We start from the raw sequence: 144179 nt of genomic DNA on the forward strand, positions 1-144179 counted from the left end.
AATTAAACACTGGAGTGATTGATGTGCAGAAGATGAATGTGCAAGTAGAGATACTGGGGTGCAAAGGAGCAAAATAAATAAATACAGTAGGGATGAGGTAGTTGGATGGGCTGTTTACAAATGTACAGGTGCAGTGATCTGTGAGCTGCTCTGACAGCTGGTGCTGAAAGCTAGTGAGGGAAATATGAGTCTCCAGCTTCAGTGATTTTTGCAGTTCCAGTCAGCAGAGAACTGGAAGGAAAAGCGGCCAAAGGAGGAATTGGCTTTGGGGATGACTAGTGAGATATACTTGCTGGAGCGCGTGCTACTATGGTGACCAGTGAGCTGAGATAAGGCATGGCTTTCTCAGAGACTTGTAGATGACCTGGAGGCAGTGGGTTTGGCGACGAGTATGAAGCAAGGGCCAGCCAACGAGCGCGTGCAGGTCGCAATGGTGGGTAGTATATGGGGCTTTGGTGATAGACTGCATCCAATTTGTTGAGTAGAGTGTTGGAGGCTATTTTGTAAATGACATCGCTGAAGTCGAGGATCGGTAGGATAGACAGTTTTACGAGGTTATGTTTGGCAGCATGAGTGAAGGATGCTTTGTTGCGAAATAGGAAGCCGATTCTAGATTTAATTTTGGATTGGAGATGCTTAATGTGAGTCTGGAAGGAGAGTTTACAGTCTAACCAGACACCTAGGTATTTGTAGTTGTCCACATATTCTAAGTCAGAACCGTCCAGAGTAGTGATGCTAAGCGGGCGGGCGGGCAACAAATCGGTTGAAGAGCATGCATTTAGTTTTACTAGCATTTAAAAGCAGTTGGAGGCAACGGAAGGACTGTTGTATGGCATTGAAGCTCGTTTGGAGGTTTGTTAACACAGTGTCCAAAGAAGGGCCAGATGTATACAGAATGGTGTCGTCTGCTTAGAGGTGTATCAGAGAAACACCAGCATCATTGATATATACAGTCATGGCCAAAAGTTTTGAGAATGACACAAATATTAATTTTCACAAAGTTTGCTGCTTCAGTGTCTTTAGATATTTTTTGTCAGCTGTTACTATGGAATGAAGTATAATTCCAAGCATTTCAAAAGTGTCAAAGACTTTTATTGACAATTACATGAAGTTGATGCAAAGAGTCAATATTTGCATTGTTGACCCTTCTTTTTCAAGACCTCTGCAATTCGCCCTGGCATGCTGTCAATTAACTTTTGGGCCACATCCTGACTGATGGTAGCCCGTTCTTGCATAATCAATGCATGGAGTTTGTCAGAATTTGTGGGTTTTTGTTTGTCCACCCGCCTCTTGAGGATTGACCACAAGTTCTCAATGGGATTAAGGTCTGGGGAGTTTCCTGGCCATGGACCCAAAATATCGATTTTTTTTTTGTTCCTCGAGCCACTTAGTTATCACTTTTGCCTTATGGCAAGGTGCTCCATCTTGCTGGAGAAGGCATTGTTCGTCACCAAACTGTTCCTGGATGGTTGGGAGAAGTTGCTCTGGGAGGAGGTGTTGGTACCATTTTTATTCATGGCTGTGTTCTTAGGCAAAATCGTGAGTGAGCCCACTCCCTTGGCTGAGATGCAGCCCCACACATGAATGGTCTCAGGATGCTTTACTGTTGGCATGACACAGGACTGATGGTAGCGCTTACCTTGTCTTCTCCGGACAAGCTTTTTTCCGGATGCCCCAAACAATCGGAAAGGGGATTCATCAGAGAAAATTACTTCACCCCAGTCCTCAGCAGTCCAATCCCTGTAACTTTTGCAGAATATCAGTCTGTCCCTGATGTTTTTCCTTGAGAGAAGTGGCTTCTTTGCTGCCCTTCTTGACTCCAGGCCATCCTCCAAAAGTCTTCGCCTCACTGTGCGTGCAGATGCACCGGCATGCTGCCATTCCTGAGCAAGCTCTGTACTGGTGGTGCCCCGATCCCGCAGCTGAATCAACTTTAGGAGACGGTCCTGGTGCTTGCTGGACTTTCTTGGGCGCCCTGAAGCCTTCTTCACAACAATTGAACCGCTCTCCTTGAAGTTCTTGATGATCTGATAAATGGTTGATTTAGGAGCAATATCCTTGCCTGTGAAGCCCTTTTTGTGCAAAGCAATGATGACGGCACACGTTTCCTTGCAGGTAGCCATGGTTGACAGAGGAAGAACAATGATTCCAAGCACCACCCTCCTTTTGAAGCTTCCAGTCTGTTATTCGAACTCAATCAGCATGACAGAGTGATCTCCAGCCTTGTCCTCGTCAACACTCCCTCTTGTGTTAACGAGAGAATCACTGACATGATGTCGGCTGGTCCTTTTGTGGCAGGGCTGAAATGCAGTGGAAATGTTTTTGGGGGATTCAGTTAATTTGCATGGCAAAGAGGGACTTTGCAATTAATTGCAATTCATCTGATCACTCTTCATAACATTCTGGAGTATATGCAAATTGCCATCATGCAAACTGAGGCAGCACACTGTGAAAATTAATATTTGTGTCATTCTCAAAACTTTTGGCCACGACTGTACAGAGAAAAGAGTCGGCCTGTGAATTGAACCCTGTGGCACCCCCATAGAGACTGCCAGAGATCCGGACAACAGGCCCTCCGATTTCACACACTGAACTCTATCACAAGTAGTTGGTGAACCAGGCGAGGAAGTAATTTGAGAAAACAAGGCTATTGAGTCTGCTGTTAAGAATGCGGTGATTGACAGAGTCGAAAGCCTTGGCCATGTCGATGAATACGGCTGCACAGTGCTGTCTTTTATCGATGGCGGTTATGATATCGTATAGGACCATGAGCGTGGCTGAGGTGCACCCATGACCAGCTCGGGAACCAGATTGCATAGCGGAGAAGGTACGGTGGGATTCAAAATGGTCGATGATCTGTTTGTTAACTTGAATTTCGAAGATTTCAGGAAGGCAGGGCAGGATGGATATATGTCTATAACAGTTTGGGTTTAGAGTGTCTCCCCCTTTGAAGAGGGGGATGACCGCGGAAGCTTTCCAGTCTTTGGGGATCTCAGGCGACACGAAAGAGGTTGAACAGGCTAGTAAATAAGGGTTGCATCAGTTTCGGCAGATAATTTCAGAAAGAGAGGGTCCAGATAGTCTAGCCCAGCTGATTTTTAGGGATCCAGATTTTGCAGCTTTTTCAGAACATCAGCTGTCTGGATTTGGGTGAAGGAGAAGCGGGGGGGAGGGGCTTGGGCAAGTTGCTGCAGGGGGTACAGAGCTGTTGGCCTGGGTAGGGCTAGCCAGGTGGAAAGCATGGCCAGCCGTAGAAAAATGCTTATTGAAATTAGCGATTATCGTAGATTTATCGGTGGTGACAGTGTTTCCTATCCTCAGTGCAGTGGGCAGCTGGGAGGACTTTGGACTTTACAGTGTCCCAAAACGTTTTGGAATTAGTGCTACAGGATGAAAATTTCTTAGCCTTAGCTTTCCTAACTGACTGTGTATATTGGTTCCTGACTTCCCTGAAAAGTTGCATATCGCGGGGGCTATTCGATGCTAATACAGAACACCACAGGATGTTTTTGTGCTGGTCACGGGCAGTCAAGTCTGGGGTGAACCAAGGGCTATATCTGTTCTTAGTTCTACATTTTTTGAATGGGGCATGCTTTTTTAAAATGGTGAGGAAAGCACTTTTAAATAGCATCCAGGCATCCTCTACTGACGGGATGAGGTCAATATCCTTCCAGGATACACTGGCCAGGTCGATTAGAAAGGCCTGCTCGCTGAAGTGTTTTAGGGAGCGTTGGACAGTGATAAGGGGTGGTCGTTTGACCCTGGACCCATTACGGACGCAGGCAATGAGGCAGTGATATTCAGTATAGGTCACTTAACAGTACGAATTCTGAAGATAGATGGGGGGCAATCAATTCACATATGGTGTCCAGGGCACAGCTGGGGGCCGAGGGTGGTCTATAGCAAGCGGCAACAGTGAGAGACTTGTTTCTGTAAAGGTGGATTTTTAAAAGTAGAAGCTTGAATTGTTTTGGCACAGACCTGGATAGTATGACAGAACTCTGCAGGCTATCTCTGCAGTAGATTGCAACTCCGCCCCCTTTAGCAGTTCTACCTTGTCGGAAAATGTTGGAGTTGGGGATGGAAATACATCAGCAGAGGAGGAATAGGATAAGGGTACGGCTAAAGGCTATAAGAACTGGTTGTCTAATGCGTTCAAAACAGAGAGTTAAAGGAGCAGATTTCTGGTTGCGGAAGAATAGATTCAATGCATAATCAATTTATAACATTTTTGACATGCGTTTTTCTGGATTTTTTTGTTGTTATTCTGTCTCTCACTGTTCAAATAAACCTATCATTAAAATGATACACTGATCATTTCTTTGTCAGTGGGCAAACGTACAAAATCAGCAGGGGATCAAATACTTTTTTCCCTCACTGTAATGTCACTTTTATAATGTTTACATATCTTGCATTACTCATCTCATATGTATATACTGTATTCTATACTATCTATTGCATCTTAGCCTATGCGCTCTGACATTGCTCATTCGTATATTTATATTTTCATATTTCATTGCTTTGTGTGGAATTGTTAGTTATTACTTGTTAGATATTGCTACACTGTCGGAACTAGAAGCACAAGCATTTCGCTACACTCGCAACTCGCAATAACATCTGCTAACCATGTGTATGTGACCAATAAAATTTGATTTGATTATCAGGGAACCGGGCCCTAGTCTACTGTACTTCCGGATAATAACTGTTCTCGGTGTGATAAATTACTTGTTGTCCATGTGTTTCCTGCCTGTCCCAGCCACCTTGTTGGAGTGGGGGCGTCATGCCTGCTACATCCTGCTGACGGGGCCCGAGGGGGAGGGGACCGAGGGAACGGTGGTCCTCAGCAAGCGCAAGCTGAAACAAGACGTCCCCGACAGCCGGGTCCTCCACATTTGCTCCATGAGCAGCAAAGACACTAACGAGGACATCAAAGAGGCCTTCCAGAGACTGCGCTTCAGCGACAGGCCGTTGTTACCATGACAACATTACTGCTGATGTATCTAAACTGTGTACGTTATTACAATAGCTTTGACAACCGTTAGTTCTGACGGTTACTTTACTGCTGACAACTAAGCCTTCCTCGGCTGACCATGTATTCAGACTGTCATCATGACAATCAGATTACAAACGGCTCTTCTCCTATAGAGAAAAGATCACATTTTGTCTACATTTCTCGTCTCCTTAACTAAGCACTTTTGAGCATCGCTGCGAAGCTCAGTTTTCTGAGCGCACAAATGGACAAGTCTCTTGGTAGAGGCAGACTTAGCTTTGGGTCTATGCAACTAATAACTGCAATACTCACAAGACTGCCAGGGCATACCAACCAGGCAATATGTTATTATGAGTTAGCTTAATGCATTTATGCACAACTAGTTTTAAGAAACCTTTGGTCTTGCAGCTTGAGGCTATGTAAAGATGGTAAAGAGTGTTGATGATATGCCACAAAAAGAGGCACTAATAGCCCCAAAGAGCTGGAGAACACTGGTTATTGGTAGTATTTTAAGGGTCCTGCTTTCATATAAAATGACAAGTCATAGCCTTATATTTTAGCCAGAGGTACTGTGCTAGATGACAATCCAGAGGAAACTAGTAGCAAGTGCTGTACTATTTCAAGTTGCTGTAAATGAAGGTCTATTAAATGTATATTGATAGAACTGTAGGCCCTGTATGAGAGACTCAAGCCTTGAAAGTTGAACGTCTCTGGTGATCTGTTTGGCGTTGTCTGTTGACGTTCAAATCAGGCAAACGTTGACGAGGAGAGATGTAGAAAACTTTAAAAGATACTCATGGGGTTCATAATAAAATAAATAATGCTCTGTTGAAATTTTTTTTGGATCGTGTATGGGAAGTTTTTTTTTATTGTTTGCCTTACGTTAATATATTGAACATGTAGAACAGGATTCCTTTTGAGCTAGTTTTTCTTCTCATTTGACTATCTACATTATGATTTCTTTTTAATTGTTGGAATTTCAAATATAATACATTGAATTAGAAAAATACTTGTCTTTCATAAATGAAGCTATGTTATGGTGGCAAGGTTTACCAGTTTGAAAATAGGCTAAATATGATTAGTAACTACACAATGATAATGTTTAGGTCTAAAATGCATATTAAAGGGACATACAGGTATGTTACAGTAAACCCACTTACCTACATGGGTTGATGAGGGTTCGGTCACGTCTCACTAGGGTCAGCGTTATTACTTAATCTCTATACCTATCAATGTATAGGGAGCATCTCAATTGCAACTCCTCGCGTCCATCCTCCTTGCCTCCTCAAAACCCATTGGAGGACAAGGTCAGAGGGGAGAGACCTGGCTCCCAACTGCCCATATTAAATGGAGTTTTACACAGAATCCTGTATTGTTTTTCATTCCGGGTTCCCTTGTAAAAGAGACCTCCCACTTGGCACAGATCTCAATTAACTTAATTGAAATGATGTGGAAACAATGTTGATTCAACCAGTGTGTGCCCAGTGGGCTTGGTTTCAATTGGAATCTCCACCATGTCTAAATAAAGGTTAATGCAGTTCAACGTTATGTGACATAGCAGACTCGTCTAGAATAGGGAAAGTGCAATGTGTGAAGAGGTAGACTATTGTGCAGTGACACGGGTCTCTGAGTTTGTTTGGGTTCATTTGGAGATTATCTTTAGCCTATAAGTGTACTGTGTAGGGAAGTTGAGGAACGCTCAACTCTGCTCTCTTATACAACTTGTAAAAATGTCATTTCTGAAAACGCTTACCTGTGCCAATATATTTTTAAAGATGAAATTGAATCTGGTCAGCCTGTCAGGAATGAAGCTCAACCACTGTAATTCTAAATGTTGTCTGTTTTAACAATGAAACTCTATTTGGCTCTTTGGTGTCACACGCACTTATTTCAGTTGCATTATGCCTGAAGAACTGCCAGTTTACAAACCTAACCTTTAGAGTACAACAATAGATTTAGTGGTAGGACACTTTTACCCACGGCCTGTCCAAACAGAGATAATTTAAGCCCACGCCTCCAACAAGCCACACCTCCAGATCCTCTGATCTTGAGATAAGTCGTGATCTTGACATAATGAGGGAATTCTTATGTCCTCAATTAATTTCTGTATTCCTGAGCTATATGTAGGTAATAATTTTACAAACTGACAGAGCGATAAAAACAACTCAGACAGACAATAGAGCGTCTATACAAAGGCTATGTCTGTCCATCTATTCTATACTATAGAAAAATATAAACACAACATGCAACAATTTCAAAGATTTTACTCTGTTACAGTTCATACAAGGAAATCAGCCAATAGGCCCACACACTTGGTAGCCAGGTCCAACCAATCAGAATGTGTTTTTCCCCACAAAAGGGCTTTATTACAGACAGAAATAGCTCATGAAACATAGGACCAACACTTGTTGCATTTATATTTTTGTTCAGTGTACACCACATGTTTATATGAACATGTTAGGTGGTAGCATACTAAGTATTTTTTTACGTGTAGGTCGATTTCTTTTTTTATGCGTAAATTAGCTAGCATGTTCTCCAGCTGCATTGGCTGTTGGCTAGGTATGACAAACAATTTAAAAAATGTGTTTCCATGGAGAGTGACATAACGTCTGATAACCCTCTTGCTATGTCATAAATTGGGTTATAATTTTTGAATATTTTGAAACGGATGGCGATAGATTTGATTTATTGAATGACTAGGCTACTTGGCTAGTACCTGACTATGGTAACCAAGTCACATGACCCATCATGTAAATAAGAAAGTGATTGTAGATAAGAATGTATATTTCACCAGCCACGTAGGCAGGTGGTCAATTTACAGGGCTCTACAGTGCGAGCATTACATTCGCATTTGCAAATAAAAGTAGAGTTAAAAAGTAAAGTATCAGCACATGTGCGAGTTTTTATTTATAGCAGAAATACTTTTTCAAATTATTTCTGCCATTTTGTTTCATGTCTGCTAATCGCAGAAAGAAATACAAATCATTTTTTTCCTTTTATTTTACAGTGACTTGCAAAAGTATTAATCCCCCTTGGCGTTTTTCCTATTTTGTTGCATTACAGCCTGTAATTTAAATAGATTTTTATTTGGATTTCATGTAATGGACATACACAAAATAGTCAATTGGTTTAGTGAAATGAAGAAAAAAAAACTTTTTTCAAAAAACTATAAAAAATAATAAACGGAAAAGTGGTGTGTATTCACCCCCTTTGCTATGAAGCCCCTAAATAAGATCTGGTGCAACCAATTGCCTTCAGAAGTCACATAATTAGTTAAATAAAGTCCACCTGTGTGCAATCTAATTGTCACATGACCTCAGTATATATATAGTATATATACCTGTTCTGAAAGGCCCCAGAGTCTGCAACACCACTAAGCAAGGGGCACCACCAAGCAAGCGACTCCATGAAGACCAAGGAGCACTCCATACAGATCAGGGACAAAGTTGTGAAGTACAGATCAGGTTTGGGTTATAAAAAAATATCAGAAACTTTGTACATCCCACAGAGCACCATTAAATCCATTATTAAAAAATGGAAAGAATATGGCACCACAACAAACCTGCCAAGAGAGGGCCGTCTACCAAAGCTCACGGACCAGGCAAGGAGGGCATTAATTAGAGAGGCAACAAAGAGACCAAAAATAACCCTAAAGGAGCTGCAAAGCTCTACAGCGGAGATTGGGGTATCTGTCCGTAGGACCACATTAAGTCGTACACTCCACAGAGCTGGGCTTTACGGAAGAGTGGCCAGAAAAAAGCCATTGCTTAAAGAAAAAAATAAGCAAACGAGTTTGGTGTTTTTAAAAGGCATGTGGGGGACTCCCCAAAAATATGGAAGAAGGTGCTCTGGTCAGATGAGACTAAAATTTAGCTTTTTTGCCATCAAGGAAAACGCTCTGTCTGGCACAAACCTCTCATCACCCTGAGAACACCATCCCCACAGTGAAGCATGGTGGTGGCAGCATCATGCTGTGGGGATGTTTTTCATCGGCAGGGACTGGGAAACTGGTCAGAATTGAAGGAATGATGGGCCGCGCTAAATACAGGGATATTCTTGAGGGAAACCTGTTTCAGTCTTCCAGGGATTTGAGACTGGGACGGGGGTTCACCTTCCAGCAGGACAATGACCCTAAGCATACTGCTAAAGCAACAATCAAGTGGTTTAAGGGGAAACATTTAAATGTCTTTCAATGGCCTAATCAAAGCCCAGAACTCAATCCTATTGAGAATCTGTGGTATGACTTAAAGATTGCTGTACATCAGCGGAACCAATCCAACTTGAAGGAGCTGGAGCAGTTTTTCCTTGAACAATGGGCAAAAAGCCCAGTGGCAATATGTGCCAAGCTTATAGAGACATACCCCAAGAGACTTGCAGCTGTAATTGCTGCAAAATGTGGCTCTACAAAGTATTGACTTTGGGGGGGTGAATAGTTATGCATGCTCAATTATTGTCTTATTTCTTGTTTGTTTCACAATAAAAAATATTTAGCATTTTCAAAGTGGTAGGCGTGTTGTGTAAATCAAATGATACAAATCCCCCAAAAATCTATTTTAGGTTGTAAGGCAGCAAAATAGGAAAAAGGAGGGTGAATACTTTCGCAAGCCACTGTACCTCTAGAATGAAGCATCTGTATGCAGTGGTGGAAATAGAATTGGAAGGAGTGAAATAACCCCCCCAAAAAATGTTTGAACGACCTGACAAATGGAAAATGCAACGGGACAGAATTCTGGAGACCACAGGTAAAGTGAATACGTTTTGAGAGGGATAGTAGTATACAGTGCATTCCGAAAGTATTCAGACCCCTGACTTTATCCACATTTTGTTACGTCACAGCCTTATTCGAAAATTGATCAAATATTTTTCCCCCTCAATTTATACATAATAACTGAAAACGACAAAGCAAAAACAGGTTTTTCGAAATGTTAGCAAATTTACCAAAAACAAAAAACTGATATCACATTTACATAAGTATTGAGACCCTTTACTCAGTACTTCGTTGAAGCACCTTTGGCAGCGATTACAGCCTCGAGTCTTAGGTATGACGCTACAAGCTTGGCACACCTGCATTTGGGGAGTTTCTCCCATTCTTCTCTGTAGATCCTCTCAGGCTCTTGTCAAGTTGGATGGGGAGTGTCGCTGTACAGCTATTTTCAAGTCTCTCCAACGATGTTCGATCGGGTTCAAGTCCGGGCTGTGGCTGGGCCACTCAAGGACATTCAGACGCTTGTCCCGAAGCCACTCCTGTGTTGTCTTGGCTGTGTGCTTAGGGTAGTTGTCCTGTTGGAAGGTGAATCTTCGTCCCAGTCTGAAGTCCTGAGCGCTCTGGAGCAGGTTTCAACAAGGATCTCTCTGTACATTGCTCCGTTCATCTTTCCCTTGATCTTGACTAGTCTCCCAGTCCCTGCCGCTGAAGAAAATCCTGGTAGCATGATGCCGCCAACACCATGCTTCACCGTAGGGATGGTGCAAGGTTTCCTCCAGACGTGACACTTGGCATTTTGGGCCAAAGAGTTCAATCTTGGTTTCATCAGACCAAAGAATCTTGTTTCTCATGGTCTGAGAGTCCTTTGGGTGCTTTTGGCAAACTCCAAGCGGGCTGTCATGTGCCTTTTACTGAGGAGTGGCTTTTGTCTGGCCACTCTACCATAAAGGCCTGATTGTTGGAGTGCTGCAGAGATGGTTGTCCTTCTGGAAACTTCTCCCATCTCCACAGAGGAACTCTGGAGCTCTGTCAGAGTGACCATCGGGTTCTCTGTCACTTCCCTGACTAGGGCCCTTGTGGAAAATTGCAAGATTACGTTATAATGCTTGTATTGTATTATAATGGTTGTAATATTCGACAGAATAGAGTATTCTGTTAACTATTGTGTGTGTTCTACTGAGGATGGGCCTCTATGAGATAGCACTGACAGAGGAGATTTACGATGTCTTTGGGTAATAAAGCCTAAAGAGCATTCCAGATAACATGAGCTAATGGTTCTGTTCTATACCGTACCAGGGAGAGACGGTTCCAGTTTAGAGTAGGAGGACCAGACACTGGTCTATACAATGAAAACTGTTGACACAGCAGTTGCTGTCTGCTATGTTTTATAGATATCTTTCATACAAAACTTATCCTTGTGACCCATTCTATGTATCTGTGGTTCGTCATGTACGTTGAGAGGGGTGTATCTTGGCTATAAAAGATCTTTGTACTTTTGTGTAGACACTTTGCAATGGTTCATTAGAGATAGCGCATCATTGAAAGTCAAGGGCTTTTGTAAACTCTTATTATCAAAGATGTAGTTTAAGTATAACTTTGACTGGTGTGTGAAGTTTATAACTCTCCTCATTTGGTAATGCAGAAATTAGCCACCACACCCTTCTCCCCCGATTGCTCAGTTTGGCCGGGCGGCCAGCTCTAGGGAGAGTCTTGATGGTTCCAAACTTCTTCCATTTAAGAATGATGGAAGCCACTGTGTTCTTGGGGACACATGATGCACCTGAGCTCAATTTCGAGTCTCATAGCAAACTGTCTTAATACATATGTAAATAAGGTATTTCTGTTTAAAAATGTATACATTTGCAAAAATGTCTTAACCTGTTTTTGCTTTGTCATTATGGGGTATTGTGTGGAGATTGATTTAACGATGTGGTAAAAGTCAAGGGATCTGAATACTTTCCGAATGCACTGTATATGAAATCTGGATTCAGCATGACAATCTAATAGGGCACGTTCAGTACGGGACTTTACATTGGTGTTTGGCCTATCATTTCAAACATAACCATTGCAGAATTATTTGTAACCAGATTGTAATTTTTTAGAATCATATGACAGAGCCAAGAAAGCAAACTGGGTAGATTTGGCCACAGATCATTTCCCAAAAAATAAAAACCTCACACTTTCGAGACTATCAAAGTCATGGTAATACCGATATTCTAGCAGTTAAAATTACGGTGCCCTAGCAGGCCGCGTTTAATTTATGTCTGTTGCCATTGCATTGTTTGTTTGTAACTTACATGTGCTTCGGTCAAAAAGGCAAAGAGGCAGAGCAGAGAAAGGAGACAGACAGTGAAAGTAAGCACAAGTGTCGGCTGTTTCTTGATCTATACTGAAAAACACCTGTTTTGTTCAATTATGACATTGAAAAAGCAATACATGTTTGATTCTCACTTTTATTTAATTGCATAATAAAGATGTATTCCATTAAAAAAAAATCTTCATAGATTTACACTTTTTCCCTAAGATCTCCATTGTTGTTGCTATATTTATAGATTTATAATTGCCGGCAAAAATCCATGGATGCTAAAGGAGTCGACACTGACCCATGTGACTGGTATAATAGGGTCTACAAATCACTGTGCCACATTTCCTAAAAATCCTGAAGCTAATTGGTTAAGGATTTCTGAAGTATTGATAACACAAATTTACTGTGGGTTGACTGGTTTAGTACAGTATAAGGTCATGTGTCCACTGTTCAACCACACATCGTTCAGCATTCAAAAAGCAAAACCACAGGATATTATGTTACATAATGTGATTTGCGCACATGTACACAACTGATTTTCAAGAATGACATTTTTTTCTTAAAGGGGTCACTGGGTTCAAGACATAATTTAGAGAGGGGCTTGCTTTACACCCAATTTCAACTATTGCTGGTACAATACAGTACGTAAGCATTAGTGGAGAAATATTTGCCGTATTCTCAGCTAAAAATGACTTATTTAGTCAAGCAAATAGACCATGGTGGCCGTACAAAGGCAAACTCTTTAGTCAGCAGAGTTAATATTCAAACATCTGATTTCTCTTAGAGATTATTGACCTAGTTTGACCCATTACGAAATTAGTTATTAGTATTTGACAAACTGTTAGAAATTGTACATAATCCAAATTCAAATCCTGCAAGACAATTGGTCTGTGATAACTACGTCAACAGTTCGCTTTTTTTTTTCAGGTACTGTACTATGGTCTGTCAAGTAAATGTTTATTTTACCTGTTTGCCCCCAGGTTCAGAAATGGGAAGACCAGAGGGAGGAGTGGACTTTCCCAGGGAAAATCTGAGAGGCATCTCCAAAGAACTCCTTTTTATGGCAATGTTTGGATGAGTTGTAGAAATCCAGGTTGGTCCTACACTACCTTTTCTCCAAGTACTGCTCCTCTAGAATGTGAGCAGAGTATAACTGAATACCATAGTCATTCCTTATCAAAGAGAATAATTGTATTGTAGATTCTGCATTAAAGTGTCTCGAGCAATATTTATCAAACTGAAGAGTCCCTCTTGTTTTTTTTGTATTGAAGAGAAGTAGTATTAGATGTCTGACATCATGACACCAAGACCAACTCTGTCACTTGGTTTTTCAATTATTTAATTCATTAAAATGTACCTACATGAAATATACACGTATTTTTAACAAGATTAAAAAAATAAAATATTTCAAAACAGAATGTCACATCAAGTAATAGCCATCATCACTCAAAGCATGACTGAGATGCAGTGTGAAGCTTATACCTGTAGACTGACATTTTAAAATCAAATACATAAAACAGCATTTAAAAAAAAATGCAACTCCTCTGTCATATACAGTATAAGGGTATAAAGTAAGAAATAGGCTATATTGTGGCTCAAACGTGGTAACTTGTCCATGCAACAAATACGACTGGGTATAAGAATAAAACGGCAACTGGATTATACTCAAACATTTACTCAAACATTCAAGATAAAACAAGATTTCATCAAATAGCCATCCCTTTTATAGATCACATCTTCCCTATTTGAGGTATGGTTTCAGTGTTTGCATATTAAATATTAAGTTGTTTCTGGTTACATATTCTTAGGTGTTTTTCAACCAAAAGTCAACATGTTGTTCACACAACAATGTATATATTGGTAATATATCTCCAATTAAACTTTTGGTATTACTTATTTGACAATTTTCGCGAACAAATGTCTCAAAAAATATTTGCACATCAAACAACTTCAATAAAGGTCACTTATTTTTCAAATAAGTTTTTCTAATAACGGGGTGTGTGTGTGTGTGTGTAATATATATATATATATATATATATATATATACATACATACATACATACACACACACACACACACTGAACCAATATATTCATTAATCCAAAATATTATATATGAATATATTCAGTGCTGTAAAATGTACATCTAAGAAGCAAGTGCACTGTTTCTGTGTTAAAGGCCCAGTGCAGTCAAAATGTGTTTTCCCGGTGTTTTATATCATATTGTACAACAGTTGATGAAACTAACACTAAGTATGAAAAAATGTGATCCTGATAGGTCCTTCTAATCAGCAGGTTTGCATGGGCGGGATTTTCGGCTTTCCATGGTGATATCACCATGCGGTAAATTGGTTAATAGACCAATAACAAAGAGTTCCAAACCACTCTGCCAATAACAGCCAATAACAGCTAGTTTTCAGTTTCCTCCTCCCTACTCAAACCACTCCCATACAGTCGTAGGAACATTCTTGCTTGAGAAATAGTTATTTGCTAAAAAGCTACTTTTTCCCATTTTAACAGAATTGTATTATAGTAAGGTACTTAATTGTTACCTAGAAATGATTTAAAATTGATATAAAACATCTGCATTGGGCCTTCAGGCAAATGGAGTGGTCTTGCATGGCTCAACTGTATCAGACCTATTGCTTCAATGTGACCAATATTCTGCTTGATTCAACTTTATGGAAAAGACAGTCATATTCTCCACCCTTTGTATTAAAACCCCATCTGCCACAGAATGCACCTAGATAAAACAGACGTGAGAAAATCTTAACAGGTTTACTGCATAGCATTCATATGTGTTGGTGCACTTTGCAGGTGCATTACTACATTTTCATGTGTTATGCCACTAGGCTAGGGGCTATCAAACTTATAGCCCACTAGGCTAGGGGCTATCAAACTTATAGCCCACTAGGCTAGGGGCTATCAAACTTATAGCCCACTAGGCTAGGGGCTATCAAACTTATAGCCCACTAGGCTTTTCATGAACACAACTCATTTATAAATGTAGGATCTAGATCCCATCTACTAATAGTGTACTTGTTGCCACTGAGTTCATATTTGAGTATCTGTGCATCAGGAGAATGCAGCACAACACCACGAGAAGCAGCGACAGATAGGAGTCGTAATAGAACTAGGCACAAAGATGGCCGATATAGCAGCCTTATATAGGTTCACCCTGACACTGTGAAAAGGACAATCAAAACAGGTGCTACTACAAAGGTTCTATACATGTGATGTAGTACTGACGTAGTATTACACAGGTACCGTACTCTTCATCTGATGTAGTACTACACAGGTATTATGTGATGTAGTAATACTACACAGGTACTATTAATCTGATGAAACGTAGGAGTCTAGAGAGAAAGAGTGGCAAGAAAACCAACCCAATCAGAAAATGGAAGGCTGATCCTGTGGCCAGATGGATACAAACAAAATGTGTTCTGTACAAGCTCTGTCCTCTTCTAAAGTAGACCCACCGTACACACAAGGGCTGTCACTAGGCAACACTTCCCTACAGTGTAATTACTGATGGAGGGCAATGGAAATGGTTATTTTCAGCTGGTCAAGGCTTTGTGTTAAAAGTCCCCCGTATGGGATAGTGCAGATTGCCAGTAAACCGTCATCCTTTCATTTCTGTTCCTTCCATTTGACCAGTGGGACTTCATCAACGTCCGTCTGTCCGATCATCTGCCTGTCAGTCCATCTGTCAGTACCTCCTTTTCCCGAGCTTCCCAGTGTCTGTCATGCAGGTTTTAGGCCGAAGCGCTGCAAGATTAGAAACCAAATATGGTTTTGGTTCATTAGTGTCCAAAAAAATGAAGGCTGCTTCGCACACAAAAATAGACAAAACATTAGAAATTCAAATGTTCTGTTTTTAAAAAAAATTATTTTTCCCCCTTGTTTTCAGCAGGCAGAGGGGAAATTCACACAAACGTTTGTGTCTTTGATATGTTTAAAAGACACTGAAACATTTGGGTTAATAATAGTGTGGAAATATCAGATCTGAAATACCAATATTGATAATGTAGCTTTTAGTTTCATTTGCTTCTCACTGATTATTGTATTATACCTGGTATTTTTAAATGTATACAGTATATACTGAAAAAGACATTCTGTCTGAATTGCATTGCTTACCTGGATCAGCTGTTTGTTTCTTCTTGTGGTGATGGACTATCTCGTTCTCATTGGTCATCTTCACATCTTGGTCCTCCACATAATTGCTGCAAAACAACACAAGGAGGGGAAAACACACCAGTTTCACTTGAGTCTCTGCATAATCTGGCCAGGTATATGAAAGGCTGGAGCATGGGAGCTGCGGATAACACAAAAACTAAGGACGGACTGACTGACGGCAACAAAGCTTGACGCGAGCAGGTCCAAGTCTTGTGTCTTACAATGAAGTTACAGAAAGGTGGAGAGACAAGAGACATGAGTGACAAGGGACTAGGAGGTCTGTTTGGAACTACTGTCGAAGGACTTGGCATCACAAGCCAAGCTGTGGGTTGGAGGTGGGTTGACTGGGGTGACTTCGGGACATGAACACAACTTTTTATAACATGACTACCACGGGGCTAACAAGGCTAATGAGGGACTCTGTTACTCACTGTTGCAGATCGCGATGTCTGCTACCGCGGGGGCTGGAGTAGAGAGAGCACATCTCCGTTGAACACGAGTCACAAAGAGGTAGACTTCAGTGCCAATTACACACTGTTATAACTGATAGGAACGTCTGTCCTTGAAAATACAGAGTTTCTCCCACTATGGTAGCCACGCTCTCCTGCCATTTGAAAAACTCACATCATGTGAATATGGTAAATGACTTTACATACTCATGTTGACAGCAGCTAGATAGAAGAACCAATAAGCATGTGTGCAAGTTGATGGACAAGCAGCCAAACCTATCCGCACATGCGTGAATTTTGATGGACAGGGAAATAATTTGCTTATATCAGGCTGCAGCAGCCAATCCCATGCTGGGTTACCTGATGACAGTGTTCCTTTCACGGTGGGCAATGTGGGCCTTGTCGGTGAAGAGGATGGTGTGGTAGGGCACCGCCGGGTCACAGGTGGGCAGGATGCCCCGCGCCGCCTGGCTCACACTGTCCAAGATGCCGTTATACACCAGGAGGTCATCTACTAGCAGCTACACAAGGAAGGCTTACTGTAGTCATTCATTTATTACCCCTTATTTAAGCCCAGAAGGTTTAACAGAGAACAGACTCTTGTTTACAGCAATGTGTATATAGATGTGTATATATAGATATGTGTTGATGTGTGTATAGAGTGCATTTGGAAAATATTCAGACCCCTTGACTTTTTCCACATTTTGTTACGTTACTGCCTTATTCTAAAATGTATTAAATTGTTTTTTTCCCCCCTCATCAATCTACACACAATACCCCATAATGACATAGCAAAACATTTTAATTTTTGGTAATTTATCAAAAAATACTAAACTGAAATATCACATTTACATAAGTATTCAGACCCTTTAAGTACTTTGTTGAAGCACCTTTGGCATGGATTACAGCCTCGAGTCTTCTTACCACCCTGCATCCCACTGCTGGCTTGCTTCTGAAGCTAAGCAGGGTTGGTCCCTGGATGAGACCAGATGCTGCTGGAAGTGGATATGGAGGGCCAGTAGGAGGCACCTTTTCCTCTGCTCTAAAAAAAATATCCAAATGCCCCAGGGCAGTGATTGGGGACATTGCCCTGTGTAGGGTGCTGTCTTTCGGATGGGAAGTTAAATGGGTGTCCTAACTCTCTGTGGTCACTAAAGATCCCATGGAACTTATTGTAAGAGTAGGGGTGTTAACCCTGGTGTCCTGGCTAAATTCCCAATCTGGTAACCTAATCATCCCCAGCTTACAATTGGCTCATTCCTCTCCCCTGTAACTATTCCCCAGGTTGTTGCTGTAAATGAGAATGTGTTCTCAGTCAACTTACCTGGTAAAATAAGGGTAAAAAAAATTTGCTTGGTTGGCACACCTGTATTTGGGGAGTTTCTCCCATTCTACTCTGCAGATCCTCTCAAGCTCCGTCAGGTTGGATGAGCGTCACTGCACAGCTATTTTCAGGTCTCTCCATAGATGTTAGATCGGGTTCAAGTCTGGGCTCTGGCTGAGCCACTCAAGGATATGAACCTTCACCCCAGTCAGGTCCTAAACACTCTGGAGCAGGTTTTCATCAAGTATCTCTCTGTACTTTGCGACGTTCATCTTTCCCTCGATCCTGACTAGTCTCCCAGTCCCTGCCGCTGAAAAACATCCCCACAGCATGATGCTGCCACCACCATGCTTCACCGTAGGGATGGTGCCACGTTTCCTCCAGACGTGACGCTTGGCATTCAGGCCAAAGAGTTCAACGTGGTTTCATCAGACCAGAGAATCTTGTTTCTCATGGTATTAGAGTCTTTAGGTGCCTTTTGGCAAACTCCAAGCGGGCTGTCATGTGCCTTTAGCTGAGGAGTGGCTTCCGTCTGGCCACTCTACCATAAAGGCCTGATTGGTAGAGTACTGCAGAGATGGTTGTCCTTCTGGAAATTTCTCCCATCTCCACAGAGGAACTCTAGAGCTATGTCAGAGTGACTATCGGGTTCTTGGTCACCTCCGTGACCAAGGCCCTTCTCCCCCGATTGCTGAGTTTGGCCGGGCGGCCAGCTCTAGGAAGCGTCTTGGTGGTTCCAAACTTCTTCCATTTAAGAATGATAGAGGCCGCTGTGTAATTGGGGACATTCAATACTGCAGAAATATTTTGGTACCCTTTCCCAGGTCTGTGCCTAGAAACAATCCTGTCTCTGAGCTCTACGGACAATTCCTTCGACCTCCTGGCTTGGTTTTTGCTCTGACATGCACTGTTAACTGCAGGACCTTATATAGACAGGTGTGTGCCTTTCCAAATCATGTCCAATCAATTGAATTTATCACAGGTGGACTCCAATCAAGTTGTAGAAACATCTCAAGGATGATCAATGGAAACAGGATGCATATGAGCTTAATTTCAAGTCTCATAGAAAAGGGTCTGAATATTTGTGTAAATAAGGTATTTCTGTTTTTTATTTTTGATACATTTCTAAAAACCTGTTTTTGCTTTTTCATTATGGGTTGTGTGTGTAGATTGATGAGGACTTAAAAAATACATTTGAAAATAAGGCTGTAACGTAACAAAATGTGGAAAAAGTCAAGGGGTCTGAATACTTTCCGAATGCACTGTAGATATGTATATATGTGTGTATTTAGATATCTATAATGTAATTGTTCTTTATTGATGTTTGACAGGTCTTCATTGTAAATAAGATTTTTTTTCTTAATTTACTTACCTGTGTAAATAAAGGTGAAATAAAACTCTAGGGAAGAATTCCTAATAATAGTACTTTATTAGACCATTATAGTCTGAAATTATTCTTATTCTGCTTTGCTCCCAAGTCCTAAGATCTGGGTCTCTCTGATGAATATGGTCTGTGTTACTGTACTGAGGAGGAGAGAGAAGAGAAGACTGACTTACCCCAAACTCCTTTACCCCCCTCTGTGGTGTCTTGGAGTAGTTCCACAGTTTGATCATGGACACGGTCACTGGCTGGTCAAATATGAGATACACGCGATTCACCAGTCCGGGGAGTACCGGTGCTAGCCACATGTGTATGCCATCATGAGTGTTGTTCACTCCATCTACCAGCTTATCTGGAGTCCTCACATCACCGTTCACACTGTCCAAGACATTCACACTGTCTGGGAACGCAGCGATATCTAGAAGCATTGTTTAAAGAATGGACTCGGCCAAACTGTGTTGACTACTATGTCAGTACTCCTGCCATTTCCATTTCCTCTACTGGAAGCCACCCTTTTACTATTTCAGGGTACATTTATAGTTTGGGAGTTCACCAAACTTGGTCCAGGGAAGGTACATGAGGTTCCCACTATATGAACAAGCTACAAAATTGACTATATCGAAATTCCGTAAAAAAAAAAAAATATGAAAACAAAAACTAGTGTGGTTAAGGTTAGGGTTAGGTTTAAAAACAGATTTTAAGAAGAGAAATTGTAGAACTAGGCGGTGCTTCCGACTTTGCAACTTGGCCAGATATTGACGACCGGTACAGGGAGAGCAGGCTTTCGTTCCAAACTAGCACTAAACACACCTGATTCAACTAATCATCACACCCTTGATTGACTGAATAAGGTGTTTTAATGCTCAGCTAAAACTAAAGCCGGTACACCCTGTGGATTTCTAGGACCAGGGTTTATGACCAGTCTTAGGCCAGACTTGAAGTCTCACGCTAGCTAGCTCAGCAAGTCAGGTCAAGTGAGACTAGTGACCACTGGGTGTAAGTGTAGATTGCAGCAGTGGTGGTCCTCAGTGTGTGTGTATGCGTTTGTGTTGTTAACATTGTAGGTAGGATACTGTTGTCACTGAGGGGTATCTTCTTGTCGTTCTGGTCATAGAACTCCAGGCCGTTCATGCCGATGTAGTAGGGGTCACCCCAGGTGGTCAGCAGCTGCAGCTGGAAGATGACTGGTGGGTCAAGGGTTAAGGAAGAGACGTGGAGCCGTGTACACACTTAGGACTTTTACAGTCATCAAGTAATTTAGTGATCACAGTATCTCAAGCAGGCAAAACTGGTTGTAATGACATTGAATATGTACAGTATGTCTTTTATGAAAGGTAAAATATATACTGTATATTGTCAATTCTATCTACTAAAAGGTGAAATATTTTGTTTGTAAATTTTATGCACTGGTCGCACAATTTCTGTATGTCTATGTAAGGTGACATGTTACGTTAGTAAAGGCAGCGGGCCAAATCTGTGTGATTTCTGAAGACTTTTTTTTATTTGTATAACATTTTCGTTGTTGGACATAAAAGACTACAATCACCAGTAAATCAGCTGAAAGTGATTTTAATTTAGAAAATATTCTAAATTAAAAGTATTCTCACGCATAAATAGAGAGAAATATGTGATCTTAGCCCAATGTAATCAGGGTATGATATTATGTTTTTGTCAAATACTATATCTGTTTAGGCTTCTTGTGTACAAATTATTTATAATTAAGTTCTGGTACCCCGACCATCCACTGAAAAAATCGTCCCATAGCTGAATGTAGTTGGGGACCCCTGCTATAGGCCTTATATTCTGTGGGACTATGTCTTGTGTGGAGCAGGAGGAAGGATACATCCACAAGGCATGATGGGGACCTCGTAGTCCATGCTGGCTTGCTCCTGTCTTCTGGAGCCAGCCCTGAAAACCATCGAAGACACAAACTTTAAAATGACATCTCATATTGTATTGCATTACAGTAGTAGAGCATTTGAATTATCGTATGAATGATTCATTTGATACATGACTAGGTGTTTGGTACAGTGGGGATAATAGACAGAATGCCATTTTACGAGATGCTAAAACAATTAGCCTGGTCCCAGATCTGTTTGTGCCGTCTTGCCAACTTGTATGGTCATTAGTAAGACATCCCAAACCGATATGGGACCAGACTAGCCTACAAGTAAGTAGTCACTTGAGTGTGTAGGTCGAGTCCTCTGCTCTACTCTTGCTGTTGACCAGGCCAGTGGTGGGGGTCTGGAGAAAGTCAATGAAGAGGATCTCCTGAGCAAAGTCAAAGTGACAGTTCCCTGGTCCCTTCCTGATGAGGAAGCCCTCTGCTGGAGAGATTAGCGTATCATCCAGAGACACATGGATCACCTTCACCTGGAGAACACATGAATAGGGTTAATAAGAAATGGTTATCTTAACAAATGTGTTTTCGTAAGGAATTGGGATTCACCCCTTAACAACAAAAAAATTCTCAGTCAATATTCAAATATCTTTAAGGATCTAAGGCAGAGTGTGAATGTATAGTAATTGCATACATTGTAAATGCACACTTATGGAGCATCGTATATATTTGTACAACTACAATGCACTGCACCTTTAATGACGAGACTCACAAATGCAAAAGCAACCTACAGGGCCCAGATATTTCATTTTGAATGGACACTTCCACCAGGCTACTAAAGCCAGTTCTCCATCCCAGTGACTCTCTCACCCCTCTGTAGGAGTCCTCCGGGGTCTTGTTGTAGTTCCAGATGCGGAGGCCAGCCACCGTCTGGGCCTTGTCAAAGTTCACCGTCAGGGTGTGGTGCTGGCCACAGGAGAATGGAATCAGCCACATGTGCTGGTCCTCAGTGGTGATGTTGTGGCCATCAATGAGTCTGGACAGAGGAGAGAGAGACACCTCACTGGTCATTCAGGAATATGTTGGAAATTAAAACTTACAGTTATGAATATAACTACTGTTCCCTGAAGGACAGAATAAGGTAGAAAAATATTATGGGGAGAGTCAACACCAATCATATTCACCTTAAGAAAACTGAAATCACACCCAACGGGTCAATGGATGCAGAGCCAGCCCTCGGAAACCCCGCCTTCCTTGCTATAATACCGGGGCTTGCATTCATTTCCTCAATTCAGTACCGCTCTTCAGCAAGCCCAAACCCCCTGACGACGCAGGGCCAAAATATTTCAGACCTCGTTCCTTCCTTCAGGGAACAGTAGTTATATTCATAATGTAACAGCAATATTTAGACTTAGGGATGCCACCCGTTTGATAAAATACGGAACGGTTCCGTATTTCACTGAAAGAATAAAACGTTTTGTTTTCGAAATGATAGTTTCCGGATTTGACCATATTAAATGACATAATGTTCATATTGCTGTGTGTTTATTACATTATAATTAAGTCTATGATTTGATATTTGATAGAGCAGTCTGACTGAGCGGTGGTAGCCAGCAACACGCTCGTAAGCATTAATTCAAACAGTACTTTCCTGCGTTTGCCAGCAGCTCTTAGCAATGCTTGAAGCACAGCGTTGTTTATGACTTCAAGCCTATCAACTCCTGAGATTAGGCTGGCAATACTATAGTGCCTATAAGAACATCCAATAGTCAAAGGTATATGAAATACAAATGGTATAGAGAGAAATAGTCCTATAATTCCTATAATAACTACAACCTAAAACTTCTTAACTGGGAATATTGAAGACTCATGTTAAAAGGAACCACCAGCTTTCATATGTTCTCATGTTCTGAGCAAGGAACTTAAATGTTAGCTTTTTTACATGGCACATATTGCACTTTTACTTTCTTCTCCAACATTGTGTTTTTGCATTATTTAAACCAAATTGAACATGTTTCATTATTTATTTGAGACTAAACAGATTTTATTTATGTATTATATTAAGTTAAAATAAAAGTGTTCATTCAGTATTGTTGTAATTGTCATTATTACAAATATATATATATATATATATATATATATATATATATATAAAAAATAATAAAAAAGAAAAAAATGAAGAAAAAAAAGAAAAAATGAAAATTTAGAAAAATTGGCCGATTAATCGGTATCTGCTTTTTTGTTGTTGGGGGGGGGGGTCCTCCAATAATCGGTATCGGCGTTGAAAAATCATAATCGGTTGAACTCTAGTTCCAAGAACAATATTTACACTACATGGCCAAAAATGAACAGCTTATTTCAAAATCATGAGCATTAATATGGAGTTGGTCCCCCCTTTGCTGCTATGACAGCCTCCACTCTTCTGGGAATGCTTTCCACTTGATGTTGGAACACTGCTGCAGGGACTTGCTTCCATTCAGCCACAAGAGCATTAGTGAGGTTGGGCACTGATGTTTGGCGATTAGGCCTGGCTCGCAGTTGGCGTTCCAATTCATCCCAAAGGTGTTCGATGGGGTTGAGGTCACCTGCAGGCCAGTCAAGTTCTACCACACCGATCTCGACAAACCATTTCTGTATGCACCTCGCTTTGTGCACAGGGGCATTGTCGTGCTGAAAACAGGAAAGGGCTTTCCCCAAACTGTTGGCACAAAGTTGTAAGCACAGAATACAATGTTGTTGATCCATCCTCAGTTTTCTATCACTGCCATTAAACTCTGTAACTGTTTTAAATCGTCATTGGCCTCATGGTGAAATCCCTGAGTGGTTCTGTTCCTCTCCGACAACTGAGTTAGGAAGGGTGCCTGTATCTTTGTAGTGACTGAGTGTATTGATACACCATCCAATAAGAAATGTATAACTTCACCATGCTCAAAGGGATATTCAATGTCCGTTTTTTTTTAGGTGCCCTTCTTTGCGAGGCATTGGAAAATCACCCTGGTCTTTGTGTTTTAAATTCATTGACTGAGGGACCTTAGAGATAATTGTATGTGTGGGCTACAGAGATGAGGTAGTCATTCAAAAATTATGTTTAACACTATTGTTGCACACAGAGTGATACAGAGAAAGGAGAGTAGGCGAGGGAGAGAGAGGATCAGGGCAAGCAGAGAGACAGTCAGAACCGTGCACATAGACTATATCTTGGTAATCTAGCAATGCCTCGTAAATTCACCAAATGTCTATATGAAAGTAGGCTACATATTAGGCTATCAATGAGTATGGCTAAGCTATTATTCATAGTGCCAGTGAATTGAAGTTGAACATAGCCAAATGCATCTGTTTAATTAGGCCTATTGTGCAATAAAAAGTTTTGCCTATAGCTTATTTAATGAAACCCTGGCTAGCTGTTGATGTCTTAGGTCAGGGGTCTCCAACCCTGTTCCTGAAGAGCTACCAACCGTCCTGTAGTTTTCTGCTCCAACCCCAGTTGTAACTAACCTGATTCAGCTTATCAACCAGCTTTTGAAACAGATGCGCTAGATTAGCGTTGGAGTTAAAACCTACAGGATGGTAGTTCTCCACGAACAGGGTTGGAGAGCCCTGTCCTTGGCAATAGATCGCAAAGTAGCATCCCCGCTAAACTTTTTGGAAATGGCAAGTTCACTTACTCCCTTTCATCCATAAACACAGTCAAGTGCAAATACAGTTCAGCAGCTCAAATCAGCAGGATGTGGGGCATTGTTATTAGGAAGGACGTCTACCATGGATGGATTGCTAAAATAATGATTATGATCACACTTCATCAATTTAAATATTATGGGGAGACCTATACATTTGTTAGCCAAACACGAGTTATCAGTGTAGCCTATTATCGTCTAGACATGATGTTGAAATAACTTCACACCTACAATAAAAACCTCCAGACTTCCGTCACAAGAGTCAATTCAATAAAAAAAATGTAAATCATTTCAGGGGGCAGTTTAGGAAAACAAATCCTTTGTGAATCATCCTCTGGAATAACAAAACCAACGTCTCTAGTAATACCCGTCTGAATAGGGCTATAACATGTCAAAGAATAGGTTCATCAGCGTAGAGTGCGCCACATCATCCCATGGGATCCGTCAAGGCTGCACACAGCAGAAATATCATTGAAATATTCTAGTTCTTACACATCACCACCTATATTCAAACAAAATAGGCCTTTTTATAGGCAAATGGGCAGCATTATGCTCATGTCAGTCCTCTAGAACGCAAATGTAGTCTTCCTAGTTGGACTGCAACAATGAGATGGTGTGTGTGCATCCTTTTCAGCGTGTTTTGGGAGTCGAGCAAGAGTCGACTCCTAACGACTCCAACCACAGGAGTTGGAGTCAAGCAAGAGTCGACTCAAAATCCCAGGAGTCGACTCCAAAAAGTGGAAATTCCAACCGGATGCTTCAGGTGTATACTTCCGGTGAAACATTTGGCTCCTTGGGTCCAGTGGTGTAAAATACTACTTCAGTAGTATCTGTACTTTACTATTTACATTTTTGACAACTTTTACTTCACTACATTCCTAAAGAAAATGATGTACTTTTTACTCCATACATTTTCCCTGACACCCAAAACTACTCATTACATTTTGAATGCTTAGCAGGACAGGAAAATTGTCTAATTCACACACTTATGAAAAAAACATCCCTGGTCATCCCTACTGCCTCTGATCTGTCGGACTCACTAAACACATGCTTTATTTGCAAATTATGTGTTGGAGCATGCCCCTGGCTATCCATAACTAAAAACAAGAAAATGGTGCCGTCTGGTTTTGATACTTAATAACATCTGGCACAGAATAAGGACTACTGCCAGAAAATAACATTTGTTTTTTGAAGTTGGTCTAAGTGTGACTTCCTAAGAGATTGAGATCCTCTGTCCAACTTTCATTACTCAAACTCTCCTGTTGGATTTATATATAGCTATGCACATGCGCAAAAGGAGTCAAACAAGTTAAATCGACATCCATTGATGGAAAATGATCTGGCGATTTGAAAAACAGCAAATTATCTTTTATCTTGCGACATATGTAAATTCCTTTATTACGTCACGTTAGCTCACAATAATTATTATTTTGATGGAAAACTGAATTTTGCTTCTTCCGTCGCTACAAGTTACGTTGACATCCCTTCATAAATCACTTAATAACGTTATGAAGTATGACATGCACCTTTATTTTCTTAGTCTGCTCATACTGTCTCATGATCCAATTCCTGATTGCTACCCAGTCACCATGGGAAATGTCCAGTCTCTCTCACCCAGCTATCAGAGGGTGGCCGGAGATGGGCCGGGCAGTGTGGGCCATGACACGGCTGTTCAGAATAGCAGGAACGCCAAAGGCAAGAACCTGAAGCACTGCTCGATCATCAACATGAAGCGGAAGAAGGGTTCCAAGAAGGTGCAGCCCAACAGAAACAATGAGAACAATGTGACCCACCTCAACAACAAAAACTTGGATAAGTCTCAGTCCTGCACCAACCTGTCCACCCTCACCCAGGACCAGAGTACTCCAGACCTCACCAAGAGCTCCAAAAACGTCCTCGCCAACTCCAACGTGGCCCCTGACATGCCCAAGAGGGTGATGGTCCAGGCCTCAACTGGTGAACTGCTGCACTGCCTGGGTGAGTACCTGTGTCGGCACTGCTACCGACTCCAGAATCTGTCCCCCAACGACCCAGGGCTGTGGCTGCAGAGCGTAGACCGCTTCCTGCTCAACCACGGCTGGGGGAACCAGAGCATCCTCACCCCAGCCAATGTGGTGTTTGTCTACATGCTGTGCCGCAAGGTGGTCTCCTCCGAGGCAGTCACCGAACACCAGCTGCAGGCCGTGGTGATCACCAGCCTCTACCTGACCTGCTCCTACATGGGAAACGTGGTGATCACCAGCCTCTACCTGACCTGCTCCTACATGGGAAACGTGGTGATCACCAGCCTCTACCTGACCTGCTCCTACATGGGAAACGTGGTGATCACCAGCCTCTACCTGACCTGCTCCTACATGGGAAACGTGGTGATCACCAGCCTCTACCTGACCTGCTCCTACATGGGAAACGTGGTGATCACCAGCCTCTACCTGACCTGCTCCTACATGGGAAACGTGGTGATCACCAGCCTCTACCTGACCTGCTCCTACATGGGAAACGTGGTGATCACCAGCCTCTACCTGACCTGCTCCTACATGGGAAACGTGGTGATCACCAGCCTCTACCTGACCTGCTCCTACATGGGAAACGTGGTGATCACCAGCCTCTACCTGACCTGCTCCTACATGGGAAACGTGGTGATCACCAGCCTCTACCTGACCTGCTCATACATGGGAAACAAGACCTCCCCACTCAGACCCTTCCTGGTGGAGAGCTCCAGGGACATCTTCTGGGAGAGCTGCCTGTCTATCATCAACCTGATGAGTGGCAACATGCCCCAGATGAGCACGGACCAGCACTATTTCTTCCAGCTGTTTGCCAACCAAAAGAACGAAAGCCAGGAGGAGAGGAGCCGCTTGCTCATCGGTCTGGACCAGTGAGGGGCCTGGGGAGAGGGGAGGGCAGGGGCCTCCTCCAGTCTGGCATTTCAAAATGGAGGTAGGAACTTTAGTTCAGGGACTAGGAAGGGGGAGAAGGGAAGTTTTGATGGGAAATGATGATTGACATATTTTGTGTGTTAAAATGATGGTACATTTGGCTTAGATGAACCCCAAAAGTTAAAATTGAACAAATCAAAACGGACAATGAAAAAAATATATAGAAAGGGAACACAAATCTACAGCTATAATTGAATGTGGAGAAGACTAAGGCTGCAGCCCACCAGCCACACATGACTGTTTCTTTGACTTTCTAAGACGTGCACTGCCTACCATAGGAGGGTGCGTGAGCACCCTTGTGTGACTGGGCTACTGCTCACATCACACTGAGACTGCAGCCTACCAACCTACTATTCTGACAGTCAGATGTGCACTGCCTATCACATTGCATTTGGAAAAGTATTCAGACCCCTTGACTTTATTCACATTTTGTTACGTTACAGCCTTATTCTAAAATGGATTCATTCGTTTTTCCCCCTCCTCAATCTACACACAATAGCCCATAATGACAAAAAACAGTTTTTTTTAAAATATTTTTGCAAATGTATAAAATAAAGAAAAACGGAAATATCATATTTACATAAGTATTCAGACCCTTTACTCAGTACTTTCTTGAAGCACCTTCGGCAGCAATTACAGCCTCAAATCTTCTTGGGTATGACGCTACAAGCTTGGCACACCTGTATTTGGGGAGTTTCTACCATTCTTCTCTGCAAATCCTCTCAAGCTCTGTCAGATTGGATGGGGAGTGTTGCTGCACAGCTATTTTCAGGTCTCTCCTGAGATGTTCGATTGGGTTCAAGTCGGGGCTTGGGCTGGGCCACTCAAGGACATTCAGAGACTTGTCCCGAAGCCAGTCCTGCGTTGTCTTGGCTGTGTGCTTGGGGTCGTTGTCCTGTTGGAAGGTGAACCATCGCCCCAGTCTGAGGTCCTGAGCAGGTTTTCATCAAGGATCTTCGATCTGTTCATCTTTCCCTCGATCCTGACTAGTCTCCCAGTCCCTGCCGCTGAAAAACATCCCCACAGCATGACGCTGCCATAACCATGCTTCAACGTAGGGATGGTGCCAGGTTTCCTCCAGACATGATGCTTGGCATTCAGGCCAAAGAGTTCAATCTTGGTTTCATCAGACCAGAGAATCTTGCTTCTCATAGTTTGAGAGTCTTTGGGCTGTCATGTGCCTTTTACTGACAAGTGTGTGCCTTTCCAAATCATATCCAATCAATTGAATTTACCACAGGTGGACTCCAATCAAGTCGTAGAAACATCTCAAGGATGATCAATGGAAACAGGATGCACCTGAGCTCAATTTCGAGTCTCATAGCAAAGGGTCTGAATACTTGAAGTTGATGAAGTTGTTGACAAGTTAACTGGATGATGACTTAAAATAAAGGTAACTGCCAAAATAATGGAAATATCAACATGAAGTGTCTTAGTAGGGCGTCGGGCCACCACGAATCAAAACAGCTTCAATGCACCTTGGCATGGTTTCGACAAGTGTCTGGAACTCAATTGTGAACTCTATTTTGGACCCAAGGAAGAGTAACTGCTGCATGTGCAGTAGCTAATGGGGATCCTAATAAACAAAACTATTGGAGCGATGCGACACCATTCTTCCAAGAGAAATTCCATCATTTGGTGTTTTGTTGATGGAAAACGCTGTCTCAGGCGCCGCTCCAGAATCTCCCATAAGTGTTCAATTGGGTTAAGATCTGGTGACTTTCATTCAGTGACCACTCGTGCCCTGTGGACGGGGGCATTGTCATCCTATGGGGCATAGCCATGGTAGCCAAAATAATGGCCGGCCCAGCATTTTTATACATGACCCTAAGCATGATGGGATGTTAATTGCTTAATTAACTCATGAACCACACGTGTGGAAGCACCGGCTTTAAATACACTTTGTATCCCTTATCTACTCAAGTGTTTCCATTATTTCCTCACTTACCTGTACATCCTGTGGTCAGAAGTTATGCAATTAGATCCATCTAGATTGTCAGCAGTGTGAGGTCAGAGACACGTACGCACACACACAGACACACACACACAGTACTGACTTATCGAGGGTGCGTGCGTCCTGGCCGTACTCAGGCAGGTCATTGAGGTCCCGTGGCGAGGCATTCACCATGGTCAGGTCCAGAGGCAGGCTGTCCCCCTCCTTCCCCACCACCTCTAACCCTGTCAGTCCCAGGTAGTGGGAGTCTCCCCACGTCATACTCAACTCTATCCTAAGGCCTGAAGAGGCGGGGGGGAGAAGGAGAGAGAGATCTTAGAGAGTCCGTGTGAAACAAGCTGAGCTAGCGACATTTTACAGAGAGAAAAATACAGTCCTGTGTTTAAAATGAGGAATTAATGAATTGATCATGAATAACACTAACTTAGAAGGGAGTACTCACACTTTCCGTTGTACATTCCTGGGATCTGCTCCAGGGTCTCCTCAGACTGACCATCAGTAGGGTTCAGATGGAGTTTTAACTGAAAAATGGCAGTGAATTGAAACCAGAAATGTTAGTGCTAGGCTGGAACAAAACCTGCACATCTTGTATCAATCCGGCAGGTAGCCTAGTGGTTAGAGTGTTGGACTAGTAACCGAAAGGTTGCAAGATCGAATCCCCGAGCTGAAAAGGTAAAAATCTGTCATTTTACCTCTGAACAAGGCAATTGATCCACTGTTCCTAGGCCGTCATTGAAAATAAGAATTTGTTCTTAACTGACTTGCCTAGTTAAATAAAGGTTCAAACATTATAAAAATTCCAGGCTTTCCATGTATTCACTGAAGTCCCAGTCAGTCATGTTGTACTCACAGCGAGGTCGTCCTCGGGTCTGAAGCCAGCCTGGGTGAAGGGTCTGTCCTCCCCCTCTCCGTCGGCTGTGCGGGGCCTCTGCAGCTCCTCCTCATACCCCACCAGCTCTTCGAAGCCCTCCGCCTCCCTGCAGAACGTCTCGTCGTAGCGCGACATTGCCTCCAGGATCTCATCATCCGTGGTGAACAAGATGGTGTCCCCGAACTGGTCCAGACCTAAGAGGAGAGGGGTGGAGGTATAATTCAGGATGTTAGAGGCAAACATGTTTTAATGCATGGGCAACAAATGACATTAAACCTACACTGAGCGTATAAAACATAAAGAACACAAGCTCTTTCCATGACATAGACTGACCAGGTGAATCCAGGTGAAAGCTATGATCCCTTATTGATGTCACTTGTTAAATCCACTTTAATCAGTGTAGATGAAGGGGAGGAGACAGGTTAAATAAGGACTTTTAAGCCTTGAGACAATTGAGACATAGATTGTGTGCGTGTGCCATTCAGAGGGTGAATGGGCAAGACAAAAGATTTGAGTGCCTTTGAACGGGCTATGATAGTAGGTTTGTGTCAAGAACTGCAACGCTGATGGGTTTTTCACGCTCATCAGTTTCCCGTGTATATTAAGAATGGTCCCCGACCCAAAGAACATCCAGCCAAATTGACACAACTGTGGGAATCATCGGAGTCAACATGGGCCAGCATCCCTGTAGAACCTTGTAGAGTCCATGCCCCGACGAGTTGAGGCTGTTCTGAGGGCAAAAGCAGGGGGTGTCCAACTCAATATTAGGGAGGTGTTCTTAATCTTTTGAACACTCAGTGTATTTTGTCACCAAACAAATGCTGTAGTTCTACGATCTAATGTAATATAATATCATGAAGCTCCTAAAATAAGGACCTAGTATAGGCCAACTGTGGTAGAACTATAACATGGGATACATGTGGGTGTCTAAGGAGAGAGGCTATCCCTCACTCATGATCCCCCCTACCTCCAGACAGTGTCCCTGACGCCTTGGCGATCTCTCCCCTGAAGATGCACCTCCCATCCAGCAGCATCTCAGCCTCCTTCACCCCCCTGAACGAGTGGATCCTGGACTTGTTGTAGTTCCACACTCTTATCATGGCCACCTGACATGGCCCAGCGAACTCCAGGTAGATCACGTGACTCATCCCCTGGGTGAACGGCGCCAGCCACAGGTGCATGTCGTCCTGCGTGCGGTTGACTCCGTCGATTAGGTTGGCGACCACGCGCGGGTCTTTGCCGTAGGCGGGCAGCACGTTAATATCGGGCGGGTTGGCTTGGATGTGGGCGGGCCGGACGGGCTGACCGCTGGAGCTGAAGACTTCCAGACCGTTGAGGCCCACGTAGTGACGGTCGCCCCATGTGGACAGGATGTTAATGACCAGACGTTGACCATGTGGGAGGACCGGAATCTCAAACTCTGGCTCGGCGGAAAGGTCATCCACCGGGTCATCGCAGAAGCCCCCTTGAGGGGTGGGTGAAGAGAGGTGGGACGAGGAGGGGAAGGGACTGCAGGTGGGGCCTGCTGGGTCGAAGGTGATTGTGGCGATAGTGGCGGCTCTGGAGGAACGCTGGAGGAACTCGTCAAAGATGTCGCCCTCGAAGCCCATGTTGGAGATGCGACCACGCTGGCACTGGTTGAACTTTGTGAGGGAGTCCCAGGACTCCATGAGGTTCTCATCCTGGGCCTGCCGGCTGTGGAGTGTGGCCTGGGGGGTACGATGCTGCCTCTTGTTGCTGCTGTCTGACACTGAACTTGGCTCCTCTGTGGAATCAACACAGTCTCATGTTACCTCAAAGACCATGCAGTGTACCTAATATAAGTGTAGCTAAGCAAGCTTATTTTTTGACCGTTTTATACGTTGTGGCACTCTATATCATTTTGCGAGTAAGAATTCTCCAACTAAAGTTATGGCCCATAATAATCCTAAAATAATTGTACATATTCCAGCTATGAAGAAGATACAATTTTTATGGTAATGATTATGTAATTTTCACGCTGAATAGCCCAACTCCGACAGCTGGTGTGATAATGGTCAAAGAGTCTATGGCCCACTTTCAGCTGACACGTCCACAACAGATATGCTCAGAACCAGCTGCCATGTGCCCTGTGTGTGTGTGTGTGTGTGTGTGTGTGTGTGTGTGTGTGTGTGTGTGTGTGTGTGTGTGTGTGTGTGTGTGTGTGTGTGTTGTGTTTCCAGATAGGGGAAAAACAAGCTATTACTAGAGGGTCTGGGGGGGGAGTATGTCTGTTGTCATGGAGATAAAGAGGGATTATTATAGGATGCAGGCCTAGATTTGTTGTGATGCAGCAATCTGTCTGCTCTATAATCTTATTTAGGAAACAAAATAAGATATGTCTGGTCTGCCGTTGACAAGAACAACAAGATTTCTAAATATCCTCAACATTGTGAAACCAATGGCAGATCCTTGGGGAAAAACATTCTTGAGTTGCAAAATAAAGGCGAGTAGACAAACAGGCTACCACTAGAGATGATTCTGTCTCAAATCACATTAACTTCTCATATCTTGCCTGCACAGCCCAGGATGCAGAGTAGATAAAGGAGCCGCAAAAGTATTGTACAAATGAAATTACTTACACAGGTCCTAGGACCACACGTACACACGTGTAAACACACACACACACACACACACACACACACACACACACACACACACACACACACACACACACACACACACACACACACACACACACACACGGTATATTATCCTACCTGTGGTCAGTCCAATGGCTCCATGCTGGTGCTCCTCTGCTGGTTTTCTGCTACTAGTGTTGTTGTTCATGCCTGAGCTCCTACGTCCACCAACAGGCCGGTCCTGGCGCTGCTGGTCACTCAGCTCCTCCAGCAGTTCACCTCCCAGGTCCAGAGAGTCTGCACTCCACTGGCCCTCGTTCACAGTCCTCTCCACCCCCCGACACACCCTCCCCGGGTTACAGCCCAGCTCCGGGAGCACCGAGGTAGAGGTGGATTGGGGGAGGGGAGGTTTGGGCTCCACAGACTGCTGGGGCACTAGCCAGAGGGGTCTCTCCCTTCCGGCCTCGCAGCCCTCAGGGGCACTCCGGGCCAGGGGCTGTAGCCACTGGGGACTCCTGGAGGAAGAAGGCTGGGTGGTGACTGTGGGTTGACCCGACTGCTCCAGCTGCTGTTTCAGAGGGGGGTGGGGGAGGGCCAGGTCCGGAGGGTCCATGTCAAAGGAGTCCCTCTGTAGGGGGGGACAGTTTGTAGATGTGGGGGAGGGGGGATTGTAGATTTTATCCTGCATGTCTATCCTGACCTGGGCTAGCCCCTCAGAGAGTCCGTGGTTGGGGTCTCGATTCTCCCCTCTGCTTTCCACCCACATGCCACTCTCGTCATGGCGCTGTGGGCTGGCACCCCGCAGACTGTGGCCGGACCCCACTGGGCTGGGAGAGAAGGATTCTGGGACTTGGAGTGCCTGGAGGTCGATGCTGGTGCTGTAATCAAAGATCTGGTTGCCACAGCCCTTGTCCAGCTCACCTTCAAACACCAGCGTGCTGTTGAGGTAAAGATTCACATGCCGGGCACCAACGTCCAGGTCCTAAAAAAGAACAGCACAGCTATTTCAGGCTCTAAGCAGGACAATATTTAGGTAATGCATGGATATCGGTAGACTGTATAAGAAAAGCAACATTGAAAACTCCAAGTCAAACACATCTCAATGAAAAATGCAAAGGTGAAAAGGGAAAATGTCAAAGAGCTTGAATATTGATGTGAACATGACATAGATCAACACTGAAACTGATACCATACTGTTAACCAAGGAGCTTCCTAGTTGTGGGCCCCAATATTCTTTCCCACAGGTATGTAGACAGAGTCAATTAAGCTAACCGGGCAGACGTAGTCAACTGTAAAGCTAATTGTAGGTAGCCTCCTTACCCCCACACACACAGACATGGTGGATGGCTAAATAGCTAAGACCAGACTCAAATCTCCTCAATCCCTGCTCATTAAATCAGTGTATCCCCACCCCCTGGATCCCACAGTATCAAACAGCTCCTTACCTCGCATCCTAAAACACACCACTAGCACCTAAAATAGGACTCAAGAACAGAGACACTGTTAATATCAACCCATATCATCCATACTTCCAGACAGACCCCTGGTTGCCTGGGCTTTGTGATTCCCGTCCTTCCCTTTTGTGACAGCAGCAGGGCGAGAGGCGAGAGCAGTAACCTGGGCATCCCGTCACTAATCCTCCAGGTCTAATCTCTTACTGTTCCACATTTGGACTGACTGGTAGCTCACACAAGACACAGCTTGAAGGCTATACCCTCCCTCCCAAAGCCTTCTGCCAATATGGTGGTCACCCTGTAGAATGACAGGGGCTGGCTGAAGCAAGCTGGATTTATCTGCAACTGTTAACAAATGATGGTGTTTATCTTAGTAAACCCTGAATAACCCTGAACTAGGACTGGTGTGATGAACCAATCAGAGGCTGTATATATGTAAGGGCTGAACATACAGTAAGTGCTAACAACTTAATATACTTAAGTACCATTTCTATCAAAATCCATTTGAATCATTACCTAATGCAACCCTTTTTACTATAACTGGCAACCTCTATTGCAAAGGCTCCAGCCAAAAGCAGTACACTACAAAATAAGGAATAGGGTGCCATTTCAGACTCAATCTGCCAGTTTGGCCCTAAAATAGGCTCTTACACTGAGGCTCCTGTTGTAGTTCCAGATCTTGATCAGGGATATCCCAAAGTCCGGAGAGCGCTCTGTGTTCCTGATGATGAAGTAGAGTTGGACCGGAAGATGGAAAGGACAGGTCCACATATGACACTCCTTTGTGGTCTGGTGGTCAAACCAACACACATATAAGCAGTCAGTTTAAGTAAAAAATTAAAATCTGCATTTTTTTATTGGTCATCTACACATATTTAGCAGATGTTATTGCGGGTGAAGCGAAATAGATGAATACATTCACTTACAAAGCCCGTGCAGTCAAAATGTTCCTGTATTTTATATATATTTCCACGGTAAGAGGTTGGACAAATACTGTAATATTGTGAAAATGATGATAATTCCCTTTTAGTGTAAGAGCTGTTTGAAAAGACAGCCTGAAATTTCAGCCTGTTTTGGTGGGATGGAATTTTGGCCTGGCTGATGACATCACCAGGTGGTAAATTAGTTAATAGACCAATAAGAAAGAAAGTTCCAAACCGCTCTGCCAATAACAGCTAGTTTTCAGTTTTTCCCTCCCCACTCAGACCACTCCCAGACAGTCCTAGCAAAATTATTGCTAGAGAAATTGCTCTTGCTAAGAAGCTATTATTGTTCCTTTTTGATCATTTTAATTGAAAACAATCACAGTAAGGTACTTAATTGTTACCCATAAATGATTTTGTATTGAGATAAAAATGGCTGCATTGTGCCTTTAAAATGACCAGAGACCCAATATACTGTAATCTGGTAACACTCAGAGTACCATATTGCTAAAGCGTAATACAGAGTCCAAAGCCACAGAGCCGTGATAGTCCGGCAACCCATTGTGACATAGCTACACGGTTCTGAGACCACCGTCCGCGGGGACGCACAGCCTGACCACGCACCGCCCCCAAATTCCCAACCAACACGACTCTGCAAACGCGTCTTCTATTAATTTTAATGGGTTGAAGGTTGGAGAAATTGCTTGAGCCGCACGGTCAGATATTCTAGAAAAGTGCTGTTGTGTGGAACTCTACACGCTTTGGACTATGATAAGCATTTCATGTGTATTAAGCATATTTACAGTGCTGTGAAAAAGTACTTGCCCCCTGTCGTGTCTTTGGCTATGCCGGATTAAGTGATATGACATGCTAACTTATAAAATGATTTCTCTGTAATTAATATTACCTGATTAAGCTAATCATGTAAATGTAATTAACTAGAAAGTCGGGGCACCACGGAAGAACGTTTATAGAGCCGTTATCTTCCGAATAAACTCTTAAAATACTTTGTAATATTTTACATCGATAGCAGTCAATATTAACCCTTGTTTTATTTTCAGTCTCATAATGAAAGTTGCAAATTCTTGGTTATCTTCACGAACCCTGGCTAACAAGTTGAATCAGCAATACAAAATTGGGTTCAATTATTTATTTACTAAATACCTAACTAATCACACAGAATTACAAATACACAGAATACAATGATGTCATACAGAAAACGTCCCGGTAGACGGAACAGATATGACGGCTGGTTACACAAAGGAAAGGGGGTTGGGCTTGAATGAAAGAGCGGGAAGATTTAGGAACACAGAAACAGCAGCTATGCTATCGTAAATACATTATCTTATGCATTCTAAATTACCGCCCATTTGGAAAAGGAAAATGCAATAAATATTTACTCTGAGCTGCGCTTCGGTAGATTGGTCGTAGATGCTGGCCGGGTTGGCCAACAGATCTCCCTGTTTTCGGAAGAATGTCAATGGTGGTCCATTGGATACGTGGTGGTATCTTCGTCTGGTTGTTAGACTGGATCCGTCGTCCGTCCTTTCCTAACCCACGTTAGCAGCGGCCGCTGCTAACTCAACGGCTAGGAAGTATCACTTCTGTAGTGAATAAGCTCAAAGTTCATACCATTCGCCACCAAAGCTCACGCCGAGGTTGGCTTAGTTCTGTTCTTGACATGTGTGTCCTTCTAACGTAGAGGCTACAGACCTCACGTACTGGAACCAACTGGTTATCTTTTCGTCAAAGGATTATATAGTGGAGAGGGGGAGGGAGGTGTTTCATCGTTTATAACCCCTGTCTCTTCACAGGGTTGGGCCACTGATCGAGCAGGGCACTTTCCTTATGAAAACCCAAATCTCTCATTCGGAAGATAAAATTACATTTCATCTCCTAACAAACATTTTCAATATCAAACATTTCAATTGCATAACAATTCCATGTGACTCTGATAACTAGAGGGTGTATACTTTCTCAGATACAGTTTATGTCGTCCTGTCATCAGTCATAATGTCTCAGATGACAACCGAACTGACATACATACTCATTACGTTCCCAAGCATATTTCCAACTAGTTTTATTTACAAAATATGTGGTACCTTTCCCCATTTGTTTGATGTTCCCAGACTCTCTATATTTAACACAGGCTATTCAAGTCCTTCAGTAGATTCAGAGAGGGGAAGTGGTAAAAGGTATTTATGGGGGGGGGGGGGGGGGGGGGGGTCATAAACCTTACCCACAGGCCAACGTCATGACAGTCCCCCCATGTTGGGTTCAATCTTGCGATTAACCTGCATGTTATAACCCAACATAAAAATGAACGTGGGTTGTCCTAGTTGTGGATCATCGTTGTGGTCCCCATCTGGTGGTCGACCCGGGTAGGGTGTCTGCAAATGAAGAAATCCGCTCCAAGGCTGGGCAGTTGATGTCCAGTTGGTGGTTGCTATTGCAGTCCCCCCTCTGGTGGTCGACCCGGGTAGGGTCTCTGCAAATGAAGAAGTCCTTTCCATGGCTCGGCAGCGGATGTCCAGATTGGGATCGCCGTTCCGGACCCGTCGTCTGGTCGTCCAGACTGGAATATCTGGGCAGTAACTTAGGCAGATGTTAACAACGCACACACACTCATGAAATATATCATTACATTTCCTCCCAAATGAGCGGCGTTGTGGCACTAACTGATGGTTGTATGGGGGAGTTGTTTATGGCTCTATCACTTTCTATGTGCCGAAGAAAATGAAACAAAATGAATGAAAGCATAAACAAAACATATAGTTATGCCACCTTAATCATCTAATTGGACTGTATTCTATCTACGTCCATGGTCTTGGCAAAATGACCCTATCATGGCATTGTCTAATGTCATATCTAGGGCTTTCCTAATTTGCGGGGTGGCGCTTAGGGTACTATCCTAAGTTGACAACTATATGATAAGTCTACAGCTGTAAGGCACTAGTTTTGGGCAGTCTACAGGATGACCTATGGACTTCTGGTTAGAAACTGGTGAGTGCTGTAGAGTCAAAGGCCTAGAAGTAAATGTTCAACTTTACTAAGGCTGGTATTTTGCTTGGACCCTTAACCTGTTGGGGCTAGGGGGCAGTATTTGCACGGCTGGATAAAAAAATGTACCCGATTTAATCTGGTTACTAATCCTACCCAGTAACTAGAATATGCATATACTTATTATATATGGATAGAAAACACCCTAAAGTTTCTAAAACTGTTTGAATGGTGTCTGTGAGTATAACAGAACTCATTTGGCAGGCAAAACCCTGAGACATTTTCTGACAGGAAGTGGATACCTGATGTGTTGTATTACCTTTAAACCTACGCCATTGAAAAACACAGGGGCTGAGGAATATTTTGGCACTTCCTATTGCTTCCACTAGATGTCACCAGCCTTTACAAAGTGTTTTGAGTCTTCTGGAGGGAGATCTGACCGAACAAGAGCCATGGAACGATGATGGCCCATTAGACACCTGGCGCGCGAGTTCATGTTGGGTACCCTCGTTCCAATACGTTATAAAAGAGAATGCATTCGTCCACCTTGAATATTATTCATGTTCTGGTTAAAAAAGGCCCTAATGATTTATGCTATGACATGTTTGTCCAATGTTTGTCCAATGCTATGACATGTTTGTCCATGTCTGTCCAAAAATGACGCAGAAAAATTAATCCATGCTTTTGTTACTTCTAGGCTGGACTACTGCAATGCTCTACTTTCCGGCTACCCGGATAAAGCACTAAATAAACTTCAGTTAGTGCTAAATACGGCTGCTAGAATCCTGACTAGAACCAAAAAATTTGATCATATTACTCCAGTGTTAGCCTCCCTACACTGGCTTCCTGTTAAGGCAAGGGCTGATTTCAAGGTTTTACTGCTAACCTACAAAGCATTACATGGGCTTGCTCCTACCTATCTTTCCGATTTGGTCCTGCCGTACATACCTACACGTACGCTACGGTCACAAGACGCAGGCCTCCTAATTGTCCCTAGAATTTCTAAGCAAACGGCTGGAGGTAGGGCTTTCTCCTATAGAGCTCCATTTTTATGGAATGGTCTGCCTACCAATGTGAGAGACGCAGACTCAGTCTCAACCTTTAAGTCTTTACTGAAGACTTATCTCTTCAGTAGGTCCTATGATTAAGTATAGTCTGGCCCAGGAGTGTGAAGGTGAACGGAAAGGCTGGAGCAACGAACCGCCCTTGCTGTCTCTGCCTTGCCGGTTCCCCTCTTTCCACTGGGATTCTCTGCCTCTAACCCTTTTACAGAGGCTGAGTCACTGGCCTACTGGTGTTCTTCCATGCCGTCCATGGGAGGGGTGCGTCACTTGAGTGGGTTGAGTCACTGACGTGGTCTTCCTGTCTGGGTTGGCGCCCCCCCCCCCCTTGGGTTGTGCCATGGCGGAGATCGTTGTGGGCTATACTCGGCCTTGTCTTAGGACGGTAAGTTGGTGGTTGGAGACATCCCTCTAGTGGTGTGGGGGCTGTGCTTTGGCAAAGTGGGTGGGGTTATATCCTGCCTGTTTGGCCCTGTCCGGGGGTATCATCGGATGGGGCCACAGTGTCTTCTGATCCCTCCTGTCTCAGCCTCCAGTATTTATGCTGCAGTAGTTTATGTGTCGGGGGGCTAGGGTCAGTCTGTTACATCTGGAGTATTTCTCTTGTCTTATCCGGTGACCTGTGTGTATTTAAATATGCTCTCTCTAATTCTCTCTTTCTCTCTTTCTGTCTTTCTCTCGGAGGACCTGAGCCCTAGGACCATGCCTCAGGACTACCTGGTATGATGACTCCTTGCTGTCCCCAGTCCACCTGGCCGTGCTGCTGCTCCAGTTTAAACTGTTCTGCCTGCGGCTATGGAACCCTGACCTGTTCACCGGACGTGCTTGTTGCACCCTCGACAACTACTATGATTATTATTATTTGACCATGCTGGTCATTTATGAACATTTTAACATTTTAACATTTTGACCATGTTCTGTTATAATATCCACCCTGCACAGCCAGAAGAGGACTGGCCACCCCTCATAGCCTGGTTCCTCTCTAGGTTTCTTCCTAGGTTTTTGGCCTTTCTAGGGAGTTTTTCCTAGGGAGTTTTTCCTAGCCACCGTGCTTCTTTCACATGCTTTGCTTGCTGTTTGGGGTTTTAGGCTGGGTTTCTGTACAGCACTTTGAGAATATCAGCTGATGTACGAAGGGCTATATAAAAATAAATTTGATTTGATTTGATGTTTGAACGAACGTAAATATATTTTTTCCCCTCGTTCATGAAGTGAAGTCCGGCGGGCTTAGATCATGTGCTAACAAGACGGAGATTTTTGGACATAAATGATGAGCTTTTTTGAACAAAACTACATTCGTTATGGACCTGTGATACCTGGAAGTGACATCTGATGAAGAGAATCAAAGGTAATGGATTATTTACATAGTATTTTCGATTTTAGATCTCCCCAACATGACCTCTAGTCTGTATCGCAACGCGTATTTTTCTGGGCGCAGTGCTCAGATTATTGCAAAGTGTGATTTCCCAGTAAGGTTATTTTTAAATCTGGCAAGTTGATTGCGTTCAAGAGATGTAAATCTATAATTCTTTAAATGACAATATAATATTTTACCAATGTTTTCTAATTTTAATTATTTAATTTGTGGTGCTGACTTGACTGCCGGTTATTGGATGGAAACGATTTCCTCAACATCAATGCCATAGTAAAACGCTGTTTTTGGATATAAATATGAACTTGATAGAACTAAAAATGCATGCATTGTCTAACATAATGTCCTAGGAGTGTCATCTGATGGAGATTGTAAAAGGTTAGTGCATCATTTTAGCTGGTTTTATGGTTTTGGTGACCCCGTCTTTGAATTGACAAAACATTACACACAACTCTTGTAAATGTACTGTCCTAACATACTCTAAATTTATGCTTTCGCCGTAAAACCTTTTTGAAATCGTAAAACGTGGTTAGATTAAGGAGATGTTTATCTTTCAAAGGGTGTAAAATAGTTGTATGTTTGAAAAATTTGAATTTTGACATTTATTTGGATTCAAATTTGCCGCTCTTGAAATGCACCTGCTGTTGATGGAGTGCACCACGGGTGGGACGCTTGCGTCCCACCTAGCCCATAGAGGATAAGTGATCCTAGCATAAATCCTAATTGGATGTTCCGTTGTGCATGTGCGTTTATGCTTACACAATCGCGCATGTCAAGGGAAGAAAACCAAGTATCCTGGCAGATTACAACTTGTTCAGAATGAGTCTGACGTAGTCAGGTAATTTTCAGGTCAATGCCTGGAGGTCAGTCAGAATTGGTGTCAAGGGAGTCTGTAGTAGTTTTCTACAAGTCACTGTGTCTTCCACTATTGTAGTGGTAGTAGGTATGAAGTCAATTTCATAGCTATGTTATCCCCGGAGGAGCTAACCTCACGACAGAAGTACTCTAAGTATTAGACCAGTCGTACGTGGTGTGATCATGGTTCATGACTTCTAATAATTTTCTCCTGGACGGAGGGTTCTATTTATTAGTGGCATGTGTTAACCATTGGAAGAGTGCAATGGAGATTCCCTTCCCCGTGTTGCACTCTGAGTGACTCCTATGTCGCTATTATCAATAGCAATTTAACTTGTGAGGTTACTAATCCTCTTACTGAGTGTTGCTGGACTGACTGCGGTATTGGTACTGGTATTCAAGGGGTCCAGTTGTCCTACCGATTTATTCTGAAATATTATCTACCGGAACACATGATTGGAGCATATTACTAGTTGTATTGTAGTTGAACCTACACATGGCAAGGAATGATTATTGTTGCCATTTGTTTTGGAGGTGGACAAGTCCATTGGACTTCCTTTACGACCAGTGTGGTACACCTCAGTACTATCTTAGACGTGTTCTAAGATAATCCCCGTCTAGGGGCCTGTCTGCTCCTCACTGTTCTCATGGGGAGTTTACAACTAGATTTGATTTATGCTCTGGCGGCCTCGTACGGTGTTGTCCGTAGTCTCGACCCCCCCACCGGCCTCGATGAGGCTCATCATGGGTCTGGGCTACTATTCCCCCCCTTTGTGTCTCGGGACCCCCCCACCAGCGGGTGGTGTTGGTGTCCGAGGCGCAAACGAAAAGGTCGGACCCTATGTACGAGTTGTCAGTGGCCGCGTTATTATGAGAATGGCTGTAACTTTTCAACCAAATCTCCTGGTGTTTGTGCTTCAACACCCTCAGTGGCTGTTGAGGTCTGTCAGTCACCACCGCGTCCGCGTGTGGCAACCTTTTCAGTACCTGCAAACTGAGACGAGGATATCGGTCTGTGATATCGCAAAGTGTTTCACCAGTGGGAGTCATCGGGTCAGTTGCTGGACTGACGCCATTAGTGTCATTGTAAGGGGTGACAGTCCCCAACAAAGCAGAAGGTGTATCATCGGAAGCAGAGTGTACTCTGCGCATCAATGTTTTTCTTGCTGAGATGGCCGCAGTGCTTGCGGAAGTGTCCAAAGGGCAAGAGAAGTTCATCTCAACTATCGTATTGCACGACTGCAAGGAGGAGGGAAGTTGCTTATTCACAGAGACAGCTGGCCCGAAATCATGAAAAGAATGGTCAATCAGGTTGGCTGATGGAATGTGTCGAGATATCGTAATATCTCCTTGGATCGGATTCTGCACCAAGAGGTTTCTAAACGTCTTTTCCCAAAGGGGTGCTTTCGACAGATACCCCTCGTGAATGACTGCATTGCAGCTAGCGTTAGGGGAAGACAGTGTGGTCAGTGGAGAAGGCACTGTGGCCTGTGACCATACCTGGTTGGTTTTCCAATCCATCAATGGGAGTAACCGATCCATCAAGTCTGCTCCAAGTAGCAGGGTTACAGTTTCGAGGCTGGTAACATACACAGGGTGAACGAGCGATACGTCCTGGAAGTGTAGTTTCAGCATGACTCAATGTGAGAGGCGAGGTAGTCTGAGTGACCCCTCGAAGTGTAGTGTCGCATCGTTCCACTTTTAACCAAAGCCCTTTTTAGATCATCAAACAATGTTTGAGAGATGAGTGATATTGTCGCACCCGAATCAATTAGCGCATGACAAGCTAAGCAGTCCTCCAGGACTGTTTCCAGGTATGGCCGTTTAGATTCGTGGTTAGTGGACATATTCCCCACAAAGTGGAGTGGTCGTTCGCAACGACGTGATGTGCCATGTCTGTTCAAGATGGAAGCAGATTGACTTTTCCGATTTTGAGTGAGCTTGGCTTTAACGAAGCGTTTAACCTTTTTCTTCGCAACTTTTGTATCAGAGTCTATAGACAGAGCCCGGGGCTTGTTTCTTGATGGATAGGGTCTTGAATGAGAGCGGGAGAAATTTGAACTTTAACGTCCTTGCTATGGGTGTTAATTCCTGCGGACCTGGTGTCCGGTAATTCCCCGTCTAGTCCTTGTGACTTATCTTTTACCCTTTTCTCAAATTGTTCTCGCTTAAGTTCTTCCCGTAGTGGGACTTCTGGAGAACATTGGTCTACGTTTTGATCGTCCTTCAACCCTTTGTTACCCTTGTGCTCTGACACTTTTTGTGGGTTGGGTGCAGGAACGTAGCGAACGGGTCGATTGTAGCGGTAGTCATGCTGATGGCTACGTACTTTACAGTTATTTTGACCGCGGAGGTTATTGGAATCATGGTTTCGAGGTAGAAACTGTTGTTGTGCGTCATCTCTCGACGCTCCAATACCTGATAATGCACCCTCTAACTGGAGTGAGTGCTCCTGGTTAAACTTCAAAACTGAGTGGTCAGGGCTCTTAGTGTTGTGAACTTTTGATGCCTCAAAAGCTGTGCTTGCAAGCTCTCTGAGTTGTAAGATAGGCAAGCCAACGTGGGCTGCAGGGCCCAAGTAGGTAATGAAGGTGGGATACATGTTCGACAGAAACATTTGTTTGAATGGTAACAGCTCTTCCATTCCTGTTTCCGTGAGTAGGCCAAAGTAAGCTGAACGAAGCCTATGATAGAAAGCTTGTGGGTGTTCGTTCCGAGCTTGTTTGACCGTGTTAGCCAGTGAGCGATCGTGTTTGCGAGTCGCAGAACCACTGAATTCTAATTTCAAAGCTGTGGCAAGTTTAGCGTCGTCATTTAGCACGTGTTGCTGTTGTAGGCGAATGAACCTCGTCACGTGTCTATTCGACATTCGCTTCAACAGGTAAACCCTGTCAGAACCCGTAGCATTCGGGTAGCCACCCAACGCGTCCTCTATGTCAGCTAGGAACGTCTCAGTATCGTTTGGCTGACCTGGAACGGGGTCAAAGGTGGGGAAATTCTTGACGAGTTTGTCAAGGTATTCCGCGCCAAGCGGGCGGAGAGGGTTGGCTTCATCCTGTGGAGAAATTGGGGCCGACAGGCCAAGAGGAGAAGCCAAGCTTTGGCTTTGTTGGCCAAGAGGCTCCATATTACTCAGTGCCGAATGGCCAAGAGGAGAAGACTGAGGGACACATGATGGAGGCAATGTCTGAAACCTATCGTCTTCACTCCTTTGAGTACCGGACTCCGGTTGCTTGGATGGGTAGTCATGCTGTAGAGCGTGACCATTCTGGACTTCCTCCAGATGGTACCTAAGGGTGGTCTTCTGCTGCATTGCAGAGTCCACTTGAGCGCTTAGAGTACCAATTTTGGACACGTGAGCGTCACACCTGCTCCTTTCGGTCTCAAACTTATCTGTCATGGTTTGCAGATAGAGGTCTCGAGTACGGAGCGAGAGATTCAGTGATGAGATTTCCTCTGCTTGCTTAGAAATCAATATTTCCATCCTCATCACCTGAGTTCTCTCATCATTCATTTGGTCAGCGACTTCAATAAGTTCTGCTGATTTGTCATCCAACTTAGTCATTGTGTTCATCAACTGATCGTCTTTGGTCTGCAGAATTTGGAGTAGAACATTGTTACCTTGAGTAACGTTCAACAAAACGCCTGCATGTTATCGAATTGCGTGCTCCTGTTTGTAGATAACTCAACAGATTTATCTAGTTTGGCGTGGACTACCTCGTATTTAGTTTTGGCTAAATCGAGTTGTTCCTGCAGATGACGATTTTGTTGCAGAGTTTGTGCTCGTTCATCGTCATAAGTATTTGCAATTACTTTTAATTGTTCCGATTTCAAACGCAGTTCCTCGACTAGCAGAATGTTTTCATTTCCTGCTTTTGTCAATAGTTGCTCAGTTCTCTCCACCTGTGCCCTCATGTTAGCCATGTCTTGCACGTGCTTCAGCTGTGCACTGTGGTATTGGACCGATGCCAACCTTTGATGGCAATACATAAGTGCTAAAGTGGAGAGAACAGTCACAAAGCCTGTATTTGATGGTTGATTTTGGAGAGCGTTCGCAATTTCGGCTGTTGTTTTTCTAATGGCATAATTAGGGTTGGTATCACTGCTGAGGTCAGAGATCAATCCTTTTATGGGTGGAGGTTCACTAATTAGCGGAGGAGTGGTGACCACCTCCTTTGGTAGCTTGCACATTATTAGAAAAATTTAGAGGAAAAATTTTCCTATTTTTTTTTTCAATGTTTGGGTTTGGAATTCATTGGAAGCTGCAAAGACAAGTTTAATCTATTTATAGATGTTGACGAACCATCAGTACTGTACCAGTAATGTGGAAGTTGGACGTGAATGAATTTGCAAAAGCAAATTTAATTAATTAAATCAATGCCAATGATTAATCCTACCTGGGTAGGCTATCTGGGTATTAAACTTGAATTAACCTGAGAGGTTGCTTCATCCAGGTTAATATGGGAAGTTTAAAAGTGTCTCATTTGATTGCAAGAACATTAAGGTATGTTCAACAATTTAACTTATTAAATTGAATGAGATGATAACCCATACAATCTCCATTGATTGGATATCATAAGTGTAAACAGTAGATTAAATGTTGGGAGCACTTCCCACTATGGTACACTTCTTCCTTGGGCAGAAGCCACATGGGATTCCCGCGGGGGCGGGACTTCTGTCAGTACTGGATTACTGAATGGGTTTTGCAAAAACCAAATTTTACTGATTGATCAATTTTAATGATAAATCAAACCTGTATAGGCTATTTGGGATTTAAACTTGAATTAACCTGAGAGGTTTATTCATCTAGGTTAATGTGGAAAAAGATTACAATGACTCATTTAGAAAACTAATCAATTTGGATATTATTTAAACTTGAGAATGTAAATCTGGCAATTTCACTTATTAGTTCAATTGAATAAGACATCGATATCCGTCTGGATATCACGAGTAACGACTTGAGTGTCACCTGACTAATTATTCTGGAAGGAAAGTACTGGTGACTCTTCAAAGGTCCCTGCTGGCACACGCTGAAATCAAACGGAAGTACCCAGGGCAGGACTTTCGTTCCGCAAGTCGGATGACTTACAATGTGGCACAAAACAAAATGGCTGTTTTCCCTTTTTGTTAGCTTAGCATCTCGAGCAAGCTAATGCTACTTTATGCCTGAAAAATGCTCAACATAGGATTCCCTTGGCAAGGGAAAGGTTTTACTTATAACGTATTATGTTCAAACCCTTTTCGGCGATGTTTTAACCGGAACTCGCGGGAAACAACGAACTGCACCGTGGTCTACTCGCATCGAAACGCGAGAGACAGAGAGATACTTATCGCTGGTCAAGCTAATCTCTCCTAAATTTCAATCGGCTGGCTCTTTGTCCTCGCTCGAGAAATTAATGACCTAGCCAACACGCGTCTGAAACGCGAGAGGCAGAAATACTTAGCGTTTGGCCAAACGCGCCATTTCTCAGATAGCTTTATCAGCCATCATACATACATGTATAGTTTATGCTACCCACTGACTACGTCAGAGCACAACACGGAGGCGATTCTCCAGAGCACACACGCACCAATAATTCCAGTCTACAATTCCCATAATGTATATAATCAACTTGGTATATTATGTAATCTGCTTTTCAATTTTATATAGGCTGAATCAAAATGAAAGCTTCATCCTATTTTAGATTCCTCGCACGGGGGCTCCATTATTATCGAAATTACCCAAACGTGCGGCCTAGTTTTAGAGTCCACACAGGGTGCGCCAAAAATGTCTGTTCAGACCCTTTTCGGCGACATTGAACAATGTTAAATTCTTAGGAAGCAGAGTATACTCTGCTAACAAGTGGAGAAGGCACTGTAAAATTGGGTTTAATTATTTATTTACTAAATACCTAACTAATCACACAGAATTACAAATACACAGAATACAATGATGTCATACAGAAAACTTCCTAGTGGACGGAACCTGTATGAAAGCTAGTTACACAAAGGAAAGGGGGTTGGGCTTGAATGAAAGAGCGGGAAGATTTAGGAACACAGAAACAGCAGCTATGCTATCGTAAATACATTATCTTATGCATTCTAAATTACCGCCCATTTGGAAAAGGAAAATGCAATAAATATTTACTCTGAGCTGCGCTTCGGTAGATTGGTCGTAGATGCTGGCCGGGTTGGCCAACAGATCTCCCTGTTTTCGGAAGAATGTCAATGGTGGTCCATTGGATACGTGGTGGTATCTTCGTCTGGTTGTTAGACTGGATCCGTCGTCCGTCCTTTCCTAACCCACGTTAGCAGCGGCCGCTGCTAACTCAACGGCTAGGAAGTATCACTTTTGTAGTGAATAAGCTCAAAGTTCATACCATTCGCCACCAAAGCTCACGCCGAGGTTGGCTTAGTTCTGTTCTTGACATGTGTGTCCTTCTAACGTAGAGGCTGCAGACCTCACGTACTGGAACCAACTGGTTATCTTTTCGTCAAAGGATTATATAGTGGAGAGGGGGAGGGAGGTGTTTCATCGTTTATAACCCCTGTCTCTTCACAGGGTTGGGCCACTGATCGAGCAGGGCACTTTCCTTATGAAAACCCAAATCTCTCATTCGGAAGCTAAAATTACATTTCATCTCCTAACAAACATTTTCAATATCAAACATTTCAATTGCATAACAATTCCATGTGACTCTGATAACTAGAGGGTGTATACTTTCTCAGATACAGTTTATGTCGTCCTGTCGTCCTGTCATCAGTCATAATGTCTCAGATGACAACCGAACTGACATACATACTCATTACGTTCCCAAGCATATTTCCAACTGGTTTTATTAACAAAATATGTGGTACCTTTCCCCATTTGTTTGATGTTCCCAGACTCTATATTTAACACAGGCTATTCAAGTCCTTCAGTAGATTCAGAGAGGGGAAGTGGTAAAAGGTATTTATGGGGGGGGGGGGGGGGGTCATAAACTTTACCCACAGGCCAACGTCATGACACCCCTTTCTAATTTTCTCTACTTTTGCATATGTTTGATACTACAGTAAATGTTATCAGATCTTCAACCAAAACCTAATATTAGATAAATGGAACCTGAGTGAACAAATAACACAACAATTACATACTTATTTCAATTATTACATAAACAAAGTTACAGTTGAAGTCGGAAGTTTACATACACCTTAGCCAAATACATTTAAACTCAGTTTTTCACAATACCTTACATTTAATCCTAGTAAAAATTCCCTGTCTTAGGTCAGTTAGGATCACCACTTTATTTTAACAATGTGAAATGTCAGAATAATAGTAGAGAATGATTTATTTCAGCTTTTATTTCTTTCATCGCATTCCCAGTGGGTCAGAAGTTTACATACACTCAATTAGTATTTGGTAGCATTGCCTTTAAATTGTTTAACTTGGGTCAAACGTTTTGGGTAGCCTTCCACAAGCTTCCCACAATAAGTTGTGTGAACTTTGGCCCATTCCTCCTGACAGAGCTGGTGTAACTGAGTCAGGTTTGTAGGCCTCCTTGCTCGTATACGCTTTTTCAGTTCTGCCCACAAATGTTCTATAGGACTGAGGTCAGGGCTTTGTGATGGCCACTCCAATAGCTTGACTTTGTTGTCCTTAAGCTATTTTGCCACAACTTTGGAAGTATGCTTGGGTTTCATTGTCCATTTGGAAGACCCATTTGCGACCAAGCTTTAACTTCCTGACTGATGTCTTGAGATGTTGCTTCAATATATCCACATAATTTTCCTCCCTCATGATGGCATCTATTTTGTGAAGTGCACCAGATCCTCCTGCAGCAAAGCACCCCCACAACATGATGCTGCCACCCCCGTGCTTCACGGTTGGGATGGTGTTCTTCAGCTTGCAAGCCTCCCCCTTTTTCCTCCAAACATAATGATGGTCATTATGGACAAACAGTTCTATTTTTGTTTCATCAGACCAGAGGACATGTTTCCTCCAGAATCTTCACAAGGTCCTTTTCTGTTGTTTTGGGATTGATTTGCACTTTTCGCACCAAAGTAGGTTCGTTCATCTCTAGGAGACAGAACGCGTCTCCTTCCTGAGCGGTATGACAGCCGCGTGGTCCCATGGTGTTTATACTTGCATACTATTGTTTGTTCAGTTGAACGTGGCATCTTCAGGCGTTTGGAAATTGCTCCCAAGGATGAACCAGACTTGTGGAGGTCTATAATTTTTTTCTGAGGTCTTGGCTATATTTTGATTTTCCAATGAGGTCAAGCAAAGAGGCACTGAGTTTGAAGGTAGGCCTTGACATACATCCACAGGTACACCTCAAATTGACTGAAATGATGTCAATTAGCCTGTCAGAAGCTTCTAAAGCCATGACATAATTTTCAGGAATTTTCCAAGCTGTTTAAAGGCACAGTCAACTTAGTGTATGTAAACTTCTGACCCTCTGGAATTGTGATACAGTGAATTATAAGTTTAATAATCTGTCTGTAAACAATTGATGGAAAAATTACTTGTGTCATGCATAAAGTAGATGTCCTAACCGACTTGCCAAAACTATAGTTTGTTAACAAGAAATTTGTGGAGTGCTTGATAAACAAGTTTTAATGACTCCAACCTAAGTGTATGTTAACTTCTGACTTCAACTGTATGTAACACCCAATGCCCCTGTGTGAAAAAGTAATTGGCCTCTTACACTCAATAACTGGTTGTGCCACGTTCAGCTGCAATGACTCCAACCAAACACTTCCTGTAGTTGTTGATCAGTCTCTCACATCGCTGTGGAGAAATGTTGGCCTACTCTTCCATGCAGAACTTATTTAACTCAGCGACATTTCTGGGATATCAAGCATGAACTGCTCGTTTCAAGTCCTGCCACAACATTTCAATTGGGATTAGGTCTGGACTTTGACTAGGCCATTCCAAATGTCTAATTTGTGTTTTGTTAGCCATTTTCATACAGACTTGATTTTGTGTTTTGGATCATTTTCTTGCTGCATGACCCAGCTGCGCTTCAGCTTCAGCTCATAGATGGATAGCCTGACATTCTCCTGTATAATTCTCTGATACAGAGCAGTATTCATGGTTCCTTCTATTAAGGCAAGTTGTGCAAGCCTGAGGCTGCAAAGCATCCCCAAACCATCACACTACCACCACCATGCTTGACAATGGGTACAAGGTTCTTACTGTGGAATACATTGTTTGGTTTTCGCCAGGCATAATGGGACCCATGTCACCCAAAAAGATATGCAGTGCATTCGGAAAGTATTCAGACCCCTTGACTTTTTCCACATTTTGTAACGTTGCAGCCTCATTGCAAAATTGATTTTAAAATACACCTACTCATTCAAGGGGTTTTCTTTATTTGTACTATTTTCTACATTGTTGAATAATAGTGAAGACATCAAAACTATGAAATAACACATATGGAGTCATGTAGTAAGATTTTAGATTCTTCAAAGTAGCCACCCTTTGCCTTGACAGTTTTGCACACTCTTGGCATTCTCTCAACCAGCTTCACCTGGAATGCTTTTCCAACAGTTTTGAAGGAGTTCCCACATATGCGGAGCACTTGTTGGCTGCTTTTCCTTCCCTCTGTGGTCCAACTCATCCCAAACCATCTCAATTGGGTTGAGGTTGGGTGATCGTGGAGGCCAGGTCATCTGATGCAGCACTCCATCACTCTCCTTCTTGGTCAAATAGCCCTTACACAGCCTGGAGGTGTGTTTGGTCATTGTCCTGTTGAAAAACAAATGATAGTCCCACTAAGCCCAAACCAGATGGGTTGGCATATCGCTGCAGAATGCTGTGGTAGCCATGCTGGTTAAGTGTGCCTTGAATTCTAAATAAATCACTGACAGTGTCACCAGCAAAGCACCCCAACACCCTCACTCCTCCCCCAACATGCTTCACGGTGGGAACCACAGATGCAGAGATCATCCGTTCAACTCTGCGTCTCACGAAGACACGGCGGTTGGAACCAAAAATCTCAAATTTTGCCTCATCAGACCAAAGGACAGATTTCCACCAGTCTAATGTCCATTGCTCGTGTTTCTCATGCAAGTCTCTTCTTATTATTGGTGTCCTTTAGTAGTGGTTTCTTTGCAGCAATTCGACCATGAAGGCCTGATTCATGCAGTCTCCTCTGAACAGTTGATGTTGAGATGTGTCTATTACTTCAACTCTGAAGCATTTATTTGGACTGCAATTTCTGAGGCTGGTAACTCTAATTAATTTATCCTTTGCAGCAGAGGTAACTCTGGGTCTTACTTTCATTGTGGCGGTCCTCATGAGAGCCAGTTTCATCATAGTGCTTAATGGCTTTTGCAACTGCACTTGAAGAAACTTTAAAAGTTCTTGATATTTTCCGGATTGACTGACCTTCATGTCTTAAAGTAATGATGGACTGTTATTTATCTTTGCTTATTTGAGCTGTTCTTGCCATACTATGGACTTGGTCTTTTACCAAATAGGGCTATCTTCTTTATACCACCCCTACCTTGTCACAACACAACGGATTGGCTGAAACGCATTAAGGAAAGAAATTCCACAAATTAACTTTTAACAAGGCACACCTGTTAATTGAAATGCATTCCAGGTGACTACCTCATGAAGCTGGTTGAGAGAATGCCAAGAGTGTGCAAAGCTGTCATCAAGGCAAAGGGTGGCTACTTTGAAAAATCTCAAATTTAAAATAGATTTTGATTTGTTTAACACTTTTTTGGTTACTACATGATTCCATATGTTTTATTTCATAGTTTTGATGTCTTCACTATTATTCTACAATGTAGAAAAAATAAAAAAAAATTAAGAAACACCCTGGAATGAGTAGGTGTGTCCAAACCTTTGACTGGCACTGTATATCTCATCAATCTACATACAATACCCATTAATGACAAAGCGAAAACAGGTTTTTAGAAATGTTTTCTAATTTGGCCTTACTGAGGAGCTCAGTGACATTCAACGTGGCACTGTCATTGAATGCCACCTTTCCAACAAGTCAGTTTGTCAAACTTCTGAGTTTTGGTTGAAGATCTGATAACATTCAGTATCAAAAATATGCTAAAATAGAGAAAATCAGAAAATGGGCAAATACTTTTTCATGGCACTGTATATCACCTTATGTGCTATGTATAATCCTTTATCATGCACGACATAACATTAACAAGAGGATATCTACTCATAGGAAGTGTCACCACAAATCCCTACAAAATGTATAAATAGTAAATACAATGCACCAAAACCTTTCTAAATAGTTTAATTTGTGTTGTCAGAAAGGCTTGGCGGGAGACTTCCAACTCACCTTAGCTTTCCCGTTGACTAGCACTCTGAGGTTCCCTGGGTAGTCGGTGTTCCGGATGTCCAGGTCGTGAGGCGACACGTACAGCTTCCTGTTCCCTGGGCCGAAGAACTGCATCTCCGTCAGCCCCACCTGGCACCTGTTCCCCCAGTTACTCAGGATCTCCATGGTGACGTACACGGTGGGTGGTGCCTCCACCGAGACCCGCCTCCTCTGGCAACAACAGAACTTCACGAGTCAAGCCAACCATCACTTCATAAAGTACATCATAGAAATAGAACACTATTACATCTCCCTTTGTGTGTGTGTGTTTGGTGTTTTCGTGTGTGTCTCTCGCTCTCTCTCTCTATATTTAACCTTCACTGTCTGTCTCACCTAGTTACTCACCGGTGGTTTGCTATTATCCGTCTTCACTGTCTGAGGGATTTCAAAGTTTGTGCCTGCCTCTAGTTTCTCCAACGCCTTTAGTAGTCTCTGTTGTTGCCTGAAAGAAAACGATTACTCATCAATTCTTTCACCACATCAATAGTCTTTGACCTTGCTCTTGGTGATTATCTATGGAAATGTATGCACGGTCACTGACAGTTATTGAAGACTCCCTACAGCTTTGTTGACTAAACCTGCTTCAAGGTCAGAGAGGTTAGGTTATCACTAACACGTTTCTGATCGTTAGAGAGCCTCGATCGGAGGTATACAATTACTGGTGCTCTGGCGCCGCCCATCCAAGACATTACCACAGGTTTTGTACTGTACATGGTGTTATTATGCCAGCATAGTACACAAGCATGACGGAGTTAGTTATGCCAGTGTCTTTCTAAACTGTCACCAGTCAAGACGATGTCGGGCCACTTCCCGATACGCATACCTAGCATACCTTATAGATGATTTCATTCTCTGTAGTATGCTATTGTGGATACTATTGGAACATAGCCATTCAATGTTTTTTTCCTTTGTGACAGTCAAGGATAGTCAAGAGATTAGTATAGACCCGGATCATGAGATTAGTATAGACCCGGATTTGACACCCCTGGTACAGACTTAGATAGTAACTTAGATTTCTGTCCTTATTCCTCTCTATATGCATAGAGTGTAGTGACAGCAGTATGTAACGTTGCAGTACACTACCTGGGACCCATGAGGGTGACTCTCTGCATGGCTCTGGTCACCCCACTTTCATATTTGTCATCATCGTCGTCACGCAGCGAGCCGTTCATCATCTGGTATCCCATCACCTGTGGATGTACAATGGAGGAGCACAATGGAGTTAGACCTAGAAAGGATAATAGCCTAACTAGATTTAACTAAATGTAGAAAAGATTAGAAAATAAGAGAGACAGGGATAGGCTAGACTGTAAAACATCAATCACTACAGCAGACAGGTCACAAGAAGATAACACAACCCACTAGTTGACCCAGCACAGCACACTCTGGTTGTGCCCATAGAAATATCATTACATTCATTCATTCTATGGTTGTTATCTGTCCTACCGGGGTGCGGCTGAAGGCCCTGGGCTCGTGGCTCTGCAGTGGGCTGTTCTCTCTCTGCAGGGCCTGGAGTACCCTGCACGCCGTCTCCTCCGAGTCGCGCTCCTCTTGGGAGGCCTTCCTTGCTGCAGACAGGGGGCGCTCTACATGATTCCACAGCCCTGAGAGAGCGAGTGGGGGCAGAGAGCGAGAGCGAGAGAGAGAGAGAGAGAGAGAGAGAGAGAGGGGGGAGGGTAAGAGAGAGAGAGAGAGGGAAAGAAAGAAAGAGAGTCATACTCTTGAAACACAGTTCAGGGACCATTGTACACTTGACTGTTGTTTACTATGCAACAGCTATTTTCTAATAAGGCTTCTTAGGTTTACGAATGACATGAATACAGGGCAGAACATACGTTGAGGATCTCTACCATCCCTGCACTCTTTTGAAGAGGGCCTGTCCAGAGTTTTGCTCTTCACCAGCAGAGGCTTGGTGGGTATGTAGGTCTCCAGGTTGTCTTTCCTCTTGGCCGACAGCGAACGCTCGATCTTATGGCCTGCAACATAATGGAAAAAAGGTAAAGAAAGCTCAAAGAATAGGGACAATCTGAAGCAAATACCAGGCTCAATAAAATCTCTAAAGTGCCGTCCACTACTTGTCTCCTTCCTTTCAACTGCAATGATATAAAAGATCTGGTGGGTAACTCCTCAGTAGGCAGCCACCATATTACTTTCACCTATCCTTTCATTTCAGATCAGCGCAAATGAAGGGGGGGACAAGGAAAGGTAGCCACTATAGTTGATTGTTAAGATGCACCCCTGGCTGAATAACATTACAGGATATACAGGATACAGGATATCCTGTATATCGTAATCCATACAGGATATCGTAATCCATGTTGTTGGAGTACCTTTAGGAGAGGGCCCAAAGTCCAGCACTATAAGGTCTGCAGGGTCGTGAAGGCAGCCTTTGGGCCCAGTGGCTCGCGGATGGTTTGTGTTAGTAGATGTTTTATTGGAGGAGGAAGGAGGCAGACATAACTCTTCCAGGCTCTCCGTGCTCTCCTCCCTCTCAATCTGCTCCTCCACCCACTCCTCGTCTGACTCCTCCCCCGCCGACCCCCGGCTGCCACTGCTCCGCCGCATGCTCACCTCCAGGCTCTGTCGAAGCACCTGAGTGCCAAAAAACACCAGGGGTATGTTCAATTGAGTTGAAATGGTAATGAAAAGTACATGCATTTCCTCCTCTGTTTCAAAATGTTTTCATCCCGTTTTGTGACCAAATGAACACTACTCAGCTCTCACCCTCACGTCACTGCATTGTATGTAACACTAACCACAAACAAGGTTAACACTGAGCTATAACGCAAGTTGAAGAAACAGGGCAGTTCTACATTTTACGTGCCATGATTTATATCGCTCTGAAGGGGGGTGTCTGCTTGACGTAAAAGGAAATGAAAAATGTTGTAAATTAACACTAAAATCAGCGCACTCCGGATAGAAATCTATGATTTACAGCGACATATAATCTGGTGAAGATGCTGTATTTCTTGCACTTTGGTTGCCCGAATCAGTGTCTTGGACACTATCTTAGGGAGAGAGAAGAGGAAAAAAGAGGGAGAGAGAGAAGAGGAGAGAAAAAAACAGCTGATCTCTCACCTTGACCTCGTTAATGTTGAGTAGGACACGTTCGCTTTGATGTTCAGGCTCCGCCTGGCTACCTCCTCGGCCATCAGCCCTGGAGCCAAACGAACGTGACACCTTACAGGATTCTTGCCGGGAGTGGGGACTATGAGGAGAGCGTGGACTCGACCGCTGGAGAGGAATAGGGTGAATACAGAGCAGAGTGAGATACAATCATGCAAACCCAGACTGACAGCTGCATTTGACACATACAGATACTGGCACACACCATTGAAATGTGGCAAAGAACAGCAAACCCCCACGCACGCATGAGCCTGATGGGCATTGTTTTCTTCCTACTTTACCTCCATCTCTATGGTGTCGTAGGGTTCAAAGTCTTATCCGCAAACAGGGTCCTTGTTCTGTTCGAATATTGATCGAGTTCTGCAAAGATGAAAATAGAAAACACAATATTATTCACAACACAAACAGTACATTCTATTCCATTTGTGTGGAAATGTCTATGATCTATGTCTATGATCATTGATTTGTTCACTAGATCTATCCAACCATACATCAGGGTTAGGCTGTGTAAAGACCATTAGAAATAGAATGACTAGATTATATTTCTATTGTGTAGACTAGAATGGCTGTACCTGAACCCATTCTCTCCTCTGCACTTTTCCTGGGGCAGTGCGACTCCTCTTCCTGCTGTTCACCTCCAGATTGTGGATTTCCTCCTCTGCTAGTTGCGAACCCCTTCTGGAGGCATCTGGTGATGAGTCAGAGGCAGAGAGCGCAAAATCACTGCACATAAGCAGTCAAGTCCGCCGTCAAATGAAGAGCAGAGGTTCCATAGCACAGATGGTTCCATAGCGCACAGAGGGGGGAAAATGGGCACCGGTTATAACTGTCACTATCATTTATTCAGCGGCCGAGGGCATAGGATTCATATCATGCTAACTGAGGGCTGAGGTGGTGTTCTGCTGGTAACATGCCACAAGGACGCTACGAAGATTAGTTTAGTCATAAAGTATTTATAAAAAGGGACATAATCTACAATAGCCTAACAAGGATTTAGTATTGTAGCAAAGATGGTTTGTAGTCTATACTCAGTCCTGCATGCTGTGTACCAGCCATGTATGTAGCTCTCAGAGCGGGCGGTGGCGAGGTGATAGACTTTTGGTTGGGTCTCTTGGTCTGCTAGCTAGTGTTAGCATTAGCCCCATTCAGATAGATGGAGAAGCCCTGCTCCAGACAATCTAGCTCAATCTCCTTTGGCTCTTTAGTTTTCAGTCTCTTTAATATCCTATGGGTTGAAGGTCAAAGGGTTATCATCACTAGGAAATAAACACTGGCTGGTTTATGAATCTTTGAAAATTAGATGAAAAAAAAAACACATTTTAAGTCTGTTTTCATGTTTTTTGTATGCATGTGAGAGAGCATAATATTATATATGCAAGCAAGTCAAACGAGCGGAGCTTAATCCCTAGAAACCAAATTGCCCTCATAGTTTGCGTGTCTGTGTCACTCATACATAATTTGTGTCACTCAATATCTCAGCACAAGGACCTAATCAAAGTCTACCTTATCTATAAATGTAAGTATTAGACTACTGACAGTCAGCTACTGTGTCCTCTAAGTGTAACTGGAGCTACCTCTCCTAATAAGTCATTTGCCCTACACTTCACCTGTTTTTGTGCTGAAGGGCGATTAAATATTCATTCAGTGTCTCTTTGGCAGCCGAGCCATGCTTCCCTCCTTGGCACCTCTGGCTCTCCTTCATAGATAGGTAAACAACAACAGGAAGCCGTGTCAAAGAGAAAAGCCACGCGTCAGCCATTTCAGGAACACGCACAGTATCACAATACACTAGGTCATGCTCCAGTGATTCCAATAGCTCTTTACGCTCGTACCCGTATACGGGTCGAAAATGGCAGATTTGGCACTGATAAAACACCTACATTGGAACACAGTGGCTGTACAGTAACATGCTATACATGACATCAGAGCACAGGCTCTGCGCTTCCCAGCGCTGTATGGGTTTTGACTGACAGCAGTTCTGAACTTGAGAACCTTGGGCGACAAGAAGTTGCCCCATCCTTCCCGCTCATTGGGCAACATTTGCAAATTTTTTGTTGTCTGAGTGAGGGAAATGCTGTAAATTAAGAGGAATATGTATTTTGAAAGATGAGACGTTGAGGATTATAATAAATACCGCTTTAATGTCATACAAGCAAGCCAAACACTCATGAGTCCAAATGAGCACTTGACATTTCCATATCATAAAACTCATGTTATATACAGTGTCAACGTTTAAGATCACTATATTTAATGTAATTACAAGATGACATGGTGTCATACCCAGAATGAGCCTGTTTGTCTATTGTGAAGAAAATTCCAAGCAGTCCAAGCACACAGGTTTAACCGGCTACAAAAAGGGGTTACAGAAGCCACCATTTTCCCTAATACTTATTCAAGAAGCCTGAATTGTCAGAGTCTCATGAGGCCTGAACTGTCAGAGGGAACCATAACCTTCTTTAACTTGGTTATGCTCACTGACACGCTGCCACTACAGCCCAAGTCCATGGACCCCATGGTTCCAAGTTGAGGTCGACCGATTAATCGGCATGGCCGAGTTTTCATAACAATCGGTAATCGGCATGTTTGGACGCCGATTATGGCATTGCATTCCATGAGGAAACTGCGTGGCAGGCTGACCACCTGTTACGCGAGTGCAGCAAGGAGCCAAGGTAAGTTGCTAGCTAGCATTAAACTTATCTTATAAAAAACAAATCAGTCTTCACATAATCATTAGTTAACTACACATACTTGATGATACTACTAGGTTAACTAGCTTGTCCTGCGTTGCATATAATCAATGCGGTGCCTGTTAATTTATCGAATCCCAGCCTACTTCTTCAAACGGGTGATGATTTAACAAAGGCGCATTCGCGAAAAAAAGCACAATCGTTGCACGAATGTACTTAACCATAAACATCTTTTGCCTTAAAGTCAATACACAGAAGTATCTTTTTTTTGTTAAAAGAAATTCATGTTAGTGGGCAATATTAACTAGGGAAATTGTGTCACTTCTCTTGCGTTCATTGCACGCAGAGTATATGCAACAGTTTGGGCCACCTGGCTTGTTGCGAACTAATTTGCCAGAATTTTACATAACATAGAAGGTTATGCAATGTAACAGGAATATTTAGACTTAGGGATGCCACCCGTTAGATAATACGGAACCGTTCCGTATTTTTCACTGAAAGAATAAATGTTTTGTTGTCGAAATGATAGTTTCTGGATTTGACCATATTAATGACCAAAGGCTCGTATTTCTGTGTGTATTATATTATAATTAAGTCTATGATTTGATATTTGATCTGACTGAGCGGTGGTAGGCAGCAGCAGGCTCGTAAGCATTCATTCAAACTTTACTGCGTTTGCCAGCAGCTCTTAGCAATGCTTAATCACAGAGCTGTTTATGACTTCAAACCTATCAACTCCTGAGATTAGGCTGGCAATACTAAAGTGCCTATTAGAACATCCAAAAGTCAAAAGGTATATGAAATACAAATGGTATAGAGAGAAATAGTAGATGCGCATAATTCCTATAATAACTGCACCCTAATATTTCTTTACTGTGAATATTGAAGAACAGGGAATATTGAACCACCAGCTTTCATATGTTCCCATGTTCTGAGCAAGGAACTTAAACGTTAGCTTTTTTACATGGCACATATTGCACTTTTACTTTCTTCTCTAACACTGTGTTTTTGCATTATTTAAACCAATTTGAGCATGTTTCATTATTTATTTGAGACTAAATAGATTTTATTTATGTATTATATTAAGTTAAACACTTATTTTATTGCTCATTCAGTATTGTTGTGACTGTCATTATTTCAAATATATATATATAAAAATCGTCTGATTAATCAGTATCGGCTTTTTTTGTTCCTCCAATAATCGGTATAGGCGTTGAAAAATCATAATCGTTCGACCTCTATTATGAATGTATCCAGAGTATTTTCAGATTTCGTTATCAACAAATGCAGAAAAAGTACAGTAAATGTAAAATGCACATAAAATCAACAGTGTAATGTTTGGATTGATTCTTGTCAAGTGAACTGTTGGTCAAATAATTTTCCAATAATGTCGAAACTGTTCCCTTTCAATTGCTACCATGGTTATACATATACTTTGTATATTTCTTCTGTAAGAAACATTTACATTTAGCCCTATCCATAAAAGCCAATTCCCACGAGTGTAAAGGGTTAAGAAGTGATACTAGAGTCTTGAATCAAGCTGAATCATTAACCCTGCTTATTTTCATAGACTAGATGGACTACTTCATAGCCTGACACCGCGATTGCATAAAGGAGTTCTGTATCTATAATTCTTAAAAGAATTATGTATTTTGTGAACGTTTATGCTGAGTAATTTAGTAAATTCACAGTGTCCTATACCATGCAATTATCTTGCGTCAAATGGGAGTAAAAACAATCCAAGGCTGAGATGACATGTCAAAATCTTGACAAATAGTGTGGGTTATGAAAATCCACAAATTCTTATTTTGATTAAAAGGAAAAGTCCATACAAATTCCTTAATACTCCTTATCATCAGCATGCCATTCAATATGAACAGATAGAATAAACCAATTGAATATAGGGCCTAAGACTCATGCATTACACAACAAATGCTAACATGCAGCAATACCCTTGGCATAGACATAACATTGAAAGACGGAAAGGATGTTCTGGTACTAAATATTGAGTGAACTTTATAGTCTCATTCCACTGAAGTTAAAATGTGATGAGAAAAACAAAAACAGAAAGTGTCAAATGATAACATAACTTCAACAATTTTGAATGGAGTGTTAGCATCAGACATCTTTGAAATTAAGATAATGGATAGGCATACTTGTATGCACCAAACATTGAATCCATAGACTGTTTCTTTTCACAATGTACATCCGTAATCCAATCATCCAATCAATTCGGCAGGGACATATGCAGGATGCTACCCTCCACAGCATGGCCTTTGCTCCAGATCAAAACTCCAAACCTACAACCTAATATTGGCCCAAATTAACTGGAGGGATTACTGCTTCCAAGGTTTCCTTTTTCCAAGCTATACGGAGGGTGCTCTAGCAAACAAACAGCAGAGACCTGAGGACACCATCCAACCTGGAACTGAGTGAGTAGTGCGATTTTGAAAGCCCAGAAGAAAAAGGAAAATGATTTTTATAAGTACATTACAATTATATGAACTACGGAAAAAAAGAAACGTCCTCTCACTGTCAACTGCGTTTATTTTCAGCAAACTTAACGTGTAAATATTTGTGTGAACATAAGATTCAACAACTGAGACATAAACTGAACAAGTTCCACAGACATGTGACAAACAGAAATTGAATAATGTGTCCCTGAACAAAGGGGGGTCCAAAATCAAAACTAACAGTCTGTATCTGGTGTGGCCACCAGCTGCATTAAGTATTGCAGTGCATCTCCTCCTCATGGACTGCAACAGATTTGCCAGTTCTTGCTGTGAGATGTTACCCCACTCTTCCACCAAGGCACCTGCAAGTTCCCAGACATTTCTGGGGGGGAATGGCCCTCACCTTCCGATCCAACATGTCCCAGACGTGCTCAATGGGACTGAGATCCGGGCTCTTCACTGGCCATGGTAGAACACTGGCATTCCTGTCTTGCAGGAAATCACACACAGAACAAGCAGTATGGCTGGTGGCATTGTCATGCTGGAGGGACATGTCAGGATGAGCCTGCAGGAAGGGTACCACATGAGGGAAGAGGATGTCTTCCCTGTAACGCACAGCGTTGAGATTGCCTGCAATGACAACAAGCTCAGTCTGATGATGCTGTGACACACCGCCCCAAACCATGACGGACCCTCCACCTCCAAATTGATCCCGCTCCAGAGTATAGTCCTCAGTGTAACGCTCATTCCTTCGACGATAAACGTGAATCCGACCATCACCCCTGGTGAGACAAAACCGCGACTCGTCAGTGAAGAGCACTTTTTGCCAGTCCTGTCTGGTCCAGCGACGGTGGGTTTGTGCCCATAGGAGACGTTGTTGCTGGTGATGTCTGGTGAGGACCTGCCTTACAACAGGCCTACAAGCCCTCAGTCCAGCCTCTCTCAGCCTATTGAGGACAGTCTGAACACTAACCCTAAGTTTTCATAACTGTGACCTTAATTGCCTACTGTCTGTAAGCTGTTAGTGTCTTAATGACCGTTCCACAGGTGCATGTTCATTAATTGTTTATGGTTCATTGAACAAGCATGGGAAACAGTGTTTAAACCCTTTACAATGAAGATCTGTGAAGTTATTTGGATTTTTACAAATTATCTTTGAAAGACAAGGTCCTGAAAAAGTGACGTTTATTTTACTTTATGGGACTGAATGCTGAGTTAAGGCTGCCAGGCTTGCTTGGACAGACCAGATACAACTTCAATTAGCACTGAGGTGTGAAGTGAGAGGTGTCGAGGCCTTTGGGCCCAACAAGTGGCAGGAGTCTTTGAAGCCCCCTCCAGCTGTTCAAAGACCATCCACTGGCATTTTCTACAAGAAATCTGCCTCCAGAAATAAAAGATTCTCCCAAGTGGGTGTGGCACCTACTCCCGTTGCCTGCTGCACTGCTGCTTGGATTCCACCTGCGATCTGTTCACCATCTGCCCTGGCTTGTCTCCCCCTGTCTGGTACAGGCACCCCCCCCCCCCCCCCACATCCCCACCTTTCCCGAACTTTCGATCGCCTCCAGCACACACGCACTGTTGGGGCGAGTGACTCTGAACTTACAATGGCTAGCCCCAAGTCGTTATATATTTTTAAAAATGATTGTCCATTTTGCTATTTGCCTCATTACTTAAAAAAAAAATATTTCACCTTTATTTAACCAGGTAGGCCAGTTGAGAACAAGTTCTCATTTACAACTGCGACCTGGCCAAGATAAAGCAAAGCAGTGCGACAAAAACCAACAGCAGAGTTACACATAGACAAACGTACAGTCAATAACATAAAAGAAAGGAAAAATATAAAAATCTATGTGTGTGCAAATGTAGAAGCGTAGGGAGGTAGGCAATAAATAGGCCATAGAGGTGAAAATAATTACAATTTTGCATTAATACTGGAGTGATAGATGTGCAGATGATGATGTGCAAGTAGAGATACTGGGGTGCAAAAGAGCAAGAGGGTAAGTAATAATATGGGGGTGAGGTAGTCGGGTGTGCCATTTACAGATTGGCTGTGTACAGATACAGTGATTGGTAAGCTGCTCTGACAGCTGATGCTTAAAGTTAGAGAGGGAGATATAAGACTCCAGCTTCAGAGATTTTTGCAATTCGTTCCAGTCAATAGCAGCAGAGAACTGGAAGGAAAGGCAGCCAAAGTAAGTGTTGGCTTTGGGGATCACCAGTGCAGTATACCCGATGGAGCGCGTGCTATGGGTGGGTGTTGCTATGGCGACCAGTTGCTGCAGGGGGTGCTGAGATGTTGGCCAGGGTAGGGGTAGCCAGGTGGAAAGCATGGCCAGCCGTGGAAAAATGCTTATTTAAATTATCGATTATAGTAGGTTTATCAGTGGTGACAGTGTTTCCTATCCTCAGCGCAGTGGGCAGCTGGGAGGAGGTGCTCTTATTCTCCATGGACTTTACAGTGTCCCAAAATCTTTTGAATTAGTGCTACAGGAAGCAAATTTCTGTTTGAAATAGCTACCCTTAGCTTTCCTAACTGACTGAGTATATTGCTTCCTGACTTCCCTGAAAAGTTGCATATCGCGGGGGCTATTCGATGCTAATGCAGAATGCCACAGGATTTTTTTGTGCTGGTCAAGGGCAGTCAAGTCTGTGGTGAACCAAGGGCTATATCTGTTCTTAGTTCTACATTTTTTAATGGGGCATGCTTATTTAAGATGGAGAGGAAAGCACTTTTGAAGAGCAACCAGGCATCCTCTACTGACGGGATGAGGTCAAAATCCTTCCAGGAAACCCGGGCCAGGTCGATTAGAAAGGCTTGCTCGTGTTTTAGGGAGCGTTTGACAGTGATGAGGGGTGGTCATTTGACCGCGGACACAGTACGCATGCAGGCAATGAGGCAGTGATTGCTGAGATTCTGGATGAAGACAGCAGAGGTATATTTATCAAATCTATTTATAAAGCCCTTCTTACATCAGCTGATATCTCAAAGTGCTGTACAGAAACCCAGCCTAAAACCCCAAACAGTAAGCAATGCAGGTGTAGAAGCACGGTGGCTAGGAAAAACTCCCTAGAAAGGCCAGAACCTAGGAAGAAACCTAGAGAGGAACCAGGCTATGAGGGGTCCCCAGTCCTCTTCTGGCTGTGCCGGGTGGAGATTATAACAGAACATGGCCAAGATGTTCAAATGTTCATAGATGACCAGCAGGGTCAAATAATAATAATCACAGTGGATGTCGAGGGTGCAACAGGTCAGCACCTCAGGAGTAAATGTCAGTTGGCTTTTCATTTAGAGGGCAGGTTGGTCAGGATGATATGTAAGAGGGTGCCCATGGTTTCGGATTTATAGTTTTACCTGGTAGGTTCCTTGATGATTTGTGTGAGATTGAGGGTATCTAGCTTAGATTGTAGGATGGCCGGGGTGTTAAGCATGTCCCAGTTTAGGTCACCTAACAGTACAAACTCTGAAGATAGATGGGGGGCGATCAATTCACATATGGTGTCCAGGGCACAACTGGGGGCTGAGGGGGGTCTATAACAAGCGGCAATGGTGAGAGACTTGTTTCTGGAAAGGTGCATTTTTAAAAGTAGAAGCTCGAATTGTTTGGGCACAGACTTGGATAGTATGACAGAACTCTGCAGGCTAACTCCGCCCCCTTTGGCAGTTCTATCTTGTCGGAAAATGTTATAGTTAGGGATGGAAATCTCCTAAGCTAGGATTCAGACACGGCTAGGACATCCGGGTTGGCGGAGTGTGCTAAAGCAGTGAATAAAACAAACTTAGGGAGGAGGCTTCTAATGTTAACATGCATGAAACCAATGCATTTACGGTTACAGAAGTCAACAAATGAGAGCGCCTGGGGAATGGGAGTGATGCTGGGGGCTGCAGAGCCTGGGTTAACCTCTACATCACCAGAGGAACAAAGGAGAAGTAGGATAATAGTACGGCTAAAGGCTAAAAGAACTGGTCATCTAGTGCGTTCAGAACAGAGAGTTAAAGGAGCAGGTTTCTGGGCACGGAAGAATAGATTCAAGGTATAATGTACAGACAAGGGTATGGTAGGATGTGAGTACAGTGGAGGTAAGCCTAGGCATTGAGTGACGATGAGAGGTTTTGTCTCTAGAGTCACCATTTAAGCCAGGTGTGGTCACTGCGTGTGTGGGGGGTGGAACATAAGGGCCAGCTAAGGCATATTGAGCAGGTCTGGAGGCTCTACAGTGAAATAAGACAAAAATGACTAACCAAAGCAGAAATGGACAAGGCATATTGACATTGGGGAGAGGCATGTGTAGCCGAGTGTTCATAGGGTCCAGTGAGTAGCTAGGCGAGCTGGAGGCACGGCGATTCAGACAGCTAGCAGGCCGGGGCTAGTAGCAGGCTAACAGATCGGATGGTTACGTCGGCAGACCAGACGTGATGGCTTGGCGGGGCTTCGTGTCGGCAGCAAAGGGTCCAGGCCAATTGGCAGAAGAGGTATTGAAGCTCACAAACTATCTGATGAATTCTTCGGCTAGCCAGGAGATGGGCCTAGTTCGAGGCTAGCTCCAGGCTAACAGCTAGCTAGCTGTGATGATCCGGAGTAAAGGTTTCGAGCTTGCAGTAGGAACCCGGGGATGTGGTAGAGAATAGCAGTCCGATATGCTCTGGATAGATATTGCGCTGTGCAGGCTTGCAGGAGTTGCCTAGGCTGAGGCTGGCAGTCCGGGTTAACGGTGAAGACTGCTAACAGTGGCTAACTGACTACGAGCTAGTAGATAGTTAGCTGGCTAGCTTCTGAATGGGGTTCCAGTGCAAAAGTGTAAAAATAGCAGATCCAGGGAGACTCCCGCATGCTTTGTTGACTACGAACTTTCTTTACCCAACCGTGGGACAGACTACAGTGAGGGAAAAAGTATTTGATCCCCTGCTGATTTTGTACGTTTGCCCACTGACAAAGAAATGATCAGTCTATAATTTTAATGGTAGGTTTATTTGAACAGTGAGAGACAGAAAAACAAACAAAGAAATCCAGAAAAAAACGCATGTCAAAAGTGTTATAAATTGATTTGCATTTTAATGAGGGAAATAAGTATTTGACCCCTCTCAATCAGAAAGATTTCTGGCTCCCAGGTGTCTTTTATACAGGTAACGATCTGAGATTAGGAGCACACTCTTAACCTGTTGGGGCTAGGGGGAAGTATTTTCACGGCTGGATAAAAAATGTACCCGATTTAAACTGGTTACTACTCTTTTCCAGAAACGAGAATATGCATATAATTAGTATATTTGGATAGAAAACACTCTAAAGTTTCTAAAACTGTTTGAATGGTGTCTGAGTATAACAGAACTCATATGGCAGGCCAAAACCTGAGAAGATTCCATACAGGAAGTGGCCTGTCTGACAATTTCTGGTCCTTCTGTTGCCTCTCTATCGAAAATACAGTATCTCTGCTGTTACGTGACACTTTCTAAGGCATCCATTGGCTCTCTGAAGGCGCCAGAAAGTGGATTGGGGTGTCTGCTGTCTCTGGGCAAGGTTCAGGAGCTCTGTTAGTGAGTGGTCAGCCTAGTGGCTCAGAGACAGGAGATGCGCGGTCACGAGACTACTCCATTTTTTTCTTCACCTGTTTGAATGAATACAAGGTTGTCCGGTTGGAATATTAGCACTATTTTACGAGGAAAATCTTATAAAAATTGATTTTAAACAGCGTTTGACATGCTTCAAAGTACGGTAAAGGAACATTTCAATTTTTTTTGTCACGAAATGCGCCCGCGCATCACCCTTCGGATAGTGACCTGAACAAAACTGAGGTATTTGGATAATAACTTTGAATTATTTGGAACCAAAACAACATTTGTTGTTGAAGTAGAAGTCCTGGGAGTGCATTCGGACGAAGAACAGCAAAGGTAATCCAATTTTTGTAATAGTAATTCTGAGTTTACTGAGCCTCGACGGTGGCGAGTGTCTGAATAGCTAGCCGTGATGGCCGAGCTATGTACTCAGAATATTGCAAAATGTGCTTTTGTCGAAAAGCTATTTTAAAATCTGATACCGCGATTGCATAAAGGAGTTCTGTATCTATAATTCTTAAAATAATCGTTATGTATTTTGTGAACGTTTATGCTGAGTAATTTAGTAAATTCACCGGAAGTTTTTGGTGTGTATGCTAGTTCTGAACATCACATGCTAACGTAAAAAGCTGGTTTTTGATATAAATATGAACTTGATTGAACAAAACATGCATGTATTGTATAACATAATGTCCTAGGAGTGTCATCTGATGAAGATCATCAAAGGTTAGTGCTGCATTTAGGTGTGGTTTTGGTTTTGGTGACATACATGCTTGCTTTGAAAATGGCTGTGTGATTATTTTTGGCAGGGTACTCTCCTGACATAATCTAATGTTTTGCTTTTGCTGTAAAGCCTTTTTGAAATCGAACAACTTGGTTGGATTAACGAGAGTCTTATCTTTCAAATGGTGTAAAATAGTCATATGTTTGAGAAATTGAAGTTATAGCATTTTTGAGGTATTTGTATTTCGCGCCATGCGATTCCACTGGCTGTTGAATAGAGTGGGACGCTGACGTCCCACGTTTCCCATAGAAGTTAAAGGGAGTGCTCCTAATCTCAGCTTGTTACCTGTATAAAAGACACCTGTCCACAGAAGCAATCAATCCGTTTCCAAACTCTCCACCATGGCCAAGACAAAAGAGCTCTCCAAGGATGTCAGGGACAAGATTGTAGACCTACACAAGGCTGGAATGGGCTACAAGACCATCACCAAGCAGCTTGGTGAGAAGGTGACAAGAGTTGGTGCGATTATTCACAAATGGAAGAAACACAAAAGAACTGTCAATCTCCCTCGGCCTGGGGCTCCACGCAAGATATCACCTCGTGGAGTTGCAATGATCATGAGAATGGTGAGGAATCAGCCCAGAACTACACGGGAGGATCTTGTCAATGATCTCAAGGCAGCTGGGACCATAGTCACCAAGAAAACAATTGGTAACACACTACGCCGTGAAGGACTGAAATCCTGCAGCGCCCGCAAGGTCCCCCTGCTCAAGAAAGCACATATACATGCCCGTCTGAAGTTTGCCAATGAACATCTGAATGATTCAGAGGACAACTGGGTGAAAGTGTTGTGGTTAGAGGAGACCAAAATGGAGCTCTTTGGCATCAACTCAAGGAGGAGGAATGCAGCCTATGACCCCAAGAACACCATCCCCACCGTCAAACATGGAGGTGGAAGCATTATGCTTTGGGGGTGTTTTTCTGCTAAGGGGACAGGACAACTTTACCGCATCAAAGGGACGATGGACGGGGCCATGTACCCTCAAATCTTGGGTGAGAACCTCCTTCCCTCAGCCAGGGCATTGTGAATGGGTCGTAGATGGGTATTCCAGTATAACAATGACCCAAAACACACGGCCAAGGCAACAAAGGAGTGGCTCAAGAAGAAGCACATTAAGGTCCTGGAGTGGCCTAGCCAGTCTCCAGACCTTAATCCCATATAAAATCTGTGGAGGGAGCTGAAGGTTCGAGTTGCCAAACGTCAGCCTCGAAACCTTAATGACTTGGAGAAGATCTGCAAAGAGGAGTGGTACAAAATCCCTCCTGAGATGTGTGCAAACCTGGTGGCCAACTACAAGAAACATCTGACCTCTGTGATTGCCAAGAAGGGTTTTGCCACCAAGTACTAAGTCATGTTTTGCAGAGGGGTCAAATACTTATTTTCCTCATTAAAATGCAAATCATTTTATAACATTTTTGACATGCGTTTTTCTGGATTTTTTTGTTTGTTATTCTGTCTCTCACTGTTCAAATAAACCTACTATTAAAATTATAGACTGATCATTTCTTTGTCAGTGGGCAAACGTACAAAATAAGCAGGGGATCAAATACTTTTTCCCCCTCACTGTATGTTTATTTCCAGACTCGGGACTCTAACTTGGTTACACTGACTTTTGGCCTCCCATCCTATTCTAACCACCTCTCGCCGGCTTTGTATTCATGTTAACTGATGAAATTGCTGTACAATATGATCTTGCTGCCATCTAATGCACATTCAGATGTCATACATCAGCTCTGCAGAGCTCTCCCTGTCCTATGTCGTGCCTTGATTGTATTACTATTGACGATATCTGGAAATGTGCATGTACACCCTGGCCCATCTACTGTTGCTAGACCCAATTCTGACTTGTGCTCTGATATCTGCTTCACTGATTTCTGCTCTCGTAAAAGGCTGGGTTTTATGCACGTTAACAATATAAGCTTATTACCTAAAATGGATCAATTGAAAGTGTGGGTTCACAGCTCCAACCCAGATGTGTTGGTCACTACTGAGACGTGGTTAAGGAAGAATGTTTTGAATACTGATGTTAACCTTTCTGGTTATAAACCTTTTTTGGCAAGACAGATCTTCCAAAGGTGGGGGAGTGGCAATCTTTACCAAGGACCACCTTCAGTGCTCGCTTGAATCAACCAAGTCTGTCCCCAAACAATTAGATTTTCTGGTTTTAAGCATTAAACTTTCAAATGGCTCTTTGTTGACTGTTGCTGGGTGCTTATTGTCCTCCATCAGCACCGCCCTGTACCCTACCTGCCCTAAGCTCTCTCCTGGCCCCTTACACTAAGTCTGAATTTGTCCTGCTAGGTGACCTAAACTGGGACACACTTAAACCACCTGACCAAGTCCTAAAGCAATGGGACTCCCTAAATCTTTCTCAGATTATTACCAATCCCACAAGGTGTGAATCCAAACACCCAGAAAAGGCTACTCTCCTCGATGTTATCCTCACAAATAATCCTGATAGGTATCAGTCTGGTGTTTCCTGTAATGACCTTCGTGATCACTGTTTTACAGCCTATGTTTGTAATGGCTGTCCTGATTTGTCATAGATGCTTGCTAAAAAACTTCAACTGGCCTCTGTAAAATGGAATAGAATCAGCTTGATCCCCTCTGTCAAACACGCTTGGACCTTCTTTTTTGACATTTTCAGTGGTATTGTTAACAAACACACCCCCATAAAGAAAATTAGAAACAGGTTCAGCCCCTGGTTCGACCGTGATCTTGCAGAGTTACTTCACCTCAAGAATTGCATTTGGCGAAAGGCTCGGTAGACGCATACTCAGGCTATCCGTAAGGCCAAAGTTAGTTACTTTAAGGAACAGTTCTCTCTCTGTGGGTCTTACCCCAAGAAGTTCTGGAAGACGGTTAAAGACCTGGTGAATAAACCCTCCTCCTCACAGCTGCCCATGTCCCTTAATGTTGATGATGTGGTTGTTACTGACAAGAAGCACATGGCTGAGCACTTTAATCACCACTTCATTAAGTCAGGATTCCTATTTGACTCAGCCATGCCTCCTTGCCCGTCCAACATTTCCTCATCTCCCACCCCTTCTAATGCGACTATCCCAGATGCTTCTCCCTCTTTTTCCCCTGCCCGCTACAAAGTTTCTCCCTGTGGGCAGTCACTGAGTCCGAGGTGCTAAAGGAGATCCTGAAACTTGATTAAAAAACAACATCTGGGTCAGATGTTTTAGACCTTTTCTTTTTTAACGGTGCTGCTCCTCTCATCGCCAAGCCTACCTCCCACCTTTTTAACCTGTCTCTCCTTTCTGGGGAGGTTCCCACTGCTTAACCTTTCTGGCGCAGGCGTTCCGCTAGCGACCCACCTCGACAACATCCGGTGAAATTGCAGAGCGCCAAATTCAAAATACAGAAATAGTCATAATAAACATTCCAAAAAAATACAAGTGTTATACATCGGCTTAAAGATTAATTTCTTGTTAATCCAGCTGCTTTGTCAGATTTCAAAAAGGCTTTACGGCGAAAGCATACCATGCGATTATCTTAGGACAGCGCCCCGCTTACAAAAGCATACAAACATTTTACAACCAAGTAAAAGAATTACAAAAGTCAGAAATAGCGATAAAATTAATCACTTACCTTTGAAGATCTTCATATGGTTGCAGTCACAAGAGTCCCAGCTACACAATAAATGTTCGTTTTGTTCGATAAAGTCCCTCTTTATATCCCAAAAACTGTTTGTTGGCGCGTTGTGTTCAGTAATCCACTGGCTCAAAGGCGGTCAAAACATGCAGACGAATACATCCTAATAGTACCGGTAAAGTTCGTCGAAACATGTCAAACGATGTTTATAATTAATCCTCAGGTTGTCAATTGTCTAAATAATCGATAATATTTCAACCGGACAATAGCGTATTCAATAGAAAGGAAAAACAACAAAGGGTGCGCACACGGTCACTCGCGCAAGCTAGCTCTGCCTTCTTCCCCAGTCCACTGACAAAAAGGTCTCATTCTTCTTCATTTTTCAGAAAACAAGCCTGAAACAATGTCTAAAGACTGTTGACATCTAGTGGAAGCCATAGGAGCTGCAATCTGGGTCCTAACCCATTAGATACTCTATAGGCATTCAATTGAAAATACCCACATAAAAAAAATCCCACTTCCTGGATGGATTTTCCTCAGGTTTTCGCCTGCCATATCAGTTCTGTTATACTCACAGACATTATTTTAACAGTTTTGGAAACGTTAGAATGTTTTCTATCCAAATCTACTGCATTACCTAGCTTCTGGGCCAGAGTAACAGGCAGTTTAATTTGGGCACGCTTCTCATCCAGACGTCAAAATACTGCCCCCAAGCCATAAGAAGTTAAAAGCCAGCCACGGTTCGTCCTTTATTTTAAAGGGGGAGATCAAGCTGATCCTAACTGTTATAGGCCTATTTCTATTTTGCCCTGTTTATCAAAAGTGTTGGAATAACTTGTCAATAATCAACTGACTGGCTTTCTTGATGCCTATAGTATTCGCTCTGGTATGCAATCTGGTTTCCGCTCAGGTTATGGATGTGTCACTGCAACCTTAAAGGTCCTCAATGATGTCACCATTGCCGTTGATTCTAAGCAATGTTGTGCTGCTATTTTTATTGACTTGGCCAAAGCTTTTGATACGGTAGACCATTCCATTCTTGTGGGCCGGCTAAGGAGTACTGGTGTCTTTGAGGGGTCTTTGGCATGGTTTGCTAACTATCTCTCTCAAAGACTGCAGTGTATAAAGTCAGAACATCTGCTGTCTCAGCCACTGCCTGTGACCAAGGGAGTACCCTAAGGCTCGATCCTAGGCCCCACGCTCTTCTCAATTTACATCAACAACATAGCTCAGGCAGTAGGAAGCTCTCTCATTCATTTATATGCAGATGACACAGACTTATACTCAGCTGGCCCCTCCCCGGATTTTGTGTTAAATGCTCTACAACAAAGCTTTCTTAGTGTCCAACAAGCTTTCTCTACCCTTAACCTTGTTCTGAACACCTCCAAAACAAATGTCATGGGGTTTGGTAAGAAGAATGCCCCTCTCCCGACAGGTGTGAGTACTACCTCTGAGGGTTTAGAACTTGAGGTTGTCACCTCATACAAGTATTTGGGAGTATGGCTAGACGGTACACTGTCCTTCTCCCAGCACATATCAAAGCTGCAGGCTAAAGTTAAATCTAGACTTGGTTTCCTCTATCGTAATCGCTCCTCTTTCACCCCAACTGCCAAACTAACCCTGATTCAGATGACCATCCTATCCATGCTAGATTACAGAGACATAATTTATAGATCGGCAGGTAAGGGTGCTCTCGAGCGGCTAGATGTTCTTTATCATTCGGCCATCAGATTTGCCACCAATGCTCCTTATAGGACACATCACTGCACTCTATACTCCTCTGTAAACTGGTCAACTACATATTCCCGGTTGCAAGACCCACTGGTTGATGCTTATTTATAAAACCCTCTTAGGCCTCACTCTACCCTATCTGAGATATCTACTGCAGCCCTCATCCTCCACATACAACACCTGTTCTGCCAGTCACATTCTGTTAAAGGTCCCCAAAGCACACACATCCATGGGTCTCTCGTCTTTCAGTTCGCTGCAGCTCACGACTGGAACAAGCTGCAACAAACACTCAATCTGGACAGTTTTATCTCAATCTCTTCATTCAAAGACTCAATCATGGACACTCTTACTGACTGTTGTGGCTGCTTTAGGTGATGTATTGTTGTCTCTACCTTCTTGCTGTTGTCTGCGCCCAATAATGTTTGTACCATGTTTTGTGCTGCTACCATGTTGTTGTCATGTTGTGTTGCTACCATGCTGTGTTGTCATGTGTTGCTGCCTTGCTATGTTATCGTCTTAGGTCTCTCTTTGTGTAGCGTTGTCTCACTTTTCATTATGTGTGTTTTGTCCAATATTTATATATTTTTTTTAACCCCAGTCCCTTTTGCCAGGCCGTTAATGGAAATAAGAATGTGTTCTTAACTGACTTGCCTAGTTAAATTAAGGTTATATAAATTTTAATAAATGTGGATAAGAGTTACAGACAAGACATTTACAAGACTAAAATGGTTTTATTGATCCTTTTAATAATTGTCAGGATTGTGCATCTCCTTTACAAAACACCCTGGCAGAGATGCAACAGCATCCTCCACTTGAGAGGTGAGGAGTGGGCACATATATCAGGCTTCATGGCAGGAAGACGCAAGGCCATCCCTTTTTGTAGTGGACGTCCATTCACATGACCTCAGCTACTGTGTTATTTGAATGAGAAAGAATATTATTTAGCTTACCTCTTTATCCATTGTATATCTGACACTGGTTTTCACATAGCCCTAATTCCACATGAGAGGATGATGTCATTCCATGATGTTCTTAATCAGCTCTGAAGCAAGAAAAAAAGAAATGGATCGAGATTAACTTTTTTATGAGGACCGTTCGTCTGCAGATGTTGGCGCTGCTGGATGTGAGCGTTGCCGCACCCGGATTGTCTTTTTCCCGCATAAGGAATAACTGCACGCTGCTACTAAAATTCTGGCCCTGGCTACATTCTCCGTCATAGTTACAATATCAGTATTTTACATTTCACATAGCTAAGTTTCAACAATGCACTCCAGACGTTGAAGTTAGCGCAGTCGGTGAATAAATCAGTATAGATATTCAGCTTTATTTCTTCTGGATTTTTAGCAAGTCGGCGCTAGCAAACTGATGTTGCTGGCTGCACGAGAACCACTGGACGCTGTAGCTGTGTGGCTTAACTAGCCAGCTACACTAACGAATGGCTAGGCTTCTCACCATTTTCCATCAACTTGCTGTTTTTAGACAAAAGATACATTTTCGTTTAATGTTTAAAATACTCACAATCCATATCATCTCTATTCACGGGTATTATACCGCAGTTTATCGATATTCAGATTAAGTCCGAGTCTCATGTGTCTTGTGTGTTGGTAACAGCTGATGCTAGTTACCAGGAGAAACATCCACCAATAGCGAAAGCCCCTCTGTGTTGGACACACCCATGAGGAAGAGCACCATGTTTTGTGTACACTGCCTGTCTAAACAGCCCAGGCCTACCACAGCGGAGAAGTATACTTTGCCTACCCTTACTAACCATAAATTATATTCTGGCCATATCAGAGCTAAAACATTTTTTTTCCATTTCTCAATAAAATGACATTTCTAATTGAAACAGCTAATATTTAGCTTGAAAAGTAAGAACCAGGGCAGGGAGCAGCCTGGGACATAGAGAACAGAAGGTTTGTTAGATTAGATGCCCAGTTGTGTCCAAATGTTCTCAAAAGTCATACTGCAACCCTCAATCAGAGCGGGAAAATGACACCACAAAAACATAATTAAACTCTCCAAATGCATTTTGTGGACGACTGACACAAGTTGAACACCGTTTTATTCATTATAAATCAATGCATTTTATATAAAAAGGGCAAAGGGATCTGAAATGAAACCATTGTAAATGTAAACCTCACAAGAATGGCACCACCTGACCTAGTTACAGACACTCAATGAGCCAATACACCTGGTTAACAATCCACTGTCACCAAAAGGCCTGGGCTATGTCTAACTTCATTCAACAGTTGTGAATGGTTTAGAACCGAGTGCTGCAGACATAAATGCATGAGAGCATTACAAGCATGGCAACTAGGAGGACTATTGTGTTTTGTGCACTTAACACAACGGTCACTAGCAGCCAACACACATTCTTGACATGCTCACAAAACTAGAGTGAATAGCTGTCCAATGGTGTAAGATTGTTGAGAACTTGGTAAGGTAAACGAGACAAAAGCTTTGTGTAACGCCCCAACGTAACAGTCCTGAATGTAGCCCAGGTACAGCCACCTTCTGTTTGCACAAGACCAGGGCCAACCCGTAAAACCTACCTACCCTAGGGTATTCACAGATCTGAAAGAACTAGATGTGATAGCTATAGGCATAAGTCCACAGGCCAAAACCATATCGCTTAGATGCGTCCAATCATTTGGGATCTGTGAACACTAAAAGAGTCAAGGGCTAGGGACCAAAATAGAACCAAGCCCTGGTTGTTAGTTAGAATAAGCTAAGACACTATTGCAGTCTAGAGCACTCAAAGAGCAGAACAGAGCATAAAAGAGTGGGATCGTTTTCGAAGAAATCAACTTGACATTTGAAAGGACTTATTGGTACAGTGCATTCAGAAAGTATTCAGACCTTCACTTATTCCACATTTTTCTACGTTACTGCCTTATTTTAAAATTAATTCAATTGTCCCCCCTCATCAATCTACACACAATACCCCATAATGACAAAGCAAAAACAGACATTTTTGCTAATTTATCAAAATTAAACTTTTGTATAAAATGTACATAAGTATTCAGACCCTCTCCTCAGTACTTTGTTGAAGCACCTTCACTGCAGATCCTCTCAAGCTCTTTCAAGTTGGATGGGGAGTGTTGCCGCACAGCTATTTTCAGGTCTCTCCAGAGATGTTCGATCGGTTTCAAGTCCAGGCTCTGGCTGGGCCACTCAAGGACATTCAGAGCCTTTTCCCAAAGCAACTCCTGCATTGTCGTGGTTGTGTCCTTAGGGTCATTGTCTTGTTAGAAGGTGAACCTTCAACCCAATCTGAGGTTCTGAGCGCTCTGGAGCAGGTTTTCATCAAGGATCCCTCTGTACTTCGCTCTGTTCATATTTCCCTTGATCCTGACTAGTCTCCCAGTCCCTGCCGTTTAAAAACATCCCCACAGCGTGATGCTGCCACCACCATGCTTCAATGTAGGGATGGTGCCAGGTTTCCTCCAGACCTGACTCTTGGCATTCAGAGAATCTTGTTTCTCATGGTCAGAGTCCTTTAAGTACCTTTTGGCAAACTGCAAGCGGGCTGTCATGTGCCTTTTACCCGAGGAGTGGCTTCCGTCTGGCCACTCTACCATAAAGGCCTGATTGGTGGAGTGCTGCAGAGATGGAACAACCTTCCAGAAGGACAACCATCTCCACAGAGGAAGTCTGGAGCTCTGTCAGAGTACCATCGGGTTATTGGTCACTTCCCTGATCAAGGCCCTTCTCCCCTGATTGCTCAGTATGGCCAGGCGGCCAGCTCTAGGAAGAGTCTTGGTGGTTCCAAACTTCTTCCATGTAAGAATGATAGAGGCTACTGTGTTCTTGGGGACCTTCAATGCGGGATAACATTTTTGGTACCCTTCCCCAGATCTGTGCCTTGACACAAACCTGTCTCGGAGCTCTATGGAAAATTCCCTCGACCTCATGGCTTGGTTTTTGCTCTGACATGCACTGTCAACTGTGGGACATTACATAGACAGGTGTGTGCCTTTCCAAATCATGTCCAATCAATTGAATTTATCACAGGTGGACTCCAAGTTGTAGAAACATCTCAAGGATGATCAATGGAAACAGGATGCAGCTGAGCTCAATTTCGAGTCTCATAGCAAAGGGTCTGAATACTTATGTAAATAAGGCATTTGTTTATTTGTAATCAAATTGCTAAAATTCCTACGTTTTTTGATTTGTCATCATGAGGAAAAAAAGGAAGTTAATCCATTTTAGAATAAGGCAAAATGTAACAAAATGTGGAAAAAGTGAAGGGGTCTGAATACTTCCTGAATGCACTGTATATACCCTAAACACTTTTTAATTTAGATAAATAAAATAGAAATTCTAGGAAGTAATTGGTATTGTCACTGGCAAATAAATGTTTACTTTAGGACATTACTCAGTCTTAGGACATTATGCACACTCGAGTACGACCACATCTTTGAACAAATCATGGTTGGCCATCACAACGACAGGCAATAGATAGATAGGTCAAGAATATAACCCTTTAAATAGTCCACATTTCAAAAGGCAACCCAATTCATCCACACTCAAATATTGTTCCAAAATAAATAAATAAAAAATCAAGTTGGTTTCACTGACCCCAACAAGTAAAGCTCAGGCTCTGGTAATAAGATGTTTGCGGACAACTAGATTTCCCTTAATGTAATATGACAATTGAATAGGCCTGCGTCTTTGGGTGAGAGGTCAAATCACCAGTGTTTCCAGGTCAATGTAAGCTGTAAAAATATAAGACTTGGGAAGGGGCATGGCTTTCTGGCACCTGGCTTTTAAAGCAACCTTATATACTGAGCTTTCTTTGAGTTTAGCGAGGGTGGGGAAAGATTAAAATGGACCACATGTCCAAATTACCAAAAACACACATTAAAGAAAAATAAAATAAAACAAATAACTTAAATAGAAGTGCTAAAACAACAGTTATTTGAGCCCTTTCATTAACCAGAAATAAAGCAGGGTGTAAGCGAATCCCAGCCCACCCCAACAGAAAAGGAGAGAGGGGAATAACAGTAATGGTAATACCAATTTGTCATCCAATGATTCACAGATGTACAGTTCACTTGTAGGTCAGACTCCACCCACCCCAACCTCCCTTCCCAGAATTCTATAGTCCTGTAGTCAGTGCCCCCCCCAGGTCTGTGAGCCCCGTCCGCCCTCTGTTTCAAGTCTGTCTGTGCTGGAGGGAGAGCTCTCATCAATCTCAGTGCATCCCCTGTCCTCCTCCTCTGCCCTCTTTAACTGCTCTTCCTTCCTCCTGCGCTCCATCTCCCACTCTACAAAGGTGTCAAAGAGGCTTGGCCAGGCCTCGTCCTCGCTGTAGTTGCTCAGGTCCGGCCCGATGGCCTGCGTGAAGTTGAGGAACATGTTCCAGGTGTCCCGCGAGATGCCCCGCACACCTGACGGGTTCTCGCCCAGGAAGTCCAGCCAGTGCTCGAGGATGGCTGGCGTGTCCTGCGTGAAGACCAGGCGCCACAGCGCGATGGCGATGTCACGCTGCAGCGAGCGCTGGCCTTCCTCAGCGTCCAGGCCAAACTGGAAGGTGAAGCGGTACAGCTCCTTGAAGTTCTCCTCGCCCTGCGCCTCCATCAGCATGAAGGGGAACCGGGAGCAGATGCCCTCGAGACTGTCCGCCTTGATCGCCCTGCATCCGTCTACAAACTCCTTCCTATAGACAGGCGGAGAAAAACAGGACTGCGTTATAGACCATGACACAAGGTTACTATAAACAAAAAAATGAATCATGAAAAAACAATTTAGACAACTTAAATAAAATAATTAACAACAAACTATATTTGACTCCAAAACTAAATCAAATCATCATGAATTGTTTAGTTTTATTATAAACTTGTTGTTTACTTTTATTGTAAACTTTGGCAAAATAAATCTAACAGGGTTTTCAAGAGATTCAACCTACAGAATCGGGCTGGTAAATGCTGCCAGAAGATGGTGTTGTTTCAAATAGGTCTACTTAGTGCGTCACTATCACTAGCTAACAGGGGGGGGAAAATTGCCTAAGTAGCTAACTTGATTCTTCTTACATGTACTACTAAAGTTAAAAAGCATTGGGTTGGTGTAAGCATGGGTGAGAGTTTGCTTCCACCATATGTTTTGCACCAGTCTTGGCGCTATTCCTTTTGAATCCAAGTCACATTGAGATTTACTTTATCATTTCAACCTAACCCATGACCTGACTGATCACCTTTTGTATTACTGCCTTCTCTGTGGTATTTGTATTGATTAAGGATTAAGGATCCCCATTAGCTGACAAGGCAGCAGCTACTCTTCCTGGGGTCCAGCAACATAAAGGCAGTTATATACCCTCAGTCCACTACTCTCCTACCACATATCTAGAATACAAAATCCATGTGTACGTGTGTGTCTTATCAGGTATATGTGTGTCTGTCTCTTCACAGTCCTCGCTGTTCCATAAGGAGTATTTTTATCCGTTTTTTATTTTATCCGATTCTATTGCTTGCATCAGTTACCTGATGTGGAATAGAGTTCCATGAAGCCATGGGGTAACATCCCAGAAAACACAACAAAAAACTCTTGACACAAATGGTTCCGAGCCTCCACACATGCTTTCTGTCCAACACTAAAACTATAACTGCAACTAAATAATATAAAAACTATATAGAAATATTTTTGCTAAATAAAACTAGCAAATCAGGTCTGAAAACTAACAAACTAAACTTTAATAGAAATACAACTAATATAAAAACACAAAACTTTAATAACCTTGCTGCAACATAATGTCAACCTTTGAATCAGGCAATAAGCCTTAAATAAGCCGTATGGAGAAAAACCTGTCAGTGACAACCTGGGGCAATTTCAAGTCAATAAGCACAGTTGAGAAACTCTTACCACCAAACTCTGATAAATCATCACCTAGGCCTCAACATAAACAAGTCAGGTAAAGTATGCAAGGAAATAACTGTGCCTTCTTGGTCTCTCAACTCTTTATGATAACGTGTAGCAGGCCCGGACACTTTACAGTACAGGGAGAGAAAGGGCGAGATGCCACCTGAGATTAACTTGACCACATCCTGTCACCCTGCCATATAGTGCTTCTGTCGCTTCAGCACATGACACCCTGGCCAGATATGTCCTCTGATATGCCTTGTTTTTCGATCCCATTTTATACTGCAGACATTAAATCAGACCTGGTGTGAACAGCAAAGCAACAGTAAAACTTTCTACGTTTCTGGCTCTAGGTAGCTCAGATGAGAATTTTTTTTTATATGTAAAATGATAGTAATAGGTCAAATTTTCAGACTAGGTACAACATTATGACAATTGATGAGACAAAATCATCTGAGGAATAGACAATCAGAAAGACACACTGTCCACTCATTACAGAGTGCAGTGTCAGAGCCAGAGCCAGAGACTGATTCTATTTGTTCCCCCTACCTGTCAACTATAAAGTGTGAGCTACAGAGCTGCTGAAACGAGTGGGGGGGGTGGAGTGGGGTGGCCAGCCAGAACAATGTCAATTGAAACACTGCACAGTAAGAGGAAACTAGCCTAAAACAGACAGTGCAGGGTAGCAGTAGACATTTTGAATTTGATCAGAGTTCAAGCATCAGACATTATGAGCTAATATGGTCTCTTTTGGACCAATACTTGACTTGAATCTTCTCAGAACATATTCTCCAAATATCAGGCAACAACACATTGATGTAGCGTTTTCTTTGTCTTATCTCTACCCCTTCCCATTCACAACCCATCTCTAACCTTGTAAACTTGCACATGGTGGCCGCCTGAAACTTCCAAGCGAGGACCAGCACACGGAACTCGGCGGGGTCCACGTACAGGTCATTGCAGAACCTCTCCATGCCCTCCTCCAAGATAGACTCCTCCTGCGGGTCCTTGTAGCAGCAGAAAAGCTCCTCGATGCGCAGCAAGGACGGCCCCTCCCTGTCTGCCACCGAGCGCTCCTCATTCCTCAGGTCCCCCATCATGGCCGATGTGGGGATCACTGTGGTCTCCACGGTAACCTCCAAGGCATTCTTGGTGCCATTGAACATGAGCTCACTGGAGGCCTTGCTGCTCAGGCCACTGGGCTCCTCCTTGTGCCCTCCTCCCCCACTGCCTCCCGTGCCCCCGCATTTCTTGTGGTGGGACTTGGACCCAGGCTCCTTGTCGCCACTCTTGCTGCCAAGCGAGGACGATGGGTTCTTACACTTGGTGACACACTGGCCCATGTCGCTCTCTTTGGTCCTCACGGTCTGTCCTCCCCTCCTTCAGGCCCTGCCTGCCCCACCTAGACACCTCTGCTCTGGCCTGATGAGACGTCTCAACATGCCCTTGGGCCCTGAGACAGAGGAGGAGTCCAACAGTCACACAGAGTCAACAATAACAGTGACAATGAATCACTGGATCAACAAAGCTGTGAGTCACAAAGGGTCAAAAGCCACAACACTGATGTAATAATTACTAGAGAAAAAAACCACTAAATGCTCAAGTTAGAAAAACATATGAAGATCATACAGTAGGCTACATCACCACCAACGAAGAAGGGTGGAGTGCCTGGCAGCTTTTTGAAGCCTGGCCCTGGTACCATAGAAGCTGGTACCATGGAGAGGAGGGGGGTCCAAATCAAACTGGAGGGCTGTATAAGTACGAAACACTTATAGAGAGGAGCCTTATACAGCATGGGTTATCATAGAAACCGACTAAAATACTTAGAGACAAGATGTTTTTAACCATAGAAACCACAAGATAAAACAATTAGAAGTGGTCCGGCTCATTCATACTACTAGCCTACACAATACCCTACCACAATAGTTGAGAGGTAGAGCAAGAAATGGGTTAGTGCTGATAAATACTTACAGACACTTCCTCAGAATGCATTGACCACTCTAGATGAAGGTGTCATCTTATTCTGCTCCATTGTAGTGACCTTGACATCCGCAATGCTGAATGACACACACCATCTTGTCACCATAAGCATAATGTCATACAGGGGTGTTGTTCTCCCACATGTAGATTCAGTTTGTTTACTTGCTGTGAATTTGTAATTTGAGATCGAGAAAGCAGTCAGTTACTACGTAGCAGGGTATTCCCACAGCAAACTATAGCAACAAATATGACTAAGCTTTCTCCTTTGTGAGAGCTTTTAATTATATACATTTGAAATATTCCGAGACTCATGAGAAATTCATGATAGCTTCCAGCTGTCGCAAGATTCATATGCCACCTAGCAATGTCTCATGATTTGATGATGAAACACTTAGCTACAAGAGAACCGCCCCTGATCACATTTAGCTATTGAAACTATTCCTGAGGAATGGAACTTCCGATCTAGTTCCCCGTGGACATGTACAGGTAAAACACCTCCTGGAAAGCTTGCAGTGCTTTCAATCATGTTCACCCCATTCTATTATGGCAAATGGAGGTTATTGTTTTAGCTAGCTGAATAGGAACACATCTACCATTTCAATACTGAGGGGAATATCTAGTTAACATAACTATTTAGCTAGCAACCCATTTATCAAAATAACACTGCCAGAAAGAATCTAAACTAGCTTGTCTAGCTAACGTTAACTCATCTGAATGCGGCGTCGTCTAGTTGCGTCTTAGTTTGACCAACTAACAACATGCTGACCTAATCAACATGACTGTCTAACAACTTCAGTAGCTAAATTCCCTGACAAAATAAAGCCTCGTTCGTGGCTTGCTATACTTCGCCATCATCATACCCTAACTAGTGGCTGTCTAACTAGCACGTCATCATGTAGCTGGAGCGCTAACTTTACAGATAACGTTAGCTAGCTAGCATGCCATAGATATAAACTTGTTTAGATAGTGAACAACAAACGTACCTTTTAAAGAGAAATGATTGTCTAGAAAATCGCGTACATCACTCCAATAACATTAGCTAGTAAAACAAAACGTCAGCTTGCTAGTTTAGGACACGACACAAATAAACATCCCCACATAGCTAAAAAGCTAGCCAGCTAACGTTAGCTAGTCAGCATCATAAACAAAACCGAGCGTTTCAGTTGACTTTTGCCTGATAAGAACGCACCTGGTTTGCAAATAACCGTCCTAAACGACTGACTTCTACTTTAAATTGACTGCTAAATCAAACAACTCAGATGAACCAGTACGAAAGGCTTACAGTTTCTTTGTGTTTCGCCTTTTTGTGGACATTAAGGGAATTTTCCCTGCATCACTTCCTCCCCGCAGAGCACCCCACCAGCGAGACGTCTAGAAAGCTATGATAACCACTGATCTACATGGATAAGGATGGGCTCCCCTGTTTAGATTTTGTTAAACATTGAAGTGGCTGGCAAAAATTCAAACGAACAGGAATCAACATTGTGTAATATTAGGTGAAATCTTCCTCTTTGGGTTTGAACTCGAAGGGCTTTGAAAAGCTCCCGAGTGGCGCAGCGGTCTCAGACACTACATGTTTGTGATAGAGGCGTCACTACAGACCCTGGTTCGATTCCAGGCTGTATCATAACCGGCCGTGATTGGGAGTCCCATAGGGCGGCGCACAATTGGCCCAGCGTCCTCCGGGTTTGGCCGTCATTGTAAATACGAATGTTTACTTGCCTAGTCAAATACAGGTTAAATAAAAAATGAAATTGTTTCGTAGCGACTTTGCAACACACTGATTGCTGCGAACACTTGAATCAAATTACGTCAGTGTAATCGTCATATCTATGCGACATGTTGCGTAAAAAGCTCACAGCACAGCAGGTAGGTCAAGTCATTCATAATACGACTTTTCTGCAAGTCAGCGTTAGGAATTCATGTTATTGTAATGTTGACATACACCGTTAGATATTCCTGTCCTAGATGTTCCAATTACATTAAAGATAAGCATGTCATCATTAGCCAGGTATATTGGCTTGTCACCCTGCTAGCTCTTTTTTTAAATACATTTTTTTATGTAGAAAAAACAGTACACATACAAGAAGTATACAAATAGATCATGATAATATATGCTAGGGGGTACAACAAATGACATATTATACAAAAACCTTAAAAGAAACACACATATTGATTGTTTTAACAGCTTTCTAAGAAGAATGTTGAATAGTCTGCTCGAATGTACTGCTCGAATTCCTTATAGAAACACGGAAGTGTTTTTTTTATTAGTGAATTTACATTTATGAATATGACATTTTGCCATTAGCACAATTAGATTTATGAGATACATTTTTTTTTTAAATCCTTATTATGGTTAAGGAAACCGAGCAGCACATTCACCCATAAAAAAGTCACCCTGCTTGCTCACGTTAGCTAATCAAAATTAAATCTACTTATACACTTTTCTGAAAATCAGTTCATTTAATTCTAGTGTACATACGATCAATGTCACCAGGGATGGGCTGTATGTAAGGACTGTACTAAGCTGATAGCTATCTAGTGATTCTAGTCTCTGCTACAATGAAAATAAAAATGTTCCGATGTTATATTGCCACCTAGTGGTTTATTTAAACATGCGCGTACATGTATTATTTTCCCACACTTTCCAGCAGTAAACCAACTTCTGTTTCAGTAATAATTCAAAGCAGTTAACCCACGGCCATATATATATATATATTTTTTCAACTATCCAATTATGTTTGATCACTGGTTATATTTCAAACAGGGTCCCAGTCTGACTCCCTGCATATATTGTTTATATTCCCTGCTTTGTATTGATTTTAGACCAAATGACGTCAGCCACACGTAGTCAGGTCCTGTCACTGTATATGAGGGTATTCCGGATCGCCCGGGGCTGGCAGTCCACACTCCCCCAAGACACTGAGAGCGAGAGACGGTACATTGTCCAGGAGGCCCAGACCCTCTTCAGACAGAACCAACAGGTAAAGATAGTAGGGGTGGGCAATTTACATTATTTGGCTGTTCAAGTGTTTGCATATTTTTTTTTCAAGTACTCGAGTGGAAAAAACTTTTTTTTTTTGTGGAGAACGACCAATAACTGTCCTTCACCATATATCAGGCCGATATAGGCCTTTTCTAGTCCATCCCCTTCTATCGGCTATGCCGATAGTCCCTTTACATAGCAAAACTGCTGCTATACCAGCCACCTCTGGCATAGCAGCACTGCACAATGCTGAGGAATGTCTAACTGGGAAAATCAGCAGTAGTAGTAAGCTTGCTCATTCTCCAACAGGAAGGTGCCCTATTGAGAAATTGATTCATTGAGACAGTGACCAAAATCAAACTCCTGTTGCAAATATTAGTTTAGTTAATTCACTAACAATAAGTCTTGTGTCGACGTGCCCGGACATGCATGCATGCATGCATGCATTAAGCAAGCAAGCTAGCTAACTCAGTCCGATGACTAGCTAAGCAGATAAATGTGACTTGCAGTGGTGGAAAAAGTACCCAATTGTCTTACTTGAGTAAAAGTAAAGATACTTTTATAGAAAATGACTCAAGTAAAAGTCACCCAGTAAAATACTACTTCAGTAAAAGTCTAAAAGTATTTGTTTTTAAATGTACTTGAGTATCAAAAGTAAATGTAATTGCTAAAATATACTTAAGTATCAAAAGTAAAAGTATAAATAATTTCAAATTCCTTATATTAAGCAAACCAGACCGCACGATTTTCTTGTTTTTTAAATTCATGGATAGCCAGGGGCACACTCTGGCACACGTGACAAATAAAGTTTGATTTGCTTCGTTTGTCAATTATGTCTGAGTGTTGAAGATAACAAGTGTAGACTTTAGCGTGAAATACTTACTTACAAGCCCTTAACCAACAGTGCAGTTCAAGAAGATTTAAGAAAATGAACTCAGCAAAAAAAAGAAACGTCCTCTCACTATTAACTGTGTTTATTTTCAGCAAAGTTAACATGTGTAAATATTTGTATGAACATAAGATTCAACAACTGAGACATAAACTGAACAAGTTCCACAGACATTTGACAAACAGAAAGTGAATAATGTGTCCCTGAACAAAGGAGGGGTCAAAATCAAAAGTCACACCAGTCAGTATCTGGTGTGGCCACCAGCTGCATTAAGTACTGCAGTGCATCTCCTCCTCATGGACTGCACCAGATTTGCCAGTTCTTGCTGTGAGATGTTACCTCACTCTTCCACCAAGGCACCTGCAAGTTCCCGGACATTTCTGGGGGGGAATGGCCCTAGCCCTCACCTTCCGATCCAAAAGGTCCCAGGCGTGCTCAATGGGATTGAGATCCGGGCTCTTCGCTGTCCATGGCAGAACACTGACATTCCTGTCTTGCAGGAAATCACGCACAGAACGAGCAGTATGGCTGGTGGCATTGTCATGCTGGAGGGTCATGTCAGGATGAGCCTGCAGGAAGGGTACCACATGAGGGAGGAGGATGTCTTCCCTGTAACGCACAGTGTTGAGATTGCCTGCAATGACAACAGGCTCAGTCCGATGATGCTGTGACACACCGCCCCAGACCACTCTCCACCTCCAAATCGATCACGCTCCAGAGTACAGGCCTCAGTGTAACGCTCATTCCTTTGACGATAAACGTGAATCCGACCATCACCCCTGGTGAGACAGAACTGCGACTCGTCAGTGAAGAGCACCTTTTGCCAGTCCTGTCTGGGGCAGTGACGGTGGGTTTGTGCCCATAGGCGACGTTGTTGCCTGTGATGTCTGGTGAGGACCTGCCAACAGGCCTACAATACCTCAGTTCAGCCTCTCTCAGCCTATTGCAGACAGTCTGAGCACTGATGGAGGGATTGTGCGTTCCTGGTGTAACTCGGGCAGTTGTTGTTGCCATCCTGTACCTGTCCCGCAGGTGTGATGTTTGGATTTACCAACCCTGTGCAGGTGGTGTTGTTACACGTGGTCTGCCACTGCGAGGACGATTAGCTCTCTGTCCTGTCTCCCTGTAGCACTGTCTTAGTTGTCTCACAGTACGGACATTGCAATTTATTGCCCTGGCCACATCTGCAGTCCTCATACCTCCTTGCAGCATGCCTAAGGCACATTCACACAGATGAGCAGGGACCCTGGGTATCTTTCTTTTGGTGTTTTTCAGAGTCAGTAGAAAGGCCTCTTTAGTGTCCTAAGTTTTCATAACTGTGACCTTAATTGCCTACCGTCTGTAAGCTGTTAGTGTCTTAACGACCGTTCCACAGGTGCATGTTCATTAATTGTTTATGGTTCATTGAACAAGCACGGGGAACAGTGTTTAAACACTTTTCAATGAAGATCTGTGAAGTTATTTGGATTTTTACAAATTCTTTGAAAGACAGGGTCCTGAAAAAGGGCCGTTTCTTTACCAAGTAGACTAAAATAAAAAGGTAATAATAACAATAACAAGGCTATATACAGGGGGCACCGGTACTGAGTCAGTGTGTGGGGGTACAGGTTAGTAGAGGTAATTTGTACATGTATGTGGGGGTGAAGTGACTATGCATAGATAATAAACAGCGAGTAGCAGCAGTGTACAAAAGGAAGGGGGGTGTCAATATAAATTGTCCAGTGGCGATTTTATTAATTGTTCAGCAGTCTTATGGCTTGGGTGTAGAAGCTGTTGAGGAGCCTTTTGGTCCTAGACTTGGAGCTCCGGTACCGTTTGCCGTACGATAGCAGAGAAGACAATCTATAACTTGGGTGACTTCAGTCTCTGACAATTTTATGGGTTTTCCTCTGACACCATAAACTATCAAAATAAAGTCACACACTCCATGTATAAACTCCCAGCAATTTAATGGGTATTTACCACTGTTTCGGAATCACTATGCCTTCCTCAGGGTAATGTCATGAATACTTGAACTAGGTTATGTAGACAAACAGTGCAATTAGTGCAACCAATGACAATAGTGAGGGGTGTGTCATAATGATTAAATTAATTAAAATTAATGAATGATACTGTTAAAAAATAGTATATGGCATATTAAATCTACTACGCTATTGTTACCATATAGAAACATAATGGAATATTGTACATCATATTCGCATCAACATACATTGTTTCATTCAATTTCACATCATTTTGTATTTCATTTCATATTTGTTACATGTAATCTTTTGGCTCAACCTTAATGTATAATGAGCATCATCATACAGGGGGGAACATATTAGGTGTACGCTAATAACCTGTTGAAAGAATATATCAATTTATAATACTTGTTCATAAAGGAAAAATGTTGTTCACAAGAAGGGCCTGAGATCAAAGTCACCGCCTATTTTATATAGGTCCTGGATGGCAGGAAGCTTGGCCCCAGTGATGTACTGGGCCGTTCGCACTACTCTCTGTAGCGCCTTACGGTCAGATGCCGAGCAGTTGCCATACCAGGCGGTGATGCACCGGTCAGGATGCTCTCGATGGTGCATCTGTAGAACCTTTTTGAGGATCTGGGGACCCATGCCAAATCTTTTCAATCTCCTGAGGGGGAAATGGTTTTGTCGTGCCCTCTTCATGACTGTCTTGTTATGTTTGAACCATGATAGTTTGTTGGTGATGTGGACACCAAGGAACTTGAAACTCTCGACCCGCTCCACTACAGCCCTGTCGATGTTAATGGGGGCCTGTTCAGCCCGCCTTGTTCTTGAGTCCATGATCAGCTCCTTTGTCTTGCTCACATTGAGGGAGAGGTTGTTGTCCTGGCACCACACTGCCAGTTATCTGACCTCCTCCCTATAGGATGTCTCATCGTTGTCAGTGATCAGGCCTACCACTGTTGTGTCGTCAGCAAAATTAATGATGGTGTTGGAGTCGTGTTTGGCCACGCAGTTGTGGGTGAACAGGGAATACAGGAGGCAAATAAGTAAAAACCCCTGAGGGGCCCCAGTGTTAAGGATCAGCGTGGCAGACGTGTTGTTGCCTACTCTTTCCACCTCTTTCCACGGTTGCAGAGGGAGGTGTTTAGTCCCAGAGTCGTTAGCTTAGTGATGAGCTTCGTGGGCACTATGGTGTTGAACGCTGAGCTGTAGTCAATGAACAGCATTCTCACATAGGTGTTCCGTTTGTCCAGGTGAGAAAGGGCCGTGTGGAGTGCGATTGAGATTGCGTCATCTGTGGCTCTGTCGGGGCTGTTTGCCAATTGGAGTGGGTCTAGGGTGTCCGGTAGGATGCTGTTGGTGTAAGCCATGACCAGCCTTTCAAAGCACTTCATAGCTACTGACTTGAGAGCCACGGGTCGGTAATCATTTAGGCAGGTTACCTTCACTTCCTTGGGCACAGGGACTATGGTGGTCTGCTTGAAACATGTAGGTATTACAGACTCGATCAGGGAGAGGTTGAAAATGTCAGTGAACACAAAGATTTGGTTCACATCGGCTACCGAGAGCATTATCACACAGTCATCCAGAACAGCATGTGTGTTCAGTGAGTCTGCCAGATCAGAGTCAGTATGACCAGGGATGTTCTCTTGATAAGTATGTGAATGGACCATTTTCCTGTCCTGCTATGCATTCAAAATGTAATGAGTACTTTTGGGTGTCAGGGAAAATGTATGGAGTAAAAAGTGCATTATTTTCTTTAGGAATGTAGTAAAGTAAAAGTTGTCAAAAATATAAATATTAAAGTAAAGTACAGATACCCTTATCTTATTAAGTAGTACTTTAAAGTATTTTTACTTAAGTACTTTACACCACTGGTGACCTGTTAGCAAAGATTACGATAACTAACCCTTTTATCTGTAGTGTTAGCTAGCTAGCTATATTGGCTACTGTGCTAGCTAGCTGGCTAGATAAACATTGTGCTAAGATATCAGATAGAAGCTATTAGCCAATGCAGCTAACTAACGTTAGCTGGTTATCATTTTGAACATGCTCCATTTTCGGCAACGAGCCATCTGACTTACGGTGTAACTTTAGCTATTTACTGGTGTGTTTATCTGACCAGCCGCAATCATATCCGTAAATTGACAGTTGATAGTTGGATTAGATGATTGTCGTAATGGGGAAAGGAAGTGTTTTTAAAATGCCTAAATAAAGGTTGACAATAGGTTTAGATATTCCTGCAATATTCCTGCATGTTTATGGACCAAGAAATATGTAGATCAGCGCGTCCACAGTTTAAAAAAAAAAATCACAACAGCTGTGATGGAAACAGGAATTTACGGTACAGTTTTGTAAATGCCGACAGATTATTTGTTCATTTGACATGGATCTTTTTGCGGCGGTAAAATGTGTTATGCAATAAATGGCAGTGGAAAGGCCACGATGCGCAAATATTGATATATGACTTGGAGTCACGTGATGATATGTTGTGTGGCCCTCCCGCTATGATTCGGGAACCATGCAGTTTATTGGGCTACAGATGAAATAAATGATAAGTATACTGAACAAACATATAAACGCAACATGCAACAATTTCAACGATGAAAACTATTTAAACGATGCAACAATTTCAACGAGTTACAGTTCATATTTGGGAATCAGTCAATTTAAATAAATTCATTAGGCCCTAATCTATGGACTTCACAGAAAGCCTTTTGGGCAGATGGATCATTTCTGGTATCTTTTATTTTAGCTCATGAAACATGGGACCAACACTTTACATGTTGCATTTATATTTTTGTTCAGTATAGTTTATTCTGCCTGTTCTTTGAAATTTTCTAAATGGATAAACAATTCCACATTGAACACTGATGAATTACGGCCATTACATCTGTTTGGTGTGCAGGCATATGCTTAATGATTCTGATGAAAATACACTCTGTTTTTCTCAAACTAATGTTTTTGCATATTTTCAGTGTGGAACCTGTCTATATTTAGAGGGGGATTATAGCCTAGGCTAACCAATTCTAAATGGCTCTAGCAGTTCTCAAAGTAGCTTAAGTGGAAAATATACGGGATGCAATTATTACACAACTGCAGCTCTTTGTTGGAAAACATTTTCCTGTTTCAGTCAACCAGTCTATTTTGAATTTGTGATAAAGCTACTGTCATTTGGCAAGGAATGTAGCTAGTGTATCCCATAAATTATATGTTTTTATAGGCATTTATTTCTGTAGGCCTAAGGGAGCATGTTTGCGCACTCGGCACGCATGGTGTGGAGGGAACGGTCGGAACGCAATTGATTGAAGGAGACACAGAGAGGAAAGGGAATTTCGGGAGAAGAACGGTGTGATGCTTGGCTTGTTTCTTTTTTGTTGTGCCCCGCAAATGCACATGTACAAATTGAACACTGGAGTCGAAGCAAATTAACGTTGTCTTCAAGACAAAATGTAACTTGCCGGTTCGGGTAGCCACAAAGCCCATTCCACCAAATAATTTTACAGTATTTTAAAAAAACAAGTGATCTTTGGTTAAAGATCGAGATTTGACGTCCGTTCGAGTACTCTATTATTCATGCCTATCCCTAAAAGATAGACCTAAAGGTTGTCTGGTGTAGCTCAAATTCTTCTTTATCTGTTGTTCTGTGTGTCCCCTTTAGCTGACGGATCATACATCAATAAAGAAGTGCATAGACGAATGTGAGGCAAGGATAGAAATTGGTAAGTGTCAACGACAGCCTGGTTGACATTTTTAATGAATTAATTTACAATGTATCTGGATAATTGACACAATGTTCACACTTAAATGCTTTGGTGTGAGAATGTGACATTTTTCTCCACTCTAATTTGCAGGTCTTCATTACAGGAATCCCTATCCAAGACCTGTAAGTGACAGACATCTAAACCAGAACAAATGTTTCCCTCTCAGGAACTATTGTCATTTCACTATTGTCTAATGTAATGGTTTTATTTTGGTTCTTTAATTGCAGCTCTACCTGCCTATAATGGGACTGGCAACCCAGAAAGGCAGGAAGCTGAAAGCACAGCAGCGCATGAGGAAGCAGGCCAAGCCGGTTTACTTACAGTCACATGACGAAGACAGTTGAGACTAGATTAACTCATGTTGCCAAGGACAGGAAGACCGTCACTGGCTGATCTCAGGAGGAGTTGAGTTCATATGACCACTCAGCTGTAGATGACAAAAGTAATTTATATCCAATGTTCATCACGCACATCAATGTTCATCAAGCACATTTCAATGTGCACTGCAGGATCCAATCCATCATGTCTGTGCAACAGTATACTTTACCAAGTATATTTATGCATGCATTTCCTGACAAAAGCTGTTATGTAAATGTCAGTCTTGTCTGTCCCATAAGATAGTCAGCCAAAAATATGTATGATATTGTTTTGACTGTATTTATTCTTTCAATAAATTGAGTTTTGATAAATGCCACTCCTCTGCATTCATGCTTTCAATAAATAAAAAGTCAGATGAAATCTGTCAGGTAGAAAAATACTCAGATTCCTCAGTACTTTTCCGATACTTTTTAGCCAGTAGTTCTGAAAGTAGCGCTCACGAGACAAAAGTGGTCCCGAAAATGTTGTACTTCACCATCACATCATTGTTCTCTAGCCTCTGTAGCATGCACAAAGAGAATTTGTAGTATTCATGAGCTGTGCACATGCATGGCTTCACCCAACAACCTCGTTGGACAATGCAGTGCCAATCGGACCTTGCGTCCCACTTTAACCTTGCAAGCTCATTGGGCATTATTCCACCTGTAAATCAACATTGTCTGTCATGCTTGGTCCTGGATAATTCCCTTTGTTGTACAGACTGGTACAGTAATCAAGCGATTGTGAAAATGTCATTTTTATACAATGGAAAAGTTATAACCTACTTACTATATGTTTGCATCAAATGACCTATCCTTTAAAGTCATGTAATGATTACAGTGCCTTCAGAAAGTATTCACACCCCTTAACTTTTTCCACATTTTGTTGTGTTACAGCCTGAATTTAAAATGGATTAAATTGAGATGTTGTCACTAAACACAATACCCCAAAATGTCAAATTGGAATGATGTTTTTTGACATTTTTACAAATGAATTAAAAATGAAAAGCTGAAATGCCTTGAGTCTAAGTATTCAACCCCTTTGTTAATGGCAAGCTTAAATAAGTCAAGCAGTAAACATTTGCTGAACAAGTCAAAAGTTGCATGGACTCACCTCTGTATGCAATAATAGTGTTTAACATGATTTTTGAATGACTACCTCATCTCTGTACCCCACACACAATCGTCTGTAAGGTCCCTCAGTCAAGCAGTCAATTTCAAACACCGATTCAACCACAAAGACTAAGGAGGTTTTCCAATGCCTTGCAAACAAGTTGCACCTATTGGTAGATGGGTAAATGTGAATAAAGTCAAGGGGTATGAATACTTTCTGAAGGCACTGTATATACAGGTCTAGTATTTGCCTACATGATGATTGATGATCGCTCCATTCATGAAAATGGATCGCTACTACAGACAGTGAGTCACGTGGCCGTGACTTGCTATATAAAGCAGCCATTCAGTTACTGTTCGATTGGACGTTAGAATTGTCAAAACGAGTGACCTAAGCGGCTTTGAGCGTGATATGATCGTCGGTGCTTGGTATCCAGTATCTCAAAAACGGCCCCCCTTCTGGGCTTTTCGATTTTAAAATAGCTTTTCGGTGAAAGCACATTTTGCAATATTCTGAGTAGATAGCCCGGCCATCACAGGCTAGCTATTTTGACACCCACCCCTCCCCCCCCTCCTCCCTCTCTGCGGATGACTTCGTCAACCATTTTGAAAAGAAGGTTGACGATATCCGATCCTCGTTTGCTAAGTCAAACAACACCGCTGGTCCTGCTCACACTGCCCTACCCTGTGCTTTGACCTCTTTCTCCCCTCTCTCTCCAGATGAAATCTCGCGTCTTGTGACGGCCGGCCGCCCAACAACCTGCCCACTTGACCCTATCCCCTCCTCTCTTCTCCAGACCATTTCCGGAGACCTTCTCCCCTTCCTCACCTCGCTCATCAACTCATCCTTGACCGCTGGCTACGTCCCTTCCGTCTTCAAGAGAGCGAGAGTTGCACCCCTTCTGAAAAAACCTACACTCGATCCCTCCGATGTCAACAACTACAGACCAGTATCCCTTCTTTCTTTTCACTCCAAAACTCTTGAACGTGCCGTCCTTGGCCAGCTCTCCTGCTATCTCTCTCAGAATGACCTTCTTGATCCTAATCAGTCAGGTTTCAAGACTGGGCATTCAACTGAGACTGCTCTTCTCTGTGTCACGGAGGCTCTCCGCACTGCTAAAGCTAACTCTCTCTCCTCTGCTCTCATCCTTCTAGACCTATCTGCTGCCTTTGATACTGTGAACCATCAGATCCTCCTCTCCACCCTCTCCGAGTTGGGCATCTCCGGCGCGGCCCACGCTTGGATTGCGTCCTACCTGACAGGTCGCTCCTACCAGGTGGCGTGGCGAGAATCTGTCTCCGCACCATGCGCTCTCACCACTGGTGTCCCCCAGGGCTCTGTTCTAGGCCCTCTCCTATTCTCGCTATACACCAAGTCACTTGGCTCTGTCATATCTTCACATGGTCTCTCCTATCATTGCTATGCAGACGACACACAATTAATCTTCTCCTTTCCCCCTTCTGATAACCAGGCGGCGAATCGCATCTCTGCATGTCTGTCAGACATATCAGTGTGGATGACGGATCACCACCTCAAGCTGAACCTCGGCAAGACGGAGCTGCTCTTCCTCCCGGGGAAGGACTGCCCGTTCCATGATCTCGCCATCACGGTTGACAACTCCCTTGTGTCCTCCTCCCAGAGTGCTAAGAACCTTGGCGTGATCCTGGACAACACCCTGTCATTCTCCACTAACATCAAGGCGGTGACCCGATCCTGTAGGTTCATGCTCTACAACATTCGCAGAGTACGACCCTGCCTCACACAGGAAGCGGCGCAGGTCCTAATCCAGGCACTTGTCATCTCCCGTCTGGATTACTGCAACTCGCTGTTGGCTGTGCCATTAAACCCCTACAACTCATCCAGAATGCCGCAGCCCGTCTGGTGTTCAACCTTCCCAAGTTCTCTCACGTCACCCCGCTCCTCTGCTTTCCCCACTGGCTTCCAGTTGAAGCTCGCATCTGCTACAAGACCATGGTGATTGCCTACGGAGCTGTGAAGGGAACGGCACCTCCATACCTTCAGGCTCTGATCAGGCCCTACACCCAAACAAGGGCACTGCGTTCATCCACCTCTGGCCTGCTGGCCCCCCTACCTCTGAGGAAGCCACAGTTCCCGCCTCAGCCCAGTCAAAACCCCACCTCTTTAAGGAATACCTAGGATAGGATAAAGTAATCCTTCTAACCCCCCCCCCCCCCCTTAAAAGATTTGATGCACTATTGTAAAGTGGTTGTTCCACTAGATATCATAAGGTGAATGCACCAATTTGTAAGTCGCTCTGGATAAGAGCGTCTGCTAAATGACTTAAATGTAATGTAAATGAAAAGGATTTGCCAGTAGATAGTCGACTTGATTCATGATGATTGGCTGCTAGCTTGCTTGCTAAGATTTTGAAAGTGTGATGTTGACGATCAGTCCAATCAAAGCTACTGTAGATATAACGTGATTTGACCATTTTATCTACGGCCAATGACCTTGAGCCTTCTTGGATGGGCACTTCGAATGTAACTCTATGGCAGCACCCAAAGGGCTTGAATTTTCAGTCGATTTTTCTGTGATGTAGTGTCCCCATGAGTGACAGAACACTGAGCCAATCACGACACAGCTAGAGAACATTACCATGTTAGTCTTCTTCTAAAATGGATGAAATATTTTCTTCTCTCACATCAATCTACACACAATACCACATAATGACAAAGCAAAAACAAGTTTGTACATTTTTTTGCAAATGTATAAACATAAAATAACTGAAATATCACATTTACCTAAGCATTCAGACCCTTTACTCAGTACTTTGTTGAAGCACCTTTGGCAGGGATTACAGCCTCAAGTCTACTTGGGTATGACGCTACAAGCTTGGCACACCTGTATTTGGGGAGTTTCTCCCATTCGTCAGTGCAGATCAGTGGAGGCTGGTGACTTGAAAAAATGAGGAGGATGGGAGACCCACAGTATAGTCGCGGAATTCACAGAGACCAAAGTGTGTTCCAAAAATTGTCAAAGACTAATTATTTTTACCTAAAGCATTTAATAAAGACATTTATATTTATATTATTGGGAATGGGAATGATAGGGCTACTTACACAGTGTTGGAAAGGGATCACAGCAGTGATTGAATGAGGGTGCATGAGTTGAGGTGTTCAGAGGCTTGACCAGTGCAGGACAGGATTTGACTGGGAAGACAAAAAACAATAACACTCTACACAGTTAGACAAAAGAGCTAAGAATGAGTTAGTCCAAGCAAGGAGTAAAATCATTGATTTGTAATAATGTGATTGTGTATGTGATTGACTCTACATGCAGCAATGAGACAAAATTGATTGAGTACCCCTCAGTGCTTCCCCTCAGGGAAACATTAAATGTGCCAGTGGATGAGCGGGCACATGAGACGTCGTGGCTTCAGTTCATGTCAGGAGAAAGTTGACAATAGTAATGGAGTGGAGTGGTCATCACCTCTTAATCAGGGAACATGAGGGGACTTAGCTGTAAATACAAATAGCAGATACATTCCATTACAGTCGCGCTATCAAACAGTCATGTAGGTTTGGACAATGAGTTTCTCTATGAAGTTAAACTCAGACATCACAAAATTCATGAAGCCAAACACAGACTGCGGATCTCGCCCACTTGACACATCAAAGTAGCCCAAGAAACGTTCCTGAATAAAGCCCTGATCATCCACATACCTGACGGTAACTGACAACTGCAAGTAGATTGGTGGCACCAGAGCGGTGGGGCAATTTTTACCCCCTAGGGCCTGGAGTTTTTCCTTATATGCTAACCTAACTAGGAAAACTCTGGACCCTATAAGGTATGACAGTGATTAATCTGTTATGAAAAGGTTTTATATGGGACCCGTTTTTTTAAGGGCCCCGGGGGGATAAAAACCCTGTCAAACTGCAGCTAGCTTATATTTTTTCATATAAATTATATTTAGACTAGATTAGGAGGGGGATTTCCTCTATCCAGACACATAGACAACAACTGATAGACAATAGACTCACAGGGCTGAGCTTGCTTTATTCATGTTTAGGTCTGTCATCACTATTATGTTGATTGATTCATTCCAGTTACTAATTTTTGATTGAAAATGTATATGCAGCCTAGCCAGCCCAGTTTTGAATATAAACCAAATTTGATCACATTCACATTTTCTCCTAACACCCAAATGGACTATAAATACATAGCGTTACCAATTAGTTTGCCCTGACCAGATGGACAGGGCACATAGGCTGTATGCAGCTGCTCTTATTAGTAGCCTACAGTTGACCAGATGGACAGGGCGCATAGGCTGTATGCAGCTGCTCTTATTAGTAGCCTACAGTTGATCAGACTGAAAAATAGTCTTGTTTTCATCCCATACAGCATGTCAGATTTCTAATGTTAAGGTGTAGCCTAGGCTGCTGCAACATTCATGTCACAAGTTTTTGCTTGTGTCTGTCTGGAGTGATTATGTGTTATCATCTTTACTCAATAAATACCAGAGGAAAGTGCAAAGCCTACTTGAGTGCACGCAAAAATGATCAACCTCTTTCTTTAATCTAACTTTTAATGAATGATGCGATGGAAGCTATCAAATTATCAGAATTGTTTTCGACATCCTAGAAAAGATGTTCAGCATGTAAAGCATCATAACGTGCAATTACAGGTGGCATGATGCTAGGCTCCCTGTGAACCAGCTATATATTTGCCGGGGGGAAACTACCTGCCCTCCTGGACACCTACACCACCCGATGTCACAGGAAGGCCAAAAAGATCATCAAGGACAAGAACCACCCGAGCCACTGCCTGTTCACTCTGCTATCATCTAGAAGGTGAGGTCGGTACAGGTGCATCAAAGTAGAGACCGAGAGACTGAAAAACAGGACCTCCAGCACCCTTACTGCCCACGGCTGTGCATGTATGTATCATTGCATTATAACCATGGTTATGGCCAGTTCATGACAAAGCTAGTGGTGAGTCAACCAAGTCGGAAGTGATGCAGAAGTGCGACATCAGCATATGTGGTGAATGAGAAGCATCCAATGCAAAAAAAACATATCTCTAAAACCAGATATTGCTTAAACTGATGTATTTTGAAGGGGATTTTTTTATTATGCTAATTAGATTTCAGCTGGGCTGCGGAAATCGACTCCAAGGGTTAAACCTTTTTACCACAGATGAATCACGTCATACCATATAAGGTCCGGAGTTTACCTGGGTTGGTTACCAGATCAGGAAATACTACAGGCCCCAGAATTTTGTTTCTGCCACACCACTCTGGGACCTGTAGTGCCACATCTGCCCCCAGGTACTTGTAGCCGTACTTGACAGTGGTGGTGATCATACGCAGGCACCCATCTCCGTCCTCCCAGAAGGACCTCAGCTGACTAATCCAGGAGAAGTCATTCAGGGAGGAGATACGGTCCTCAGCAAGTTTAGCTACCATGTCCTGAGCTGGGAGAGAGAGGAGAGAGTGTGTGAGTGAGAATAATTAGTGTGTGAGAGATTTGGCACCGACTTCCTCTGGGCTGAACTCAATCTGTTCACGAAAGAAGAACAACAAGAACTAGAAGAAGAACAACAACTAATAAAGAGGAAAAGGTCTCTAGCTAGGTTTCCATCCAATTGGCAACAGATTTTCAGTGTCTAGTTTGAGAAACAGACGCCTCACAAGTCCTCAACTGGCAGCTTCATTAAAAGGTACCCCTAAAACAACAGTCTCAACGTCAACAATGAAGAGGCAACTCCGGGATGCTGGCCTTCTAGGCAGAGTTCCTCTGTCCAGTGTCTGTGTTCTTTTGCCCATCTTAATCTTTTCTTTTTATTGACTAGTCTGAGATATGGCTTATTCTTTGTAACTCTGCCTAGAAATCAAACCTCTCCTTCCTTCACTCCCGTAGTCGCTCATCGATCCGAATGGTCACGGCGATGAGCGAGTCGAGATCCGTCGGTAGTTCCCGGCCTGCAAGCTCGTCATTTACTTCCTTCGATACTCCGTGCAGTAACATGTCAAACAATGCTTCCGGGTTCCAGGAAATCTCAGCCGCCAACGTGCGAAAATCCACCGCGTAGTCTGCCACACTACGGGAGTCTTGACGTAGCTGGAGCAGCTAACGAACAGCCTCTCTCCCAGACAACAGAGATTCAAACACCTTCCGAACTTCCTCCACTAACTTCTCCAGACTGAGGCAGACGACGTACTGTTGCTCCCACACCGCCGTGGCCCAGGCGAGTGCCCTCTCAGACATCAGCGTTATAATGTACGCTATCCTCGAGCGGTCCGAGGGGAACGAAGAAGGCTGCAGCTTGAAAATGAGGGAGCACTGGGAGAGAAAGGCCTGGTTCCGGAATCTCCAGTGTAGCGCTCCGGAGGAGGTAAGCAGGGTTCTCGGGACACTGGGGTAGGCTGGGAGATTACGGGTGTGACCCGCTGCCGAGTGGGGAATCCGTGGAATTGCTCCAGCAAAGTATCGAATGCCTGGTCATGGTGTTCTGCCAGGGCATGGAGTCCCTCCATCAGACATTAAATTAACTCCTTGTGTCTTCCAATGGTAGCTCCTTGCAGGGAGACAGCATTGTGGAGCTGATTTGAGTCTGCTGGGTCAGTCATGGACAGTTCGTACTCTTACATTTCAGGAGAAGACCCAGATCCATACAGTGTCGAAGTAACAAAAGTTTATTACAAGAACAGGGGGCAGGCAAAACGACAGGTCAAGGGCAGGCAGAGGTCAGTAATCCAGATCAGAGTCCATAAGGTACAGAATGGCAGGCAGGCTCAGGGCAGCCAGAAATGGTCAGAACAGGAAAAACTAGACAACGGGAACTAGAAAAAGACAGGTGCAAGGGGAAAACCGCTGGTAGGCTTGACGTACAAAACAAACTGGCAACAGACAAACAGAGAACACAACTATAAATATTCTGGGGAATAATGGGGAGATGGGCGACACCTGGAGGGAGGTTGAGACAAGCATAAAGACAGGTGAAACAGATCAGGGTGTGTCACAACTGGTGCAACGCTTTAGCATTTCAACAGAGCCACACGAGAACATCATGTATTTTGGCTATACTGTGGTTGGCAAGGGAGGCAGATTTCAGAGAACAATGGTATCCAAGCAGGCACTTACTCAAGAAAAAAATCGACAAATAGACAATTTTGCGAAATTATATATTTCTGTCACAAATGTTGTTTACTGGTCCCTTGCTCTAAACACAGTGGGTTGCAATGGAATCCTTAAGTGAGAAGACGGTCAGCTAATCTCCACAAAGACATGACAGGGGTGTGACACGGGCTTAACACAGTGGACAAGAAGGAAACAAGAGCCTTTCACTACAACACTGGAATTAGCCATGCAGACCTTGGCCTAACTGCTTCCTGTATGTCAACCTTCCTGTCTGTCTACCTGGCTGCCTGACTGTCTGTTTAGCTGGTTGACTTGACTGACTACTGACTGGCTCACTGTCTGTCTGGCTACTAATGTTTTGTCCAGGTCGTCCCTAGTGATTTTTTTACTGTCTCTAAACCAGATCCTCAAACTCTGTGGGCAGCAGGGGGTGGTTGGTTGAGAAAAGGTCCTCAAGCCTCACAAACCTCAAGGAAGAGAAACTGAAAGAAAGAAAGAGAGAGAGACAAGGATTAACTTGTATAATCTGAACCCGGTTCTAGTGGCAGTGGTTGTAAATGCTATAGGCAGTGGTTATTGTAATAGGAATATTGTTTGTGCTTTTCTTTTCTTTTGTTTCATTTCTGTGTTCTATTTATGTGCTGTTCTATAAACTAATTTCTGTGTTCATGCAAGTGGCTGACTGTTCAAATCACACCTATCAGTAGCTGCAATTTGGCATTATGCCAGACTGCATTTTGAGACCAAACTTGTCACACCCTGATCTGTTTTCACCTGTCCTTGTGCTTGTCTCCACCCCATCCAGGTGTCGCCCATCTTCCCCACTTATCCTCTGGGTATTTACACCTGTGTTTTCTGTCTGTCGGTTGCCAGTTCGTCTTGTTTGTTCAAGCCTGCCAGAGAAAAAGCTCTTGCTTTTTCCAGTTTCGCTTTTCTTGTCCTCCTGGTTTTTGACCCTTGCCCGTCCTGACCCTGTACCTGCCTGCCTGTTCCTGAGCCTGCCTGCCATCCTGTACCTTTGCTCCATCTCTGGATTACTGACCTGAGCCTGCCTGCCGTCCTGTACTTTGGCCTCTACTCTGAATTATCGACCACTGCCTGCCTTGACCTGTCATTTCCCTGCCCCGGTTGTTACATTAAACATCATTACTTCACAGTCTGCACTTGGGTCTTACCTTGATTCCTGATAAAACTAAAGATATCTGAGGTCTCAGCTTAGAGAGGAGAAGCCTCGTGAGGTGTTGCTCTGTTACATGTTATGAAACTGTATTGGTCTGTCACATGAATGAAACAAAACGGTAATGATTAATTCATAATACTAAATCATGCAAATATAATTTGTCTGTGTATAGCCTATATAAGACAACTGCTGGGTCTGCCCAGGGAGAGCTCCTGATTGACATGCGTACTATGGTGAATTGAGTTGGTTGGAACCTCTCCAGCGCGCTGACAATAAACAATGATTCATTTAAGACTGACTTCGAGTGTCCCTGTGTAAGAATTTTTGCCACAAGGTTATAAATGCGCTTTAGTCCTATTCTTTAACTTATATTTTTGGTTGAAATGGAGATGTGAATCCAACATATTCATTATTCCAATTTTCGCCTAAAATGACATACCCAAATCTAACAGCCTGTAGCTCAGGACCTGAAGCAAGGATTTGCATATTCTTGGTACCATTTGAAAGGAAACACTTTGAAGTTTGTGGAAATGTGAAAGGAATGTAGGAGAATATAACACAATAGATCTGTTAAAAGATAATACAAAGACAAAAACAACCGTTCTTTTGTATTTTTTTTTTATCCATCTTTGAAATGCAAGAGAAAGGCCATAATGTATTATTCCAGCCCAGGTGCCATTTTGATTTTGGCCACTAGATGGCAGCAGTGTATGTGCAAAGTTTTAGACTGATCCAATAAACCATTGCATTTCTGTTCAAAATTATGTATCAAGACTGCCCAAATATGCCTAATTTGTTTATTAATAACGTTCATGTTCAAAATTGTGTACTCTCCTCAATCTTTCCCTGTAATAGCTACTGTAAATTGGACAGTGCAGTTAGATTAACAATAATTTAAGCTTTCTGCCAATATCAGATATGTCTATGTCCTGGGAAATGTTCTTGTTAGCCTACATTAGCTTAACCATCCCGTGGAAGGGACACTGATCCCGAAGAAGTAACCCTGGATGGGAGACCAAATGGATAGCTGTAGATATATGAACTCTCCAGTAGGAAGTACTACCCAGCCTATTGTTTTTTTTAAATAGTTGATATAACATTGAAGATTTGATGTTGTTTTAAAAGGTACAAACTCAACGTATTTTAGACTAGGCTTGTCTATGGTGAAAATTGGTTACCATAATGACATAATTCTGTGGTTGAAATTTCACCCTCAAAATAACAGTTTATGTTGATGACTTTTTGCAAATCCATTGTATTTTCCACATAGATTCCACGTCACAATACATTGACAAATTACGTTGAAATAATGTTGATTCATCCAGTTTGTAACCAGTGGGTGTACTCAAAATCTCTATCGGTATTGAGGGTCTTCTATACCATGGCAACAGCTGTCGTTATTTTGCAACGTGATGCACGAGAACTTGGAGGAAGACGCTTCAATAAAAAATTGTTACTAGAATAGTATCAAATGTTGTGCTTGAGCTGGACATTAGAGACAGTTCTTAGCCTATCATAAGATTTTTATCTGACTTAGAGAATCTGTGACAGATCATTGTTTTTATTGACAGAATAACCTTTATAACACATACATAGAGAATTTGAAGATTAATTTGTGCATGCAGTCATCCATAATTATATCATGCTTCAACATGAGCTGATTGTTGATAGGGAGATGGACAAAGGAGATGAAGGTTGATGTTTATTGGAATGAGTCCTTGAGGCAGAACTGAGCTATTTCCTCTAGATGGCCAGCTGCAAAGTCAAAATTGGCTATATTGTAAGAATTCATGAAAACAAAACTGTGGCTTTTGGTTTTAATTTAAGGTTAGGCATTAGGGTTAGCTGTGTGGTTAAGGTTAGGATTAAGATCAGGGTTAGGTTTAAAATCAGATTTTATGACTTTTTGACTGCGCCAGCTTGTGACCACTCTGCAGAGCTGCCTCCAGGACATGATTCATGACAAAAAATGCTAACCTGCAAAGGGGATGCATATGCATAAAATCTGTATAGCTGTGGAATATTGACATGCAAAACTTTTCTCATGCCCACCAGGGGTCACAACAGACTAGTTACTGGTCTACATGAGGTCAGTGAGTGTTTGGTTGCTCTGATGTGACAAACAGAGGACACGCTTATTCAACTATTCTCTGAGATTTAAAATGAAGCAAGCTTTTGGATATTTGAAAGTAAATATTGTTGCCTCAAGTTCGCACTTAAGTGACATTGAAGACCTACATCTAAATTCACGGGAGAGTAGACTAAAAGGACTTCTTATCCTATATTTCAGGTAGGCATAGGTCAACTGATGCCTGCTTTTGCTAATGTTTTGGTTTTTCTTATGCCTGCTTTTGATTAATTACCATAGTGATGAAACTACAGCGACTGCAATATGACTCCTAATTGTCCTTTATTTTGTGTGTTGTTCTGGCTCCTCTCGGGTCGAGAGATAAATGACAGTTCAGTTCGTGCTGCGCATTCTGGGATACCTGTTGCTAAATCTATTATAAAACAAAACAAAAATCACCTTCAACACCCAACTTGGTGCAAGCAGCTCAGGTAAAACGCTAACCAACTGGAGCCAGGGTCATTCCAATTGTGTTCATAATTAGATTCACTCAGAGCTAGGCACCCTTACAAAAATGTGAAATTATGTGAAATGGTGTTTTTGGAACACTTCACATGTGATTACATGCTTTCACATGTGTAGTTTGATTTTATCACGTTGCTTTACATGTTGTCACGTTATCACATTAACTTCACATAAGATCACATGAAAACATGTTTTTGGAATACTTCTCGTGTTCACATGTGAAATTCATGTTTCAAGTTTTACGTTTTATTAGTCATATGTATAGGACACACAAAATGCTTACTTGCAGGTTCCTTCTCGACAATCCAACAACAATAAGAAATAATAAAAGATAAGATTACAAACATAAAGTAAATGTCTCAGTAGAATATTATATTTTTTTTAGCATAAGTACAATACAGGAAGGCCCAATTTACAGTCCAATATTTCCACGTGTTTTGGGGAGCAGGGGATTGTGGAGCAAGTGTTTAAATTGTGCAGTATTTAGCAATCATAATAAGAGTCTGGTAGCAGCACTTGTAATGTGTGTGTAGCATGAATACAGTTGAAGTCGGAAGTTTACATACACTTAGGTTGGAGTCATTAAAACTCATTTTTAAACCACTCCACAAATTTCTTGTTAACAAACTATAGTTTTGGCAAGTCGATTAGGACATCTACTTTGTGCATGACAAAAGTAATTTTTCCAACAATTGTTTACAGACAGATTATTTCACTTATAATTCACTGTATCACAATTCCAGTGGATCAGAAGTTTACACACACTAAATTGACTGTGCCTTTAAACAGCTTGGAAAATTCCAGAAAATGATGTCATGGCTTTAGAAGCTTCTGATAGGCTAATTTACATCCTTTGAGTCAATTGGAGGTGTACCTGTGGATGTATTTCAAGGCCTACCTTCAAACTCAGTGCCTCTTTGCTTGACATCATGGGAATATCAAAAGAAATCAGCCAAGACCTCAGAAAAAAAATTGTAGACCTCCACAAGTCTGGTTCATCCTTGGGAGGAATTTCTAAATGCCTGAAGGTACCACGTTCATCTGTACAAACAATAGTACGCAAGTATAAACACCATGGGACCACGCAGCCGTCATACCACTCAGGAAGGAGACGCGTTCTGTCTCCTAGTGATGAACGTACTTTGGTGCGTTCAATCCCAGAACAACAGCAAAGGACCTTGTGAAGATGCTGGAGGAAACAGGTACAAAAGTATCTATATCCACAGTAAAACGAGTCCTATATCGACATAACCTGAAAGGCCGCTCAGCAAGGAAGAAGCCACTGCTCCAAAACCGGCATAAAAAAGACAGACTACGGTTTGCAACTGCACATGGGGACAAAGATCATACTTTTTGGAGAAATGTCCGCTGGTCTGATGAAGCAAAAATAGAACTGTTTGGCCATAATGACCATCGTTATGTTTGGAGGAAAAGCGTGAGGCTTGTAAGCCAAAGAACACCATCCCAACCGTGAAGCACGGGGGTGGCAGCATCATGTTGTGGGGGTGCTTTGCTGCAGGAGGGACTGGTGCACTTCACAAAATAGATGGCATCATGAGGCAGGCATCATGAGGTATGTAAACTTCCGACTTCAACTGTATATACAGTATATATATTTGTGTGTATGTGTAATGAGTGTATATCTGTGTGGGTGAGTGTGTGTGTGCTAAGATCTATAGAGTCAGTGCAAGTGGTCAGTCCAGTTCAAGGTTTTAGCAGTCTGATGGCTTGTAGATATAAACTGTCTCTGTCATTTTTCCGTAAGGGCAGCTAATGGAAGTTTTGATAAAAATGTGATTGCCGCTTTGTGGTGATGTGAGGAAAATAATAAACAACAACTTAGTGAACACTTTTAAAAAAGCATGTTTTGTGAACATGACATCCTGTCCTTGTCTTCTATAGAGTGGCAGTTATATTAGCTTTGTCTGATACAAAGCTAATCTAACTGCCATTCTATACAAGACAAGAACAGAAGAGAGCTGGACTGGTGGAAAATAGACATTGAGTGTTTTGTTGTGTTCCTCTGTTTTCATTTAGGGTTAGTTGTCTGTGTTTTGTCTGTGACATATAAACAGATCATTTAAAGAGCAGTGGTGTTACTGCTTAATTTACTCTACTCTGTTCTCTGTTTTCTCTGGGGGCATCATTACCTCAATGAGAAATAACTGTATTCACTGTAATTGATGACTGATTGAAACACAGAGGACTTGGGCTTTATACACTCTTTTAAAGAAAGGCTTGGAGCATACTTTCTTTTAACATTACCAGTATACAAGTCATTATGTTCATATTAGCAAGAGTAACTACTGTTTCTCCATTACTTTTATATTATTAGGAGTGACCAATGAGGCCAGTAAGTGCTTGTTGCAGCATACCTCAACCTTACCTTGAGAGTGTGACTTTTCAAATCAAATGTTATTAGTCACATGCGCCGAATACAACAGGTGTAGACCTTACAGTGAAATACTTACTTATGAGCCCCTAACCAACAATGCAGTTAAAAAAACTATCAGTGAAGACACTTGCCAGTTGGTCAGCGCATGCTCGCAGTACACGTCCTGGTAATCCGTCTGGCCTTGTGGCCTTGTGAATGTTGACCTGTTTAAAGGTCTTACTCACATCGGCTGCGGAGAGCGTAATCACATGGTCTTCCGGAACAGCTGGTGCTCTCATGCATGTTTCAGTGTTATTTGACTCGAAGCGAGCATAGAATTAGCTTAGCTCGTCTGGTAGACTCGTGTCACTGGGCAGTTCTAGGCTGTGCTTCCCTTTGTAGTCTGTAATGGTTTACAAGCCCTGCCACATCTGACGAGCGTCAGAGCCGGTGTAGAAGGATTTGATCTTAGTCCTGTATTGACACTTTGCCTGTTTGATGGTTCGTCGGAGGGGGGTATAGCGAGATTTATTATAAGCTTCCGGGTTAGAGTCCTGCTCCTTGAAAGTGGCAGCTTTAGCCTTTAGCTCAGTGTGGATGTTGCCTGTAATCCATGGCTTCTGGTTGGGGTATGTAAGTACAGTCACTGTGGGGACGACGTCATCGATGCACTTATTTATGTAGCCAATGACTGATGTGGTGTACTCCTCGATGCCATTGGAGGAATCCCGGAACATATTTCAGTCTGTGCTAGCAAAACAGTCCTGTAGCGTAGCATCTGCTTCATCTGACCACTTTTTTATTGATCTAGTCACTGGTGCTCCTTGCTTTCATTTTTGCTTGTCAGCAGGAATCAGGAAGATAGAATTATGGTCAGATTTGCCAAATGGAGGGCGAGGGAGAGCTTTGTATGTGTCTCTGTGTGTGGAGTAAAGGTGGTCCAGAGTTTATTTTCCTCTGGTTGCACATTTAACATGCTGAAATTTCCCTGCATTAAAGTCCCCGGCTACTAGGAGCGCCGCCTCTGGGTGAGCGTTTTCTTGTTTGCTTATGGCGGAATACAGGTACAGCGTATAACCAGCCTGCTGTATGTTGATAGTGTCGTCGTTCAGCCACGACTCCATGAAGCATAAGATATCACAGTTTTAAATGTCCCATTGGTAGTTTAATCTTCCACGTAGGTCATCGATTTTATTGATTGCACGTTTGCTAACAGAATGGAAGGAAGTGGGGGTTTATTCGATTGCCTACGAATTCTCAGAAGGCAGCCCGCCCTCTGGCCCCTTTTTCTCCCCCTCCTCTTCGCGCAAATCACGGGGATCTGGGCCTGTACCTGAGAAAGCAGTATATCATTCGCGTCGGGCTCGTCAGACTCGTTAATGGAAAAAAAAGATTCTGCCAGTCCGTGGTGAGTAATCGCAGTCCTGATGTCCAGAAGTTATTTTCGGTCATAAGAGATGGTAGCGGCAACATTAAGTTAAAAAATAAGTTACAAACAACGCAAATATACGAACAAAAACACACAATAGTTTGGGGACCTGTAAAATGTCATCCTTCTTCTCCGGCGCCATTGTACTACTTTTACATGTAAAGTTCTGTTTCAGGCCATATAGTTTACAGATAATCATTTGGGAGTTTATTCAAGTTCAACTACTGGGCCATACATGAGCATGTGTAGCTATTCTCCAGTCAGTCGGGCAATGGCTTTTATGCACATAAATGATAGATGACACCCCAGGGCATTTGAGCTGTTCCAAATAAAAGTCCCTGAGCTGGCCTATGACCCATTTTCATTATAATGCACCATAAACTGGATCATAAAGAAAAAGGTGTCTTTTTCAGGCTCGTTTGGTATAAATATAGGTGTTTAGACACTCTCACCTGAGAGCAATGTGGCATTACAGGGATGATGAATAAGTATTAGCACAACAAGAATATAACCGGCCTGGAAAGAGAAGGAGGGTGATCCATCACACGCCTCCCAAAGCCCTTCACTCTGTGTGTAACTTTAAGGGACTTCAGAGAAACCCTGTGGGAATGAATAATGGCAGGGGGGGCGTGACTAAGACCAGAAATCAGTTTTCTTAGAATAACACCATCAATAACCGTTGGTAATATGCTTTGTGGTTTTTCTCTGTCAATATGGCCTATGAATGACTGCATGTTCTAGGGCATCCATACTCAGTAGGCAGACCTTGGTCCGGACCCAGAACGGGGTCAATACGGACCGCGGGTCCTGACTTAACATTTTTTAAGTTGACATAGCAATGGACGCTAAAAGCTAATCGAATCCATCTGGACCTTTCCCACCTAGGAAATTTGTGTGACTGGACCTTTTCAAATAGTATTTGAGTACCCTGATCTACGATCTATGAATGACCTTCTTGTCCCATAAACAAGGTTGTCTGACATAGTATATACGAAGGAGCAACTTGGCAATTAGAGGCTTGTAAATAAGGTAATCCATCTCCTCATCTTACCCTGATCAACTTGCTAGTGGCTCAACGAAGATCAGGTTATCAGATGTCCTGACTTGAACCGACAGTAACAAGGTGATTTGTTTTCCTTGTTGTGGTTGCCTATTGTTCCTGCAAAGCATTCAGAACATCAAGGTCAGACAAATGCTAGTTTTAATAGTGCTAGTATAAACATTATAATATACTGACTGAAATCAGAAACGTATCAACATTTCTTTAAAAAAAAGTGACACTAATAATTTGAACTACCAAAAATAGTCCTGTCAAAATAGAATGGGCCATTATAAGTAGGGATGGTTTTATGCTGCTTCCTATTTTAAGTGTTCTTTCTCAAGTGACAGTGACACAATAGCAAATGAAACACAAAAACACAGAGCAGCATTAAGATCAACCTCTCCCTCCTACTCTCTCCTTTGTTTTACGTGTATTATACAGAGTCTCATCATCTGAATAGTCCCTTCTTGTTTTCTTCAGTTTTCTTCCATTTGGTACGTAATGAACACGACAGAGACCATTGCAGCCCCTGTAGGTGCAACAGCATAGACCTTTTGAGTGACAGCGTCTTGAGTAGTTGAACTCTCCTCTAGGGAAAGATAACTTAGCCGTGCTAGCAGGGGACACTGCAGGTCAGAGATGGCACTCTGTGACATTATCACCCTCCCCTTCCAAAAAAGCATATGAAAAAAACAAGTTTGAAAAAAACAAGTTTTCTTTCACCACTTCAAGCTACTTCTGATCTCCCATCCAGGGGCCGACCAGAACCGACCATGCTTAGCTTCAGAGGCAATTCAGCAGTGGGATGCAGGGTGCTATGTTGCTGGAATGAAAGTGCCGAAACTTGCAACTGGAAAAATAGCAGCGAAAGGAAATGCCAGGGTAACATAAACAAAGGGAAAATTGCAGGAAAGAGGGAGGCGTTTTATTTAATTGTCTTATAAAAAGTATTTTTTTTTGCCTCCATTTACATTCATTTGTTCTTGCATTTCAAAATTATTTATTTGCAATATTTTGTTTTGCTATCAATACTTTTGGGTTTATGTTTTGCTTTTAATATTATTATTTCTGTTTGCAATACTAAGAATTTTGTTCTCAATTTCAGAAGTTTTGCTTGATATAACACAAAAGTAACTCACTCACTAGAGGATTGCACCATATAGTAACACTATTACTCCACTAAAAGGTGTTTAAAGCGGCAATCCTTCATTGAAACATTAACAACGTGTTCTCTCCACCACAGTTTCAGTAAAAAGCTGAGGAATGTGACTGGAGAAATGCAACCACTGTCAAATCCATAGAGTAGGCTATTGATGCAAAGACTGACCATCCATGGTTTCAAAATTATACATAGTTTTAACCATGTTTTTAGGCTATACGCTGGTTATTTACATTACTTTGTTTACAAACATTGGAGTAAAACAAACTTACATTTTGGGTTCTGATGGTGTACAAACAATAGTTGAACTAAACTCATGAGGCATTTATAAGATATATTCTGCAACAATCAATGGGTACATATCATTCATCTATAAACCCAAAAATGGATGTAGCAACTAAGGATTGCCCATTTAACAGGCAGTGACCTTCATACAGCAGATCTACAGGTAACTGACAAAATAAAGGAAACACTTGGGGATAAGAAGTATATTGAGTATATTAGAAGACGGTGCTTCCACACAGGTGTGGTTCCTAAGTTAATTAAGCAATTATCAAATCAAATTTATTTGTCACATGCGCCGAATACAACAGGTGTCGAACTTACCATGAAATGCTTACTTACAAGCCCTTAACCAACAATGCTTTAAGACATTTTAAGAAAACTAACAAATAAAACGAACAAATAATTAAACAGCAACAGTAAAACAACAAGCGAGGCTGTATACAGGGGGTACCGGTACAGAGTCAATGTGTAGGGGCACCGGTTAGTTGAGGTAATTGAGTTAATATGTACATGTAGGTAGAGTTAAAGTGACTATGCATAGAAAATAAACAGAGAGTAGCAGCAGTGTAAAAGAGGGATCTGGGTAGCCCTTTAATTAGCTGTTCAGGAGTCTTATGGCTTGGGGATAGAAGCTGTTAAGAAGTCTTTTGGACCTAGACTTGGCACTCCGGTACCGCTTGCCGTGCGGTAGCAGAGAGAACAGTCCATGACTAGTGTGGCTGGAGTCCCATCATGCTATGGGTCATGTATAAAATGTCTAGTTGCACATTATTTTGGCTACAATGGCTAGAAGAAGAGATCTCAGTGACTTTGAAAGAGGAGACTCAAAGGAGCATAGGGGGTTTAAAGGGTGTGTGTGTCTCAGTCACCAGATCTCAACCCAATTGAACACTTATGGGAGATTCTGGAGTGGCACCTGAGACAGCGTTTTTCCATCACCATCAACAAAGCACCATATTATGGAATTTTTCGTGAATTTTGTTTGTTGCATCCGTCAAATAGAATTCCAGACACTTGTAGAATATATGCCAAGGTAACTGGATGAGCCCCGTTCAAGACTATCCTACCAATGGGACATTATAAACTGTAATATTTTTTGTTTCACCGAGTTGTGGCTGAACGACGTCATGAATAATATACAAGTTGACTGGGTTTTGCGTGCATTAGCAGGACAGAACAGCTACGCCCAGTAAGATGAGGGGTGGGGGTGTGTGTCTATTTGTCAATAACATCTGATATTAAGATAGTCTCGAGATATTGCTCGCCTGAGGTAGAGTACCTCATGATAAGCTGTAGACCACAATATCTACCAAGAGAGCTTTCATCTATATTTTTCGTAGGCCGTCTATTTAGCACCACAAACCGATGCTTGCACTAAGACCGCACTCAACAAGCTGTATAAGGCCATAAGCAAACAAGAAAATGCTCATCCAGAAGCGGCGCTCCTAGTGGCCGGGAACATTAATGCAGGCAAACTTAAATCAATTTAACCTCATTTCTACCAGCATGTCACATGTGCAACCAGAGGGAAAAAAACTCTAGACCACCTTTACTCCACACACAGAGATGTGTACAAAGCTATCCCTCGCCTTCCATTTTGCAAATCTGACCATAATTCTATCCTCCTGATTGCTGCTTACAAGCAAAAACGAAAGCAGGAAATACCAGTGACTCGCTCAATACGGAAGTGGTCAGATGACGCGGATGCTACGCTACAGGACTGTTTTGCTAGCACAGACTGGAATATGTTCCGGGATTCATCCAATGGCATTGAGGAGTATACCACTTCAGTCACCGGCTTCATCAATAAGTGCATCAAAGACGTCATCCCCACAGTGACTGTACGTACATAACCCAACCAGAAGCCATGGATTACAGGCAACATCCGCACCATGCTAAAGGCTAGAGCTGCCGCTTTGAAGGAGCGGGACACTAATCCGGACGCTTATAAGAAATCCCGCTATGCCCTCAGATGAACCATCAAACAGGAAAAGCTTCAATACAGGACTAAGATTGAATCCTACTACACAGGCTCTGATGCTTGTCGAATGTGGCAGGCTTACAAACCATTATGGACTACAAAGGGAAACCCAGCCGCTAGCTGCTCAGTGACGCGAGCCTACCAGACGAGCTAAAAATGCATTTTATGCTCTCTTCGGGCAAGCAACACTGAAGCATGCATGAGAGAACCAGCTGTTCCAGACGACTGTGATAATGCTCTTGGTAGCCTATGTGAGCAAGACCTTTAAACAGTCAACATTCATAAGGCTGCTGGGCCAGATAGATTACCAGGACGTGTACTCAGATCAAGCGCTGACCAACTGGCAAGTGTCTTCACTGACATTTTCAACCTCTCCCTGACCCAGTCTGTAATACCTACATGTTTCAAGCAGACCACCATAGTCCCTGTGCCCAAGAAAGCAAAGGTAACCTGCCTAAATGACTACCGCTCCATAGCACTCACGTCTGTAGCCATGAAATGCTTTGAAAGGCTGATCATGGCTCACATCAAACCATCATCCTTGAAACCCTAGACTCACTCCCATTCATATACCGCCCCAACAGATCCACAGATGATGCAATCTCAATCGCACTCTACACTGCCCTTTCCCACCTGGACAAACGGAACACCTATGTGAGAAGGCTTTTCATTGACTACAGCTCAGCATTGTCGTGTCTTTGGTATCATTAAAACGGAAGACATGTTTATCAAATAACTCTCTGTAATTATTATTACGCGATTAAACTGATTAATCGTGTAACTGTAATTAACTAGAAGGTCGGGGCACCAAGGAAAATATTCAGAATACAAAGTTATAATTTTCCTAATATAACTTTCAGATATTATAATATTTGATCGATTAGTCTCCTTTAATGATGTGTTAGTTTACCTCACGCAATCTCATTCCAAACGTCGAAAATTGTTGGTTATCTGCATGAACCCAGTCTTCACTATGAGTCATCCATACATCAATTCTTAAAATAATTTATTTACTAAACTAAATAATTCACAGAAATGCATAACAAACAGATATGGTTACAAGGAAATGATAGGAGAATGTACCCTAGTGGGCTAAACCGGCATGGTGGCTTGTTACACAAAGAAAGGGGGTTGGGCTTGAATGAAAGAGCGGGGAGACTGAGGAACAAAGACTGCAGCTATGCCTTTGTAAATACTTTATCGTATGCTTTCTAAATTACCGCCCATTTGGAAAAGGAAAATGCAATAAATATTTACTCTGAGCTGCGCTTCGGTAGGTTGGTCGTAGATGCTGGCCGTGTTGGCCAACAGAGATCTTCCTGTCCTCGGAAGAATGTCACTGGTGGTAAAATGGATACGTTGTAGTATCTTCGTTGTGTGTTAGACTGGATACGTCGTCCGTCCTTTCCTAGCCCACGTCAAAAGCGGCCGCTGCTAACTCAACGGCTAGGAAGTATCACTTCTGTGGTGAATTAGAGTTCAAGGTTCATACCATTCGCAACCAAAGCTCACGCTGAGGTTGGCTTAGTTCTGTACTTGACATGTGTGTCCTTTTAACGCAGAGGCTGCAGACCTCACGTACCCGGAACAGACTGGTTACATTTCGTCACTGGCTTATATAGTGGTGAGGGAGAAGGGTGTGTTTCATGGTTTATAACCCATGTCTCTTCACAGGGGCGGGCCACTGATTGAGAAGGGCTCTTTCCTTATGAAAATCCAATTCTCTCATTTGGAAGTTAAAATTTCATTTAATCTCCTAACAAACAGTTTCAATATCAAACATTTAAATTGCACAACAATGCCATGTGAATCTGATAACTAGAATGTGTAGACTTTCCCAGGTACAGTTTATGTCATCCTGTCATCAGTCATAATGTCTCAGATGACAACCGAACTGACATACATACTCATTAAGTACCTGGTATATTTCCAACTGGTTTCTATTACCGAAATATGGTTCCTTTCCCCCCACTTGTTTGATGTTCCCAGACTCTCTATATTTAACAAAGGCTATTCAAAAGTCCTTCAGTACGGTCAGAGAGAGAGGGGAAGGGACTGTCATAGACTGTTCTCTCTGCTACCGCACGGCAGCGGGACCGGAGCGTCAAGTCTAGGTCCAAAAGGCTCCTTAACAGCTTCTACCCCCAAGCCATAAGACTGCTTAACAATTAATCAAATGGCCATCCAAACTATTTGCATTGAACCCCCCCCCCCCTTTGTTTTTACTCTGCTGCTACTTGCTGTTTGTTATCTATACATAGTCACTTTACCCATACCTACATGTACAAATTGCCTAGACTAACCTGTATCCCTGGATTTAACATACGCTTCTTTAGTATTTTACAGATAGAAAGATGAAAATGTGATATGCAAATATGCATATAATTAATGAGATCTCCACATTTGCATATTGTAATACAATATTTCAGAAATTTTTTTGTACCAAAAAGTATTATATTTGTGTACACATTCAACTGGTAAAAGTTGATTGTGATGTGATTAAGGAGGAAAAAATACCCTATTTGTCACATCCTGACCCTTGTAAGATGTCATTTTCTATAGTAGAGTAGGTCAGGGCGTGACAGGGGGTGTTTTTGGGTGGCTTTCTTGTTATCTGTTTCTATGTTGTTTTTCATTTTCTATAGTAGAGTAGGTCAGGGCGTGACAAGGGGTGTTTTTGGGTGGCTTTCTTGTTATCTGTTTCTATGTTGTTTTTCTAGGTTTCTATTTCTATGTTGGGGTTGTGGGGATGATCTCCAATTAGAGGCAGCCGGTTCATCTCTAATTGGAGATAATATTTATGTAGGGGGTTTTTCCATTTGTGTTTGTGGGTTGTTAATTTTTGAGTAGTGTTACTTTCTCTGCGTCACGGTTTGTTGTTTTGTTGTTACAAGTATTTTGGTGTATTGCAAACGTTTCACGGAATAAATAAATATGTGGAACTACAACCATGCTGCGCGTTGGTCCGATCCTTTGAACAGCCGTGATACTATTAGGGAGTGGTGCCTGGCCTTAAGACACGTTGGTGTTTCCTTTATTTTAGCAGTTACCTGTATTTCCCCATTTGAACATGATTCATTAACCTACCCCCCAAAAATGTATTCTGTCCACTGTTCTGCGAATGTCCCGCAAAATCGATCCCTTGTCCCTCATTTGGACTTCATAGAAGTGGCCACCCTAATTCCACTCGTGGAAACATTGCTGCCGAAACATATTAACACCATCTTTTCACATGTAAGGAGAATAAGATTATTTCAACCTCACATTTGAACTTGCAATTCCACATGTGAAAGTGAGCTGTTCACATGTGGAGTTTTTCTCTTTCACATGTGGAATTGTAAGTTCACATGGGAAAAACAATCATGTGGAAGTTTTTCATATATGAAACTGCAAATGTGATTTTCCTATCTGATAGAATGTCACGTGTGAACTGCATATCAGATTTTCACATGTGAAACTGCAAATTTCTCATGTGAAACTACAATTCACATGTGGGGTGAAAACATTTTATTCTCCTCATATGTGAAAAGGTGGCGTTAACATGTGAACTCTAAATGTAATGCATGCAAAAATATGGTTTCAAGTGTGAAATTTAAGTGCAACATGTGAAAAGAGCTATTTCACTTGTGAAACTGTAAATTTGATTTAAAACATTTGTAAGGGTCAAGTATGGCTTAAGTCCTTATTCTGACCTCAGTGATGACTGACTTCAGGAAGTAACCCTTAACAGCAAAATAGATGGCCGTACTGTGGGCTACAGTCTTAGTGCACAGCTGCTGATAGCCATACAGTGACTTTGCACAAGTCTGTGACAGAGCAGTACAACTTGGACAGTTATCCAAAATTGTTATCTCAGAACAACTACATTGCATGACGCAAGCTTTTTGTGTGATACTACATTTACAGTCTCACATACAGTATATATACTGTATTTTGAGCCAAGGGTGTGCTACCAAGGTGTGTGTCCAAGGAATCTGGATATTGTATGCTACATACAGTGATGTATCCAGAGATAATGGGAGTCTGTGTAGACCATGGACATATGCATATACAATATCCTTTTATAATAACACATTGTCCTATTTCATTCTGTGTGTAGCAGACGATGTGAGTCTGAGACCTACAAACAGTCAGGTGTTAAATTTAACAATGACTCCACTGCTTTCTTGAAGCCCTGGCCTGGGTCACAAGGTGACTGTTCGATGGGTAGCTCGAAGAAGCCATCAAATATTTAGCTGGCTTCCTTTTCATGATGATAGTATGTAAACAAGCATATTATCTGTGTGATTGACACACAATATACTGGCCTGGAACAGCAGTGAAAACTTATGCACCCACTTATTGTAAAAGGAACAGAGGGCTTTATCGTATAATATTCGTCATCATCGTTTTAATACATTCATTTTACGAGAAGGGTGGATTCAACGTTGTATTCAAGTAGATACAGACTGAACAAAAATATAAACGCAACATGTAAAGTGCTGGTCCCATGTTTCAAGAGCTGAAACAAAAGATCCCAGAAATGATCAACTCTATGCGAAGGTGATGTTTTGCACAGCATGAGGCAGATGGTGATCACACCAGATACTGAATGGTTTTCTGATCTACACCCCTACCTTTTTTTAAGGTATCTGTGACCAACAGATGCATATCTGTATTACCAGTCATGTGAAATCCATAGATTAGGGTCTAATTAATTTATTTCAATTGACTGATTTCCTTATATGAACTGTAACTCAGTTAAATCTTTGAGAGGATAAGCTTAATTTCCAAACGTTCTAAACGGTCAAAACTATTTGTTCTGTTGAGACAGGGGTGTCACCAAAATGGTCTTGTATTCATTAGGTGTGTCATAGCCAATTTTCAAAGATGCATTATGATGCATTACAAACTCAAAAACATCTCTACAAAAATGACAATTACGATAACTGTCCTATTTGCATGACAATTAATCGTTACCTTTCTAGCGAATAGGCTGTGTTAGAGTTAACACTTCCAGTTACTGTATAATGTTGGGAGATCAAAATAATGAAAATAATCATATTTAAAAACAGATTTGATAAAACTATCCACCAAATCTATTTAAAAATGTTGATTACTTGTCCTTGCCATTATCATTCACCAGATGATAAGACAAGACGTAGAAGAAAAAAACATATTTTGCTAATATATGATTGGGGTCCCTAGGTTGTCAGCTTGCCTGGGTGGGGGCACTTGGGCAAGAAAAGGTTGAAGACCCTTGCTCTACACACACGGTTCATCAAGGGTTCTTTGGTAAGGGTGATGGTTCTACTGAACGTAGGACCACAACGACTCAAAAAACCCTTGGAGCCATTCAATGGTTCTTTGCAGTTCAGAAAATAAAATGTAAGGGTGCGGCTCATTCGAATAGTTTGGGGTGTGGTTTGCACACAACTTTTTTTTGTGCAACCACGAGTGAGTGTCATTCCAGTTGATTTATTGTGTTGTACATGATTACGGCCAGTAACAGTGTTATGTTGAAGAGTCATGTAAGGCTTTATGTCAAGTAAGTTGTCTGTAGTTCATCAGTGGCCTTACAACTTGAACACACCTAATATAATATGACTAACCAGAATAAAGAACTCTGTATGCTTCTTCAAAAGGTTATTTGTAGAACCTTTGAGATTGGGAATGGTTCTTTATAGAACCTTCAGAAAGGGTTATTTACAGCACTGTAAAAGTTATATAAAGAACAATTAAAAAACAGTTATTTGTAGTACCAGAAAAGGGTTTTAATGATGGCCGAACCATTTCTGGTGCTATATCGATTATAGAGAATCTTATTTGCAATTTATAGAACCTTATGAAAGGGTTCTTTGTAGCACACTGTAAAAAAGCCAACTTAACCAATTGCTTAATCAGCATTATTCTGTGAGTTGAGTGGACTTCAAAAGGACAAGAGTTTGAGCTAATGTGTTAAAGTTTGTTTACTCAACAAACTATCCTCGAAGTGCTCAAAACACGTCAAAACCATGCCCATCATTATCACATTTCCCAGCATGCTCTATTGCAGGTTGATTTTCAGAATTGTTTGTTTAATTAATCGTATCCTACATAAATATAAAATACATACATTTTGCTAAACTAATCCAATCTGTTAGTAGTTGGACTTTTTGCACCTATTACTGAGATGGCTGTTCCAGTTTATGTGATTTAGGTTGTCTCAATAAATAGGTTGTTTTAATGTAGGTTGTGAGTGTTGACTATTCTCTCTCTGGCTGGATTCACTTTGCAAGCCCCCTTGAAGTGGCTTGTAAACCAGGTGTTTCAGACCACTGCATTAGGGTGTAACTAGGCTCTCAAAGGAAGGCCTAATATATCATAAAGAGTTTAACTTTACACTGGGAAATGTGCAAATCAGAAACTTTTTGGTTGAGAATCTATTCTAAATTGAGTGAACATACAATTCAACTTGAGAATGTATGGTTTGGTTCTGAATTACCGGATCCCTTGATAAAGATGAACATAAGACTGTATAAAATAAAATATAAATAATAATAATAATATATTGTATAACATTTGTGATGACTTTCTATTAATACAATTGCTCAGAGAAATACATTCTATATCACTCCTGTTATATCCAGGAGTGATAAAAATTATACTTTTCTTTATCTGTCTACTACTGTATTTTTTTGCTAGCTAAGGCCATCTACAGTACTTTAAGTGCTGCCTGTCATCCCAGTAGCCTACATGGTGTGTGAACTGCTGACTGCTCGTATTTTGCAGATGATTGTTGACACATCAACCAGGATCAAGGGGCAGGGCAATTTGTGACTTGTTTTGGTAATCAGTGGTGGTATTGGAGGGGGAGTGGTTTCTCCTCTCCTAGGCAATCAGTAATTAGTACTGGGAGGCGTGCTCTTTCCCTCTGCTAGGCAATTAGTGTTAGTACTTCAGTCTCCCCTGTTTCCCAGCAGCAGCTGTAGACAGCAGTTGTGTCAGTAAAAAACTAAGACACTAGCTGAACATAAGACAGTTCTGCGTAGTTGTTCCAGGAAGGAACGAGAGGAAGGCTCCACACCACTTTGACTTGAGTAGCTTAACTAGTTATTTTCTGATTATAACATTTTTCTCTTTTGTAACTTTGGCAACTGTGTGTTTTCTATACCTGTTTTCTCCTCTCCCTGTAGGTTTTACAGACGCTCCCCACCCCTTGGCTGCAACCTTTCTAATGAAGTGTACCTTGCACGTACCATGTAGAATTCTGTGTGTCTGGCAGTGTTTGGAACTGCCGATCTGTGGCCAAGAATGCAGAGGTTCTCAGCCTCTGCTGCCCTTCAGTCCCTTGAATTTTTGGCTCTGTCGGAGACATGGATAACCCCAGAAAACACTGCTACTCAAGCTGCTCTCTTCATCTGACTGTCTTCTCTCATGGTCCAAGAGCATCTGGTCATCGCAGTGGTGGCACAGGGCTACTCATTTCTTGTAACTGGAGATTTTCTCCCCCTCACCTGTCCATTTCCTTATTTGAATTCCATGCTGTCACTTGTGAACTCGAGCTTAACATTGTCATCTATCGCCCACCAGTTGCCCTTGGGGAGTTCCTCAATGAGCTAACTTCCTGACGATGGCACACCGCTTTGTACTTTCCGTCTTCAACCCCCCGACATCTGCTTTAGATTAATATCTTTTCAACTCTTACCCCTCCTTGCCTCTTGAACTCACCCTTTCCCAATCCCCTGCAACTCACATCTTTATTTGAGGCTGTTTGCCTACTAACCTCACTACAACCCCTCTCCAGGTCTCTGATCACTACTTTGTTTACTTTTGTCTTCCTCTAACCCTAACCACTCAGCCCCTACCCAGATGGCCATGTGCCGTTGTGATCTTCACCCTCTCTCCTCTTCTATCATCTCTCCCTTCTGCCAAATCCTTCTCCCTGTCATGATCCTGCCTCTTAAACCCTACTCTCCTTTCCCCATCCTGTGATTCGCACTGTCCCCTTTCCTCCAGGTCAGCTCGAGCCACCCTCCTGCTCTCTGGCTGTAACTCATTGTGAGCTCACAGAACAGGGCTGCGGGCAGATGAGCGAAAATGGAGGAAAACAACTAAACTTGGACCTATCATCCTTTCACTCCCTCCTCTCTACCTTCTCTTCATCTGTATCTGCTGCTAAAGCCACTCTAAATGTCAAGCTTCTGCATCTAACCAGAGGAAACTCTTTTCCACTTTCTCCTCCCTCTTTAATCAGCCACCCCCCCCCCCTCTCTACGGATGACTTTGCCAAACACTTTGAAAAAAGGTTGTCGACATCCGCTCCTCATTCAGTCCACTGGTCCCACTCACACAGAACTACCCTATGCCTTGACCTCTTCATCCCTGAACACTGGCTACGTCCTCCAACTTTAAAATGGCCTGAAGTCAGAGGGGTCCAACACTCGACTCATCTGATGTAAAAACTACAGAACTGGCTGTATCCCTTTTCTTTCCAAAACACTTGGAGGGTGCTATCAGGCTTTGAGACGGGTCACTCAACCGCGTCTGCTCTTCTGTGTCACGGAGGCGCTCCGCACTGCCAAAGCTGACTCTCTCCTCTGTTCTCCTCCTCCTAGATCTATCCGCTGCCTTCAACAATGTGAACCATCATCCTTTTCTCCACCTTCTCAGGGCTGTGTGTCTCAGGATCTGCACACTCAGGTGCTTGTCATCTCCCGTCTGGACTACTGCAACTCTGTTGGCTGGGCCCCCTGCTTTGCCATCAAACCCCTGCAACTTATACAGAACGCTGCAGCCCACCTGGTTTTCAACCTTCTAAGTTCTCCCATGTCACCCTGCTCCTCTGCATGCTTCCAGTCAAAGCTCGCATCCTCTTCAAGATCATGGTGCTTGCATAGTGTGCAGCAAGAGGAACTGTCCCTCCCTACCGTCAGGCTATGATCAAACCCTATACCCAAACCAAAGCACTCAGTACTGCCACACCTGGTCTCTTGACCCTCCCACCCCTACAGGAGGGCAGCTCCCGCTCAGCCTAGTCCCAGCTCTTCTCTGTCCTGGCACCCCAATGGTGGAACCAGCTTCCCACTGAAGCTAGGACAGCAGAGTCCCTGCCTATTTTCGAAAAGCACCTGTAACCTTACCTCTTCAAAGAGTATCTTAAATAATTTTCCTCCTCACCTTGTGTTTTCTTGGGTATAACACTACAAGCTTGGCACACCTGTGTTTGTGGAGTTTCTCCCATATTCTCTGCAGATCCTCTCAAGCTCTGTCAGGTTGGATGGAGAGCATCGCTGCACAGCTATTGTCACATCTCCCCAGAGATGTTCGCTCGGGTTCAAGTCCAGGCTCTGGCTGGGCCACTCAATGCTCCTGCATTGTCTTGGCTGTGTGCTTAGGGTCGTGGTCCTGTTGAAGGTCACCATTCGCCCCAGTCGAGGTCCTGACCAGGTTTTCATCAAGGATCACTCTGTTCATCTATCCCTAGATCCTGACTGGTCTCCCAGTCCCTGCCACTGAAAAACATTCCCACAGCATGATTCTGCCACCACCATGCTTTACCGTAGGGATGGTGCAAGTTTTCCTCCAGAGGTGATGCTTGGCATTCAGGCCAAAGGGTTCAATCTTGGTTTCATCAGACCAGATAATCTTGTTTCTAATGGTCTGTGTCCTTTAGGTGCCTTTGGCAAACTCCAAGCAGGCTGTCATGTACCTTTTACTGAGGAGTGGCTTCCATAAAGGCCTGATTGGTGGAGTGCTGCAGAGATGATTGTTCTTCTGGAAGGTTCTCCCATCTCCAGAGGAGCTCTGTCAGTGACCATCGGGTTCTTGGTCACCTCCCTGACCAAGGCCCTTAAGCCCCGATTGCTCAGTTTGGCTAGGAATTTACCTTTACTCAAGTATGACAATTGGGTACTTTTTCTACCACTTAAGAAGTAATACAAAATCTCAAAGATAGGAGTCAGAATTATTGGATCCCCTGTTTTCAGTACTCCAGCACCCTCCCCTTGCGAGGATAACTGAGCCTTTTTCTAAACTTTATAAGATTGGAGAACACATCGGGAGGGATCTTAGACCATTCGTCCATACATTCTTTCCAGATCATTGATGTCCTTTGTCTGCACTTAAGGACTGCCCTCTTCGACTCAAACCATAGGTTTTCAATGGGATTCAAGTCCAGAGATGAAGATGGCCATTGCAAAATGTCGCTCTTTGTGGTCAATTAATAACTTGTTTGTGGGATTTGGTGTGTGTGCTTGGGCTTATTGTCTTGCTGGAAGATTAATTTGCAGCCAAAATTAAGCCTCCTGGCAGAGGCAACCAGGTTTTTGGCAGAATATCCTGGTAAAGTTCATGATGCCATTGACCAACCCCTTGGTTGATGTCCGTGGCCCCGCGGAGATCTAATTCGCATAATTACGCAACATGGTTGCTACCATGCTGTATTGTCTTAGGTCTCTTATGTTGTCCTATTTTTATTTTTTAGTCCAGCCGCCTTCCCCACAGGAGGCCTTTTGATAGGCCGTCATTGTAAATAAGAATGTGTTCTTAACTGACTTGCCTAGTTAATTAAATAAAACAAAAAAATCGCCATCACAATGTCTGTTTGAAGCAAGAGACAATTTTTTTTTTTTTTTTTTGCTGGACTGTCTCAATCTTCCACATCGACCAATGTCTCCCTTGCCTGAGGAGGGAAATCAAATTATATTGGTCACATGCAGATGTTGTTGCAGGTGTAGCGAAATGCTTGTGCCTCTAGCTCCGACAGTGCAGTAATATCTAACAAATTACACAACATATAGACACAAATATAAGTAGGAATGAATTAAGACTATATACATATGGAAGGGCGACGTCACAGCGGAACGGACTAAGATATGTATATACTATGAGATGAGTAACGCAAGATATGTAAACATTATTAAAATGACCAGTGTTCCATTCCTTAAAGTGGCCAGTGATTCCTAGTCTATGGCTATAGGCAGCAGCCTCTAATGTGCTAGTGATGGCTGTTTAACAGTCTGATGGCCTTGAGAGAAGCTGTTTTTCAGTCCCAGCTTTGATGCACCTGTACTGACCTCTCCTTCTGGATGACAGCAGGGTGAACAGGCAGTGGCTCGGGTGGTTGCTATCCTTTATTTTTGGCCTTCCCGTGACATCGGGTGCTGTACGTGTCCTGGAGGGCACGTAGTTTGCCCCCGTTAATGCATTGCGTAGACGGCACCACCCTCTGGAGAGCCTTGCAGTGCAGTTGCCGTACCAGGCGGTGATACAGCCCAACAGGATGCTTTCAATTGTGCATCTGTAAAAAAAAAAGGGGTTTTAGGTGATGACAAATAACTTTATCCTCCTGAGGTTGAAGAGGCTCTGTTGCGTGTTCTTCATTTACATTTAAGTCATTTAGCAGATGCTCTTATCCAGAGCGACTTACAAATTGGTGGATTCACCTTATGATATCCAGTGGAACAACCACCTTACAATAGTGCATCTAAATCTTTTAGGGGGGGGGGGGGGTTAGAAGGATTACTTTATCCTATCCTAGGTATTCCTTAAAGAGGTGGCGTTTCAGGTGTCTCTTCACCACACTGTCTGTGGGTGGACCATTTCAGTTTGTCTGATGTGTAGGTCAAGGAACTTCAAGCTTTCCACCTTCTCCACTGTGGTCCTGTTGATGTAGGGGGGGGGGGGGGGGGGTAAACCCTTTGCTGTTTCCTGAAGTCCATGATCATCTCCTTTGTTTTGTTGACGTTGAGTGACAGGCTGTTATCCAGGCACCACACTCCCAGAGCCCTCACCTCCTCCCTGTAGGCTGTCTCATCATCATTGGTAATCAAGCTTAATACTGTTGTTTTCAAACTTGATGATTGAGTTGGAGGCGTGCTTGCCCACGCAGTCATGGATGAACAGGGAGTACAGGAGGGGGATGAGCACGCACCCTTGTGGGGCTCCAGTGTTGAGGATCAGCGGAGTGGAGGTGATGTTTCCTCTAGGGCGCACCGGACACAGCTTAAGCTGGTGCCCCTAATGGCCGCAATAGGGACAGAGCCCCAGCTGTCTCCGGCGATGCCGGTTTGCCGTGGAGATTTGTGTGGCCCCTACCTCCATTGGTTCAGGCTCTGCCTCAGGACAGCCAAAGGAGGGAGGCAAGTGTGGAGGTGGACACCGGCACTCCACAAGAAGGTCATCCAGATGGATGGACATCGGACACAGTCAAGGATATATTGTCGTCCGACATGCCAAATCCGTCTGAACCTCCTCGTGCAGTCCACTGCGGAATAGAGTGTGGAGCGCCGGCTCATTCCATCCGCTGGAGGCTGCAATAGTCTGAATGGTGAGGGTGTATTCTGCAGCGGTCTGGGCACCCTGCTGGAGGTGGAAAAGTCACTCACCTCCCTCTCTGCCCTCTGGAGGATGGTCTTTGAGTAGACATGACAGTGATTACAGCTGTGAGTCATTCTTGGTAAGTCCCTAAGAGCTTTCCACACCTGGATTGTACAACATTTGCCCATTTATTTTCTAAAATATTCAAGCTCTGTCAAATTGGTTGTTGATCATTGCTAGGCAGCCATTTGCAGGTCTTGCCTTAGATTTTCAATTAGGTTTAAGTGAAAACTAACTCGGCCAGTCAGGAACATTCACTGTCTTCTTGGTAAGCAAATCCAGAGTAGATTTGGCCTTGTGTTTTAGGTTATTGTCATTCTGTTTTTATATTTTTTTTATACTGGAAAAACTCCCCAGTCCTTAGGGCTAGGCCCCTTTTTTTTCTCCACTTCCTGTCTGAATGACATGCCCAAAGTAAACTTCCTGTAGCCCAGGCCCTGAAGCCAGGATATGCATATAATTGATAACATTGGAAAGAAAACACTTTGACGTTTGTAGAAATGTTAAAATAATATAGGAGAATACAACACAATAGATATGGTAAGAGAAAATCCAAAGAGAATTCATCCTCTTAGACATGCAAGAGAAAGGAGATATTGAAAATTCAAGTTTTCAGGCTTGTAACTTCAAAAACAAATTAGAAATAACAGTTTTAGTAGGACACAGTCTTGGAAATTCGTGTTTGCGCGAGCCATGAAGACATTACGCACCTGCGAAAATCGGTTTTCTATTGAATATACTTCTTTCCGAAAGAGAAATTATAGTTTGATTACATTTTAGAGTATAGGGGTAAATAGAAATGTATTTTGACTTATAAATAAAGTTTAGCGGTAGATTTTTGGATTCCTTTCTCTGCAAGTTGAACAAGTGGATTACTCAAATCGACGGCGCCAACTAAACTGACTTTTTTGGGGATATAAAAAATGATTTTTATCTAACAAAACGACACATGTTATAGCTGTGACCCTTTGGATGACAAATCAGAGGAAGATTTTCAAAAAGTAAGTGAATATTTAATCGTTATATGTGAATGTATGTAACCTGTGCCGGTGGAAAAATATTTTGATGTGGTGCGCCGTCCTCAAACAATCGCATGGCATGTTTTCGCTGTACTAGCTACTGTAAATCAGACAGCGTAGTTAGATTAACAAGAATTTAAGCTTTCAGCCGATATAAGACATATGTACATATAAATGTTTAAAATCCATAATATTTGACTATTTATTTGAATTGCGCGCCCTCCAGTTTCACCGGAAGTTGTCCTTCTAGCGGGACACCGATCCTTAAGAAATTAATTAATAATTACAAGCATACGCATAACCTGATGCAGCCACCGCTATGCTTGAAAATATGTAGAGTGGCACTCAGTAATGTGTTGGATTTTCCCCCAACATAACAATTTGTATTCAGAACAAAAGTAAATTTCTTTGCCACATTTTTTGCAGTATTACTTTAGCGCCTTGTTCCAAACAGGATGCATGTTTTTGAATATTTTTATTCTGTACAGGCTTCTTTTTTTCTCTGTCTGTCAATTAGGTTAGTATTGTGGAGTAACTACAATGTTGATCCATCCTCAGTATTCTCCATTCACAGGATTTAAACTAACTGTTTTAAAGTCACCATTGCCTTAGATTTTCAATTAGGTTAAGTCAAAACTGTAACTCGGCCAGTCAGGATCATTCATTGTCTTCTTGGTAAGCATGGTGAAATCCCTGAGCGGTTTTCTTCCCCTCCGGCAACTATTTAGGCTTGCCATAACAAAGGGGTTGAATACTTATTGTTAATACATTTCAGCTTTTCATTTTTAATTTGTAAACAATTTGAAAAACAATTCTACTTTGACATTATGGTGTGTGTGTGTAGGCCAGTGACCAAAAACATCTCAATTTAATCAATTTTAAACTCCGGCTGTAACACAACAAAATGTGGAAAAAGCCAAGGGGTGTGAATACACTGTATAGCGTTTTGCAGCAAAACCAATTGTAATACACATTTAAAATCAATTAATTAAAAACTTCGTCGGTGTCCCGTCCATGAGACGGTTAAGCTAACGTAGGCTAATGCGATTAGCATGAGGTTACAAGAAATGTCCCAGGACATAGACATATCTGATACGGGCAGAAAGCTTAAATTCTTGTTAATGTAACTGCACTGTCCAATTTACAGTACCTATTACAGTGAAATAATACCATGCTATCATTTGAGGAGAGTGCACATTTTTTAACAAAGTTTATTAATAAACAAATTAGGCACATTTGGGCAGTCTTGATACACCATTTTGAATAGAAATACAATGGTTCATTGGATCAGTCTAAAACTTTGCACATACACTGCTGCCATCTAGTGGCCAAAATCAAAATTGCTCCTGGGCTGGAATAATACATTATGGCCTTTCTCTTGCATTTCAAATATGATGGTACAAATGAACGCATGTTTCATTTTGTGTTGTCTTTTACCAAATCTATTGTTATATTCTTCTACATTCCTTTCACATTTCCAAACTTCAAAGTGTTACCTTTCAAATGGTACCAAGAACATGCATATCCTTGCTTCAGGGCCTGAGCTACAGGCAGTTAGATTTGGGTATGTCATTTTTTTGCAATTTTTTTTAAAGGGGAGAAGAAGAGTTAAAACAGTAACATTTTACACACACACACACACACACACACACACACATGCCCGTAAGCAATTACTTTTGGTGAAAAATTGTGTGTGTGTGTATAGGGTTCTGGAAATGAACTCTTCTATTGATTTTATTCTTTTTTTCCATCCTCTTCAAAGGATTCAATAATTTTGAACACTATATGTTGGTAGGTTCAGCTATATTCCCAAATGTTGAGCGAACTCTCAATCCTATTGCAGCTGGTTGCCTTACAATTGTACTTTCGAACAGCATATTTGTTTTTATAGCGCACAAAAAAACAATTCCGCTATTGTTACAAGCAAAATAACCCTTATTTGGCACTGTAGAACCATTATTTTAAGTGTGCACCTACAGTATGTCATGGGGAGAAGTGAACTATTATACATTTTCCCAAACCAAGCCACTCATCTTTATCATTAAGGTAAGCCATTATCTGATTGCTGAATTGCTTCCATTTTATGACAGTGCATGGCCATACCTCTGCTAAAAAATGTCACCTCAAGTTGTACTTCCTGATCTATTACACACTTCCTCCTCTTTCCCCTACTTCATACAGAACAATTAAATAAATGTAATAGAACAGAATAACGACATTTTCCATTAATTGCCGGCGAGAGTGATGTGTAGTGGATGGAAAACTCATTAAGTTGGCAAATGAATAATGAATTAGAGGGAGCTGGTTTTGTGGTAGCTTGGTTTACATCTTCGTTTTAGCTCCCATGGGGGCAGACAGTGACATAGCGAGGAAGGGAGAAGGGTAGGCAGAGGGCCATATCAGCTCAGCACCCCAGGTGAAAGTGAGGAGAGGGCCATGCTGATAGGCCCAGCTATCGCTAGGCTCATCAGTCAAAAATGGAAAAAGGCTTGGCTAGCCAGGTAGAAACTGAGCCAAAACACGGGGTCTGCAAGGGAACCGTGACCACTGGCAGCCATTAGCAGAAACACAACCTACCGTCTTTGTTGTCCTGTATTTGAGAGAGAGAGAAAAAAGTAGTAGTGCTTACTACAACTCGAGGTGATGTAGATGCGTGAATCAGGGTGCTTGTGAGGATCAGGCGACGAGGGGCTAATCTGCCTTTGCCCTCTGTACTGCTAGCTAATGTTCAATCTCTGGAAAATAAATGGGACTAACTGAAAGCACGTATATCCCTCAAATGGGACATTAACTAATATCTTATGTTTTACCGAGTTGTGGCTGAACGATGACATTAATAATATACAGCTGGCGGGTTATACACTATCAGCAGGATAGAACACCAGCCTCTGCATATTTGTAAACCACAGCAGGTGCACGATATCTAAAAGACTCTACATCAGGCAAGCAAAACCTTGAGAATCTCATGATAAGCTGTACACAACACTATCTACCTAGAGTTTGTTTTTTTCATTTGTATTTTTCGTAGCTGTCTACATACCACCACAGACCGATGCTGGCACTAAAACCACACTCAATGAGCTGTATACCCCCGTAAGCAAACAGGAAAACGCTCATCCAGAGGCCGCGCTCCTAGTGACCGCGGACTTTAATGCAGGGAAACTTAAATCAGTTTTAACCCAGTTTCTATCATCATGTTAAATGTGCAACCAGAGGGGAAAAAAACTCTGGACCACCTTTACTCCACACACAGAGACGCATACAAAGCTCTCCCTTACCCTCCATTTGGCAAATCTGAACATAATTCTATCCTCCTGATTCATGCTTACAAGCTAAAATTAAAGCAGGAAGCACCAGTGATTCGCTCTGTAAAAAAGTGGTCAGAAGAAGCAGATGCTAAACTACAGGACTGTTTTGCTAGCACAGACTGGAGTATGTTCCGGGATTCTTTCTATGGCATTGAGGAGTACACTACATCAGTCACTGGCTTCACCAATAAGTGCATCGATGACGCCATCTCCACAGTGACTGTACGTACATACCCCAACCAAAAGCCATGGATTACAGGCAACATTCGCACTGAGCTAAAGGCTAGAGCTACCGCTTTCAAGGAGCGGGACTCTAACCCGATAGCTTAAAAGAAATCCCGCTATGCCCGCCGACAAACCATCAAACAGGCAAAGCGTCAATACAGTACTAAGATCTAATTCTAATTGTACTACACCGGCTCTGAAGCTCGTCGGATGTGGCAGGGCTTGCAAACTTTTACAGACTAAAGGGAAGCACAGCCGAGAGCTGCCCAGTGACACGAGTCTACCAGATGAGCTAAATAACTTCTATGCTCGCTTCGAGGCAAGTAACACTGAAACATGCATGAGAGCATCAGCTGTTCCAGACTACTGTGTGATCACGCTCTCTGCAGCTGATGTGAATAAGACTTTTTAAACAGGTCAACATTCACAAGGTATTTGGCCAGACGACAGATTACCAGGACGTGTACTCCGAGCATCCGCTAACCAACTGGCAAGTATCTTCACTGACATTTTCAACCTCTCCCTGTCTGAGTCTGTAATACCAACCTGTTTCAAGAAGACCACCATAGTGTTCTTGGGCACAGGTACTAAGGTAACCTGCCTAAATGACTACCGACCCGTAGCACTCACGTCTGTAGCCATGAAATGCTTTGAAAGGCTGGTCATGGCTCACATCAACACCATTATCCCAGAAACCCTATACACACTAATTTGCATACCGCACCAACAGAACAACAGATGACTCAATCTCTATTGCACTCCACACTGCCCTTTCAAACCTGAACAAAAGAAACACCTATGTGAGAATGCTATTCATTGACTACAGCTCAGCGTTCAACACTATAGTGCCTTCAAAGATCATCAATAAGCTAAGGAACCTGGGACTAAACACCTCCCTCTGCAACTGGATCCTGGACTTGCTGACGGGCTGCCCGTAGGTGGTAAGGATAGTTAAACAACACATCCACCACGCTGATCCTTAACACGGGGACCCCTCAGGGGTGTGTGCTTAGTCCCCTCCTGTACTCCCTGTTCACTCATGACTGTATAGCCAGGCACAACTCCAACACCATCAAGTTTGCCGATGACACAACAGTGGTAGGCCTGATCACCGACAACGATGAGAGAGCCTATAGGGAGGAGGTCAGAGACCTGGCTGTGTGGTGCAAGGACAACAATCTCTCCCACAACATGATCAAGACAAAGGAGATGATCGTGGACTACAGGAAAGGAGGACCAAGCATGCCCCCATTCTCATCGATGGGGCTGTAGTTGAGCAGGTTGAGAGCTTCAAGTTCCTTGGTGTCCATATCAATAACATGGTCCAAGCACACCAAGACAATCATGAAGAGGGCACAACAAAACCTATTCCCCCTCAGGAGACTGAAAAGATTTGGCATGGGTCCTCAGATCCTCAAAAGGTTTTACAGCCGCACCATCGAGAGCATCCTGACTGGTTGCATCGCTGCCTAGTATGGCAACTGCTCGGCCTCCGACCGCAAGGCACTACAGAGGGTAGTGCATATGGCCCAGTACATCACCGGGGCCAAGCTTCCTGCCATCCTGAACCTCTATACCAGGCGGTGTCAGAGGAAGGCCCTAAAAATGGTCAGTCTCCAGCCACCCTAGTCATAGACTGTTCTCTCTGTTTCCGCATGGTAAGTGGTACCGGAGCGCCAAGTCTAGGTCCAAGAGGCTTCTAAACAGCTTCTACCCCAAAGGCATAAGACTCTTGAACATCTAATTACCCAGAGTATTTGCATTGCCACCCCCCACCCCCCCCCCCCTCACACACACTTCTACGCTGCTGCTACTCTCTGTTATTATCTATGCATAGTCACTTTAATAACTCTACATGTACATATTACCTCAATTACCTCGACACTGGTGCCCTGCACATTGACTCTGTACCGACACCCCCTGTATATAGCCTCGCTATTGTTATTTACTGCTCCTCTTTAATAATTTGTCATTCTTATCACTTACTTTTTGGGGGGTATTTTCTTAAAACTGCATAGTTGGTTAACCTGTTTGGGATAGGGGGCAGTATTTTCACGGCCGGATAAAAAACGTACCCGATTTAATCTGGTTATTACTCCTGCCCAGAAACTAGAATATGCATATAATTAGTAGATTTGGATAGAAAACACCCTAACGTTTCTAAAACTGTTTGAATGGTGTCTGTGAGTATAACAAAACTCATATGGCAGGCCAAAACCTGAGAAGATTCTATATGGGAAGTGCCCTGTCTGACCATTTCTTGGCCTTCTGTAGCCTCTTTATCGAAAATACAGGATCTCTGCTGTAACGTGACATTTTCTAAGGCTGTCATTGGCTCTCAGAAGGCGCCAGAACGTTGAATGATAACTCTGAAGTCTGGGCGAAAAACAGTAGGGGTTTTGGAGAGTGGTACTTCTGAGAACAATGACACTGGTGCGCGCGTGCATTTGATGACACCATTTTCTTCTTTCAGTGTTTGAACGGATACAACGTCTCCCGGTTGGAATATTATCGCTATTTTACGAGAAAAATCGCAGAAAAATAGATTTTAAACAGCGTTTGACATGCTTCGAAGTACGGTAATGGAATATTTTGAATTTTTTTGTCACGAAACGCGCCGGCGCGTCACCCTTCGGATAGTGACTTGAACGCACGAACAAAACGGAGCTATTTGGATAGAACTATGGATTATTTGGAACCAAAACAACATTGGGTGTTGAAGTAGAAGTCCTGGGAGTGCATTCTGACAAAGAACAGGAAAGGTAATCCAAGTTTGGTGAGTGCCAAACTTGGTGGGTGTCAAAATAGCTAGCCGTGATGGCCGGGCTATCTACTCAGAATATTGCAAAATGTGCTTTCAACGAAAAGCTATTTTAAAATCTGACACCGATTGCATAAAGGAGTTCTGTATCTATAATTCTTAAAATAATTTGTTTTTTGTCAACGTTTATCATGAGTAATTTAGTAAATTCACCGGAAGTTTGCGGTGGGTATGCTAGTTCTGAACAAAACATGCTAATGTAAAAAGCTGGTTTTTCATATAAATATGAACTTGATTGAACAAAACATGCATGTATTGTATAACATAATGTCCTAGGAGTGTCATCTGATGAAGATCATCAAAGGTTAGTGCTGCATTTAGCTGTGGTTTTGGTTTTTGTGACATATATGCTAGCTTGAAAAATGGGGGTGTGATTATTTCTGTCTGGGTACTCTCCTGACATAATCTAATGTTTTGCTTTCGTTGTAAAGCCTTTTTGAAATCGGACAATGTGGTTAGATAAAGGTTAGTCTTGTCTTTAAAATGGTGTAAAATAGTCATATGTTTGAAAAATGGAAGTTTTTGCATTTTTTAGGTATTTGTAATTCGCGCCACTCTATACCATTGGATATTGGTGAGGCGTTCCGCTAGCGGAACGTCTGTCCCTAACAGGTTTAAGCCTTGTAAGTAAGCATTTCACTGTAAGTTCTACACCTGTTGTATTCAGCGCATATGACAAATCTGATTTGAATTTTGGTCTTAAAATAAGATTTTGATAAAGGCTGTTGCTTTTAAAAAACTTTTTTTTAAAGTATTGAAATGGATACAGCTGACCAAACACGTGATTTGTTGTAATCCTATGCTCTATGATGGTGCAAACAAAACGTGTGCGATGATTAAATATAATGCACCATATTCTTATTTAGCTATATCTTTCAAATGTTTGATAAGACACATGTCATCTCGAAAGTACCTAACCTGTCCACCTTGCGGAATAGTGAAAGTGACATGTGACTCAGTGGTTACATGGTGCCAGCAAGTGCTCTGTGTCAGGTGACCAGCCTCACATGGCCCAGCCTCACAGAGATGTAACTGGAGTTGTGTCCACCTGACAGAGTCTATAGTCAAAATGGACACTTGACTGGTTGTCCTCCAATCTGTATTGCCTCAATGACATGAAAGTTGGCATAAGAGAGACTTGTTTCAGATTCACTGAACTCAACTGTAATTTAGGCAAAGATCAATAGAATTGTCACATTGTCATTGTGTGTTACTACCACACATTTCCATTGTATCAAAGGATCATTGTCAAGCCTTGGTTTCACTGGGCTAGGGTGTCACACAGTAGCAGCTGGTCAAGCCAAAGCTCAAACCACAAACTGTGATGAACAGAATAAAGAACCAAGACACACCTATATATCTCCTTTCACAAAGTCAGGATTCAGAAATCATGATGCTAGCTTGGTCCCAGATCTGGTGTTGGCAACACAGCATAAACAGATATGGGACCAGGCTATGATAATGCTATCTTGCTTTTCTTTCTCATTTATGACATAATATATGATGGATAGAGGGAGGAGGACAATGTTGAGGAAGCTTTTGATAGAGTTTGGCTACTCATTATGCATTCATTATGCATTTTAACTAACAAAAGACACCTCACTTTCCATTCATACGGCCCACTCATTGGGAATGCTAATCTGTCTTTTCATTGCAGACCTTTAACATTTCAGACAGAACCTTATCCACTTTGATTTTGCTCTACTCAATCACCATCCTAGCCATAGCTGTGGGAAGTAGGGGTGCTGAGGGTGCTGCAGCACCCCCTGATTAAAAAAAATAAAATAAAAAAAAAATGTAACAAAAACGTATTTGAAAAAATCCCACAAAATGAATGAACTAGGCCTTTATTACTCCTGTATGTACGGAGAAAGGTTGGTAAGGTTCCATGACTACTGCTGTGGGTAGCTTAGGCACCCTGGTCAGGGACAAGGCACTCATCCATCAGAGGATGATTCCTTTGGTTAGAGTGTAATTGCAGAGGCCAAAGAGGAGCGGGTTAGAATGAACACTCTAGATCCCTAAAACTCAACTCTGGACCTCGAAGCCAGTTCCAATGCATTTTTCATTGTTCCCCTCTAATCAGGGACTGATTTAGACCTGGGACACAAGGTAAGTGCAATTAAGAAATGGGTATAATAGAAAATCAGCAGGGTCCGGACATTGTAGGTGCCATGACGTGACCATTAATGTGATGACTGCTATTCATTGAGTAATTACCTACTATGTAGTCATGGATGTCTTATGAAAGAGACCAAGGCGCGGCGTGCGTATCGTTCCACATTTTTATTTCTATGTGAAACTATGCGAGACAGACTATAAACAAAAACAACAAACCGTGACGAAGTGGTGCTACATGCATAAACTCAAAATAATCTCCCACAAACACTAGTGGGAAAAACAACTTAAATATGATCCCCAATTAGAGACAACGATGACCAGCTGCCTCTAATTGGGAAAACAAAAACCCCAACCTAGAAAAAAGAACCTAGAACACAACATAGAAAATGTAAACTAAACAAACCCCCCCAAGTCACGCCCTGACCTACTCTACCATAGAAAAATACGAGGTCTCTATGGTCAGGACGTGACAGTACCCCCCCCCCCCCCCCCCCCCCCCCAAAGGTGCAGACTCCGGCTGCAAAACCTGAAACCAAAAGGGAGGGTTAGGGGGGGTGTCTAGTGTTGGTGGCAGCTTTGGTGCAGGACGAAGAACCTTCTCATCCTGTGAACCCGCCAGCATCGGTGGAGGTTCCGGGCTGCGGGCCGTCTCAGGAGGTTCCGGGCTGCGGGCCATCTCAGGAGGTTCCGGGCTGGGGGGCGTCGCCGGAAGCTCTGGGCTGGGGACTGTCGCCGGACTGGGCAGGCGCACTGGAGGCCTAGTGCGTGGTGCCAGGACAGGTGGCACCAGACTGGTGACACGCACTTCAGGGCGAGTGCGAGAAGCAGGCACAGGACGTACTAGACTGGGGAGGCGCACTGGAGGCCTGATGCGTGGGACCGGTACAGGTGGCACCGGACTAGTGACATGCACCTCAGGGCGAGTGCGAGGAGCAGGCACAGGACGTATTAGACTGGGGAGGCGCACTTCAGGGAGAGTGCTTTAGCCCGGCAAGTGCGGGGCGCTGGCACAGGACGCACTGGGCTGTGAAGGCGCACTGGCGACACAGTGCGTAGAGCTGGTGCAGGATATCCTGGACCAAGGAGACGCACCGGAGAACAGGAGCGCTGAGCCGGCACAACCCGTCCTGGCTGAATGCTTACTTTAGCCCGGCAAATGCAGGGCGCAGGCACAGTGCGCACCAGGCTATGAATACGCACTGGAGATACAGTGCGCATCACCGCATAACACGGTGCCTGACTGGTCACATGCTCCCCACGGTAAGCACGGGGAGTTGGCTCAGATCTCAACCCTGACTCCGCCAATCTCCCCGTGTGCCCCCCCCCCCCCACACAATTGTTTTGGGGAGCTGCCTCTTGGGCTTCCGTCGTTGCCGTGATAGTTCCTAGTATCGTCGCCGTTCCTCTCTCGTTGTCTCCGCCTGCTTCCATGGCAGGATCTTGTCCCCTGCCATTACCTCCTCCCAGGTCCAGGATGTCCTCCACTCTCTTCTCTCCGGGTCCCAGGATCCCTGCTCCTCCTGGGCACGCTGCTTGGTCCTTTAGTGGTGGGAGATTCTGTCACGGATGTCGTATGAAAGAGACCAAGGAGCAGCGTGCGTATCGTTCCACATCTTTATTTCTATGTGAAACTATGCAAGACAGACAAACTACAAACAAAAACAACAAACCGTGATGAAGAGGTGCTACATGCATAAACTCAAAATATTCTCCCACAAACACTAGTGGGGAAAAACAACAACTTAAATATGATCCCCAATTAGAGAACGATGACCAGCTGCCTCTAATTGGGAAAACAAAAACCCCAACATAGAAAAAAGAACCTAGAACACAACGTAGAAAATGTAAACTAGACAAACTCCAACATAGAAAAAAGAAACTAGAACCAAACAGAAATAAATAAATTAGACAAAACGTCAGTCACGCCCTGAACTACTCTACCATAGAAAGATACGAGCTCTCTAGGGTCAGGACGTGACATACGTTTAATTATTACTTGATTTAAATGAATCATGTAGCAATTAACTTACTAGGAATTTGGGGCACCACGGGAAAAGTTTGTTTAATGAGTTACCATTTCCCAAATTAACTCAAGAATATAGATGTCATCAATTAATCATTTCCTCAAATCGGTCTCATTCTGAACGTCGCACGGGTCCCACTAATCATTCCGTACCACACAAATTAATTTGATTATTTATTTACTAACACGCTAAATGATAACATAATATACACACACCCATGTATAGGTTATTGATTAGAACTTAATACAATGACAACAGGTCCCTAGCGGACCAACACAATATAACACGTGTTACATATAATGGAGATTTAAAGAGTGAGAGAGGGAGCAAGAGAGAAAAGCAACACTTGGAAACATTTGGGAACTACATGTATACTTAGAGTAGCCCTAATACCTTGCCCCAAACTGCACGCTGATATGGGTAAAAAGTAATGTATGTAGTTACATGTTGAAGGACTTCATTGAGTATCTCTGTTGGGCCCAGGCATTCGTGGGCCGAGTTCCGCTTAGTGAGAAAGGTTCGACGGAGGCCTTGTTCTTTGGATGGCCGTCTCCTTCGTTCTCAGGTGTAAGTCTCTGATTGTCCACAAGATGTGACAACGTCCTCTCTCTTAGTTGTCTGTTTCCTTGTACTCGTTCTGGAAGAGTGGTCTTCTGAGGACGGCTAATCAGCAGTGTAGATGATCCCAGCATGGGGATAAAAACGGTGTAGACAAATTATGATTTGAAGAGAATAACCGGCTGGTCCTGCTTAAATTCACCTTCTTAGATACAGTACTTAGAACAGCTACTCAACCGTAGCGTTGTTTGTTAAGAGGTTCCTTTGTAATCAACATCGTGTTGCGTGTTCGGGGTTGCAACTAATCGTAGACCTCGGCTGCAGCTCGTGGTCATCCTAGTCTGCTATGTTAATTCTTAACTCAAATGCTTTATACACTCAGGTAAAAAGGGGGTGTTTCCGTCTTGCTGACACGCTCCCTGGGTTCCCTGGGGCGTAGATAGTTATGAGGCAAGGTATCAGAATTTACTATGATCTCATTTAGAGAACTAAAATAACAATTTTATCGTCACAAAAAAATATGTAAACATGATATACACCGTATGAAACACTGCAAGTTACAATGTTTTCGTTATAACATCTTCATTTAACTTTTAATGACATCACAAAATAGACATTAACCTGCAACATCCTCCAGCATGACCGGTTTGGTGGTGGGTCAGTCATGGTGTGGGGTGGCATTTCTTTAGGGGGCCGCACAGCCCTCCATGTGCTCGCCAGAGGTAGCCTGACTGCCATTAGGTACCGAGATGAGATCCTCAGACCCCTTGTGAGACCATATGCTGGTGCGGTTGGCCCTGGGTTCCTCCTAATGCAAGACAATGCTAGACCTCATGTGGCTGGAGTGTGTCAGCAGTTCCTGCAAGAGGAAGGCATTGATGCTATGGACTGGCCCGCCCGTTCCCCAGACCTGAATCCAATTGAGCACATCTGGGACATCATGTCTCGCTCCATCCACCAACGCCACGTTACACCACAGACTGTCCAGGAGTTGGCGGATGCTTTAGTCCAGGTCTGGGAGGAGATCCCTCAGGAGACCATCCGCCACCTCATCAGGAGCATGCCCAGGCGTTGTAGGGAGGTCATACAGGCACGTGGAGGCCACACACACTACTGAGCCTCATTTTGACTTGTTTTAAGGACATTACATCAAAGTTGGATCAGCCTGTAGTGTGGTTTTCCACTTTAATTTTTAGTGTGACTCCAAATCCAGACCTCCATGGGTTGATAAATTGGATTTCCATTGATTATTTTTGTGTGGTTTTTGTTGTCAGCACATTCAACTATGTAAAGAAAAAAGTATTCAATAAGATTATTTATTTCATTCAGATCTAGGATGTGTTGTTTAAGTGTTCCCTTTTATTTTTTTGAGCAGTGTACTTCAGCATTCCATGGTAACATCCGACAAAAACATCTGCTGCCTCAGTGTCTTTAGACTGTGGAAATTAATATTTGTGTCATTCTCAACTTTTGGCCATGACTAGATGCAGCAACGCTTTCAGGTTAGCTAAAGTTTTATTCCCAAATCGCCTATATAGGTTTGATTTATCATAAAAATGTATTAATTTTGCAAGTTCATTAATAGCCCAAATCCCACATTACTGATCCAGTATTGATGATTCATTGACATCTATAAACTGATTAAAATCGTGTTTGCAGCTTCCAGCAACTCAAAAACCAAACTTTACATATAGTTAAATAGCTTGATCATTATAATGATTATAAGTTATCAGATATGGTGCCACCCATTCCCCCGCTAATAAGTGAACCCTCACCCACGGTAAGATTGATCACTGACCTCTGCAGTGAAGCAAATCCTAATTATGCCGAAGGGCTGAGAATGTTAGATTACGATGCCATAAATGGAAAAAACTGCAGAAGTTGTGAAAGACGCCCTCCAAAATACACCATCAGGCACAGGCCTTCTCTTCAGTTTAGCCCTAAACTATGCCCACCAGCAGAGATGGAAAGTGGTCCAAAACCTCAGTGCTCAGCAGAGGCACGAGCAGGAAGCTGTGGAAATTAAGGGTAGAGGTGAAGTGAACCAGGAAGTTGACGATAAAAGCCGACAAAGACGAGATACTGCAAGCCGATGAACTGCGTTTGAGAACAGATCAATGGAAATATCCGGCAAACACTTATGACAACGAATAACTCGTTTTAGCCAAAAATAAAGTGGATGAAATCCATGCAAAACTAGATGAATCTGACGAGCTAGCTAAAAACAAGGGCAAGTAACTTGATGCCTTGCAAGCAGTTTGGAATGACACCAGTCAAAAAAGAATGTTCTATTCCAAAAGCTGCAGACCAAAGACAATCAGTTAATGAACAACACAACCAATTTGGATGACAAAACAGCAGAACTCATTGAAGTCGCTGATCAAATAAACGATGAGAGAACACAGGTGAGAGAGTTGGAGAAAGTGACATCTCTTCGCTGAATCTCTCACTCCGCACTTGAGACCTCTCCCTGCAAACCATAACAGATAAGTATGAGGCCGAACTGAGCAAGTGCGACACTCACGTGTCTAAGATAAATACCCTAGGCTTCCAGGTGGACTCCGCGATGCAGCAGAATACCACCCTTAGGTACCATCTGGAGGAACTCCAGAACAGTCACAAGCTATCGCGGGAGTACCCAACAGAGCAACCTAGCTCGCAACCGGTGCTCCGGGAATGAAGGAACGACAGGAGATTTCAGACTTCACCTTTCTTAGGAGTCCTCTGTCTTTTCCTCCTGGCCATTCGGCCCAGAATAACATGGCGCCTTCTTGCCAACAAAACCAAAGCTTGGCTTTTCTTCTTGGCCTTTAAGCCCAGAATACCCCACAGGAGGGAGCAGATGCTCTCTGCGCACTTGGCGGGGATCGCCTTGACAAAATCGTAAAACTTCTGCATCTTTGACCCCGTTCCAGGAAAGCCAAAACAACACTGAGACGTTCTTAGCAGACTTAACCTCTTGGCGTTCCCCTAGGATAAAGCGATTTTTGAAAAAAATGTGTGCCCATTTTAAACGGCCTCCTACTCAAACTCAGAAGCTAGGATATGCATATAATTAATACTTGTGGATAGAAAACACCCTAAAGTTTCTAAAACTGTTTGAATGGTGTCTGTGAGTATAACAGAACACATATGGCAGTCAAAACCCAGAGACAGATCGAAACAGGAAGTGGAATTCTGAATTGCGAACTCAACTTCATCACGTTGCCTATTAATCACACCGTGAGCTATGGTTCATTGAGCACTTCCTATTGCTTCCACTAGATGTCCCCAGTCTTCACAAAGTGGTTTGAGCCTTCTACTGTTAAAACTGAATGAAAGACGCTGTGGAACGTGGTCACACGGATAGGGCCATCACCATTATGACGCCGACGCCCCTGGTTACCCTCCCCTTTCGAAACGTTTTGAAACACAATGCAATCGTCCTCCTTGAATCTTATTGGCTCTCTTGTTGAAAAACGCCCTGAAGATTTATGTTATACAACGTTTGACATGTTTGAACAAACCTAAATGGGGAAAAAAATGCATTTTCTCAAAATGGCTGTCCCGCGGCCGACAGAGCATTTGGATCAGCCTTCAGACGCGCTAACAAGAACAAGCTCTTGGAACATAAAGGAGTAATTTTTTCGAACGAAAATACATTTGTTGTGGACCTGGGATTTCTGGAAGTGCTTTCTGATGAAGACAACCAAAGGTAAGGGATTATTGACAATAGTATACAAGACTAGATGTGATATGCGATTGTTCCAAGATGGCGCTGACCTGTAACGTTAGCCTATTTTTCAGAGTATCGCATCCCCTTTCATCGCAAAGTATGATTACCCAGTAAAGTTAATTTTAAATCTGGCATTACAGGTGCTTTCAAGAGATATTCATCTATAAATCTTAGAATGACAATATTACATTTTAAAAATGTTTTCGAATAGTAATTTAGTAAATTGTAGCTCTGTTTCATCGGATGCATTTGAGGGAAAATAGTTAGTCAACGTTACGCACCGATGTAAAATGCTGTTTTTATATATAAATATGAACTTTATCGTACAAAAGAATGCATGTATTGTGTAACATGATGTCCTAGGTGTGTCATCTGATGAAGATTGTCAAAGGTTAGTGCTGCATTTAGCTGTTTTTTGGTTATTTGTGATGCATGTGGTTGGTCGGAAAATGGCCTTGTGGCTACTTTTACGATATACTCCTCTAACATAATCTAATGTTTTGCTTTTGCTGTAAAGCCTTTTTGAAATCGGACAACGTGGTTCGATTCAGGAGAGGTGTATCTATAAAACGATATAATCTGAATTTTTATTTTTTATTTTTTTATTATTACATTTTGTTATGCTAATAGCGATATGATTTTTCGCTGGATGTCCGTCCCGTACAGGGGTTAAAGGATGCCTTGGATGGCTACCCTAACGCTACGATACTGACAGGTTCTACCTGTTGAAGCAACAGTCCAACAGACACGTGACAAGGTTCATCCATCCACAACAGCAACACATGCAAAACGACTATGCTAAACTTGCCACGACTTTGAAAATATAATTCAGTGGTTCTGCAACTTGCAAACACGACCGCTCGTTGGCTAACAATGTCAAACAAGCTCGGAATAAACACCCACAAACCTACTATCATAGGCTTCGTTCAGCTTACTTTGGCATGCTGACTGAAACAGGAATGGAAGAGCTATTGCCATTCAAACAAAGGTTTCTGTGAAACATGTATCCCAACTTCATTAACAACTTGGGCCCTACTGCCCACATTGGTTTGCCAATCTCGGCACTCCGAGAGCTTGCGAGCACAGCTTTTGAAGAATTGAAAGCAAGCCGGGCTAAGAGCCCGGACAACTCGGTTTTCGAGCTTGGGGGGAACAATCACTCCAATTGGAAGGTGTGGCATCAGGGACAGAAGCAGCAAAAGATGAAGCACAAGGTGGGTGGCTACCAAACAACCACCACACCGATAACCACCGCAGTAACGATAGCAATAAAAAACGTCCAACCAAACGGGTCCTGTAGAGATTGACCTGGCCGCTATGTTCCTGCACCTAACCCTCACAAAGGGTCAGGGCACAAGGGTAAGAAGCGTAACAAGAGCAACAAATGGTTCAACAATGAGCTAAACTTCAACCGAAACAATATAGAAGCTCTAATAAGAGATGTACTGCAGCGGAAGAAATTTGAGAAAGATGACAAGGATAAGTCACCATGACAAGGCATAAAATTGCCAGAGAATGAGTCTGCCGAAATTCCCATCATTCACGAGGACGTCAACATTCACATTACCCCTGCCCTCACTCAAATCCCAGTCCAAGGAATGGTTGATCTAGACACAAGCCCACTGGTTTTGTCTACAGACTCTGATACAGATGTAGAGATGCACAAAATAAGCAGCGTTGCTACTGCTGACTCCTCTCTCATTCCGATAGAGGACCCACTGGGTCACGAAGGTGGGTTATCTGTCTTGAAAATCGGCACAGATAACCAACCGCTCCGTTATTCCAACCCACTCCATTTTGTTGGGGATATGACGAGAAAATCCAACTTGAACAGGCCATACCTCAAAGCAGTCTTAGAGGACAGTTTGACCTGTAATGCACTGAAAGACTCGGGTTCGACTATCTCTCATATCTCAAACTTTTCTGGATGAACTCAAAAGGCCAGTGGACCCAGCAAAACGTTGATTGAAAACGGAACGCTGCGACAAGACACTGAGGTTTCACTCAGTCTACCTCGCCTCTAACCAAGCCTCTCCTACTAAAACTGAACTATAAAAGTGTGTCACTTATCCACCCTGTGTACGTGACTAGCATTGACACCGAACAGATGCTGATTGGGATAGATTTAATTTACCGTTTGGTACCACTAATGGATTGGAAAACCACAAAAAACAATTCCAACTCCGTTGGCGTCACAGTATTCTTCAAAGGCTACATGCCATACATTGTGCAATGGCGAGGGTTCGAAGTCATCAACTGACGTACCACCGGTGAACTTGGTCATGAGTCTGCCATTGGTGGCAAATGACAGGGTGACAAGTTCAACTCGGAAATTAACCGAACATGAGGTTTTCCTGTGTGGCTTGGGTGATTCACCAGTCGACACATACCACCCTCCTTTGATAGGTGGCGTGTGCCTAAACGTCACTATGGTTGAGGATGCCATACTGGCAACCTGGTCCAAAAAAATCTGCAATCAGTTTGGAAATGTTCAACGACATTTCGAAAGCGGCTAACTGCCACCCCCTTGTTTCGAATACGTTCAGATTCCCACTGGGAATGACTCCCCAGATGACACTCACGCCTTAGAGGTGTGTGCACTATCACTACGCATTGAAACCAAGGAAGTATCTCACTACCTACGGGTCGTTGCAAACCTCCCCCATACAGTCTATGTGGGAGCGGACATTTTGGTGAGATTGGGTGTTAAACTCAATACCATACACCAAGTTCTTTGGTGCAGCCAGCCCAACACACCTTGTCTTTCGACCCTGTGCGAATGGCATCCGGGCAAACTATTCCTGAAGCTTGCAAAGTGATTACTGAGTCCGCCGTGATGATACCGGCAAGAACCACAGAGGTTTCTGTAAAACTGAACCTGGCGCCCGGCTACCGGATGGAAGGCACCACTGCGTTCTTCCAACCCTCTCCGCAACTATTCGACTTGAGGCTAACTATCAATGGTAACTCACTGTTGGAACTAAACGCTAGATCCACTTACCTCTTGGTACAGAATCTGACTCAAGCGGATATTTCCATTACTCACAGGGGGCACCAATATGTCGTGACATGACTATCATTAATGTGATGAATGCTATTCATCGAAAATTCACCTACTACGTTGAATTATTACTCTATTAAATTAATAATGTAACAGTTAACTCACTAGGAATTTGGGGCACCACGTGTCACGTGTGCTCTCTCTCCGGCCCCTAGGTCACCAGGCTGCTTGTTATGGCGCACACCTGTCACCATCGTTAAGCACACCTGCGCGTCATCAGACTCACCTGGACTCCATCACTTCCCTGATTACCTTCCATATATATGTCCCTCCCTTTGGTTCCTTTCTCAGGCGTCGTTGTTTCTGTTTCATGTCTGTGTGCTGTTAGTATTTCTTGTTTTGTATTATGTTCAGTTTATTTTATTTAAACACTCACTCCCTGAACTTGCTTCCCGACTCTCAGCGCAAATCATTACACATGGGAAAAGTTTGTTTAATGAGTTGCCATTTCCCGAATTATCTCAAGGATATATGCACCAATAGCAGTCATCACATTAATGATAGTCACATCACGACATAGGGTAAGAGTGGAAGACCCCTGCTCTAGAATGAATAGTCATTCCAATGCTAGCTGCCTGAAAATGTGCCATCTCTGAATCAAATTAATAAGAATAAGAAATTGGAACTTTGAATCTAGTCTTTGTTGATAACCGTGTGAATTTGATGTATTGTATATCAATGTAAGAATGAATGTGCTGTGCACCATCAAACTGCAGTACAGACAGAACTAGCTAGTATGTTGGACTTAAATGAACTGAACTGAGAGCTATAGGCTGGACATTAGTCAGTCAGTCTATACGGGTCATAGGACTGCATGGCGATG

At 42.9% G+C, this 144179-nt stretch overlaps 5 protein-coding genes across 17 annotated transcripts in view; 3 read left to right on the top strand and 2 right to left on the bottom strand.

Annotated features, from left to right (window-relative positions):
- Positions 1-4668, top strand: part of LOC106578279 (protein FAM234A) — a 46183-nt gene extending 41515 nt beyond the window's left edge. For both annotated transcript variants that reach the window (XM_082965562.1, XM_082965563.1), the window contains exon 8: positions 1-4668. This exon is cut by the window's left edge and continues 929 nt beyond it. The gene's annotated coding sequence lies outside the window, so the exon portion shown is untranslated.
- An 8648-nt stretch (positions 4669-13316) lies between these two features.
- LOC106578280 (katanin-interacting protein) lies at positions 13317-75020 on the bottom strand. Of its 2 annotated transcripts, XM_045701967.2 has the most exons (26): positions 74630-75020; positions 74062-74153; positions 56880-56995; positions 56589-56667; positions 56260-56415; positions 55512-55773; positions 55017-55157; positions 54628-54785; positions 54265-54371; positions 53527-53623; positions 53143-53352; positions 35310-35447; positions 33343-34186; positions 31572-32369; positions 30584-30798; positions 30176-30254; positions 29837-30014; positions 22040-22205; positions 21512-21702; positions 21173-21237; positions 20403-20513; positions 19506-19747; positions 16985-17145; positions 16607-16639; positions 16137-16222; positions 13317-15767 (listed from the first exon to the last, which is right to left on the bottom strand). In XM_045701967.2, exons 4-26 carry the CDS (start codon positions 56592-56594, stop codon positions 15709-15711), a joined length of 4503 nt encoding a protein of 1500 aa, XP_045557923.2. In that variant the 5' UTR covers positions 56595-56667; positions 56880-56995; positions 74062-74153; positions 74630-75020; the 3' UTR covers positions 13317-15708. The 2 variants fall into 2 exon arrangements, with proteins under 2 accessions (XP_045557923.2, XP_045557925.2); XM_045701969.2 differs by lacking the exon at positions 16607-16639.
- On the top strand, positions 26355-27760 carry LOC106578282 (cyclin-dependent kinase 5 activator 1-like). Its single transcript, XM_045701970.2, has one exon. The coding sequence runs from the start codon at positions 26364-26366 to the stop codon at positions 27720-27722; it is 1359 nt and encodes a 452-aa protein (XP_045557926.2). The 5' UTR covers positions 26355-26363; the 3' UTR covers positions 27723-27760.
- Positions 75021-75155: 135 nt separating the features above from the next.
- LOC106578283 (DCN1-like protein 3) lies at positions 75156-83472 on the bottom strand. 10 transcript variants are annotated; one of them, XM_045701980.2, is made up of 5 exons: positions 83232-83472; positions 81941-82026; positions 81599-81719; positions 80843-81422; positions 75156-78773 (listed from the first exon to the last, which is right to left on the bottom strand). In XM_045701980.2, the coding sequence occupies exons 4-5, from the start codon at positions 81310-81312 to the stop codon at positions 78227-78229; spliced, it is 1017 nt and encodes a 338-aa protein (XP_045557936.1). In that variant the 5' UTR covers positions 81313-81422; positions 81599-81719; positions 81941-82026; positions 83232-83472; the 3' UTR covers positions 75156-78226. The 10 variants fall into 10 exon arrangements, with proteins under 10 accessions (XP_045557936.1, XP_045557935.1, XP_045557931.1 ...); XM_045701979.2 differs by having other exon boundaries at positions 81941-82114; XM_045701975.2 differs by having other exon boundaries at positions 82933-83472.
- Positions 82364-92246, top strand: LOC100195572 (LYR motif containing 1). 2 transcript variants are annotated; one of them, XM_014156896.3, is made up of 5 exons: positions 82364-82435; positions 84776-84933; positions 91450-91510; positions 91643-91674; positions 91780-92246. In XM_014156896.3, the coding sequence occupies exons 2-5, from the start codon at positions 84781-84783 to the stop codon at positions 91894-91896; spliced, it is 363 nt and encodes a 120-aa protein (XP_014012371.1). In that variant the 5' UTR covers positions 82364-82435; positions 84776-84780; the 3' UTR covers positions 91897-92246. The 2 variants fall into 2 exon arrangements, with proteins under 2 accessions (XP_014012371.1, NP_001134073.1); NM_001140601.2 differs by lacking the exon at positions 82364-82435 and adding an exon at positions 83776-83818 and having other exon boundaries at positions 91780-92237.
- The last annotated feature ends 51933 nt before the right edge of the window (positions 92247-144179 follow it).

This window comes from Salmo salar, chromosome 19 (genome assembly GCF_965601325.2).
Source record: "Salmo salar chromosome 19, fSalSal1, whole genome shotgun sequence".
NCBI classification, from domain to species: domain Eukaryota; kingdom Metazoa; phylum Chordata; class Actinopteri; order Salmoniformes; family Salmonidae; genus Salmo; species Salmo salar.

Bases quoted from the DNA above. Each gene is read 5' to 3' on its own strand.
- LOC106578282 (XM_045701970.2), top strand. From the start codon at position 26,364: ATGCACCTTTATTTTCTTAGTCTGCTCATACTGTCTCATGATCCAATT.
- LOC100195572 (XM_014156896.3), top strand. From the start codon at position 84,781: ATGACGTCAGCCACACGTAGTCAGGTCCTGTCACTGTATATGAGGGTA. The intron at 84,934-91,449 runs GTAAAGATAGTA...TGTCCCCTTTAG, and splicing joins TCTTCAGACAGAACCAACAG to CTGACGGATCATACATCAAT. The intron at 91,511-91,642 runs GTAAGTGTCAAC...TCTAATTTGCAG, and splicing joins TGAGGCAAGGATAGAAATTG to GTCTTCATTACAGGAATCCC.
- LOC106578283 (XM_045701977.2), bottom strand. From the start codon at position 81,312: ATGGGCCAGTGTGTCACCAAGTGTAAGAACCCATCGTCCTCGCTTGGC. The intron at 78,774-80,842 runs GTTAGAGATGGG...GCCTGTCTATAG, and splicing joins ACCATGTGCAAGTTTACAAG to GAAGGAGTTTGTAGACGGAT.
- LOC106578280 (XM_045701967.2), bottom strand. The intron at 35,448-53,142 runs GTGAGTTGGAAG...TTTGACCACCAG, and splicing joins TAGTCAACGGGAAAGCTAAG to ACCACAAAGGAGTGTCATAT. The intron at 21,238-21,511 runs GTGACTACTTAC...GATGGTTTTCAG, and splicing joins GACTCGACCTACACACTCAA to GGCTGGCTCCAGAAGACAGG.